This window comes from Columba livia, chromosome Z (genome assembly GCF_036013475.1).
Source record: "Columba livia isolate bColLiv1 breed racing homer chromosome Z, bColLiv1.pat.W.v2, whole genome shotgun sequence".
Classification (NCBI taxonomy): Eukaryota; Metazoa; Chordata; class Aves; order Columbiformes; family Columbidae; genus Columba; species Columba livia.
This window is the reverse complement of record NC_088642.1, coordinates 55,470,702-55,614,880: the sequence shown is the minus strand read 5'-3', so window position 1 is coordinate 55,614,880 and position 144,179 is coordinate 55,470,702. Positions and strand designations below refer to the sequence as shown.

Genomic DNA, 144,179 nt, shown 5'->3' with positions numbered 1-144,179 from the left:
TTTAGGTCTATACTTTTCAGTTAGTGACATGCACAGCTGGCCAAACCGGGCTGGGCAAAGTGAACTCCACACAAGTCTATATCTCAGTGCTTTTTGAAAAAGACCATGTGGAAGAGCCTAGGGAAGAACAAATCAACCAGATCAGAAGAGTGAAAAAAATTTCCCTGGGAATGCCTGAAATTAAGTTCTTCCTTATGTCCTTGAGTGACCATGAATGTCCCGTGTACACTGAAAAACAGCATTTCTCGCAGGGTCTGTAGTGAGAAGGTTTTCCAAATCTCTGAAAGACTGCAAGTCGCCAAGGAAATCTTCCAGTGCTGCAACACATCATTTCCTGCAGTTGCCAGCACTGCTGGAGCAAACAAAACTCTCTGTGGCTGTCTCGCCTATATAACTCAGCAGCATTTGTATAGCTTTGGGATATAGGTTACACTTCTTGTTGCTTCTGCTTGTCACAGAATAAAAAATGGGTCTGTGTTAAATGACATGGCCCTGACTGGGCTTGTGGTTGCGGGGTGGGGAAACCATGACATTCAAGGCATTCATTTATGAAGAAGAGAAATTACATTTGTCAAGTTCAGATAAAGCTTATTGTTTCAACCTTGAGAGAACAGACACGATACAGATCCCTAATAACCTGGCAATTTAAAGTAAAACAAAATGTGAAGGCAATAAAAACAGGAAGGAAAATTCCTTGCTTTAAAATTATTGAAATTGCATTTAAATGTATTTAAAATTAATCCTATATAGAACCGTCTGAATTACCAATTGCAAATAAAGTGCCAGACAGTATTACTGAGTGAGTTATTAGTCAGAAATCAGTGACGTGTTTTTATAGTTCGCACTCTGGTGGTACCCAAAAAAGCCATCAAGATAAGGACCAAGTGATCTTTTTTCTTTTTATGATGCATATCGTACTAGGCACAATGAAAACACACAAGAGTAGCCCATGTCTCAAATATTTTACAGTCAAAAACACCATTAGAGAGAAAATAAATGGGCAAAGTGGCATCTCATTGGTTCCATTTCCTTTGATTTAAAAAATTCATTTTTGTCATTTTTATCACAGTTACAGGTAATAATGTAAGTTGAAAATGGCCGAAGGAGCTGAAGAAACAGCAGAAGATTAATTAGGTAGGAAAGAGAACACGAGAGTGGCAGTGTGGCAGGAAGACTGAAAGGCAAAGGCAGAACAGGAGAAAAAGCATGAAGCTTAGTTCTGCAGGCAGGGAGCCAGCTGGAGCTACAAAGGTATTTGAGAATAGGTGCGGAGAACGGGCTTACCTCTCAAATTTTAAAAGGGCAGGGATTCTCAGAAGGTTTAATCCTTTTTTCCTGCAAACTACTTCATCCTAGTGACCAATACTACTAGATTTGTAACACCAATTAACAATACAGGAGAGAATAGCAGAAACTCCAGATTAGTTCTGGTGCTAATGTTTCTTTTTTTTCTGCTGGTTACAAACCGCTTTGACCCTTCCAGCATATATACATGTCCCCAAATCGCCCGCTTCTGTTATTTTTAATGATTGCAAAGATACTCTGTTGTTGAAGTGATTTTATTTTGTTAAGCGGATTTGGTCTAAAATGGTGGGGGGAGTATGGAGGATGCTGGTGGGAAGGGCAGTATGCATTTAATATATTGATGTGAGGCCTGTAAGATCTGAGATAAAGCACCACCATTACCTTCTCATACCTTTGCATTACTAGCCATTACTGAATGACAAGGTGCAGGAAGGCTGTTAGAGAAGGCTAATGCCTATACAGCTGATGTAATGAAGAAATCGGAGGTTTAGGTACAGGAAACCACAGGTCCAACAGAAGGAGCTGAAAAGATATAGATAAGATTAGTGACATATGTAAAGGCACAGATAATGTGTGACAGTGTCTGTCCAGCTGAATAGGCTGAAGCCAGCAGTAATAGGAAGCCCATGTTCTCCCTAATCCTCCCAGATAAGCTGTTCCATCCAGAATTATCAGCCAACAATCTTCAGGGTATCAGGCTGAAAATGAAGTTTCAGACTGCTTTGATTCCTCATCCATAAATGAGAAAGTGCCTGAAGGATCTTTATTTATTCTCGCTCCCTCCGAAACACTCTTCAAAAAGTGCCAATATAGTAGCAACAGATGCATAAAGCCTCGCTTACTTTGATTGACAGAACATGATATAAAGCAACTCTCACTTGACATTTCAGTTTCATAAGGCTCCAAGCAAGTGTATGTGTGTAGGGAACTTTAAAACTTCACAAGAAAATAAAAGGGGATATATGCAAACTTCAAAAGAATGTTTTCTGAATAGAGTATAACTCTTCCCTTATTTCGAAATCTTGTATGACAAGTAATTTTGGTATATCGTTTCAGCTCTGTGTTTATTAAATGCTTGCAATATTTGTACTGTTGGCTTTTGTAGAGTTACAAAATAATTGATATGTATGTCCCCGGGAAATGCATTTAATTTGAAGAGAAAAAGTACTTTAGAACAAACTTTCAAAATACAAATGAGCGCGAACAGGAATACGTGTTCATATCTTCTTTAAAATGAATTAAAATGATCAAAAAGGTGGTGGCAGAATTTTTGTTGTGTTTTGTGTTTCTCTTCTTGACTATTTTATGCAGGGACAAAGGGAGAATACCGGCACCCACCTGCAGTGTGCCCCTTTTCCTGGTGTAACTACTTTAGTCTAACTCCCCTGAGGAAGTCAGCTGAGCAATGGTTATGAGCAGTGTTTGCATGACGTCCTCATTAGCTTTTATACTTTAATACATTAATACATTTTTTTGTTCTTACATGTGGCTTGCCCTGAGCTTCCTGTGACACTGTATGCTATATATGTGAACACTGAGAACACTGACAGTGCTTGGGAATTAAACAATTTGTATTTGGAGAGAAAGGAAACTGCTTGAAAGAATCTATAATCCTCAACTCCCTATGATAGGATGCATCTACTCTTCCTAATGAGGAATGCTTTTCACCTCTGAAGGAAAGAGAGGGGAAATGCCTGTACATGAGTTTAGTTGGGGGAAGAACAGAACCATGATCAAAGGGAACTGGCAGATTTCCTACTTTTTATTTACAGTGGATAACTGAAATAATTAACAAAAAAATGACTAGTGGAAGAACACTAGAAAAGGGAAATTGTTCCTGAATATTAACATGAAACTTTTCGAAGAAGGGGAGAAGAACTGTAGATGAAGCATTCCTATTTTTCTTTCCTCTTGTTCCATTTCCCCTACAATAAGCTGTAAATTACCTGCCTCCAAACCTGAAAAAGTGCTGCTCGCACCTGTTAATCAAATGTCTAAAAAAGCTACTAATTTTTGCAAATACTAGTAATGAGATAAAATAAGAAATAGTTACTTTTCTGAGCAATGCTCAAGGTTTTTATATTTCAGATTTTTAAGGCAGCAGTTTTTCCAATGCTACACACACAATTTTTTACTTAATCTCATTCATGCCTGACCCTATTTTATGAAACAAACATAAACCATTTGAAATGTCCTATGCTGTATATTCTTGCAGGTAAAAGAGTAAAACTGAAGGAGTTTAATTTTTTAAATAATTGTCAAAATAGTTACCTTTTCAGAAAGTATATGTGAATTTTGAGAATACCAAGTACATCACTGATTGGTTCTCCCCGGTGTTTTGTGTTTTCCATTATTCTTCATCCTATTGGCACCACTGTAAAGAAATTCTATTTATGATATCTGTTGGTTAACATATGCAGGAGAATGGCCTCAGGTCATTGCCAAATGAGTTAGAAAAATACATACTAAACCCAACATCCCCATCACTGAATGGAGAGACAGGGCTAACAGGAGTCTCCAAAGCAAGGAGTTCTGAGGGATAATCTGGGGACTGAAGCTCAGCTAAAGCAGAGTTGGAAAGCGAAAAACAGGTTAAAAGATATGTAGGTTGAGAAATTCATACTCAGATGCAGACATAGCTCTTGTCTTTTCTTCTTTCCTGTCCTTGACTACCGGACCATGCACGACTTTTCTGAATTCCTAAAACTGATAAGTCAGAAGAGACATGTGCCTAGCTTTTTATCAAAATATATTGTAGAAAACCAGAAAAGTAGTTTTGCTCCTGTGTTCTTAAGAGTAGGAAAACTCTCCTGCTACTGGACTTCCACTTGCTGAAAAACAGTAAGAAGTAAAATAATCTAATATTTACTGTGTTAAGCATCGCTGCTGAACACTGCAGAACAGCAGCTGGTGAGTAGTGTCCTCGTTCATGTTTGGAGGAATGAGACAAAGTGGATCCTCAAATGCAAGTTCCACTAAGGTCAATGGGGATTGTCCTTACTCAAATAACACTGGAACTGGATGCCTTCCATGTTTATTTACCCATGTTATCAACCCAATCAGTGGACTTGAACAGATGTTGACATTTTTAATTCACAGGTGGCAGCACCTGTGAGTGGACTAAAGACAAGGCCTTGCTTAACAGTTTTTCACAGCTGCAAATGATCCTATGTATATTGCAGCTACACATTTGTCCATGGATTAATGCCTTTGAGTACTGCATTTATTTTTAAGTGAATAGTATTCCTCAGCCATGCTTTAGAATGAGGTTCAGCTGCCTGAGAACAAAGCTCAGCAGAGCTGGAAGATGGATCTTTGGGTGATGATGAGTCCCTGCTTTGTTCATACATCAATATGTTTAAGCATGTGAAAGAGGGCACAACAGAAAAAAAGAGATTGAGGAGAAAATGTACTAAAAAGGATAAGTCCTGCTGACTTTGAACAGCCATATCAGAGACATTATTTTGAGCACAAACAGGATGTGGGAAAGGATTAAGGAAACTGACGAGTTTCTCAAAGCCTAAGGGCAAGGTTGTTTCCTTCACCCATGAGGGTAGGTTAGACAATGATGTGAAAGCTGGTAAACCTCTTTGTACCGCCAAAATTTAGTTAATGTAACTGATTTCTCTAGTGCCTCCTGCGTAGTGCAAAATGCTTACTTTCTGGAAGTGCTGACATGTTGGCATAACCCGTATTCCAAAGAGGAAAAAAAAAAAAAAGAGGAGCTCCAGCAAAGAGCTAAAGGGTTAAAATAATTTGAAATGCCACACAAAGTGCTCCCACAGTTTTAAAATGTTAATCAGTTTTGAAAGTGTAAGTCATCCCCCGCTGATAAAGAAAATGAACACAGGAACAGAGAAAAAATTGGAGTTTCTGAATTAAGAATCTGTGTGACTTTTCATCAACACTTGGTAGGCAATCCAAATACTCAAGCCTGTCATCCAGCAGACTGGTGTACAACTCTGCATTTTATATTATACACACATTTAGAGCCAGGATGCCTACCTGTGTTTCTTCAGTAGCCATTTTTGTTATGCTTGTACTGTGGATGACAAAGGAGAGCACTGAGACATCCAGAGGTCTCTCTTGAACTGTCTGAACTCACTGATTGCTTTCATTGCCAATTACCGTGGTTCTAACGTAGATATTCCCGAGGGAACTATCACCTACTCTACATCCTTTGCTTCGGCTGATTTAACTAAAGTGGAGTTAGACTGAAGGAAAAAGGGAAGCTGTCACTGCTCCATGGGCATTAGCAGAGAGAGATCCTGGCTCCCGGTCCTGCCACAGGTGTTCCAGTGCAGAACGAAGAGAGGGCCCTTCAGTTTGCTTGTTCTCTAAATGATGTCAGCTTTACCTTGCAATATAGGTGCAAAGAGAGGCTTTGCCACTATATTGTGAGGGATATGTTTCATTCAGGTTTTTTTTTGTTTGTTTTGGTTTGGTTTGGTGTTTTGCTTCGTTTTGCTTTGGTTTTAGGCAGATTTTGTCTTGGTACTGTTTGTTCCCAGGGCTTAATTTTATAAGGTACCATACAAAGGCTCAATATGTTTAATGCTGCAGGGACCAAGCTGATGACAACCCCATTCAGAGGGAAAGTCCTCATTCACTGTAAGAAAACCATATTGGCATATAATAATGGCATATTTTTTGTCTGGATGAGCTATTATAACAAGGGCAGGGGGAGGGATAAGAATCAGCAAAGATTCAGCATATTTTCCTTCTTTTGCTGTAGTCAAGAAGTTGCCTTAAACTCCTCAAACAAATATACACAAACCAGACTTTCTCTCATTTCAAACTGGCATTTGCCTTCTGCTTGCTTATTTTAAATATGTTGCATTTTATAAATTCAGACCTCGTAAGCTCAGAGTGGGATGCTTCTCATGGCCCCAAGCAAACATCTCTGATTTTAACATCCTATTATGCATGGATGAAAAGCTAAGCTAATAACTAATTTTCACCCTCACAACATGGGCATTTCTGACAAGATTAAAAGTGATTGTCTTTAAGGGATGTATACTAACATTAGCCCAAAGTGGACAAATGGGCATGTGAGGAAGGCGAAGTATGATCCTGCATTAGAACGAGGCAATTTTGGCAGTGCATTTAAGAAAATATACAACATTCACAAGAGAGGAAAAGACACAGACAGCGAACATATCATATTAATGCCACATAAGATCCAGTGAGGAAAATACTACAAAGGAAATGCCTAAATGGTTGAAAAATGAGCATTTAGTTTAATGCTGTCTGTGAATATTGCACAATCTCTCTTTTATGCCCAAACTGGGTGTGTTGTGCATTGCCACAGTATATGTGAGAGCATACATAACAAATACATAGCGGAGGATAAGTGGTGTCTCTTTCTCTAGTTCCAGGAACACATTAATATGAGCTCAAATACAGAAGTTTACCCATTATAATGAAATAACATAACTGCTATTTTTCATCTTGATAAACATAACCCTTTAAGGAGCTATCAATAGAAGCTGAAATGCTTCAGGAAATGGCATAGCTGGTCACATAAACAGTTCCTTTGTTCAACTTTTTAACAGATGCACTGCCTTTCAGCTGAGACAAAATATATATGGATTTCTGGTCAATAAAGGCATTATGGTACTTTCCAAGGAGATGTTTGTGAACTCCAGTGTCATGGCTAAATTGCAGCTTGGGTATTGAGGTCTACCAACACTTCCCCGTGTGGTTTGTCTGATGACGTTCTCTGCTTCCTTTCTCTCCTGGACGGCTGTGTAGTGCAGCTCTGTGTGGCCTAATAATTATCACATTTTGTCTTGTGATATATGTAGCTGTATTTCAGTGGAGAAATTAAGATTAATAATATCCCTCTGTGTTGTTTTTTTTTTTTTTTTTTTTTTTCCTGAAGTGCTATGCATCTTTAAAAGCCCACTGAGATAACAGGGCTATAAAATTCAACTTTATTTTACTCATTATCATTACTGGCAACATGAAGATGTTGTTTACATGAAAAGCAAGGGTAAAATTCTGAATAAGAGAAAAGACATCAAGAAATTCCCCTGATAATTAGTGAGGACTGCAGCTAAGATTTAACTATAAGGTTGTCACACAAATTCATATGGGCATTACTGGCCACTGTACAAGTTGTGATGTATATTTTAGTGGTAAAATAAATAACAGGATCAATTGCTCATTTCAACTGAAGAGATAAGACTGGTTTAGCAAAAAGAAAATAAAAGGATAAATATATAAATATATATATATATTTGAAAGACAGTGGATATTGGATGACCAGTGCTGAGTCTACACCACAGTACAAGATGCAACTGCAATTTCAGTTAATGCACTTAAGCTAGATTTAAATTAACTCTGATCTCTATGGCAGTATAGCTGCAGCACTGTGAAGTTCCACTAGTTAAAGGCATTAACCAGATTAATTTTGCCATGGCTTGCATCTTGCATTGAACTCCAGAGAGCCACTGCAAGACTATTTGTTCTCCAAGCAAGTTTCCCGAGAGCAGAGCTGTGTCACACCTGGAGTGTGACATTATTTGCCTCTGTTCAAGTGGTACAAATCATGTGGAAAACTAATCTAGCTGGTTTGCTAAGGATTCCTCATTTCTTAAAGCACTTTTCCAAAGCATGGGCTGCTATACCTGATCATCAGTTACGAGTGATCCCAGAGAGTCTCAGGCAGTCAGCGATGACAGAACAGTTTTAGATGGCTCAAATTTGTGCCCAACCCAATCTGGCTCCTGCCAGTTCCAAAGTCACAGGAGTGATACTGCAGTTTCAAGCCACATTTTTCCCACCTTTCCTTGCAGTTCAGGCAAACAAAAGGCTTATCCAGCAATTGTACAGCTGCAGGTTAACCTGGAGAACTCTCTTCTTAAACCATTTATAAATTAAATTGGATTTTAAACTAAAAGGAAAATATTTTATGGATAGAACATTGTAGCTAAGAACAGAAATCTGAAAGTCGAGGAATAGCTAAGACTTGACAGCAACTTTAAACATACCCTTTTTCTTTTGTTTATTTTTCCTATTACTGAAGGAAGAATCATTTCTCGGGGAACAAAATACACTTATTTATAACACAGTATGTAATCAGTTCAATCTATCCCTTACCCATAGCAACAACAAAACTTCTACTTAGAACACTGAACAGGAATACATTAAAAACATGACATGAGCCCTTCAGAGGTTTTCAATTATTAGTTTTCTTGCATTGCATGAAGATACAAGCTGTTATTGTACAGTGGCTTTTTAAAATGCAGCATACGAAATAGATATGTTTCCTCCACATACAGCCTTTAAGTACAATCATTGCAAAATTTAAACTCTCCTTCTTTTTAATCTCCTTGCTTCTTTAATAACTCCCAACTACTACTTAATACAACAATCGGGAAAAAAAATAGTTTCCATAGATGGAAAATATAACAATAAAAGGCAGCAGAGTACACAGAGCAGGATATGGATCTTTGGGATGCTCCATTTCTTTTCCAGGCTATGCTATTAGCTCTCCATGTTGCCACAAGGAGGTCATTCCACTTGGCTACTGCTGACTCCCTGCTATGCAAACACCACCACCACCACTTTTTTTTAAATCTTCTGAGGAAATAAACTTGGATTTACTTGTTTAAAAATTAGACTGATTCTAAAATTCACAATTGAGATCCATAAGAGTCCTTCCACTGGAAGATAATTCATAATAATAAATGTTACTACTAATAAGAATTTAAATGTAGATAATTATATACAATTTATTTAGATCAGGACTTCTCCTTCAGTGTATAGGAGGCTCGTACCACATACATTTATTTAAAGTTAACAATAAGCTAAATGAACTCAGCATCTAAACTTGTTCTTGTCTTTGAAATTCTGCTATGGGGGTGATGGATTCTAAAAAGTGTCTGTTAATATTGTTTGTTTGTGATATTCACCCTGCACATTATTATGTATTAAGGTCTTTGGACTAGAGAAAACAACATAAAAATGAAAAAACCTATAGCCTTCAAAGGAGTCACAGATCAGACTGTCATACAGAGTTTGGAGATTCCCATTACATCTTTCAACTTAAACAGCTGAAGATTTCCTTCGCCACGGTGACTAGGAACAGTCTACATCTTCTTACTTCAACATGAATTAGTACCTTCATCATCAGGGTGTGAAACACCCCAGGTCATCATATGGTGTCTATCACTTAAACCTTTCTGAAGATTTCATAGAAAGGAATATCACTGTGTCTGAACTTATCTTATATTTTTGCAGTCAGTCACTCCTAGGAATATGGTATAGAACACACGCCTTGTTTAAAACTTGTACACTGTACTTTACAAATGTTGGTTTGTAATTAGTACTTTCCACAATTAACCTACTAAGCAGTTCAGTGTCAAAGAAGTTCAAAACCTTGTATGAGAACAGTAGACTATTTAAAAGAATTATTTATTTCCAAAGCTGTCATAAGGGCAAATAGCAAAAATAAGAACAGTTCAATGTTCTTTCCAAAACAACCTTAGCAAATGTGCTTCAGGAAAATTCCATAGAAATTGGTGTAAAAACAGAAGTACTCTGCTGATATGCTTTCAGCCATATGTTATGTTGTTTTATTTTTCAGCACATGTCATCAACAGTTTTCTTTTGATATGATCAAAGAACTATACACACTCACTCAAATAAGGTATAAAGAAATCTGTGCTTCTATTTTTCTTTAGTTTTCACCCCTTCGTTTTCATCTGTTCTTTAAATAAGAAAGCTTGAGTGTTCTCATGGCTAAGATGTGTATCAATTAAAAGTGAACTATTTACTACAGGGAAGCTAAAAACTTCAGGACCTTTCAGATATGCATATCAATGGTAGGAACCTGATTGCACTCTGGGGACATACTCTATCACAGAAACACTCAGGTTTAGTGCTCTAGTGATTAGGGCAGGAAAAATACACGTGCAGATAACTGGATTAAATGGAAGCAACTAATTTTGGCCTCGTGAACTGAGCCTGTAACAAAATTCCTGTACATATTGTTGGCTTTCATTAGTGGCTAGAGGTACACATTATTATACAGGATTGTGCTCTTCTGCTATAGGGCTGTGCTATACAATAGTGGATCAAGATGAAAGGAATTTTCAGTTTTCAAAGGACTCACAGTAATGTGTCTACAATTGCAAAACAGTAGAGCTTGATGCAATAAACCTACAACCACCAGACATATTGTACCAACTTTTTCCTGACCCCATCAAATCTCATAACATAATTTGTACTAAGACTGAAAACTTTCTAGGAATGTGTACCGCTGCTGATATTCATTATTGCCATTTTGCACTGGAACACCTCTACCTTCTGCTCAGGGAGAAGGAACAGCCTCACGAAGATAACTTCCGAATTTTGTCTGCTAAGCACTGAAAAATCATTACTTGGATCAAAAGGTTATTTACTTGCATTAAAAGTAATAAGGAATTTTTTTGGCCTTTGCTTAAATGCACTATATAGGTATTTTGAGAGGCCCTGTGAGCTTCTTCCTTAAAAGGTTGTGTACAAACTTCTCTGCAACTCAAGAATCAAAGGTTAGTACATAAAAAAAAAATTGTAGACACTTTAGCAGATCAACAGCTCTGGGCCCATTCCTTAGTCTACCGCCCTTGGAGAAAGAGCGACAATGAGTTTGGGATCCTGAGTTCACACATATTCTTACTTATAACGGTACTTGGCACAGTTCAATACTCTTCCAAAGCATGAGCAGAGCTGAATTTGTACTCTGTTCCCTTATATTTCTAGCTGTGGCTTGGCAAGGTGCTGTTTCCATGCCTGTAGTAGAGTTGTGTTTTGACCGTGAAGATGTTCACCATAGCCAGTATGACAAAACTGCCTAAAAAAAACACAGTAGGAAATGCCCCAGAAGCCCTAAATATTGCTTCTCTTGGTGATTTACAACTTCAGTTACTCTAGATGCTTTCCAGTTTAGGTGGAGAGGGCATGCCAGCTTGTCCAGATTTGCCATTAGAGAGATTTTGCTTGGTGCCTCCAGGGCAAAACTATGAGCAGACAGAGAGTTTGGATACCATGGCCAGAGTGACTGGGGACCTGAGTTACCTCCTGCTTTAGCTGTGCAAGGGCTCAGCAAATTGCAAGTGTGGACTTCGAGACTGATGGGGGAGCAAGATACAAGATGTGGTTATCTAAAATCAAGATCCACGACTGGATCTTCACAGGCCACCAAAACTTCTAGTTGAATCTGAGGCCAACACTACTTTGTAACTTGGCTTCAGCACCAGACTTTTTAAAAATAAAGTTGAGAGATTCATGACAAACAAGGCTCAGAGATGAGAATATAATAAAAATACCAAGTACTGCAAGACTGGTGCTAAAATTGTGAGCACTGACAGTGTAATTCTGAAATCCTCTCTTCACCAAGGTCAGTGAGAGTTTTACTGGGGACCTGACAGGCTAAGGACTTCATGCTATGTTTTCAGAAGCAACATAAAGCTGTGTAAGTTTTGACCATATCTACTCATTTCAGCCTACATATCAGAGCCCTGGAAACTTCCGTGATACAGTTTTTAACTGGCACCACTATTTAAACACAAGTTGCTTAACTGCTGATGACCAAGAGTACATGTTTTTAAACATTTATGTCCAGCCACTGAAAATGGCATTCTCTTTAAATGAAAAGAGAAAAATTCTGATTTTTCTAAAAAGATAAAGCCAATGTACAGCAAAGACAGACAAGAAATGAAATCTAATATATAGCTTCTAATAAGAACAGGGAAGTTAACCCTAGGATCTTGGCTGTGTTCCAATTCTAATAATTGCATTTTAGCTCTCTAAATTCCCTCTGTAATTTCATATAAGTAAAAAATTCTTCAATTCCTGTCCTAAGCTGTTGTGTAGATTTGCTGTTCATTAATGAACAATGCCATTTTCCAGTGAGGCAAGGCTTATGTCATACATGAACTATCTGGATTTTATCAAATTAACTATTAAGAGAGTGCCCTAACGCTAGTTTAGTTGCATGTAACTTCTCAGGTAGTTTCACTGGTGAAAAGAATTACAATTCTCCAAAGCTGTACTTCTTCAGTTGAAATGCCTAAGATTTTAATATTCCGATATACAGAAGTAGTATCTTTGAATGAGTATACATGTGCTACTTTGAAATAAGAAGGTATATTATTCAGATGACCACAAAAGGACATGTTTAACACATACATAAAATGTACATCACTAATGTTCAACAACATGCATATCTACCAAAGCAAAACTGAAACAGTTTTTCCTGGATCTTACTGTCATTTGAGTACATTTTTTCTGATGTTCAGTCTTTACTGAGTCCATTAGGGATTTCTCCAGGGAGCAGAAAATGTGTTTTTTAAGTAAACACGAAATGTTTTGGTAAATCAAAACATTCAAATGAGATTACTATTAAAAAAAATAATAATAATTCTGTTTTTAACTGAAGTCTATTGTTTAGGTTAATAAACCTCTTCATCCAAAAAGACTGAAACAAAGTTTTATTAATTGTTGTCATACTGTACATTTTTCAAAAATAAATTGTCATGTCAGTTGTAAATAACATATTCCCATAAGCTAATCAGAAATCATACTGAATGACTGATATTTGAATGTGGTAACTAAAAGAAGCAGCACCTTTCCAGTACAAGTATTCTTGTATCACAGACGTTTGATGGTCTACACATTTACCTATTCAATAGGAAACAAAGCAACCCATAGCATTAATGAATCACACATCTTTTGAATATTGACTTGTGATAGCAAATTCCAGACTACTGCTTGGAATGGTGCTAGTAATGATACCAGAGGATTGTTTTTACTTAAATAACAACTTCTTGCTGCTTATTACCTTACATTGTTTCAAATTACACCTTGGAATCTTATGGCTATGCAGAGATTTGTTTTTATGGAGATAAGCCCCCAAATACCTATTCTAAAGTAAGAGCCTTATTTTTCAGATTTAAAATACAGATTACAAGCCTGACATTGCAAGGCAATTCACACTGTTCAGTAGTGCCTACTAGCTGCAACAGGCTCCTTGCAATTAAATGAGACTGCTCCGTAAGTGGAAGATGCAGCATATATTTCCACACGCATTACTTAATTAAAAGTAGTGTCAAGGAGGAGCCAGATCTTCAAACATGTAAACTGCAGCAGCCTTATTGCAGTTGTCTGCTGCATGATGCTTTATAGCACTATAGGTTTTAGCCTTGTGTTGAGAGAAATAAAATAACTAAATATGAGCTATAAGAGTATAAGTCATACACAGTCAAATTTTGAAAGTATAGATAACTAAAAAGAAACTTGTCAACATTTAGGTAATTAAAAGTATCTGTAATTATTGAGAGATCTCTTGCCCCAAAGTGACTTTTATAGATATCTAAGTCCACCAGTACTTTGAGCTGGACCATAAATTGTTAAATTATAAGATCTGACCTCAGCAAGTTTAAGAAAGATAACTAAATCATAAACTTAACAATCTGGTAAAAGTCCAGCAAGGCATTTAGGCTTGATCTTAATTTTAATCTAGTGACTAGCTCCACTGAATTAATAGCACAACTCCTCGGCTTGTAGTTAAGCAAATGCTTAAAGCATTTTATTGACTCAGTTACAGCTATTAGATCAGAGCTTCTTGGGACTGCTTCTCAGACATTGCCAGATTTGTCGTTATTGTGAGACTAGAACAAGTGTTGATATCAAGGAAACTCCTGCAATCTGTGAAAGCCAAGGGGCACACAAATTGCATGCCTTTGCAAGGGTTCCTAGATTTACATGTACTAACCTTGGAGCTTCTTCCTGAAATATAATAAATAATTTACAGATTCTACAGCCCTGTACAAATATTAATTACATCAAGTCTTATCACACTTCCTTATGTAAAACTGAAAATAAATTGTCCAAAGCCAGGCAGCGAGTCGCAGAGCTGGTAACACACTTCTAATACCCATTTATTTGCTCCCTGCTTTGATTTGATATCTGATTCAAAGATCTAGGCACTGTTTGACAAATCAGACTTTGGGCTGAGGTTATTGCATTTTAGCTATTCAGTCCTAGGTGCAGGAGCTGTAAAAATTATTTTTTCTTCTTTTTGGTCCTTTAGTTTCCAGAGAGGGGAGTAGGTGATGCACTTCTTTTTCATTTAGAAACATACTCAATGTAAATTTATAGCTAAAGAATTCCCTAAAGTGAAAGGATGGGTTAGAGATGGTGTGTGAGTACAAACTCTTCCCTCCTGGATCCAGAGATCATGCACAACTCATTTGAGGGGGTAGGGAGGGTCTCTGTTCATTTAAGTATGGCCCTTGTTCTTCTCCATTACCATTACTGCACATCCATCCTCATCTCTGACTGCTCAAGGTACTGCTACTCCTGTGTCATCATGAGTACACAAGTTGTGAGCCCTAACACTTTATACATTGAAAAAGAAGTCCAAACATTAGAATCTAAAGCACTTCCTTATTAATTAATTAGCAACACACTACTTGACCTCTTAACTAGATTGTGGTCTGTAATTTGAGGGTTATCATTAGCAACCCCTATAAAACTGGTACTATAGATCCGTGAACGTTGCCCTCTGATTCGGAGTAAAAATCTTCATACAACTGTGTTCATTGTTGTTCTTTAACTGTGGGGAAAAATAAATATATCAATGCAATTGAATGAATCTAGTATTTATCTCTCTCTTGCTGCCTTGTATGTAGCAATTACAGAGCATTATTCGCAATATCTGTTTGGTAAAGGTGATAGTAAAAGGTTGGTGTAGAAAATAGGTACAGCACATTTTAACAAAAATATCCATGAAATTTGGTGGGTAGAAAGCTTTTATAAACTCTGGTTTCTGCTAAGTTACTGTATTAGGAGTCTCAAAGCTTCCTCTAGTTAAGGTTAATTTATTGTTTGCATTAGCGCATATGCCTTAACAATGTAAAGAGCATTTCCCACAGATTGGTTAATAAGATGCAGCATAGAGTAAGAGCCAATGAATCTGTTTGTTACAGTCTACTTAGTGAAGCTACGACTACAACACTCCAGTGCTGAAGTCAGTGAAAAGACACCAGCACAACACAATCCAAGGAAAATGCAAGCTGATACAGCACAAAAGATTCTTTGTTTAAGAGCAGCAGAAATTTCCAGCAACTATCTGTACAAAAATGCACGATAGAAGAGAATGTAATTAAATAACAAAACAAACCCAAACTAAAAGAGAATCATTATAAACCAGGACAAGGACACTTTGTTTTCAAGCACACACAATGAATTTTAAAGATCTTTCTTCAGAAGGGGCAATAAAGTATTATGGAGGAGTGACACATTTGATGGATGGGTGGGTTCTGAAAAAACTACATTATCAATTACTTTTTCATGTTTGGCTCTGGTCCAGTAATTTTTATTTGAACAGGCCACATGCTAGCATGGTTTTGATTGCAGGAAGTGACTGACTGTCGTTAAAGGGGGTACTATCCATTTGCTACTTTCAGTTTTACTCTATCCCTCCTTTTTCTGATGGGGACTCACTTACTTCAGCCACTGTTTCCATTATTAAAGAAAAAAATAAAGGCAGAGAGGGGGGAAAGTTTGTTTACTAAACTACTCCCTGTTATGTTTTCAGCCAGCTCACATTTAGTTCAATCCAATATATCTTGCAGGTTTTTCAGAAAACAAGCTATTTGATTGCCCCTCAAAATTATTTTCTAATCAGTTCAACCCTGTGGGTTGTATCCCTTCTCTCTTTTATACCAATGTTCATCCAAAGCAGTGCAAATAAACCAAATGGAGTCACTGAGCTACAAGCAATTAGGGAGTAAATCCCCATCAATGTTTCCTTAAGTAAACTTTACAGAGCTTCGTGAGATTGCCTCATCAAAAGGATTAGTTATCAGGGACAAAACGTCCTGTTTACCTTTGAGACAGGTGTGGGTTAAAGGACTGGCTGATACCTGGAGTACCTGGAGTGAGGATCATTGCATGCGTACCCAGTTACTCGGACAGAAACAGTCCTTCAAAGAACAATCATTTCCACTCTACTTTCTTTGACTGTGGATTATGAAGGTTCATTTGCCAGCACCCAGTGAGGAGAATTGCACTGTTTGCACTCAGCTTTCATAGAGGCCAGACTGTGGCCCCTACTATAAATCATACCTAGAACACAGGACAGAGTCTCACCAATTCCAGAATCTATTTTGCTTCCCTCCGGGAGACTGACAGCAGCTCTCCATCCCACAGAAGATACTCTGGACTCCCCAGTGGACTCCTCTCTGGTATTGCATGCAGGAAAGAATAATGTGTCACGGACAAGGCAAGACTGCAACTTGATGATATAATTCACACGAGGAGAGCGCGCCAGACCCAGGTGAGCAGGGAGAACAGAAAGGCAACCTTACATGCTGCTTTGACATATTCTGATGACTTAGTAATACTTTTCAAATCAGTCCAAAATACGCACATAATCCATAAAAGCCCAATGACCATTTTCTGAAGAAAGTATTGCTGACTCCAGGGATATGCCCATGTCCATATACAGGGTCACTGTATGTTAATCCATTAAACACAGAAATAGAAGTAGAAAGCATTCAGTGGCTCTCAAAACCCAATTACTGTTTAAAAGTTTCAATGCTGAAATAAACTAAAGGTTCAGAACTGCCTGCACTCCAGTAGGACAGCAGGAAGTTTACATTGCAACTAACAAATTTACTTGAAGCACATCATCTTGACTATTTCCATTCTAAATAATAACCAGAGAGGAAATACTGTTTCCATTTCTTAGGAAGGAAAAGTATATTTAGCGAATAACCCTGATTATTCAACAGATGAAAACACTGCTGTTGAATTAGTGTTCTCCATTGTTTTAGAAGAATAAACATATATACAGCAACTATTTGTTGAAATCAGTCTCTTATAAACACATTAATCCTTTTCTGTAGCAGTCCATAGCTACTAAAAGAGGTGTGTACATCTTACTCATGAATGTTGCTCCTAAGGAAGGTGTAAAGAAAATAAAACTGTTTCACAATACGCAGTATCTAAAGTCACAGTTCCCTATGGTTGCTGAGTCTGCAGTACAATGACAGCATGCAAGTGAACTTCAACATATAATTGAAGATTAAAAGAGAAATGATGTCTTCACCCTTTCAGAGACACCAGGAAATTGGCCATATACAATGTGAAAAAGAGAAATTGAAAAATTTATTCACACTCTGAAAAGAATTTAAAAATTTTTTATTTTTCTCTAGATAATATTTTTGTGTTGCTCAGTTTACTCACTTTTGCCAAAGTACAGAAACTTTTATAGCGTCAATATGAAGAATATTAAACTAAAGATATATTACATTCATTTCAAATTATTTTTTTTCTTTTGACCGCTTCCTTTTCAGAAAGGCTTTCCTCATACTACTTAATGTACCTTGAACTTGTAAAATTCAATTATTTTTTATAGTTTTCTTGCATGACAAAATATAAATCATCCAACAATGTTAATTTCCAAAGAGTGGTACTTTATCTTTTATCAATATTATGTAAAGTCTCCCTTTCAACTTAAAACTTAGTTTTGAAAAGCTAAAGTTTTGAAACATATGGAATAATACTTACCACATCTAAGAAGTTTTGAGCCAAAGACTTAAATAATTGGATTTATTCAGTAATTAATGTGTGTCAGAAGCTAAATAGTGACTTTAGTTTATGGTGTTGTGAGGGCTGAGAGAACTTTATCGACCTTCAGGGCATGGACTGCATCTCGGGTAGCAAGAAGGCATGCTAAATCCATTCACCTTATCTTCCAATATTGCTAACAGACTCCTAATGTTGCAGTAAGCACTGGAACCTGTCTAGAGAAGTTGAAAGGCTCGGTAAAATGGTAAGCCGTGTGTTTTCATACAGCTATCAGTCCTGAGAGGAAATCCCTTGTTCTTACACTGGGGGTGAACACAAGGGAGGTAGTATCATGTGAGTGGGTAACTTCTTCCTGTTTATAAGTCTGGCTTTCAGCACATAGTCCAGATCACGCATTTCCTTGTGAAACCATCCAATTAATTTTTTGAAAGCTAAGAAAGATTTGCATCTAGTGCTTCAAACGAACTGGTGAACTTTTAAGTTACTGACATTAACACGACTAAAGTGCACTAATACTGCTGTATTCTGCTCAGGGGTACCACGTCTCACCTAGCTGCAATGTGACTAAAAGGTATGGTTGTGTGAAAACGAGTAGTTCAGGTCCAGCTTTGCCAGTTCAAGATGCATTGCACTCATTCTATGTCTATTGCAAGCTCGAAGAACGTTGCCACAAAATGTGGGATAAACAGCCTTATGGCTACATCCATTTAGCAAATCTTGCAGGTGAGCCTCAAGATTAAGTCACTCCCTTGCAGAAAAGGAGGGGTGACCATTTGCAGTCACATCTCAATCCTGATAAAAAGGCATAATCACAACTTAATGATGGCATAAGACTTTATGAGACTTCTCTGATGGAGTTTTCTTCCCAAAGGATTTGTCTTGTGTTTGCCAGAGAAGAAAGTATTCCTTACTGCTAGTTCATAGATTTCAATGAGAAAGGGAGCATTGTCTAAGAAAACTACTTTAATTTCAAATATCTGTCTAAGTCATTCTGTACTGCTTAAGTTTACAAATCCAGCCTCCAGTATACGATAGGCCTTCAGTGGACTTTAACAGAGGTTTTCCTGTCGCATCCCAAATGACTTTCTTATAAGTGGAACTGTGTCATTGCAAGAAGTATGCACGTAATTGTTCAAGCAGAAATAAAGAAACTAAGACTACAAATCCAAAACACAAACATCTATAAAAGAACAGAATAAAATTGGACTTCAGCAATGTTAAAGAAGAATGTAAAGACTTTATAGAAAAATAGCTCAAAACATGCAAAACTCTTGTTTTGTGAGAGAGCTGCATATAAATTGTCATATAAATCATTGTATTATACATACTACCATAAATTCTCCTAATGTGCTGACTAGCTACAACATATCCCTAAGGTCACTAGTGACTAATTTAGGAAGTTGTAGGCAGGGAGCATTTCGAAAATGTACGGAGGCAGGGTCACTTGATAGCACTTGTAAAACACAAGAACATAAACCATGTGCCATGCTATTACATTCTTCTACTAGTAAAACCCAGCTTAACACCATAATTAAAAGTTTTAGACAGAGAGAACTTGGTGCCAATTGAACTGAAAACCTCACTGAGTTTATCTACTTGAAAGATGAGTGCTTGTTACACAGTCCACTTAAATGTGTACTGATGTAAGATCTACTCCAAGGCATGTTGAACTGATTGATTTATCAGTTTAACACCTTTATTTTTGTGTGTGTATGCGCATGCGAGTACACAGCTGACAAAGCATGGTGACCTAGTAACTTGGTCCCAAAATAACCTGTAATAAGTTGTACTGCTAGGCACAACTCTGCTGGCCTTCAGCTACAGTCATTCCAGACAGGAAACCTGTGGGGTTACATACAAAATGGCCTTAGGTTCGGGCCCTTTATTAAAGATTCTCTGGCACTGATAAATCTTTGTGGTAAGGTTATGGCTCGACTGTAAAAAACATCACCAGAGCCTGAGAGTGGGCTAGAAAATCTTAGCTGCAGAAGAGTTTCCTTTTCACCTATCCTGTGAAATACATAAGCACACATCGTTCTGTCTGTTTCGAACCTTGGGCTTTGAATGCAAACAAAAGCAGACTAGTTCTGAATAATAGGACTGAAATAACCAGTTGCTTTTCTTGATAACAGGAGAAAAAAAAGAGTTGATGAGATGCTTTGTAGCCCCTGTGTGATATTTCAGAAGAGTTTTTCTACACCAGTCAAAACTCAGTGCACTTACTGTGCATATAAAACTGCCTAAATATTTCTTGCAGTCGATTCACTTATGAGAAATCTTTAGCAAGATGTGTGAAACATTTAAAAGCTACCTTCTCCACTTTCTAGATAATAGTACTGGTTATATAACCTACCATAAAAGATTTTTCATAAAAGAAGGAAAAAACAAGGAACTTTAAATACAAAACAGCCTATATTTAAACACCCATCAAGGCTGTGTCAGAAGTGACAAAAGACAGGAAAATAGAATTACATTGACATTCTGATCTTAATTCACATCATTTAAAAGTGGCAAGTTATAGTGCACTTTCTCTTAAACTTCTGAGCTTCATGGATCTTGCCAGAATGCTAAAAACTGTGCAAAAATACAGTGATTATTTACATAAAGAGTTAAGTATAGAGATATGCTTGCTAAAGCTTAGCAAGCCAAACTCTGCCCTAGTTCCAGCCACACAAATTCACTGAAGACTAATAGGCAAGAAAGGGTGAACAGTGCTGAAGCTTTGATTAACATTGCTGGTAAATTGCCCTCCAAAAGAAGAGGGACTGCTTTGGCCAAAAAGCTGTACGCGTTTGCCTTCCAAGGAGTGGAATACCTTTCCATTTGGAACTCTGTACCTCATGCTAGGCCCATGCAGGGCGACAAGAAACAACGAATCCTGCTGTTATTTTCAGAATTCAGTTTTTTCAGATATAGTGTTTCATTTATAACTGGACTAGTTCTTCTCCAGGTTGTGGATTTGATGGTAAAATCTGCTAAGGTCACCCATCACGTTTCCAAAGATGCCTTCAGCCCTGCAAAGTGAGTTGTTCTGTTCTTGCACAGCTTTCAAGTACTTGGGTGACAGGCATTTAAGCATTTGCAGATTGGCAGCCATACTTCTGAATATCAAGACTTGATCCAAGCACACGGTGAATGTCCTCTGTTTCAGAGGAGTCCGAAGTACTCCACCGACTAGTGAATGGTGCTCATTACAAATCTTTTAAAGGCGTTTTTGGTGCTGGAAGATTTAAGACACATGAGAAACAATGTTTTTTTTAATGAGCCAGGTGTTTTATCTCCAAATCTTTATGATATTTAGAGGTCTAAGTCCAACTAGAACACTATGAATTTGCTAAACAAGAAAATTCCAGCAGAAACGAAATATGCCGGTGAGCTGAAGGCTGATTATTGCAATACCTAATGTGCGGGTATTTTCTGTGGTATGAAAACAGAAGGTGAAAAGAACACGGGTTTGCCCACTTCCCAGGGGACCACTTGCCACTTTAGGCAAAAAAACAAAACAAAAACAAAAACAAACAACCAACTCTGAAAGGATTCAAGTTGCCACAAACCACTCCAGACGCTAGCGGTTATAGTGCTCACTCACCACGGAGGAAGCATATTTTGGTTACAAACTCTTACTTCAGAGAGAGGAGGCAGCTCCACTCTGCACGTCCTGCACCTCCCAGCCCCTGACAGTCGTGGGAGACGTACACCATTACCACCTTCATCACCACCACAGCTGCTCTGAGTCATGAGCTCTCAACTACTGGACCAGTCCTTGGAGGTCAGGTAAGGAAGGAAAAAACGCCGTGTCAAAACCTGGGTGATGTGTCCTATCCAGGCCTCAACACACTCAGCAGCTGCAGGTTGCAGGCCAGAGGTCTGTGGGCAGTAAAGAATACTTATGACCAAAAAATTAAATACATATAATTTAGTTGCCATCATTAGGGCACTAATTGCTGAGTGCAAGTTTTGAGCCTATAGATTTGGAATACAGGCATCAAAAGTGACGTGACTAAACTGCATCTATTTTGCATGCAGGTTTAAACTGCAGCTCATCAAGAATACAAACTGCTTGAAGGCAAATCTAAGCATGACAGGGGCAGAGAGAGAGAGAAAGGGAAAAGGAACAAAAAAAGCGCCTGAGCCTATCGCCCATGTGTGCGTCACGGCATGGCACTGTCTGCAAGGGGGCTCGGCAGAAGAATTGTTTCGGGGTCCTTTTAGGACACAGCACCGCTAGGCGCAGACCTGCTTTTTCGGGGAACCCAGGCGGTGACGCCGCTGAGTGCGCGGCCGTGCGACCGGCGGGGCTGGGAGGAGACTTCCCGGACCTACTCCCGAGGGAGGTGGCTGCAGTTACCTGCCCCTTCCCCTCCCTCGGTAATTCCCGGGAGCGTTTATCGCCCCTTGAGCAAGCGGGCCCGCACGACCCGGCCGCCTTTCTCCCGGCGGACACCGACACAAAGCGCCCCGTCGAATCTGTGTGTCCCTTTACAAATACCCCGCAAAGGTCAGGGCTTTGAGCCTTGCTCCGACGAGAGGCTAAACCCCTCTCGCCGCCGAGCTTCCCACAGGAACGACCGAGTCCCTTTAGCAAAGCCAGCAGAAAAAAAAACCCCGAACAACTCAGACGCCGTCGCATTCCGCGGCTGCACCGCGGTCCCCCTCCGCCCGCCCAGGCCGCGCCGCGGGGCCTATCGGCACCGGCCACGGCGGGCGAGGGTGGCGGAGGGGACGTCCCTGGCAAGGGGCTGCCCCACCGGCACCCGCCTCGGCTTCAGCGCCCTCCTGGTGTAAGCGCTTTAAAACTGACGGCCGCAAAACGAGGCCCGTCCCGGCCCCGCGCAGCCCCGGGAGGGGAGGCCAGGGCAGCACGGCGCCGACGACTCCCGGCGATCTCCCGTCCCTCCCAGCAGGCAGGACGGCGGCAGCTCCCCCGGTAGCAGTGCTGCTCCTTCCGACAAGCCCCGCGACGGGCCGGGCAAGGCGAGCCCAGAGACGCCGTCGCGCCCGCCAGACCCGCGGGGTGTCCCGGCCCGCCGCGCCTGTCTCTTTAAGGAGCCGTTGCCCCCTAATTAGCGCGTCCCCGGCGGCGCGGGAGGGCGGCGGTGGTCGCGGGAGGGGCGGAGGCGGGGGCGCGCGCCCCCCGCTCCCGCCGCGCCACCACCCCGCGCGCAGGAGGCGGCGAGAGCAGCAGCGGCGGCAGCGACAGCCGACACCGGCCCACGTTACTTTGATTGACGGCTGAACAAATGTTTCCCCTGTTCGAACGCCGGCGCCGCGGAACGCCAGCGATCTCAAGGCTCCACCTCGGGCGGCGGGCAAACAGGAGCGGCGAGGCAGAGGAAGCTGCCTGATTGGCTGTGAGCCCAACCTGCGTCAGGCCCCCACGTGGGGGTTGATCCCGGGGCCGCCTCCCCCTCCTTCCTCGAGCCCGTACGCCCATTTGTCAGCGGCGAAATGATGGGCATTAATACAGAACGGCGATTAATGTGCGGCCGCCGCCGATTGGTCGCCGGCGACGCCCTTCATGGGCGGAGCGGCGGAGGGGGAGCGCGAGGGGGGCGGGAGGCGCCACCGCGGTGCCCGACGGGAGGGGAAGTCCTGAGAGCGGCGGTGCGCGGGCAGGGCGGGCAGAGGGGCCGGCGGGAGGACTGCGGCTCCCAGGGTGCCCCGCGGCGGCGGCCTTCCGGCTGCTGTGAATATGTATCAGAATGTTAATGACCAGCTGCTGCTAAATTTGGTCAAAGGAGTCACCTCGCCAGAGCGCGCGCTGGGAGCGGCGCGGAGCGGCGGCGGCGACGGTGGCGGGCCGAGCTGAGCCGAGCTGGGCTGGGTTGGGCTGGGCAGGGCCGGGCCGGGCCGGGCCGAGCCGAGACACAGGGCCGGGCGCGGCGCTCCGCTCCGTGCGGCGCCGCCGCCGCTGCTGCTGCTGCTGCCACTTCCTGGAGTTTCGAAAAGCGAGGAGGGAAAAAAGGCAAAAAAAAAATACATAAATAAAACAGCCCGGACCTTTTCTTCTTTTTCATCTTTCTCGCTCTCTTTTTAATTTTTTTAATTGAAAAAAAAAAAAAAAGGGCAAACCAAAAGGAAAAAAGCGGCCCAGCAGCACTCGCGGGGAGATGCGGTCCGGCCGGTAGAAGCGAGGACCAGCCCGCCACACAAAAGGGCACCGCACCGCACCGCACCGCCGCGGGGCAGCCGCCCTCCCCGCCCGGGCGCTCCGCTCGGCGCCGGGAGAGCCGCCGGCAGCAGTAAAAGTTTGCAGGAGAGGAGGAAACTGCCGCCGGGGATCTCTGGCGGAGCGCGGTCCGGTGGAGGGGCTTTCCCCGCCCTCCTCCTCCTTTTCCTCCTCCTCACCCACCGCTGCACGGGGCTCGCAGCCCGCAGGAGCCCGCGAAGCGGCGGCGCTCGGGAGAGCCGGTCGGCGCCGCCCGCTGACCGCCCCCGGGGGATGTGGCAGCGGCCCCTGCGCGCCGCGGTCGCCGCCGTCGCCGCCGCGCCTCGCTGCTGCCGGCGGTGCCCCGCCAGCCCCGGGGCGGCGGGGCCGGGGCGTCCCTGCCCGCCGTCGTCGTCCTCGTCGCCGCCGCTGCGCCTGCAGTCTTGATCCCCGCCGCTCCGGCCGCCAGCGCCCCCCGAAGCGGCGTGGATGATCCGCGACCTGAGCAAGATGTACCCGCAGACTCGGCATCCGGTGAGTGGCGGCGGCAGCCCCGCGGGCAGCGCTCCGACGCGGGCACCGCGGAGTTGTAGCCATTTTCTTATTGTTGTCCGCCGCGCCGCCGCCGCCGCCCCGGGCCGGGGTTGGCTCCTTCGAGTTGCCCTGGCCCGGTGCGCGGCGGTCCCGGCGCCCGCCCCGCGGCTACGGCCAGTGTGGGGGGTCCGAGAGGGTGACGCCTCCCCCCGCGGCGGACCCGCACCGCCAGCGGCACCGTCGGGGCAGGAGCCCGGGGCGCTTCGGGCATCGCGCCGCAACCTCCGGGCGGGCGGGGGTCCGAGAGGCTGCGAGGGCCGCGGCGGCGGGCGGGGGGTGGCGGCCGGGCGGGGGGAGCCGCGGGTGGGCGAGAGGGAGCGATTTAAAGACCCGCTGTTGCTTGCTTGCAGGCTCCTCACCAGCCAGCGCAGCCCTTTAAATTCACCATTTCCGAGTCCTGCGATCGGATTAAGGAGGAGTTTCAGTTTTTGCAGGCTCAGTACCACAGGTAACGCTGCTTACTTTCCCAAGCCCCGCGCGGGCTCGCCGCTCGCCGATTTCCACCACCGCTGCCGGGGGGTCGGCGGGGCAGGGGCCATAGGACCCCCCCGGCGGAGCCCGGGCGCGGAGCCGACCCACCCCAGCCGGGCGCTGCTCCGCCGGCTCTTCCACATCCCGCCGCCGCTCCCGGCCCTTGGGGCGAGGGGTTCACAGGGGCTCCGAGCTGAACGGTGCGAGCGGTTTCTCTTGCCTTCCCCACGCTCCAGGTTGTGGTTTTTTGATTGTGTGTGGTTTTTTTTGTTACTTTTATTTTTATTTTTTTATTTTTGGTGGGGGATGTTGATGGAAAAATATGTGGCTGTCTGGGCTCGTCCTCTGCTTTTCTTCAAAATGCCGCTCAGGACACGCATCTTGTCTTGGCTCGGCCCCCTCGCGCCTTTCATTGACATATCAAGTGCTGATAACCTGGAAGTGAGGCAGCGAGCTATTTCATTATCCTTAGCTGGAAGAGCGCTGAGTCCTCGAAGTGACAAGTGACTTCTGGCAGGATTGCTTAGCGGGCTTCTGAAAACAAACAAAAAAAACAGCGGAGGTGTTCATGTTTACCACGGTGTTCCTTAAATTACTTGCAGTATTTTCATTGCAGTTCTGTCATCAGTAACAGCAAAGAAAAAAAAAATGCAGCAACTTTTTGCTCCGTGGAGTGGTGATACGCATTTGATTGCTCTGTGGGTTGAGTGGAAACAAGAGGTGTTTCTAAAACTCATTTAAATAAAAACTCCGAAACCCAAATTATGGATTTGTAAGTGGCTTCTCAAGCTTAAGTGTTATAGCTGTGAACCCCCGCGTGCTTCTACTGTGAACCAGTGTTGGGGTGTCTTTGTCAGAGAGAAATACTCTCCTGTGTAGTGTATGCAGTTTGCTTAGGGGATGAGGATGTTGCACAGTATCTCCTGAAAGAGGAAAAGTATGAACCCCACCCTGAACTCCCAATCAAGAGCCGAAATGCACGTCTCTATTTGTGTGTTGGAGAAATGCTTGAAAAGGGGGAATAACCTGTGCTCAGAAGAATGTCAGTTATATGTTATGAAGTACCCATGCATTTTCCTTTTTATGTCTTGAACAGTTTAAAGCTAGAATGTGAAAAACTGGCCAGTGAGAAGACAGAGATGCAGCGACATTATGTCATGGTAAGCAAGCTGCATAACAAATTCAAAATGTCTATTAGCTTGGTATACTGAGACCGAAATACATTCAGATTGCTGGAGGCGAACAGAAAGATTATAGTAGTGCTGCTGTTGTTGAGGTTGCGTCAGTGCTTCCATTATAAATCCTTAGTTTCAGGGGTTTATAACTTGTTTGCAGCAGTCAGTTTTCTGTGCGAAACCAGCTTTTTAAACCTTCAAAGCAATTGGGGCTATTTCTTCAAAATGCTAGGAGATTGCTTGGCAGCCCTTTAAAGCCATGTACAACTTTAATAGTGTACCTTGGGAGGATGTTTTTTTACTTCTTCTGGCTTCTCACAGCGATCCTGTCTCTGTAAAAATGGTTCAGGATAGTATTTTTTTCTGTGATGGGAGTAAGCCAAAATTGTACATGTACACATACAGAACTGAAGTTCACTTCCTAGAAGAACTGTTGCACCTGGGCATCTGGTTCATTGTTTGACTGAATTCAGAATGGCAGAGGTCTCAACTGTGAAAGTGATTTCCTCAGTGGTTGTGGTCTGCTGGGTTAAATAACGTGCATAGGAAGACATCTCTAAATACGTAATTGCGTGATGGATCGTGATAACTCCAGAGCTCTTGCTGTCTTCTTTGTTGTACATCTGTGGAGGATTAGCTGTATGTATGTATGTGTGTATGTGACAAGTAACACTCTTTATTTACGAGAAGAGTAAATAACCTTGAAAAATTCTTAACCAAGAGCACAAGCAAATATTAAGGTTCACCATTATCTTTTTCATGCCTCATATGCTTGGAGATTGTCATATGCTTGGAGATTGTTTGGTACTGACATTACACACTGAACTGAGTTCCCCTTAGTACTTGGGCACAACAGGGCATACTTAGATTAGTGCATCTGCTTTCGCTCTGAATATTTGTCTTCTTTCATTTCTTGCATTCATGCAATGTAATTGTAGTTTTTTTTGTGTTTTTAATTTAAAATACCGAATAATTGATCTGTTAGACATTGCTGACTTGGTATGTATGTCTGGCTTCAAGCACTTCGGACATTTTTTAGCATCTTTTATGTGTGCTAGGGAATAAAATCTTAAGCATTTTCTCTGGATTTTTTTTTCTGTTTCTCATCTTTGACTCTGGTTGTGATTATGTGATTTTTTTTGTTGTCTTTTTTTTATTATTTTATCACTGTTCTTTGTAAATTTTACATGAAGCAATGTAGGTAAAGCAAAAAACCAAAAAACCAAAAATACACAACCAAACAAAAAAAACAAACGAAACAAAAGGTTGCTGCGAAATGCATTGCTCTTTTGAATTCCGGGAAATCTTCAAGGCCAGTAAATGTTTGTAGGTCTATATCTCTTTGTATAGATGATGTCTGAGTCAAAGTGAATTTTGGAATGGTTTTCACAATTGCAGGGTTTAATAGAGTCATTTTCTTCTTTCTCAGTATTACGAGATGTCCTATGGGCTGAATATAGAGATGCATAAACAGGTAGGTATATGTTTTGTTTTGTGTAAGAATGCTCTGTTTAATTTCTTCAGTCATTCTTAAAACAGACGTGTATTCTGTGTCACTGCTTTAATTGCATGTTCAAGTGCTTTGACAGTTTTTTTGTACTTAAAGTGGCCCTGAAACTTCCATCTTTTGTATGGTGTATGAGCTCTATGTAAGTTATGGTTGTGGCTGCCCATTGTGCATTATTTGGTCGACTTTCCACATGCAATCTCCACACATGCAGACGGTTCTGTACTGCACAAGGAGGGTGTATGTGAGTAGGAATGGGTACGTGGATTGTACTTTCAGATCTGTATGACCTCAGACCGTCAGGGTTTGCTTTTTGGGATGATAGCTGCATCACAAATGCATATGGGGTGTTGAGGGATTTGTATTTGTGTGTGGGAAAGACTGTTCTCTTCAGTTAACCTGGAGTTCCAAAAGCAGTTGATGCACGGCCGTGTTCCTATTTCCTTCAGGCTGCTTACTTGGACCTTCGTCCAAATCCAGTGTCTTAGCATCTCAAACATGAAAAAGTAGATGAGCTTTCTGTGAGGATGTTAGCGTGCTTGGTTTTGTGCCTTGAAGTCTAGTGCTTAGGCCAAGATCAGTCAGATGGAGCATGGTAGTGTAAATCAGTGTTTCTTATTCGGTAATGCATGTTTTTAACCTTCTCTGGAGGAGAATGAATGAAACATCTGACCTCTTTTCCAGCGAGGGAACTTTTTATATGGTGGAGTTTAATACTGACAACTCATTTTAGCAAACGGTTGAGCAACTTGCCAGCATTGCTGGGGAGTGTAAACTTCAGAAATAAAGAAATGGTTGGATAGGAGAAGAAAGACCATCTGAAAATTGGTTTGTACGCGTTTCTGTTCAAAGTTAGGGATTTGGAACTTCTCTGGGTTGTGGAAATAGGATTTCTTTATCTTCTTGAGAGCAGGCATACAAGTCAAATGTTTTTTCATGTTATTTATTATACTTTGTATTCCATTAGCACCCCAATGCCACAGTACTGATGAGGGCCATTTGCACTAGATGGCATACAAATATGAAGATGGTGGGATTTCCTGCCTGAAAGCATTTTGCATCTGCAGCTCCAAACTTACAGGACCTTGTACATACACATTATTTTACAGACACATACCTAGACCTGTTGAATTCAGTTGTCCTCCTTACAGGTACCTACCCATGAAGACTCAGCAGATGCATTTAACAAACGGTTGGTGTAAAGACTGGTCACTGGCTCTCAGAGGTGTTGGTTTTGTTCTCAGATTAATTTCCAGATTGTTTCAGGTCTGATTTAAAAACAAACAAACAAAGCAAAATGAAAAAAAAACAATCAGTGAAGTAGTAGGTATGGAAACAGTTTACAAAGACCAGAATCCTTACAGGCCACCGACGTAGCAAATTCTTTTGGCATTTGAAAGCAACCATTGCAGTCAAACTTGTTTATATTTCTAGGTACCCTGTTTTTATAGCAATTAGTTATACATAAACTTACACTGCACAAAATTCTGTGAGACAAAATCAGCTTGCGAGTGCAATATGGAATTAAATTGTTTGAAGTGGGAGAGGGGAAACCCACCATGAAAGCCCTTTAACCTTAATTCCTAAATGTTTTATTTCAGAAATGGTATACAGTAAGTCAATAGAGTCATCAGTGATATTCTGGAGAAATTAAATACTTGGTTGCCACTAAGTGTGGGGATTGCAAAGCACTGGGTTTTAATGAAACGCGTTTTTCCATTACTGTTCAGTCTGTCTAAATTAGTAGTTTAAGTATTGTACTCTTACGCAAAACACTTGAATATTTTGTCAGATGTTGATTCAAACTAGTGGTGCCTAAAAAAATTTGTTCGGTATCATTCTTAAATCTGATTTCATATCTCTCGCATTTCCCCTTCTGTTGCCGGTGCGTGTCTGTTTTTGTGTTCTGTTTGCTTTATTTTGTTTTTTGTATTCTTTATCACTTCAGCACTTCAGGAACTGCAAAATATTTTCCATCTTGCTTTATGATCACAGCATTAGGGTCCAGTTTGGTATATTGTATAGATAGTGCTGATTGCTTCATTTGATGTGTGCGAAGCTTTGTTAGTTTTCCACCTTAAATAGCCTTCTCTTCCTTTCCTGTCTTTGAATTTTACCCGGCTGAAATTGACGGATTCACCCTTTTTTTTTTTTTTTTTTTTTTCCTGTTCCTCCCTCCCCCCAGCTTTCTAAATTCAATCATATAAAAAATCCTGAGGGCAGTTTATCACATTATGAAATACAGACAGCCCTGCAAACCACCTACTTATTATATTTTCTTTCTTTTTTTCACTTTAGCACAGAGGCATATCTGTCTTTATTTGTTTTTCTGGGCAGACAGCCTTGGTTCCTCTCAGGTTCTCTTCCAGATGTACTCGCTGGATGCCCTTGTAATGGAAAGCAGGCAATAATGCAGTGAAGTTGCCCTTCGGCGTAATTGGGCCTAGTTCTCAAGATCAGGTTAGGCTTATTCACTTATTAGATTTGCGTCTCAGAGGGTTCAAGAGCAGGACTCCCTGGAGTCCTTGGAAGTACCCTAGTAATTGGTGGCCCTGATATTTGAAACCTTTGTGTATTTTTCTGTTAAAGCTTCTGTTCTTCTTGGCTGCTCCCAGCCACAGAGTATTTATTTTTAGAGAAATTTTTCACTGGAACAGAAAATGATGGCTGTGATGGAGTCATGACTCTGTGACTTAGCAAATTGATAAAAGGATAAATGCACAGAGAGCAGTGATAGTGAGTGTGCCTGTGTGTCTGGGGGGGGGTAGTGCGGGCAAGAGCATCTCTCTTCCCACCCCTCGTGTGATGCTCATCATCAGTCATCCTGTGTTGATTTTGATAGAAGACTATTAAAGTGAAACCTATGGGGAATTTGTCATTCTGAAAGGAAAGCTAATGTAATTAGTACCAATTAAAGTACATTTAGTAAATTGGATTTAATCTTAATTAAGCCTGCATAATGTTGCCAATTTTTAACAATTATGTTTGAGAACATAATTAATTTAAATTTTGGTAACTGAGTAAATAGCATTAGACTTGTAGAATTAGTCTTTTTTTTTTTTTTTTAAGACAGTTGTGGGGTATTTTATGACATGTGGTGTTGCAGCCCAAAATACTAAGCTAATTTTTTATATTCTGTAGTGGGATCAATAGAGCTTCAAAACAGACACATTTCAAAAACAATACAAAAGGCATCAAGTTGGAGTTTTTGGGTCTCGGTATGAACAGATACTTCCTTACGGTTTTAAATTTCATCATTAGCATAAATATGAATGTTTGAGTATGGTCTGAACATGTTAATTTCCTACTAAGTCACTTTTTTTAACATTTGGTTTTAAGAGGCTTAGCCGATAGTTTATGAATGAATAGTTGACGTGCTGTGCTGTGTTTCTAATATACTGTTGCTACTTGGTGGTGGTCATTTGGTTTAATTTCTGAAATTAGGCTGTTTTAATGTTATGGTAAACAGTTTATTTAAATTGCTGTAATCAAACACGCTTGCTGAAGGTTTTAATTCAGAATTGTAATTATCACTTAAAATAAGTGTCTGTATTTGGTTACTGCCAACAGATATTTGTGAATGGGACTGATGGAAAGCATAAATAGGATACACCATTCACTTTTCACTTTGATTATGTTTTTTGCAGGTGGCAATATGTAAATTTTGAGTTGCTCTTTTTGGTTAGACCTCTGTCTTTGAACTAATTCACATGCTAGAATGTTGTATTTCAGGATTTTTGAAAGAAAATTCAGGTCTTTTAAGAAGCTAGGTATTAAAAAATAAATGAAATGACTTTTTAAGATTGCAGTAAAAAAAAAAAATCCAGTGCAATCCATGTAAATTTTATTACAAGACTTGGGCAACAACCATTTGAGTGCTGCTAAAATATTAATTGGATAGAAATGAAAGGGCTCTGCTAGCTGATAGGATATCATAATCATAGCTGCAGTAGTCGATGGTAAATGATGATAAATGGCATTAGGAACCTTTTAGCAAACTGTAATAACTACGAGGAGGGAAGCGGTATGGATTTGCATTATATCTGATACCCTCTAGTACCAAGTGGATTGCCAATACTGCTTGTTTAGCATTTTCTAAGGGCAATAGGATATTGATTTCTGACTTACAAGGAACGGCTCTATTTTCACCATTGAAAAGTATTGCAGGTTGTTAAGAAGAAATTGACTTGAAGAGGCCTGACTGCTGCCCATCATGGAGCAAATAAAGCAAAACTGCCGAAGCATGGTGGAGCAGCGAGATGGGGCCCTCAGCAATTTGTTGCTATTAATTTACCATGCTCGACAGCAAATCAATCGGCATCTACTTCATCTGCTGGAGAAAATGCTGTCCAGGGCAGATAAAAGGCCCTGCGTGGTACAGGGAATAGACTGGATTGGCCAAACGGAGGCTGCAGTTAATGTGTAAATAAGTGAAATCAAGGCCACTGTTGCCGAGAAAGCTGTTTTTAATTAGGTTGGGGCTTTATAGTGAGCTATTTAAGAAAGTAGTATGGAGAGTAAGGGGAGATTTATTGCTGACTGAGTTAATATATGGGCTGCACGACATCCCAGCCTTGAGTCTGCTTGCTTCTTAAGCCTTAGTAAATCATTTTGGTAAAGGGGTAAAGATGGGAATCAATTTGTTTAATTTAGGACAGAGTTTTGACTGTTTTTCATCTTCATGGCCATAAAACGCATATATCACAGGGAATTGGTTTGTATATGCGCTACCTGTGTAATGGAAAAATACTCTTGTTTTTCTTTTCTGTTTTTTTGGACAATGGTCTGGTCTTGGTGTGAATGTGTGTACATACGTACGTACATTTTTTCGTTGTTGTTTTTAGTGCAGTCAGTAGTTGAGTGTATATTGTCTTCCATTTGAAGAATAGCTGGAGAGCCAGCTAAAATTATACTGGCTGAATTTGTTTTCCATTATAAACAGTAGGAAAGATTTAATAGAGATACAGGCAGTGAGTAGTCAAAACTAAACTAGGAAACTTCAAAATGAGAGAGATTAGAAGTGAAATTTTGAAAACTGCAGCTCACACAGGACTATTAAGGAGGAAGAGAAAAACAAGTGGCTTTTCCATCAAAGTCGCAAAATGTAAAAAATAGGCTGTCAAATCAGTTTGACAACTGAGGCTTGTTTGTCCCAGTTTTAGGTTATTTAGCCTCTGAAGCCAGCAGAAAAGCTTAGAAGCTTATGAAGAGTTAGAAAATGTATTATTCTGCAGCTAAGCCAGAAACCTTTTACTTGGTAATAACTGCTAAGTTCTGAAACAAGTTTCTGTGCTTTCTTTTCCTCGTGATACACGTTAGATAGACAGCCTTTCTGTGGAGAGGTCCTGTTAATTACTGGGAAGTTTGTTGTTGCCACTTCTCCATGAATTAGTGTTGAAATAACCTTTCCCCCCGCAACTGCAGAATAACACGCATGAGGACAAGAACTTCCATTTCACTCTGCCTTTGCCATTCATAAGCAAAGTGTCATTTTTCCCCACTTGTTTTGGCAATTCAGACAGATGCTTAAGACACAGGAAGCAGGACAAAACATGCTGAGCAAACTTTTATATCAAGACTTACACTCTGTTTTTACTGGCAAAAGTCTGTGCTCTACAGTGCTTAAACATAAAAGCATTTTTCTGCCTTTGAAAGACGCTAATTGCCGTGATGCTTCCTCACTGACTGTGTTAGTTTATGAGCTCGCTTGTAATTACCGAGGAGGCCAACGGTGACCCTGTGGATAGGATTGCCCAACACCTTCCCCTGTAAAAAAATCCTTGCCTTTTTTTTTTTTTTAAACAGAAGAAACTCCATCACGCTTGCTGTTCGCATTAAGGGGAACTGTTTTTGTGAGAGCCCCCAGCCCCTTTTGGACAGTGGTGGGAGCGAGGGAAGGTGGAGGTGATATGGGGCTCTCCCTCCCCATGGCATCGCCGCTGGCACCGCGGGGTGGGTGGTGGGGCTGGAAATAAATCCCCCACATAAGGCCGCTGCTGAACAATCAGAACTTGCTACCCGCGAGGAGGGGGAAGCTGTGTCATCATTTTGTGTATAATAACCTTTGCACTATTTTGTGGGGCGAGATTTGGCTTCCTCCTGGGGGGAAAAAAAAAAGTGCTAAGGTCGTTCAGCACAGGAAAAACAAAATGATTAGCAGGTAAGTTTCAAAGAGAGTTGTCGGGATGCTGGGTTGCCCAAGCTTTACAGCATTTGTGTGAGCTTGATCCTGTCCTGTTGTGTATGTGCATTGTGGTGCAGTTTTTAGTTATACACTCGCTGATCTCATTACCGGTTTTCCTAAAGGACCTCTTTCAGTGCACAAAATAGACATTAGGAAAGGAGAATTAAGGCTGCAGAGGTGATTGTAAATCTGACTTGAAAATGTTTGGCTGCTTGGCTCAGCAACTGAAATAACTTTAAACATAAGGATTCAGGCATGTGAATAATTGTGATTGTAAGCTCCTCGAGGCAGGGATGCTGATTTTGGTTTATGTTACAAAAAGTGAAGGGAATGCTCACACAGGTCAGTGACAGTGTATGAAGGTTGCTGAGGGATTCGATGCATTAAAGCTGGAAAACGGATTTTGTGACTCTTAACGCCAACGCTGTCAAAGATTGAGAATTCAGAGTTATCAGTTTGGTTTTACATTTGTATATCTATTTTTTTAATTAGAAGATGTGATGTACTATTTGTGGACATAATAGAGAACTGAGTTTATCACAGGTCAGTTTGTGAACAGTGCAATTATAATTGTTACAGAAGTCACTTCTTTTGCTGTCTGCAGTTTGAGCACATGTGTTGCCGCTGACTTTAAGGAAACCTATTTAGCTACAAGGCACAGCAGGAGCAGAACAAAGATGGTAATGAGAAACACAAGATGTATAAACTGATACTTGCATTGACTAACAGATGACAATATACTTGAAGCTGAACCTATTGATACTCAAGAGATGCTATTCTATGAAAGAAATGGAATGTTTGAATTAAAAAATAATCTTTATTTTAAAATACAAAGTGGTTTTAAGAATCCTATTTGTCTCTCTGTTTATCTGTATATTTTTTCAGGTTTTGTCTTGGTTCAAGATTATATTTTTACAGTTCCAGTGCTACCTTCTGTAAATTTTTCTCTTGATATTGTCTATATTGGTGGTGGTACAGACATTGTGGTTAAGTATAGCAGGAAGCGTTTGGGCACAATGGCAAGAGTGGGTGCCTATTATCTTTTTTTTTTTTTTTTAATATAACTGAAATATGGCACAAATATTAAACAGAAATCTAAATAGTACTTTCTTTCCTGTGTGGATAGGATTTAGACATAAGGAATTGTCTTTCCTAGCCCAGGATAGGTATGTAATGCTCTGGTATTAAACACTGTGGTGTTATGCCTAAGATGTTTAAATGTGCAAATGTCAGGCAAGTCAAAGTTACAGTCCCCACAGTAAGCTTGAACTGGTCTCTTTATGGTTTTCTATTTGTATGGTATGCTGTATTGCCAACTCCAAATATTAAATCATTCCAGTCCACAAAAAATCGTGAGATTGGCTTAAAATTAATCATGAGATAAAAATAATAAATTTCGGTTTCTTTTTATTTCCTTTCTAATTTTAAGCTGTCAAACTGTTCTTGGCTCGTGCTTCTTAGTTTTTCCTCCAGTATTCTTCCATAATCATTTTTTGCACGTAAGGAGTGAAACGTCCCAAGAGTCTTGGTAAAGTCAAGGGAGCTGGGTATGAGATATGGCTGGCAACTTTTGCCATAATTTCTTATTCTCAGAAAATGTGTGAGGTGTACTCTCCTCAGAAAAAATAATACCAAATTAAAAATATGTACATGTTCTTTCTGGAATTGCTTGTTAAATTTTTGTGGATTATATATCATAGTTTGTTATGTTTTTGTGGATTATGTCATAAGACGGCACAGATATGCTGGTGGCAATTCCGCTTTCTGTGGGAGGGGGAGAAGGAACACAGGACATAATTTTGAGTGGAGATCTTCTACCTTGGCCTCTTTTGGTCTACTTAAATGATTTTTCTACAGGATCCTATACTGCGAAAGGTTTCTGACATGTGCTGAATGAGATCTGCTTTGTCAAAGGAGAAAAACCTTTCACTGTTATGTTTGGGATGTGGAACATGGGCAATGAGAATGTGTGCTTTTCTTTTTTCTCGTGTTTGCTTAAAAACCTCAGCAGAGTATCTCAGAGTTGAGCAGAAGTAAAAATCTGTCCCCTTCATGCTATAAAGAATCTGCATAACAACAGGCCCTGCCACTAGATTTTATTTGACATGTGTCATGTCATGTACTGTGCACATGTTGTGTATCATGATTGAGAGCATTTAATTTTTAAAAATGCTGCTCTTTCCTCCATTTTAAATACAATAAACGCCTCTTGTATTTACCCTGTCTGCTTATGTGTGTGATGTCTTTTAGTGTCTCAGATGTTTGGAGAATTTACAAATGCGAAAATCGCACTCTGACCCCATCCTGGTTTACCTCACAGAGAAGTGATTGCCCTGGGACTAAGTAGCCGGTGATGGAGGAGCACATAGAATAGAGGGCATGATGAGGCTGCTACTGAGACTTCACCTGGGTTTCAGTTACAAGCATAGGCAGTGATGCAGATTTATTGTGGCACTTTGGAAAGCCAAGGGGCCCCTTTTCCCTTGTCTTTTCTGACTTTGAACCCAAATTCAACAAATCAAAACACAGCAGGGCCAACACACGCTCTCTGCAAATACTTAATAAACATTGTGGTACTTGTAGGCAGTGACAGCACATGTTATTGAAATTTAGCACTGACAATTTTAAACCCTAGAACAACAGCAAAAAGGTCTACCCAGGGTCTGTTGTGTCCTTAAGGCAGAGATCTTTCCCAGAACTCATTATGGGATGTCTATGAGGTTCAGATGATGGGCTAAGCAGGGGATGAGGGAAGAGCAGGTAACCTGAAATGCACTGAGCTGACACAGTGGTGTGATCCCATCCTCAGGTCCCCCCTTGCAGTGCCTGGGAAGAGGCTTGCGTGATGGTACACAGACCTCAGTGTTTGAGAAGTCTGGATTGTAGGATTTTCTTGACAGTTGCACATAATCATAATCCAAATTGGAGTGAGTTTTAAGCTGGGGGTTGTGGGAGGAGGCCGCATTTTGATCACTCATTTTTTATCTCCTACCTCTGTTTCTTGGCAGGAGAATGGACCTTCATTTTTGCTCATTCTTTGTAATGCAAATAGCTCTTCCAGGTTAAAATATTTGGATATCCAGTTAAACTGTCTATCTCAGAAACTTCTGTTTGGTGGCCGACCAATTACTCCTACTTAGCATTTGATTCTGATTTTATCTTTTAAAAGCACAGGGAAAGTGGAGGAATCATTGAGGAAAGGTTTTTATCTTGGACAACCACTTCTTCCCATATCTAACCTTTCACAGGGAAGAATAAGGAGTTTTCAGCCATGCTGCATGGCTAAAACACTTCTGGACTTTGTTTTGACAACACAACATTGTTTTCCTATTAAGCTTTTCTATTAATAAATGCAAGGAAGGGAAAATAGCTGAAGTGCAGCCCAGCTACAGGTGGGCAAGGGGGCACGCTTGGACCTGGCAATGCTTGTCCATGTGTTTTCATGAAAGCTGCTTCATGAACAGCTGTGAAAGGCCGGGTTTCAGTCAGTAGCTCTGGTGGTGTCTCTGTCTGGCGTCCTGTCTGCCATGGAAGATCCTGTGTTGGGTTTGAGGTGGACAAGCCACTAGCTGCTTGACATCCATGTAGCCAGTGGCAGCATGGACTCTGCGTGGCTGTTTGTGTCCAATAGTTGAGCCAGGATTTGTCATCATTTTGGTTTAGAGAGGGATGTGGGGCACCACTGGGTTTTTCAGGTGGCTGCAGGATGAAGGGGTGTGAGTTCAGTACTCATCCTTCATGAAACTCTGTGGATCTGCAGAGTATCCAGTGTGCTTCCCGCTCTGGATGCCTGCAGATGCATACCCAGGGACTTGACTGCCTCAGATCTGGGGAAAAGGCCATTTTTAATTTAAAGCATATAACAGATTATCAGTTACGGTCTCTCTGACTGCAAGCTCGTGCTCTGCAGCACTTTCTGAAAATCTCTTAACATTTCTGTGTGTCTGTCTCCCTCTATGAAATGGTGGTGATATTTACATGATGGGGAGTGATCTAAGATTTAATTTGTTAACTTCCATTATTAGATGAGAGACTCTAGAGAATAGCAGCGTATTGAATGAATACATACTTGCTGCAGAGGAAAGAGGACTCCTTCCAAACCCATGTCCGCTGTGTGTAAAGGTGCAGCAGTGCCTTAACTGCTGCAGGATTTCCTTTGTTCTTACACCCCAGAGGTTACCAGGAGATATCACTGAAGGTACTTGAGTTGTCCTCCTTGCCTGCTGCTCTGTTAATTGTATTTGGAGGTAAAAGTTGGAAATAGGGGAGGGCTGGTCTTGTAACATCTGGAGAAGGGCAGCAAAGATAAGAAGGCCAAAGCTGGCCAAAACACTTATGCTGAATTTTTGGTTTGAGGGAGGAGTCAAGAGAACAAAGATTGATTGGAGGGAGCTCGTTAATTGGTTTTCTTCTCACGTCTCCTATTTCCCTGCAGTACCATTCACTCTGTATGACCACCATCCACTTTCACAGTGCCCCCTTTGAAGGATGGCACCATGCTGATCTGTAAAAGAGTCAGCTACAACACCACCACTGTCTGCTTTCTGTAATTTTATAAAGCATGTGACTAGATACAAAGTGGGTGCCTCTTCTTGAATTATCAGTCCATAGTGTTTGAATAACACAAGAAGATTGGAAAGACTTTGTGTATAAAATACATGCCGTATGTTTGTGTCACTGTGTTAACAAAGGATAGATTGTGTATTTTTATACTCAATTTAACCAGTAGGTTTTCTGTCCTAATTTCAGGAAGCTGTTGCAGTCTAAGCATGTTGCTTATTTACAAACTGTATCAGTATTTCTTCATTTCTGAGGACAACCTGTATTTCTCAGTCTTATCCTAAACAACAACAAAGTCAATCATTGATAAGATTTTCTTGCTTATTTGTTACTCCAAAGCATTATGGTTGAAGAGACACCAGCTTCTCCAAACATCAAGGACTTAATGTCAGAGTTACTTGCTATGTATTTATCCATATGTAAATATGGAGATGTTACTCTTAAAAAGGAAATTGTGTATAAGCTCTTGGTTTAATTTGTTCAAGAGTGACGTCCTGCTCCCTTTGCATTTCTGCTTCCATGTCCTTCTAGAGATGGCTGTTAAGCAAAACAAAGCTAATAATATGTCTTCAATGTGGACAACACAAGAAGGCAGACATTATGCATGCATCTCTACAAAACAGTTCTTTTCCCCCTCACAACATTTCCTCGTTTATCTCTGCACCTAGTGATATCAAAACGTGCATCTTGTTTCACTTGTTGGCAATGTGAGAAAAATCTTAGAATTCTGTGCATGTAGCACCCTGGAAATTTCTGGGGAATGGTTTGTTTCTGGCATTTTTTCTAAAAGCGCATTTGACTGAGGATAACAATTGTTCTTAGGTTTGATCCTGTAGATAAGAGATGTAAAGAGCAACAGCACCACAAGATTGTACAAGAATAGAGCCCCCATGAGTATACATGTGTATACGTGTATACATGAGTATACATTTTATTTCCAAAATTGTAGGTTTCTGCTTGAAGATGAGTTTTTAAACATATATACAGGATGCCTTTCAAACTAACATTATCAGCCTTGCTGTTATATGTTTTCAAAACCTGCCTATGTAGAAACACATAGAACTTTCCTTTGCAGATACAAATATCCAGCTTCTTCACATATACAACATTTCTTTTTTAAATGTGCCTTCAGCCAAGTGGATGAATAGGCCTTGTGAATATATGACATTATGCTATTTTGTCCTTTGTTTAGTTGATATTTACTTAGCTCTGTTTTCTGCCTTGAACTCACGTGTGTATTTCTTCTAAAGCATTGATTTTTTAACAAGTCTTTTTGTGTGGGTGAGAAGAATCCTGAGATAATATTAGTTTATGCATTTTCGAAGGAAAACACCGCTGCAAGTACGCACTGTACTATAAGGTTCATGAGGTTTGTTTAAGCCTGTGACAGAACCTGGAGAGCCTGAAAATCTGTAGACATGGGAGATACCTTTCTGTATTAATGCGAAGCAAAACAGAGGGCCCCCAGGTGTACGGGATGCAGCTGCAAGGGTCAGAGGCTTAGGGGGGGCCCAGGTGCAAGTTTCTGGACTGTGTTGTCAGGGGCTTCCTGTGAGATCTTGGACACGCCGCTTTGGCAGCGGAGCAGGAGCGATACCGTGGCTGCTTCAGCCCCACCGGGCTGCAGGGACAGCTGAAGGAGGGCAGAGCGCTGTTGGTGGGGCATGGGGCGAGTTAAGTGTTTTAGCATGGAGGCAAAGAAATCCATCGTGTACAAAGGGTAGCTTACAGCGAAATGCTGAGGTCATGGGTGTGTCTTGAATCTCTCACTGCATGAAGGCTGAGACATCAAAGTTGGTCCTGCCTTGACATGCTGCCTTGGCTTGGTAGTCTCAGAATCACTTTGAAGGGTGGCACCTAAACTTTATTTTGAAGTGTAAGCATAGTGCAGATTTTTTTTAACAAAAAAAAATAAAAAAGCTGGAGAAGCCAACGCTCTTGTTTCTGTTCTCTCAGGAGAATGGCTGGGATACCCAGAAGAAAGCTCTGGTTTGCATGAGATCCTTAATGGTTCAGTAGAGCTGAAATAGGAGAGACGCAGGCTGTGCTGTTGCCCTGGATAGGCTCTGGCCAGCTGGAGTGAGTTGGGCTGGGTTCCAGTCCCTGCCCCTAACCCATTTACATGTTTTAGCCCATGGTCGCTTTTCGCAATGATTCTGAACAGAAACTGGAAAAAGGACTTTCATTCTCTGGTGGAAGAATTGCGACTATTTCCTTCCTATAGTTTGCAGAAGCCTACTAGACAAGGTGTTTTCCTAGCAGATGGGAAGGAGAAGTAAAGGAAGAATTATAGTCATGTATAGAATGCTTTGATTAAACTCTTTAACCACTAAGCTATTACATACATGTCTATCTGTTCTCCACCCTTTTTTTTTTTTTTTTTTTGTTCCAATGTGCTGCTGCTGTATTTTATGTGGGAATAATTCTGGCAGTAGTTCTCATCTCCCTGGGGGACATGGGTGGAGAAGCATTGAGCTGGGGGAGTTGCAGGGTAAGGGTGTTTGCAGGGCTTAGTTGTGAGCTGGATGCCAAAGAGCCTGCCCTTGTTCAGCAAAAGACTCTTCTGAACATGTCTGGAAAGGGGATTTAGCAGCGTTAGTGGGGAGCTTCAGTGCTGGAGATGGAAACTCCTGTGCACTCCTGGTGACTTCAGCACTGCATCATTCCTGAGTGGGGAGGCAAAAGGGTGAAGATCTTAGTTTGGGATTTTAATGTCTGAATTCTTGTGGTGCTCCAGCCATTTTATGTTTGATGTGCCTTTTTTTTAAGATGCAAAGGTACGTTTATCTATCTATAGGTATGGGTTGGTGCGCCCCTGTGCTTAGGAGTTATTGAAAATCTTCTTCAGCATTTGTCTGTTGCTGACTTTCTGCCAGAATTACATGTCTAGTCTGCTCAAGCATTTTAAAAAATCCTATTATGTACCTTCTGGAGCCTTCACCTCTGGCTTTCACTGCTTCAGTTCTCTGCCTGGGAAGCAGAAATACTACTATTTCCTGAAACATAACCCTTACCACAGAGGAGTTTTTGGAGAGCAAGTATGTTAAGAAATGGGAGGTGAGATATTATTACGTGGGAGTCACTTAGTCATGTAGAAGTGGCTGTGTTTATCTCTGTAGACTGTAAGATGCTTGGGGCAGGGTGCTCTTTCCCAAGGCAGTTCTGTCCTCATCTTGCCTCCCATGTGAATTCTGCTGTCTTTTCCATCCCAGCTGTGATTAGCATGCTCCAGTGATGTACCTTTCAGCGGTAATGCAATCAACGCTTTTAATTTGTAATAAGGAAGTTTGCCCTTGATAATCTATCTTTTCAGCCTCTCTTCTCTATCTGGAAAATAAGATAATACTACTTTTTACCTGAGTGGGATTTTTTGGGGAAAACCGAAACAAACTTTCTTACCTTATGGTATCATGTCCCTGCCTTCTTCCTGTGTGCCCAAACCTTGGCAAATATTAGAGCTGGGGCTTGTTGCTATATGTGGAGTGGTTGCAGCACAGTGGGATCTTGATTCTCTGGCACAAGCAGTTATATTGTATATTTAGGGAAAACACAGGGTTTATTAAACCTCTCTGTGGTCCCTGGTTCTGTACAGAATTAGCATGAGCTAGGCTCATGGTGTAGATCTCAAGTAGCTAGTTTCTCAATCTCTTTTTAACCTTGCTTGAATTTCTACCTGCCCGTTAGACAATAAATCTGTGCAAGACTCTTTCTTGATTTATTTGTTGCAGGGGTTGAAGGAAGATAATGATGAGCTGTCAAAAGATTAGGCAAACAAGCTTAGTATTCAGCAGTGAGGCTCACAGCTTTGGTTGAGTCTTCACTCCTCAGCATGTGAATACCCCACACGTGTGAGAAAATGTAAATGTAGTTTTGAGCGTAAATGCAAGATGGACTTTGGAAAAGAAATACTAGTCTGAGGGCTATCTTCAGCATAATATAGGAGGAAGGTTTGATATCTGGTCCTCTCTACTAAAACACAACTGTGGTTTTCCACTTTGTTGAAGCAGTGGGATTTAGATGATAAAGTAGGTCGCTTTCTCTGTCTGGGTATCACTTTGCCATTACCTGTCTTGGTTACCCTTCCTCAGAAGAGTACCAGTTTTGGTGGTAGAACAGCTGCAAATTTAGCAAGACTGTATTATCTCTCAGTGCACATCTAACTTAGTCAGCAGAGATGGAGAAAGCCTAATTTACAGCTTGTTTAAATGAGCTCTGTACAGGTTCTGTGGTGGATATTGAGAGGAATTTTGGGGCTGCATTGGTGGAAAATGGCATCTGGTTTAACAGTTTGTTTACAGCTACAGAGTTAAGGTAAAGTGCTCTTTGTTGCCTGTGGATGGTGTTCGGCAGTATGACTGAAGTACTCGGGTTTGTTTTAACCACCATTGAAAGACTCATTCAGGTTCTGCTAACTGAGAAGTCAGCAAGGTTTTACTGTGCCGGCTGTATTTTCAGTTTTTTGGGCAGTTCTCCAGCTAGTCTAAGGCAACTTCAGTATTGTGTCCATGAGCTGAAGTTATACTTGTGATGGTAAAGTCATGGTGTCTCTTGTTGGTGAGTATTAAAAAATAAACTTTTTTTTGCTTTATATTTGCTTTCACCTGTGCAATGTGGTAAATTACAGTAGTGAAAGCGGACTTATTTCAATTAAAAAAATGAGTAATTTTGAACTGCCTTCCCTTTATATTAAAGGTTTATATTTTCCAACTTATTCTTTCATCTTCACTGAAGCTCACAAAAAAGGAAACAGTCTGAGCTATCCGCTAGTCATCAAACCTATTTCCTTTCCTCCTCCCCCGGATTTTTCTGTTGTCTTTGTGAAAAACAGATAGTGATTATACATAAACAGGTTTGCAAACAGTCAGTAGGTAGTTCAATGCTTTTAAGGTTTCCTTTCTTGTATTCTGGCAAATTTCTAATTCAAACAGAATAGCACAACTAAGTCTCTAATTGTCATGGGAAGCTGCTGCTACAAAAAGGAATAATTGTAATAGTTTGTGCAAAACAGGTTCTCATAAACCAAAATAGATACAAGAGATATTTTTTGTGGGTAAAAATGTTAGGATTTGAATGAGTATTTTTCATATAAATACTTGGTTGAAACCTTTTTGATTAAAAGGATGGCAAGATTACAGACCTAGAAAACTAAATATGAAATTAACAAGCCCAGAGACTGCATTTTGGTAAACCATAGAATTACTCTATGGCAAAAAGCCAGCTATCCATTAAAAGGAAAAAAATATTACCAGGCACAGAAATGTGGTTTTGCTGTCATGCTGTCTGCTATAACTGAGAAAACATATATTGTTTCATGAGTGTGTTTTTTCACAGTTTTGACCACAGTGTTTAATTTCATCATCTGACCACTACCCAACTAGTACATCCACCACTAACGTACACCAGTTTTTATTCCTCTGTTGTTTTGAATTGACTGTGCAGTTGGGTATTGGTGATTTGATTTAATAGATGACCTAACAGTGGCTCTGAAGACTAGGAGAAACTTGCAGCTAAACCAGATGGTGTTGCCAACCCAAGAAGTGAAAAGAGGAGAATGTGGTTGATATCAATACATCCTGGTGGCAGGGTAGTGGAGGAAGAGAAATGGAGTGCTTTTCCCTGCATGGAGAAGTACCAGTGTCTGTAGCAAGACAAGCAGCTGCTGTGTGGTTTGTTTCCTTAACCCTCCTCTGGTTTTCTGACTCAAAGGAGTGTTCTCAAAGAGTCTTGGAGGTTTTGGGTGTCTGAGACTGAAGTTTTCTGTGCACTTCAAGCAGGTAGAAGATGGCATTGGTAATGAAATGGGTGATCCTGCATTTGGGTTAACCCCATGGTAAACTGGGTCTGGCATGGGGTTTGTATTTTTTAAAAAAAACTTTTGGGGGTGAGGGAGTAGCTGGGTTTTAACTTGGTTGGTTCATTGCTTGGTTCACCACACACCCACAAAAATGTGGGCAGCGCAAGGGTGGGGTGAGCAGGATTAGCTGGGCTTGGGGAAAGCCTCTGCTCATTTTTATGCCAGTTTAATGTGCATGTGAAGCTACAGCGACAGCCTTTTCTCTATCTCAAGGGTAGATACAGCATAATTGGTGGGTGTGTAATCTGTATTTCTGGCCTAGGCATCTTTATAGGGGAGTTGTGGGTGCGAAATTGGACCAACTTCATGAAAGAATGCTGTTTTGCTGATGCCTTTTCTGGTAAGAACATGTTTAAGGAGAAATACCTTGATATGGTTAATTTGTTTATACAGTTAATTATTTACCCCTTTCATTTGCTTATATTTGACCTACTTTCCGCATTCTAGATGTTTTTATTAAAGTGTGTAGGTGCAGTATGATGAAGAGTGCACTTAACATATGGTGCATCTCAAGTATTTGTCTGAAATTAATGCAATTCATAGTAGTTCTCCACACAAAGCGTGATTTCACAGGGAGTTAACAGCGCTGGAAAAGGTTTCCTGAAATCTACATTTCCCGACCAGAGAGTTTTCCTTTGCTTCATGCCTGCTGTTCTGGTCTTTATGGCATTTTCTTAAACTGTGTTTCTTTAAAAAGTTATTTTAAGTTGAAATCCCTCTTGGATGAAGAGTATTTGGAAACTTCAATAATGCTGATGTAATTTAAAGATAAATGCCATTTAGTGTTGCTTGACTCAGAGTCTGTCCTGGCAGGAGTTTTACTGGGGGAATGCCATTCAAATGAATTGAACATCAAGATGTACTTAGTGTATCCAGCTGTCTTGGGCAAGTGAATTTCCTGAAGACATTAAGGATGCATGCCTTACAAATGTCTTAGCATTTGCTTTGCAAATGTGTCTTCTTAGGAAGGTTAAAAAGAGAATTGTGAACTGCGTGATTATTTTGGATGTACTTCACTAGTGAAACTACCACTTGGAAATATTCACGTTGAAGGATAAAATTACCTGTTCTTTCCTTGTCCTCCTTCACTTAGGGGAAAAATAGCAAGAAACCTCAGTTGCAGAAATGCTGAAATCCAGGTAAAGTTATTTTCAGCAGAGATGGTTATGATCCGTAATGACTGAAACTGTGAGCCATGACAATTCGTATAAATATTTTCTCCTCAATAGGTGTTGGAGCTACAGACTGTTGTTTTGTTGTTGCTCTCAGGAAAGCAGCATTCAGCTCCATCAAGAATCCCTTCCTGTGGAGCTAGTTGTAGCAGCGTTTTGCTTAAAAAAAATGAATATGAATCAGTATCATCTGAGTGGCAGCTGAGATGTGTGAAGTGCTGGAACTTCCAGTCTTCCCTTTTTGGATGACTGCACTCGGTTCTCCAGCTCCTCCGTACTGTCCCTCTTACTCTCAGGGCAACCTGCTCCAGAGAAAAGGGATTGGCATCCTGACTGGCTGTGTCATCGTATGTGGTATGGTGTGAGCCCTGAGTGACAGGGCTGGTGATGGCTCGTCCTAGCTTGCCTGTCCACACCGTGCAGCAGCATTGAAGTTCGCAGCTGGTGCTTCAGTACAAATGTGGCACTGCCATCTCAAAGCATGAGGAAATATAATGAGTCAGTTCTTGAAGTTGAAACTTGCATTTAAATTCAGAGTAAAAGAAAATGTGCCCTAGTTACACACCCTTAGTATTTCAAATAACTTTCACTTGTTGAGTGTTGATTAAAAAAAAAACAAAAAACACAAAAAACAACAACAATAAAAACCAAAACAAACAGCTATCTAGGTGGGAAAAGGAGGAAGGTTTCTCAAATGTAGCCTGATTCTCAGATGATCACTTTATTCCAGAGATGATAATTTCATTCCAGAAACTGGGACTTGATAAAATGCCACCAAGGAGTATGAAACATTTATTTATCTTCAGAAAGAATTAACAGGTGTCATGCTTCCACTTGGTTTAACAACTGAGATAGTAACATGCCTTATTTTAATTTGTGTCATTGCAAGGATCCAGAATTGAAGCTTGATTATAGCTTTGCAGTATTTGTTCATCTCTTTCGGGGTGTTGTTAAAATCATGCTTTTGTGTGCTGGCTTAAAAGGGGCAGGTTTTTTTCTCTTATGTCAAATACAAAAATCTGTTACTTTAATCTGTGGCAGTTGCATCTGACTATTGCTCATTTTTGTAGGACAACAGGAAGTTGCAGTGGAAGAGGAGTTAAAATCTTGTTTCCTTTGTGTAGACTACTTTTCCTTGAAATAAATACTGTCTTTTCTTACTGTATTTCTTAAGCTAATTGATAGCTATTAACCATGTGGTGTGAAATTCCTGGGTAGAAAGAGGAGATGAGGGATTGAAAGTGAATCATGACAGAGTTTTCAAACCCTGTAAGAATTACTGTAGCCAGACCTAACAAATCCACCAAATAGATCCGTGTGCTGATTCCTAGTGTTTATTTTTTCTGGAAGCAAACATAATCAAGTGTGATTATCAATGAATCAAACAGGCTGCGGTCTCAACCTTTCATGCCCTGCAGAGCTGAGGGGAGTAAGCAAAGGAAACCAGAGGTGGAAGAGAAGAAGTAACCTTTTTCCTGATGCAGAAGGGCTGATTCCTGGCCTTCAGAATAAATTGACTTCAACAGTCACATTGCTTTTCTTTTTGGTTTAGCTTGGTTTGTTTTTTTTTGTTTGTTTGTTTGTTTTTTGGTTTCGTTTTGTTTTCTTTTTAAATTTTCTTGTTTGTTTGGTGGTTTTGTTTGTTTTTTTGTTTGTTTTGTTTGAGGGGATGACTTCTGATTGCTACTTTTATAAGTGTATGGATTAGCCTAATGTAGTTCATTAAAACCTGGAACAGCACTATACTTACTGGAGAAACTGAACTTTCTTCCTTCTTTTTTGCAAGACTATTGTGTGTTACCATTGCTTGCAGTGTTTTCTGCAAACTTCAAGACTAAACAATATGACTTTGTAGATGTAGCTGAAGTCTGGCACAATCTTTACAGTTTTCAGCCATGATAGCATATCAGCTTCTCGGTGATTAACATTTGGAGCATACTGCTCCAGAGTAAGCACTGTAGCCATAATACAGGGTGGATGTAGGATGGTGGGTGCCTACAGCTGCATCTGGAACTTCATTTGTATGTATTTGCAGATGAAAAGTGAGTGCTGATGGGGATCAGAAGTGGACACTGACAGCTCTATTTTGTACAGGGAAAACAATTTTAGTGATTATTTTGTGGTAATGTTTAATAAGAGCAGCAGAACACCCTTTCCTAAGCACTGGGTATGTAAGTTTTAGAAGTATGGTTCCTTTCAGATTCACCTGCTAGAGGTTTTTGGCTTTTTCCTGAAATAGCTGCCCTGGAAAAGTATTAAGGAAGCAGTAAGGACACCTTAAGTTCAACGTAAGCCTACTAAGAACAGGTTTTTACTATCTGTCACCTTAAAAAAAAAAAAATCATGATGTACACATTGAAACTACTGATCCCCAATGTTTCTTTCTGACCACTTTTCCTGCTACCCCTGAGAAAGAGAACTTGCCATGTAAATAAATAGAGGGGACCTTCTGGATTGAGTTAAATTAAAACTGTGCACTGAAACCACTGTGTGCACGCAGTAGCGAGGACAGGCTCAGACCAGATTGTGCCATTTCCAGCGGGCACAGAACTGGTCAGACTCTTTGGAGGGATGTGTGAGGGGAGGAATTGAGTAGCAAGAGATGGGTGATTTTGCGTGTACTGCTATGTTTCAGCTATTGTGAGAAAGATTGAAATGGGAAATTCTGACCTAACTGCAGCTAGGAGATAGATGCAAAAGACTGAGCTTGGAGTTGAAGCTGCTTTAGTGTGATGCCACAGGTTTATGAGCTTAAAAAAAAGTTGTGGTGTGCGTTGTTTTTTGGGGTTTGTTTTGGGTTTTTTTTTAAACTGTGAAGTCAGATTCCTTCAGTTGGTGGAGGGTGGTGGAAACTTCTCATCCCTGTGGTATGAAACCGTATTTCACAAAACAAATATTGCTGTGAAATGCTGAGGATTTCTGATAGGGTAAAGGATAGCACCATAGTACCTCACAGAGGACTTCAAAGCTCTACTGATGGAAACAGCACCTCCCTTGCCAGTGTCCCCGTCTTACTCATTTCTGTCTGCTTTTTCAGCGTTACCTGCTGCTTTCCAGGAAGGGATGTTGAAGCTGGTCTCTGCCATTTAAAGTTCCACTTGCAGGCTCTTTTCTGACTGCTCTGCAGGTGCTGAGGGCAGGGCAGGGCAGGATGCAGCTTGCTACGTGGTGGCAGCCTGAAGAACTGAAGGGCTATGGGGATCTCCAAGATGTGCATTTTTATTCGCTTGCTTGCTGGTAGAAGTCAATATTAACAAAAAACAGTGACTTCCTTAAGTGACAGGCTTGAAGCGTGTCTATATGTCACCTTACTTGACTTGCTTTTTATTGTCTTAATCATGAATGATTCAATATGTATCCTTTCTTGCTTAGTTGAGCTCCACATGGTTCTTGAGACATTAAATAAAAGCCATGTCTTATCAGCTCACTTCAGCAGCCCACGGATCAGGATGTGCATTAGAAAATTGATTTTGAAAATTCTGCCACTCCGATTTATTGCTTATGTTGCTGTCTGCAGTATTTTGTGCAAAATAAGCACCTAAATTAACTTACAAAGAGTAAGTATCAAGTTTACAGTGCTTCATGAGCTTAGCTGGGATGTTCGTAAAGAAGGTTGATAGGAAAGTGAGGTGGAAAATGTACCTGTGATTATTTGGCAGAGTCTGGTGGTTCCGCTTGCTTTCAACTCATACATGCGTTGCTCAAATTAAATCTCCTAAACTTCAGCAATTGGCTTAGTGAATAAGTTGTTTTCTGTTTAGTATCCCTCTTAACAGAGAACTTTTCCTATCATTCTCTTCGGCTACAAGACTAGACTCTTTGTGGCTCAGTTTCCAAACACCATTCCTTTAGGGCTGAAGAGAAATTTCATATTCAGGGCTTGCAGTATTTCCTCTAGTTCTGTAGAACTGCAGTAAGCACTTCCAGACAACAGTCTGTGATTAAAACAAAACACATTCTTCTTTATGAAAGAAGGCTTAATTTTCTCTGAAATACTAAGATTAGCTTTTTTGCTTGCTTTATTCAGAATCGTGATATGTCTCATACAGTGTAATAATGTTTTTTGTGCTCACTAATTTGTGAAATGCTTGTTTAGATATTATGGGTGTGTGCATGTGTTCTTGGTAAGCACTTAATAAACTAGATTGATCTTTTTGGCAAAGGCTGCATTGTGTAGAACAAATTAAACCTGAAATAACAGTTGTTTCAGATTATTTTTCTGAAAATGTAATTGCGTATATTCTTTTTCCTACTGGCTGCTGAAATGGGTTTCCCAATAGTGTTTTATTATTCTGTTTTATTTCAACAATACATATATAGTAGTTTTGTTTCCATTCCACTGACAGACCTGCAGCCTCCAGTGGTAATTCTTTACTAGCAATTTTTTATAATTGTAATAACTATGGAACTTTGTGAAATATAGTGGAAATATTTTCCCGAAGTTTATATACTATAAATAAAATCACAATTCCCTTTTTTTTTCCTACACCAAAAAAGAATGCAAATGGGGATTTTTAAGCAACAAATTGATTCTGAACTCCCTATGTATTAGAACATTTCTGAGTATTTTAATATCTGGCGTTTATATGACGCTTGCTTCTCTTTCAGTCCCCATCTGTGCGAAGAATTTGGACATATGCTAAAATACTTATCAAGGCACTTAAAGACATTTCCATATTTTACCCTGTGCTTATGTCCTATTTTAGCCGTGTGTGGCATGAGTAAATTGAATTAAACCCTTACGTTGTCATCCTCAAAGGGATTTAGGAGTCTAATGGTCCATCACATGCTCCCCTCTGCATACAGCTGGTGGCTCCTGGGCTGTGGTCGTAGCCCAAGGATGAGCTTTGCTGAGCCCCTTCAGAGGCCGGAGGTGTAGCCTTGCCCACAGGCTCATCTTGTGAACATTTTTCTGAATGCTTTGTAGGCACGTGCAAACTTAAAGTTGAAGTTTTTAGGCATATTTAGACAATTAAAGTACCATTTAACCATTGGCTTTGGTCAAAAAGATTTTGTTGGTTGAGATCCTAAGCTGTTGCTCTTCTATTGTATCCCTGCAAAAATACTGAGGGACTATTAACTGATATGGGTCTTCATTCCTTTACTTGGGTCCGATTCTGGAAAAGTGATTTTATTATTGTCTCTTTGTACACATAACGTAACAAAACAAGTTATTAACATTGTAGTTAATAAATATTTAATCTTTCTCAAGAAAGATACCACATAAGTGGTTAGGAAGAGAGCTCGAACCTCTTAAAATCTCGTCCTCTATAGGTGTCTCCCAAAGGATGCAAACACTATAAGCTTGCATTAGATAAGTAGAAAGATGATTTCTGCCTGAGCCTTCTCTGCCTGCCTCTCCCTCATCTTTCCTGGTTCCATGCTGGTGTGTTTTTATGCAAAACCAAACATCTTTTGTGTTTAGGGAAAGGAGTAATAGCAGTGTCGATGTTTGTTAACATATTTGACAAACTACGGTAGCAAAAGCCATCCTTTTTATATTTTGGCATAAGCAATCACCCTTTTATTGGGCCATTAATGCTATTTCAGAGCATCGCACTGTATCCACAGGCAATAATTTAGCAGCTGTTTATCAGGAGCTTTCATAAAGCTTTGAATAGTATTGTAACATTCAGTAACCCGAACAACAGCATTTCAGAATCTGTGCTGGTTTAAATGGGATATCCATGAATGTAGTTGTTCAGGGATGCGTGACCCACATAACCTATAAATTTGATTGGAAGTTACAGTGCTGGCATAGGCTGATGGATAGCAGATTAGAGCCCTGATTAACCATGTGATTCACAGGCTGGGAATATATTGTCCTAAGAAAGATTCATCAGATGCAATCAGAATTTCAAGTGGTCAGATGAAATTCAAATGCGCTGTGTGCTGCATTTCCCACCCCGCCTTCCTTCCTTGTGCTTTTCTTCTTAGGTTGCCCTCTGTTATTTATTTATTTTATTTCCAAAGCTGAAAAATACTTCTTTGATGAATCTGCTCCTCACCCTAAAGCTGTCTGTCTGTTATTCATCAGAAAGCAGGTCGCAGTTCAGTGAGCAGAAGAAAAGATTTTAATAGAAGCTGTGCCAAGGGCCGTAATGCATCATTTTAGGGCCCTAATTACATTACAATGACAAATATCAATGGTGACAACAGCAATAACCTACATCCTTTAATGGCTGTGCTGGAAAAGGAGTTTGGGCTCTGTGCCATCAGATTAGACTGGGTTTCAAAACATAGGCCATTAGAAGTGTGTGTGTCCACAGCATTATTGGCTGATAACCGAAGCCCAGTGGAAAGGCCTGTAAATAAATGATGCCTCTCTAAAGCCTGGTCCTATGGGACAAAAGAGGCAAAATTGGATGACCGCGGAAGCAGCCGCGTTTCCGAGGCAACTTTGGCTTTCCGTGTGAGGATTGGCTGACCAATTTTGTGAAATCATACTTTTTCCTTCTGCTGCCAATTAGTTTGATCATGGAAAACCCATTGGCCTGATGTTTAAGTGAAGAGAGATGATCCTAAGCTGGTTTTGAAATGTAGTGTTTTAAGATTTGTATGAGCGTAGAAATATGGACTTATGTTTTATTTTGTGTCTGACATTGTACCTTATGCAAAGAAAACAAGTTTCCAGGCTCCCTGCAATGGCAGTAGGAATAGATCTACTGAGATGCTAACCATCAATTGCGTACGCCTTCAAGTTTTAGGACGATGTCGTGAGAAACCCACTGCTGTCAGCTTCTAGCAGCTGACTCCTTTTAACTTCTTATCCTGTGTGTTTTGTAGTAAACAATCAAGCTTGTTGCTGGGGTGTTATCCCCTACAGTTAACTGCACAAATAGTTGCAGTGTGGAGGTAGACGTTACTTTGTATTTGCTTTGTATTTACTACATGAAAATGTCTGCTTTTAGATTTCTTTTAGTACAGAACATGTAATGTCTTTCTGATCATCTGTGCACATACACAGCGTTTTCTCCAAAGATGGTCAGTTATGTTTCGGCCATGCCGTGCCTCTGCGGTCCACTGCTGCGGGGCTGGGCTGTGTCCTTGTTGGCCAGGTGTTGAGGGAGATAAACCGTAACTGTGCACACAACCACGCAACTTGGGGTACTCATTTTTGGGGGGAAGTGAAGACTGTTTTAATAAGGAAATAGTGTAGAAACCTGTTTTGGTGTAGCAAGAGCTTCTCAGCTTTGTTGGGCCCCTTGCCTGGCTGAGAAATGCCACTGGGGAACATCTCAACATCATCTGAAGCTGTTCGTGAGCTCTTTTTCGTCTCCATAGGTTGAGCTGGGTTCTGTCTCCGTCAGCTCGCTTTCCTGCATACAGTATGAAAAGACTCGCTGTTCTGCACTCCAGTGGGATTGATACCAAGAAGTTTATTACAGTTGTGTAACTGTTCATGTTCAGTCACCTGTTTTCAGTTACTTACAGCTTAACATTTCCCAGGCTTAGAATCTGCCGGAGGTGAATTTTTGTATAAGTACTGAGCAAATACGTTTCAACTACTTTTTGGCCAGAAGAGAAGTAGAAGAGAGATACATACTTCTTCTGTTGGGGCAGGGAGAGGGAAGTGATCAAAAGAAAAACATCATAGCTGAAATAGCTTGAAATAGCTGGGGTTGAGTACCTTAATTGAGAAGAAATGCCTCAAAGTGAGCCGAATAAAATTATTTTTGTTGACTAAGCTATATTCTAGCTGAACTAGAATTTACGTGTTTGATGGAGAAGTCAGTGAAGTTTTACAGCCTGTGTTACTCAGGAGGTCAGATAAGACAATTTTAACAGTCCCTTCTGGCCTTAAAATCTATGAATTGACAAGCCTGTTAAAATTACACACTGAGCTCCTGCATGGCACTTCGGGCCAGTTTTATTCGCAGTTCCTAAACAGTGCAGTGGAGGCATCCAGCTAACATAGCTGTGATGGAAGAGTAGTCTTCTGCTGAGCACAGCCAACGCAAAGGCTCCCCAGGAGCTGCGCAAGAGGTGGGTAAGGTTGTGACAGGCATTTTAAAGATGGGTAGGAGGAGTTGTTTTGCAGCAGAGGGAGGCATCCTGCGCCTTTTTTTACTAAGGCACAGATGCGTGTTAAATGGTGGGTCAGAGGGGCTTCAGCTCAAGTCAGGACAGTGGTACTTGGGAGTTTTGTCTTTATAGGGGGAAGCCTCAAAGAGCAGGATGTGTAATTTTCTCTTTGGTTTTAAAGCACTCAGGAGATTCCTTAAAAAAAAACCTCAAAAAACAAAAAAAACCCCAACAACCTGACTGGGACACAAAGTTTGGAAATGGTACTTGAATGACTACAGCACAGGTACTTTGGAGCTGTGCTTTATATTACGGTCTACAACTCTTTAATCAAGTATTGTTTCTCAGGTAGTGCTGTATTGGATTGTGCAGCCTCTCTGGCTGAAACTTTGATGCACACGTCTTGTCTTTCCTGTACTGCTCTGTGTAACATGCAGTTGTAAATCTCTGTGTCAACTACCATACTGAACACTGTCTATTTAAAGGGGTATTTAAGTTTTACGGTCTAGGTTATCTGGTATTGCAGGCACACACAGACCTTTGAAATTAGCAGATAATTTAACTTTATGGTGAACAGAATGTATTCTCAAGTGTCCTTTACGGTACCTATGCTGCTGAATAAACAGAAAAGGTGTAGTAGATGAATGTAAAAAATGAGGACTTGCATAAACAGTCAAGACCAAAGAGAAGATACTGGGACAGTGTAACACAGATTGCTATATAAATAACCTACAGGAGTTTAGATGCATTTCAGAGAAATGAAGCAACTGTATTGCAAGGAAGTGTGTGTGAGCTTGAGTGTATTGCAGCGTGCACAGGGCGACAGAGTCAGGGTCACAGGTACCCTCACCTCTGGCATGCCACGTCTTGTAGTTATACAACTGTGTAACTGTGGTATTTCCTGAGCCCAGATTTATTTCATATGTGGTTCTGACTTTTTTTTTCTGCTAGTTCTGAGCCTTTCTGTTCTATAGGTTCTTGTCTAAGCACTGCCAGTTTAAAAGACAGCATAGTAAAATGGCTGGAAGCATTGCTGTTAAAAGAAGCAAGCCTAAATTGTGCAGGTTTTTATGTCTTCATCATATGGTTAGTGACTTGGCAAGAGGAAGGGCATTCCGTCCCACTGTATAATGAGGAACTGACACTGGTTACAATTTATTATAAGAAAGTTATTATTTATTGTAAGAAATTCTATGTGGCTTTAAATAGGCTGTTTCTGCAGCTCTCATTCTTGTGTTAAGTCTCCAAATCTCTTCTGTCTCTATTGAGATTTGCAGATTAAATACACAGAATAAGAATTGATTTCCAGAATGGAAATAAAATGTTGTACATTATTGATTTCTGATCACAACTGCAACACCTGTAACTACTATCAGCCTTGGGTTTGATAACAGCATAAATATGATACAAGACTGCAGTATCCCCTTCTAAAATATGCTGTAGAGTGATTACCAGTGAAGTAGTATATTGTGTTGCTAATTTTGTAATGATATGCAGTGTTGGTATAGAAGTAATTGGTTTATTTGTTCCCTTCGCTTACACTGGCATTACTGTAATTTTAAATAATCCTGCTTTTTGCCTCTTAGGAGAGAGTTTAGTTTGATACACAGTATTTTGTTTGTCCTTTCTGCTACATCCCCTGAGGATTTTTTCTTTAAATGCCTTTGTTTGCATAATCAGCATTAACTTTTCTTTGTTGTCAGTTCTAAACTGTGTTTTTTAAGGAAAACCGTTTTGCCAGAAATTATTACCTTCCTAGGTATTGTTGAATTGGTGTCCAAATACTTTTGTCGTTTTTGATAATCTGTCCTGGCCAGAGGGTGACTAGAGATGTGAAAATAAGAAAAGAAAAAAACCAACCAACCAAGCAAATGTATCTTCTGTGTTCATGGGTGACCATTGCATCTGAGAATTTATGTAATTGAACTTCTTTCTTCTTGTCACTTGCAGGCAGAAATTGTCAAGAGGCTGAATGCTATATGTGCGCAAGTCATTCCCTTCCTGTCCCAAGAGGTAGGTAGTCGTTTGTACTGGTGCTCATATAAATGATTGTCTCATCGTATCTATTACAAAAGTGGGACTTCATGTTGCAACTGTTTCTTTATGAATCTCTTGGTGCTTGTAGATGACTTTCCACTGTGTTGTTATCATTGTAATTTCATTATCTTCTTCAAGTCCATTATCATATCATTTAAATGTATTTATGAAATAGAACATGTGATGTGCTAAGCAAAATTTTAATTGTTTAAATATTTTGCTCTCGTGTACAACGCAGTTTTTCTCACAATTATGACTTTGTTGGTCTGAAATCAGAGGATAGCTTGCAAAAGTGCTAGAAAGGCATGATTTGTGCTACATTCTTGGCAGCAGGTATTAAAGTTCGGCAGAAACTTCTATTTTGGTATACCAGGCAGTGATGTTCAACACAGCAGGCATACAAATGCAGCCTTTTTTCTCTCTGCATCCCAGATTTCTTTTTACCTTAAATCCTTTTATGTTTTCTGCGTATTTGGGGAATACAGACAGAAAATTGAAACTTGCTGTGAGCTAATTTCTCTAAGCACTAATTTTCTCCAAATTATGATTTGCTGGTATTATCTTGAGTGCATTGCAGATACTTTGAGGGGTGCTGGGATTTGGGGGAGTTGTTGGGTGCTAGCGAGGGAGCCTTGTAGCCACAGGCATGTGTGAAGTAAAATTAAAGTGTGGCTCATGAAAGGAGACCTGGGGTGCATAAGGGCTTCCCCTGCCCACCCTCCTGGAGGAATGGGACTGGAGACTGGGGTCTGTTGGCACAGGCTCGCATGCATCTATTTAATGCATATTTTCATTTCAGTAGAGTTGGTAGCTGAGAAGTCAAAGCTGGAAGGTGTATTTCTATGCATTGCATCTGTAAAGCACCGTGCTTGAGAACATGCTATCACTCTGTCCAGCCTTTTCAGTTGTTCCATAAAGTGCCATTGCTTTTCAAGAGAGCTGCTCGTCTTGCTGCAATTGAGAGGCTGTGTGCTCGGTATTAACATTCAGCTAATGTGCTGCATGTGTGCACGCGCGTGTGCATCTGTGTGTGTTTGAAATGAGAATAATGCTATCAAAACTGGACCTTGACAATGTTCATGAGTGCGACTGTACTGTCTGCTGATAAAGATGGATTTGTGGAAACTAAATGATGTGTAATGATCTAGTTATATCGCTGGGAGACCAGAATTCAAGTCCTGCGTGGATCTAAAATGAGTAGCTGTTGATTTTGTATTTTGACTGCTACAGAATCTCTATACATCTAGTTACGGGGTTTTATTTGCTGTGCAGGAATTGCACAGCATATAAAAATGAGGTGTAGAGTTGATTCATACTCATGCTAAAGTGAGCACTAAAATGACACAATTTTGAAACAAAGGCAAGGGTGAGTACTTGGCAGGCAAAGCTGTGATTTTGGCAAAGACATGGGATCAGCATTTCTACAACAGAGACATCTTCTCCAGAGTATGTGATACCGTGTTTAGAAACTTTGCACCAGCATACTACTATTGGTACTGGTACTGCTATTTTCAGTTGAAATGCTAAACAAAACTTTATTACCATACACAAATAAGTCACGCTGCTCTACTTGCTCTGCTTCCACAAACCCAGCCCATGCTCTTTCTTAGAGTAGGTGTTTCTTGCCAGTTAGACAAGTAAAGGGATTACACGGGCTTGAAGAAAGATGTGTGTGGTTCACAGTGACTGATAGATTTTGGCCTTTGATTTTGGAAATCCTAGCCTCCACCCCTTCTATATACTCCTGTGGAATTGAGGGGAAAAAAAAAAAAAAAAAAGAAAAAGAGAGAAAAAGGAAAAAGTCTGTAGTTTTTTGAGCTTTAATGTTAGTGGTGTGGCACTCAGGTGTGCACGAATGCTGTCCTTTTTCTCTGCTCCATATTCATCGTGTTCTGTCCATGGAGTTAAATTGCTCTAGAGTGTTTCTCCTCAGAGCTGACATCAGTAAATTTTAAGTCCCTGCCTTAGAGAGAGGAGGCACTGTGAACGATACACATCATACTGCCTTCTCTTCTGTCAAGGAGGATCTCCCATGTGATGCTCAGAGGCAGTAACTTGGGACCTGTGAGACTACCTCGTGGCCATCAAGCTCAGCATGGAAAGCAATTTTGAAGTAATTCTCAACTTAACCATTGCAGTAGCTTGTAATTAATATGGTAGTCATAAAAACTATTTAGGTAGACAACTAAGATGATCCAGATTGTAAATTGAGAAAATGACATCCCACTTCTGTCATGGGTATAGTACCTCCAGAGAGGGCTTAAGCACACCAGTGTCACTGTGCTAAATGACTGGTGATTACATTATTAGGCTTGATATCAAAGCTTTAAACTAAGCAGCTTTAGACCTGAAAACAGGTTCTTGTACTGCTTCTGTGTGAGTGAGCCTCTGCTTTTTAAATCCGTGGCCCATAAAGTTTTCTTCACCTATTTGCACATCTCATTTACCAAGTCTTACAGCTCCTCCTCTGTGAATGATGCATGATGTGAAAGCTCTTTGGGCTACAGAGGAGATGGAGAGGTCAAAAAAAGTTCACAACCTCAGCGTTTTCATGTGCATTGACAAAGACAAAAAGGAACACTTCCAAAAAGCCAGTGTACACATTTGTTTTGTGTGGAGGCAAGTGTGCTCTTTGGGTCACCTAGCAAGAGCGGAGGACGACTGGACAGCAGAGAGGCATTGAAAAGAGGAAGTACAAAACATCTTTTCAACTGTCTTGACAGTGCCACCGATCATGGTAGTTTTCAGGTTGGGGTTAGGAAAATCTTGGTCATAGTTTGACCTCCATTAGTAGAAACACTTATTTTAATCAGTTTATATTGGCGTATGCTGATGATTGGGCAAAAGAGAACTGATCTCCAGATTTGAGTATTCTGCTAGTCTTGGTTTTCACCTAATTTGTGTCTTTAAAAAGTGAATGTCTTAATGGAAGTCTCTTTATTTCATCATATAGATTAACAGAGGATTGCATTGCAGCATGCTTTTGCTGTTTATGCGTTTTGCATACAGTTTAATTGTAGAATAGCGGCTGAAAAATGTGATCAGGCTCCTTTGTATTGTGCCTCAGGGAAAAATGAACAAAATACAGTGGTTACATGCACTGATGGCAACATTATTGCCTCATAATAGCACCAGGTTAACTTGTCTTATTGCTTGTTAACTTTGTAAAGAATCAATGGCTTGCGATAACTCGCTTAGAAGTAAGAAATCATGACCAAAATTGCTAGAGAACTTGTGAAAAGGATGCAATTACAATACATCACCCTGCCATGTACTTCTGCATGCTTTGTTTTGGGGGACAATCCAGTAAAGCATTCTGGAATTTCTCTAGGCTTCAGTCAGTTTTACTATGCTGTACATTATCTAAGCATACATAGAAAATCAAGTTCCTAACCTGCCTAAATACACAGTCAGGTGGTACCTTGTTTTTTACATTGGCTCTGGCTTCGGCAGACTGAAAAACAGCAACAAGAAATACAAGCTTCCCATTTTGGTAGGCAAGAGTGACTTTGTGGTTGAGGCATGAGATGGACCTCAGGGGTGATGTGAGTTCAATTTCTGCTGTGGTTGCAGGCTTCCTGTGTTGCAACAGTAATTTTTCACCTCCCTGTGGTGTTGTGAGATACCAGTGTGCTCAAAGTAGTTCCTATTGCATAAAGTGAAGGGGGTGCCTGAGAGGTTGTACGTAAATACTTGGAGGCTGTTTGCACTCAGTTACTTTAGTTCTGATCTGCTGCAGCTGGTATAGATAGTTCAGTGTTCACGTAATTGAATGATCTGCCCAGTAAAATGCATCTCATTTTGGGTCTAATGATGTAGATCATGCCTCTGTTAATTTACACTTCTTCTCAACTGAATTTACCAGCTGCAGCACAGTGTGACACTTGCACAAGACTGCGGCTTTCGGGTTGGGGCTGGTTCCTGTCTGGTCAAGGCGGTGTGTGTGGCTGGCTGCAACCTGCGGCTGTCGTTGTGGGACCCCATGGGCTATTGAGTGCTGAACAACCTCATGTGCTGGATAATGGTGTTTGCTCAGTGTGGCTGGAGATACACACGTATCACGGTTACCTTATTTTGAGTAAATATTGACTGTGTTTATATTCATGAGACACATGCAAACTGGCTGATTTACAGCTAATGATGTAGTTGTGGCAACCAGGAGCTCAGGACAACCTGCAAAAGCTACTTAAGAAGTCAGATAAATGTTCACATGATTGTCCCCTGTCAGCTTCCATGGAAGCATTACGTAGGCTGGAGGAGGCTGTAATAATTTTTTTCGGAAGGTGCACTTTCCATTCCAGCTACCAGTGAACTAAACAATAACAAGCTAGAAGGATTGCTCTTTAATAAAAATCTTCAGCTTCCTGTGTATGATAAGGTGGTCAAATATACTTAGGAGCACAATAAAATGCGAAGCACTGGCATGCATACACACAAGCAAACATACAAAAACGAAATGCTGCACGCAGTCTTTTCCTTTCAATCTCTTGAATATTAGTTGATGGTTTTCCTTTTACAAGGGAGATACGGGCCGCAACCTGCTTGCTCCTCTCTGTACATGCATGCGCTAGAGGTGTTTCTAAAGTTCAGTAAGTTTGGATGAAGAGTGTGAGATCTATTATATAGAAGCAGAGCAGGAGGTCTTACATGCTGTTCAAAAGAAGCAGTTGTTGGTCTGAGATGTGAGAGGCTGAGAAGACAAAATTATGTTCCTCCATCTTGGACTTGCCTTAGACTACGGCTGAAGCAGTAAGTACAAGTAAGCTGTCAGATATCTGTAACTCCTCTACCAAGGAAGGCTTCTTACTAGCAACTTATGTATGTATTTCTAATAATGTTTTTATGAAGTGATTATTATATCATATCTGAGTTACAGAGCTGGGAAGCAATGAAACCTGCTGGTCCCTTTTGATTTTCTGAGTGTGTGCTCTACCTCACTGTCAATGTATCTGCTCTCCGGTTCTCACTGGTGTTTTTGGTGTGACCTCATCTCATTATTCTGTCTCTAGACTGGGCTTTCCAGGACAGCACTGCTGCAGTTCTTAAGCAAGACCTGGTCCGTACTTCCTCTGAACAGGCAATACAACAACAAAATAATATGAAGAAAACATAGCTCGTGTCTGCAAAGTGAACTCTTCATAGAATTTTGCTTTGGATGTTGTTGGCAGTGCTGGAGACAGGCTGAAATAAGGCATTTTTAGCACCAGCATCAATGTGTGCGCACCAGGGGGAATTTTGAGTGCTTGGTTGCTGCCAGCACAGCGCCTCTGTAATTGGGAGCTCTGACATAGTATAAAAAGCCCAGGCATTTTCCACCATGATGCAATGCCTGTGTAGGAGCCAGGGCAAGGTGACAAGATGGTGTGGTCAGACAATGTGATGGTGAAAAAGCCAACATCCTTCTTGTGGTCTCTGTTGTTGCTGCCCACCGTGAGACTGAAAGGTGGTGGTTTTCCAACACAAGGCAAGTGCAAACATACTGCTCATGGCAGAAAGCAGAAAGGGGTGAAGAGAAGAGATAGGGAAGAAGTTAAAAAGGAGAAACGATACTAGTCTGCCTGACAGGCGGGGCAGGGTATTGAGTTCATTGCTCTGGCCTGTTAAATGCAATGCAAAATACTGTTTTCCCGTAACTGAAGAAAATGGATCTGTCATTTGCTTGCATGCACAGAAGAAGGCTAGCATTAAATGCGCGTGAAAGCTGCAACCCTGTGTCTATATTTGGTTGGGAAAAAAGTAACCCTTTTTTTGTCGTTACTGTTTTTACTTGGCTGTAAATTGCTGTGAGATTGTTTGATGGGCAGGCTAATGTGTACTGCTTGGCTTTAGCATAATGCTGCTTGCTGCCAGGGCGCTGGCGAGAACAAGTGTTCAAGCATACAGTGAGCACGGGAGCCGTCCGTCTGTCTGTCCTTGGGTACCCACATGGGCTGGGCCAGCCCACTGCCCTCCCACTCGATGAGCCCTGGGCTCCCTGCCCCATCTCCTTGGTTTTGGGTTGCAGTGGATCTCCGGACCTGGCTGGGCTCCTCCTCTGTGTGCAGAGATCTCCATCTGTGAGCAGAGCCAGGGTGGGTAATGTGGAGCCCACCACTGCTTTCCCTTGTCTTTATTCACTGGGACATGTGGTTTGTGCCTGTGACCCCAAGCAGCCTGTGGTCAGTCAGGGCATGTCCCCCGTGGGCCTTCGCGAAGCTGAGCAGGAGTCTGCTCGGTTGCTGCGATGAGGTGAAAGTGATGGAGAGGGTAATTGCAGACCATCTCTTTTTGGGTTTTTTGCAGACTGCGCCACTGCAGATTAAATCAATGTTAAAGCAGCTAGCAATAGGAAAGTTTTAATTGTCTCTGTGGTGCCTAATTTAGGTTCAGCATTAAAAGGCCCATGGGTTTTCCCATCTCTGTGAAGGCTTGATCCCAAACCTATTAGAACCAGTGAAAGATGCCTTATGTGGCTGCTTAGGGAATTTCTGTCTTACGGTGCTTTCCAAAAGAAATCTTAATGTGAGATTTTGGTGCTCTACCCCTCCACCTTCTCTTCCCTTCACCTGGGAATGAAACAATGCTTTTCCCAAGTACTCCTCTGAGACATTCTTCATATGTTTGCTGTAAAGGAAAGGAAACTGTTCAAACTCTTGTGGTTGACTTATTTTTCCGAAACTTTGATGAAAATTGGAGTAATTTCTACAATAACTTTGATGTGTTCAGGCTGGCTTTCTGTAGGTCCGTCAGGAGATTTTTTTCCTCTTGTGGCCCTGGGAACAGGATTTAAGTAAATGCATGTTGGAACTGAACGCTCAAATCCAAATCAAGAGCTAAGTCACTTTCTTTACCTGAGTGCTAAAAGCATCGCTTAGGATAAGGTAGGAAAGCAAAGATGCCTGTAAACTTCTCAGTAAATGTTTTTATTAAAAAAAAAAAGGTCTTTAAACCCCATTTTTTGGGTTTTATTTGGATTACTTGATCAAAAATATTGTGGCCTATTTTTGTTGTGGCTGACCTCCACCAGAAAATGGTGGTGTCATTTTTATGATCACCGTGTCGCCATATAGAGCTGTGTGCCACTGGGCTTTCAGCTACATAATCAATGAAAGCTGTACCTGTCCTTAACATGTGATGACCCGGAGATGATAACACATCATCAGGAACTTGAGGCTCGAGTATTGTAATTTCCTTTTTACTGTTTGTCTGTGATGGTGATACACCATTGCTTCCCCCCGCCTCCCTCCCCCCCTTTCCTTTTTTGGAATGCCAAGAATACATTTGCTCATGTTCAGCTTGCTTGTTGTTCTTTACATTGTCTGCTTATAAGCAACAGATTTGGTTTACGTTAGCACAGAAGCTTTACAAAACTCTGAATGTGACTGCTGTGTTTCTGTGTGCAACAGTATGTCATTTGCTCTCCTGGCATTTCCTTCATTTAATTCTTCTTTGCTTAAAAAGAAACAAACATAAAAACCATTTTCTTCCTTCCAGGAATGTTTTTAAATTACCTCATTTATTATTCGCATTTATCCATTTTTTTTGTAGTTGAGGTCAGCATTTTTTACAGTTATGGGTGGCTTTTTAGGCTTGCTTTTCCTCACACTGGGGTGGGAGACAATTTGTAAGTGAAAAGCCCATTTTTGGTTGTGTGTTGCACCGAGAACTAGCAAATCCGAGAGTGCCAAGTCCCTGATGTAGCAGAACGCTTCCCTATGGCCCCTCTCCCAGCAGGGCTCAGGGTGCTACCTGGGGAGTCTTTCTAATGCTCTTCACCTGCTCTTTTATTGAAGGAAATCTCGAGGATTTGGGTCCCCACCTTATTATGAGCAGCTTTCTGCCTCTGGTAAGGGTGCACAGAAGGTGTTGCTGTGTGGGTTGTGCCTCAGCTCTGCTCTGCCCATATACGTAGCCCTGGGGAGCAAACTGGAGGCTGTATCGTAGAATCATGGAATAGTTTGGGTTGGAAGGGGCCTTCAGAGATCATCTAGTCCAACCCCCCTGCAATGAGCAGGGACATCTTCAACTAGATCAAGGTGCTCAGAGCCCCATCCAGCCCGGCCTGGGATGTCTCCAGGGATGGGGCGTCTACCATGTGTCTGGGCAACCTGGGCCAGTGTTTCATCACCCTCATTGTAAAAAGTTTCTTCCTCATGTCTAGCCTGAATCTCTAGCTGAGAAAGCCTCTCAGCTTTTTCCTTAAACTTTGCACCAAAGAACATCTAGATGTTGGTTTTGATACAGAGTTGATGTTTCATCATTATGGTTTCAGCACCTCTTGAGATAAGCAAAAGCTCCCTTCTCTCTGTGTTCAACCTGTGGCTGTTAATCAGAGATGAGTCACTCCCAGTGCAGATCACACAACCTGCTTGCCATTCTCCCTAACCCTCTTGTGCCAATTTGTCATGGGTATTCCTGATCCTGTGAGGCTCCCTGTGCCAGTGAATTTGCCACTGGTAGAGCTTCAAACAGGCACAAATACGGTTGCAGGATGAGGACCTTATTTTATTTGTAGTTGGTGTTTTCAAATAAATATTAATCAGTTTTCAGCATACAGCAATTTTGAATTTACTGGAGGAATGCAGTATCATTCAAACTGAGATAATATAACCACTGAAGCTTGTAAACTGTGTTGTTAATTAGACCATGTGTTTTTGATGGACTTCTTAAAGCTATTAAAATTTACATGTTGGGGATTGAAATAATTAGTTCTCTTTCACGTGTTTGACAGAATTGTGAATGGCATTTTAAATTTCTTTCTTACGGTTGAGCTGCTTTGAAATGCACCAAGAGGGAGAATCTGTATATCCTTCAGTGATGTGGATGCCATGTGCTTGTTGAAAATACATACCTTTCTTTTTTACTGTATGCTTTTTTAAAAAATCTAAGCTTCTGTGGCTGTAAGGAAAGTTGCTTGCATTTGAAGTTGTCATGTAAATTAAAGAGCGCACTGTGCTGATAAAAAAAAAAAAAAGGAAGACAGTTTCTCTTTTAGCCAGGTTGTAAAATAACTCTTTTGCGGAGCAAGAGTGTAATTCCTGGCAAGTAGTGGCATAAATAAAATAATGCCCTTACTTGATACTCTTGTAGATCAATACAGCATGTGACTGTCTGTTAGAGAACAGTTATTTCAAGACCTGCATGTGTTTGAAAATCAAAGAAAAAAGATAGAAGGAAAAATCTTTGCTTAATAATTTAGAAAACAAATAATTTTGTTCTGTTTCTGATCTTCATTTATAGCACCAGCAACAAGTGGTGCAGGCTGTGGAGCGTGCCAAGCAAGTGACCATGGCAGAACTGAACGCAATCATTGGGGTATGTGGTCTTTCCGTTTTAGCTCTAATAGTGTTTGTAAATAGCTTTTCTTTTTCTTTCTCTCTTGTATGAACTCATTTCCATCAGGTGGGCAAAAGTTGTGGGCAATGGTGAAATTCAGTAGCTTGGTCTTCATAAAAGCTGGTTACTACCTGAATACTTCTGCTTGCACTTTGCCGAGAAGACTAACGGGGTAATTAATGTCTGTGTTGTATCCATTCCCTGGTATCTGTTTTTTTGTTGTCCTTTATGAGTAACGTTGCGCCCTTTGCATACCGCGTGCCGGTCTGCTTCTGCAGCCACCGTGACGGATAGCCTTTGTACGACACACTGCGCATGAGGAGCATTTTTCACATCCTTGCTGCCCACGTCTTTTTCTGGGTGGTGGCCCAAGACTGTGAATGTTCATCACACTGTTCATTTTTGCATGAAAAAATAGCTGTTACTTTAAAAAAAAAATATCCACAACCAAAATTGATGGCAAAACAACTTGTCAGCACTGTGCTCATAGGTGCCTTGTTCCTAGTCATCTAAAAATAAGAGTGTGTGGAGCCCCTCTGGTAAAAGCTTTATTGCCAGCAATATTAGCCTGGTATAGCAGTCTTGTGAGGTTTTATGGGTGTGGGCAGCTGGAGTGTTTACATTTTACAACTGGAGAGGAAAGGCAAAACAATGAAAACTGTGGCTGTTCACACTACATAAAATAAAGGTGAGAAGTCATATCTTAATAGCACATTATTCACATGTATAATTATGCAGCTGGTGCAAGCAGTTGTTTAAGTTATTCTAATGAAGACACTACAACTGTACTTCCCATCTTCTGCGCCCTCCCAAATGCTTTTTCTTTTGTGTATAGATTATACATAAAAGTCTTCTCCTTTTTTTTATTCTGTGTATCAAACACACTTTGAAATGCTAATTATTCCATTTACTTTCATTAAAATTCAAATTGCTGAGTGAAGATGTGGATAAGGGTCGCGGAATAATCAATCTGAAGTGAAGATACTGCTTCAATTATGCCTCCGTCTTTTAGCAAGGAAATCAGGACTCTCTGATCATTGCTGACGGTGGTGTAGAGCAGCAGTCTGATTGTAGCTTGTTTTTAATAGGCTGTTTCTAACTCTGTTTTGTGTCCCTCTGACCACAAGAAAACACTGGTAGTCAATTAGAAGATATAAATGGAAAAGAGTAACCTTTATTTCCTCTGAAGTGCCCGTTAGAAAGAAGGGGGTGAATTGGAGCGAGTCGTGTAGAATCATGAATAACATTTGTTGTACGTCTTTTATGCTCCAGTGGGGAGAGTGGGAGATGAATAATTTCCCAATTAGTTTTCATTACCTAACCAAAAATATTGCCTTCTATTAACATTCTTTGCATAAAATAAGTAGCTAAAGGTTGGCTTCTTTGCTAAATAAGTTTTTGTATATCTACACTGCATGTATGTACGTAGCATGGGTGTATATGTGCACATGCCATGGTGTGTGTGTATGTGCACACACATGCATATGAGTACTGCACAGTCTATTTGTGTACATTTTTGCCATTTACTTTTGTCTGTGTCAGGGAGACTGCTAAAGCAATTTGCTTTCTAATAAAGAATAAGTTGATTGATGTAGAACATGTGAATTTATAGATACTCGCTGTTGCACTCATTATTTAAGTTTATCCTGCTTTCATGAACTACTAAACCACACAGAGTAAATATGAGCAGAATAGAGACGTGTGGGAGCCTGGCATAAACTTCTGCTGGTCTTGCCCCATCAGCCAGAAGTACATTTTCTGTTTGTTGCTGTCTGAGTTCATCTCTTCAAGTCAGTTGAAATTCTATTACTTCAGATTCTCGTAATAACTGAATTTTGGTTTTGTGCATTAAAATAGGGCAGCTCTCACCTCACTCATCAGACTGATTTTTACCTTGCTCTACTGCCTTTCTCCATTTTCCTGATTTATGTTGAGCTAGGAAATGCTGTGTGGACCTCTCTTCAGTTTTAGAGAAACAGGAGCAATACAAACTGAAAATTCTGTGTTTCTCGGGTTTGAAGAGAAGTAATCTGATCTTTAAAAAAATGGAATAAAAAGGATAGCAGGTTATCAAAGAGACTTAAGTTCTAGTTGCATGAATACCCACAATAATGTTATATCTGCACTTAGAGAGATTTAGACTCTGGAAATGCAGCATGGGACTAAAAAGGACTCGTCATACTTTATAAAGTGTATACCAACAAAAGCAAAACAAAGAATGTAATTAGAAATCATAGCTTTTCCATATCTAATTATGCAGTCTTGCGCCATTTTGCTGTTTGATGAGTTTGACAGTGTTTTTCTTCTGCCAACCCTGTTATTTTTTAAAAGCCTCCAAAGTTTGTTTCCTCTTCACATTTTTAAAAATACAGCTTTTAGTTACTCATTGAATTGTGTAGCAGACAAAGAGAGAAGCAGTATTTGAGTTTCTGAAATACACCTGTAGTTGTGGGGCTCTGTTGAGTTCACCTCATCTGTGCTGAAACCCTTTGGGGTTTGAATGGAGGGACCCTGCATTTGAGTTTAAAATGGGTTTTGCTGCAATGGAGGATGGCGCAAGAAAATAATATAACGTGCACAAATCATGTGCCTCTTTGTATTCCACCTGTATGTATTTTTGTATGAATGTGCTCTGTTTTAAAGGAATCTGATGAAGCACCTTTTAACTTTGCAATATTATTCTATCTTCATTGGTAAATGAACCAAGTCACTGATCCGTGCAGTTTAAATGCAAAATACTGAAGTGAGCCTGGAATCTGGAGAGACGGCTTGTTCTCCTGACAATAAACTAGTTGTGTTTAATGGAATGAAACACAGTTATAATGACTTCTTTCACAGGTCACGTTCAGTTTAAAACTGTTGACGGGCTGAAACAAGTTAAGTATCATCTATCTTCTTCTGGAGAGATGCAGGGAGAAAAACTAAATGAAACCTAGGTGTCATAAGCATGCTGCAGGACTGTAAATCTGCAGCAGGCATCCAGGCTCTGCATCTGTTGTCGTCCACGCTGCCGCATTCTTGCGTGGAGCTGTTTGTTGTGCACATCCAGAGCTCCTTTCCAGGTTGGGTGTCTCAGGACGAGCAGAATGATGTATCCAGCACATCATGTCACGTGCCGTAGCTGCCGTGTTTTTACATTGGAGTCTGCAAGATCACACTGTTGGAACAACACACAAATTGTAGCCTTAAATCAGTAATATGATCTAATTAGGAGTGATGGTTTCATTTCCTGTATTATTAAATTGACTCATCTAGCTCTCCTAAATTTTTGTTGTTGTTGCTGTTGTTTTTAATCCGTTGTACTATATAATCAGAACATGCTGTGTGAATGTGGTTACATTTTAATAAGGGAACTAGGGAATTAACTTGTAACTTTATCAGAATTTTATCAGAGTGGTGTGCTTTTTAATTTTTCTTTTTCATTTTTTATTTCCTCTGTTTAAAATAGTCGGTTTTCAGCTGCAGTTGGATAGTGAGGCAGAAATGGAGGCTAGTGCTTGTGTGCCTGTTTGTCACACAGAGGGAGATAAATGTACCAAAAACTTAAGAACAGGTATGTGATGGTGTTCAAAGAAAATGAGGTTTAGCACAAGAAATGCTGAACCTCAATTTTTAGCAGTGACATTTTAATGATAGGAAGTCTGCAAAATTATTTGCCATCAATTGTGAAGGCAATAACAAGCCTTGGTGGTTTTTCACACCCTCTGTGTTAAGTGCTTTCAGAATGACAGCGTAAACTGTGTTGGAGAACTCCAAGGAAGTAAAACTGATTAAAATGTTCATGCTTGAATGGTGCTGATGGAATAGTTCATTTGGACTTTCTCTACCTCCTGCAGCTCAAGCTGAAATATTAAAATTCAGTGGATTTAAATCTCTCTCCCCTCAGCTCAGGAAAAAAACATTACATTTTAATAGGTTTTAAACTCATAATTCATTGGTTTGGAGCAGCACTATTAAATCTATTTAAATATTACTTGTATTACTAAGGAAATGATTTGAATGATTTTTCCTTTACCATTCTATACATCCGAGTGAAAAAAAGAATACTTTGGTTTAATTTTTAAGCATTTTGTTTTATTATGTCATTTTTATTATCTTCTTTAAAAATAAGCAAATGGCAGTTACTGAAAGAAAAGGCTTCTTCTGTATTGTTGCGTACAATCATAAAGCTATAAAGTTCCTTCCTTAATACACTGCTTGTAACAATTTCTGCCTTGTGTTTGAGGTGAGGCTGAGGTACTTGTCTGACCCCTCTTGAAAGGTGTGTAATTTTGGGTTGCTTTCAAACGAGTAGTCCATTATACATCCCTGGAGAACAACACCTGTTTAAAAAAAAATAACAGTGTGCCATCACAGGCGCAGAAACCTTTGCAAGGGGCACGGTACAGATAAGTGCATGCAAGTTGTAATAAAAACTTGGCATCAATGCATCTTATTGCTGCTGTGGCACCAGGGTCTGGAGCTCCGGATGCCAAATGCCAAGGGGTTTTGTTCACATTGGTGCTTAACATGAAGAGGCATCTCTGGGTTGTTTCTGCCTCTTGTGTGCGCTTGCCCTGTGAGGAAGAGCGAGGGGGTTTTGGTGGAACCAGTGCAGCTTTAATTCCCATTTGTATGGTGAAGTTTCTCTGACTGAGTGTATGCATTCAGAAGCAGATGCCCCAGGGAGGATAGGGAAGGGAGGCAGAACGAGCAAATATATGTAGGACGGGAACAACAGTCACCTCTCTCTTCAGCTCTTCTGTGTTGCTTGTTCAAAGGTGTATTAAGTGGTGGTTGAAGCTCAAATGCTGTAGGAACAAGTTGGCCACCTGCCCTATGTTATACCCAGGTTTTTACAGTGGAAAGGTGGCAGAGGGGGTTAACTTAATGGGTACATGCTTTGATTTGTCTTTGTGTACCCTAAAGAAATGTTGAAATTCATTCCTTCCTGTTTAATTATGTTGTTTGTATGTTGAGGATGTGTGATGATGTGGTCCTGCAAATTCTTTGACGCTGCCTAGTGCCTGGAATTGAATTGTAGAAGGAATTGTGGATATATAAGGCTTTTGGGTGAGCACTTTTTTGTTTTGAATTATTCATCTGAAGTCTGGCTAGGTTAAAGGCACCATGGGGTTTTTTTTGGGGGGGGGGAAGAAGTGTTTTGTAGGGATTTTTCTTCTCCCTTTATTCCCAGATGCCAGCTTCAGAGAGAGCCTTGCAGGTGAGGCCTAATTTAAATAAATCTCCTCCATATGCAGCATTATCCTGATTTAAAGAAGCTGAGAATGAGGCACACAGTCTTTTTAGGGATTTTTGGAGGAATTAATTAGAATGTAAATAATTCCAGGTTCCATATTTACTGAAAAAAAAGTGCTCCAAGGCTGGATTTTAAATAATGTTGCTACACTGGGAATGGGCTGCCAGTGTTTTCCTCTTTTTCTTCTATTTTCAGTAGCTGTGGTAGCTACTGAATTTATATTGGTCTATCACTATAGGAGCAGTCAGTAATGTTGCAGTGTGAAGTGCAGACCACTTATTACAGCTCACTGCCAATATGCTGATGCCAGAGGCCCTGCTCGTTATGCTTAAGTAAGTGCATATGACATGAGTGTTACGGCTCACATACCGTATCTGATCAGGCAGGAGAGCTGACTTCTGCCTCTGTGTTCTTCAAGGTTTTCCAAACTCTGGCACCAAAGCTATGTGACCACCATATCTTTTTTGAATTAAGATTAATCACAGCAGATACGAGGAGTCCTATGAAGAATTTCCATCATGGTCCACAACAGGAACATATGCAATATTTTATTTATGACTTCTCATTGTGTGCTCTCACTTCATACACAGTAGAAAGGAGAAAACATTGTTGCTAGGGTCGTCTGTGCTCCAGTATATGGAAGCTGTCTCCAACCACATACAGATTTGTGACACTCCATCGGACTCTTGGTCTGTTATGTGCTATATATTACCTTCAGTGATGACCTTACACCAGTGCTTTGGAAAAGAAGAAAAAGTCTATAAAGGATCTGTTTGGTTTTGAAGTATTGCAAAGGCAGGGATTTCCCAAAAATGCTTCACTGCAAAATCAGCAATGTTAATGTACTCAATGGAGATGCAGCCCATTTAAATATGTATCCTTACTGTACAGTATAGCCTAAAAATTCTTGTTACTATTATGTCACGTTTTCATACCACAGAGTGCTGGTATCACCCCGAAACAGATTTGTCATCTACACTTCTTCCCAACCACACTTTGTAGGCTGCTGCCTACAGCTATGATTGTGGACCAAAACTCCATACAGTGGATCAGTTAAGCATTTGCCTTTCTTGAGGTATGTGGGTAATTCTTTTGGTGTCTTCAATCTTAATGGTAGGCTAAAGCAAGGCCTTTAACGCTTAACTGGGATGGACATTAAAGTACTGCATAGGGGAAGTGTTTCCAGATGTTAAGTTCATCCAGGAAGAAGGAATGTAAGAGGTCTTAAATCTTCAAGTTGTCTGATAATTTAGACTGTTTGACTTTTGGTAGTGAGATAGTTCCTTGCTTATTGTTCAGTGAACTTTTCACAGACACTTCCTTAGTATATGAATGCATCACAACCATTGATGAACTTACCCCAGTAACATTTCTGAAACAAGGGAGTACTGCTTTCCCTGTTCTACCTTTGGAAGAGGCTAAAGCAGAGAGAACAATTGGTCCTTCCACAATCTTGGAGCTGCAACTTAAACCTAGGTGATTTGATTCCTGTCAAGACCTTCCTTTATCAAAGCTGCCATGACTGGGAAACTGCACTAAAGCAAAAGAAATCACTTTAAGTTTCAGTTATTTGACTAATGGGCACTACATTGAAGAGACAGAACACTACATCTGTCAGTGAAATCTGCTTGGAGAGAGATAATGGTGTCCACGTGTCCTAAAACCCAGTGTTGACCTGTGGGAATAGGCTGCTCACACCAAGAAGAGCAGGTGTTACGGTGCTCTGCACAGGAGCAGAGTCTTTAAAGATGCAGAGTGGGTTGAAAGAATGGATCAATCCAAGCAACCCAGATTTTTTATCCCAAGCAGTTTTCTGAAATCCAGCACAGTGTGTAGTTTGTGTGTTGCAAGCATGATGAAACATAGTACTAGCACTTACAGAGTTATGAAGCCTGTGCTTCTCAGTAATTGCTATCCAGAAATTTGAGTTGCTAAGGATTGACTTTAAAAGATGCATTAAAGTAATGCATGTGTGAGACACGTAAGATGCATCTCTTTTATGGCAGGGCTACATGGCTCTTAGACTATACCTTGAGAGGAAGCTTAGAAGTGAATTATAGTTGCCACATTAAAAGCTCTGGTGATATAATTACTTATGGATTTAGCAACTCGGGTCTCTCGGTGACCAGTGGCATTACTTCTAGCTTTTATTGTTTAATTCATTATACATCTCAGATGGTACTTTTTTACTTTTCAGTAATGTTTATATAGCTGAGGATCTGAGAAACTTCTTCACGTGAGGACCCTAGAAGATTATTTAGGACTTTGCTGGAAAAGGCATAGGCATCGCTCTCATTTTTTGGTTCTAAAGAAAAGGGCCAAGATTCACAAGGTCACAATAGGGACTCGGCTTTCCTACAGTCAGTCCAGAGGAGAGAAAGTCTCTTCCCAGAGTCTGTGGGTTGCACATGAGTGGAGTACTTGGTAAATATGGCACTTCAACCAGCGTGTGCCTACCTGTCCAGAGCTGATTTTTGCCATCTGTTCATCCGTAACAGAAGATGCCCACTTGCTGCCATCATGACTCTTTTTCTCTGCATTGGTCTTTGTGAAAATGTTTTGAATTGGTAGTTTAATTTCATGCCACTGGCGCTCCGTATCATAAGACCTTGAGCTTACTTGCATTTGGTGCTTCCTGCCTTCTCTTGCAGGCAATATGAATTTTCTTTTCGTTATCTTGCAATTGATGTGGGAGAAGGAAGGAAAAGAGAGCTCAAGTGCCATGATTTATGCAAGAATTTCTGCCCTTTATTAAATGATAATAAAAAGTCATTCTGAAATTTCTAATTCTTCCTCCTTCTGCCTCCAATGTGAAATTGAGATGGAGAGGAGTCCTGCAAGCTGATGAAGGAAGTACTGAACTCCCAAGATTCTGGGGGAAGCTGGGGACTAGGATTTTCCTTTATTAAAATACTAGCCTTTTTTAACCACAAGTCTTTTATTTTTCAGTGGGTTGTATAAATTTTTTTTGGAACTTTTGTCCTCTGTCTGTACTGTTTCACTGAGTGAAAAATAGTCATAACGGGGGAAGACAGGAAAAATGGTGAGACGTATTCTGACAGATGTTGCTGTGTATATGATTAAGAACGGAAGTGTGCTCTCCATTTAGTGCCTTTCATCCCACAGTAAGATTCGGGAGTTGACTTTTTGTTCCTATATCACTTAAAAGATCTTTGAGGTAATTTGTAGATATATGATTCTGATAGTTTCTTTGTTATTTATTTAAGAGTTCTAAAAGCTTCCTTTTTTGATTAATGACAACCATTGATTTTTTCCTTTCCCTCATAGTTTTCCTAGCAGAGCTTGCTTTCCTCCTGTAGCGTCAGCATCCTCGAAAGCAGAAATTACTGATTCTCAGAGAGTAAGAAGCTCAGCATTTTTGTTTGGGGTTTTTAAAGTTTTTTAACTATTATTATTTGTCTCCTTCTTATTCTCTCTCCTTTTTATTGTTTTTCATTCTTTTTCCTAGATTTTATCTAACCTGTGCATTCATTCCCTTTGTGAACAGAAACGTGTTTTCTAGTCGATCAGCTATGTATAAGCGTTTAGAGTTCCTACCAGTCTCTGATACCTTTCTTTCACACTGGGCATGTTCATTTGCAAAATGATCACTCTCCCTTAAAAGACTAAGAATAGTATGTTGCTCTGCCCCACATCGGTACCACAGTCTCTTTATGGCAGACTAATCATATGATTAATGCATATAGCTCCAGGACTATTCCACTGGGGGAATTGCTGCGTGACTCTCTTTGTAGGCTGTTTTATCGTGTTGTATCTTAACATCAGAAAACCCTTTTTTTTGTAATGGTGTGCCAGCAGAGAGAGAACTGTACAAAGGAAGTACAAGCAGTGCACGTCATGTCAGGGGTGCGAACAGGCATGATAGATGAAAATTCATACCGTCATAAGCACACTTACAACTGTGTGTGCCAAAGGACTTCCTTTTCTTGCTGATCTTTAAACCATTGGCGTTGACACTGTGTACTCTTGAGCCACTGTTTTTATGTCTTTATTTCCTCTTCATCTTGGTTACTGTTTTATCTGTATGCTCTCTTACTAATGATTCACTCTGAGCAATCAAACACTTAATCTAGCAAATTTCAAACAAACAATGAAGCTATTTTATCCAGATTTTTGAGATCCCCTCCCAGCAGCATTGCAGGTATGGGTAGTGCATGCGTGTCTGTAGGTATAAAATATCTTTTTGAGACATTAGTTTGTTAATGTTAGAAATGTCTTCAGGTTAGAGGAGTGTGCTCAGGTTGTTTGGATAATGGCTGTGAGCTTTCAGGGTCTCTAAGATGAAAAGTGGTAGATTACTGTGACACAGAGCTGCTTGGAAAGTATCCAGTAAAAACTTGAACCTTTTCCAGGAAAATAGGCTTTGAATGTGCTGACTGTAACAAGAGAGCATTAGAAGCTAATTTGTTAGTGGGTTTATTATCGCATTTTACTTTAAATTTGATCTCTTAAGATGTATTGGGAAAAAAATTAAGCTGAGCATCAATATTGAGAATTGCAGCTGTAAAAATTAGTGATACTTAGATAAAAACCTTTTGCAAAGCCTTTTTGTGTATTTGTTTAGATGTGGCTTTGGAGTTATTTTACTCCTTACTGTAAAATGCCTAGAAGAATACACAGAAAATTACGAACAAACAAACAAAACCAAAATATTAGTAGCAACCAGATGTTATCTTGATTTAACATATGTCTTGAGAATTTTAATTCAGTTTTTAATACCGAGCTGATTTAAATGACCATCTTCCTAAACTTACTACTAAAACCAACAGTGTCTTACTTTTTTGGCTTCTTTCTGATTGCTCGGTTTACCCTTGCTGTTATATTTTTTGTGTGTTAAGGGTTTCTTAAAAACACTGCAATTTGGTTTATGGTTCTGTAGTGCATATTTCTTGGTAGCTAACTGTTGCTGGTTTTATTTTTAAATAGTTCTGGAAAATTTACAGCATAATAAAGCCTGGTGTACTGCCTTTGCAAGTTTTCACCTGTTATGCATTGATGCTGAAAATTTATGCTCAGCTTTACGCATACTGTAGTCAACTGTGATGAGATTGTCCAAAGTTAACCACGTGCTAACAGTTCATAAATAACATGACTGAGGTTAACAAATTAAAGAGAAGATGGAGGAGTGGGAAGTGAAAGCATTACAGCAACATCAAAAAATCGTGTGGTTGCTCAGTTGGCTTATTTTCAGGCTTTCCTTGGAAGATTTTAAACTGTGTCAGATTTTATGATCTAAATTCGTGGTGCAAGCAGAAACAAATGTAAACTTCCTTCCAGAGTGGCATATTCTGTGTAGGGATAATATCTATCAGTTGTCTTATTCCTCCATGTCTTTAGCATTTTGATGACTAGAGGAGACCACCTTTTTTTACTACTTTGTATCACTAGCCTGATGCCGACTGGGTTAAAGAATTGCCCAGGTTTTTATCACGTTCCCTGTAACCAGGCAGCTATGTACAGGCCACCTGGGTAGCAGATTCTCACCAGTGACACCCGTGGGCAGTGGAAAAGCAAAACCAAGCTGTGAATGTCAGGGGCATTTGAATGTAGTAATAGATTTCAAAGGCCTGGAAATGGCATTTAGAGATGCACTGTCACTTTGTCTTCACCTTCTTGAGTATGTCTATCATCAAACAGTGCTGTGATTGTATACTTTTTTTTTTTTTCTTTTGCTCTATTATATTCTGAGAGCAAAAGCCTGCCTGGTGTTTCACTTCGATTCTTGTCATTTTTGTGTCCGGACCAGTGCCTCACTTTTGCTGTTGCTCATCATGTTGGTGGAGCTCATAGTGCTTTCCTGTACCAATGCAATTCCAGTCCACAATCCTTCTCCTGTTGTTGAGTCTAAAAACATGCTCAATGTTATCTGTGTCTGTGTGGCACATGCATGTGGGGCTGTACTGGAATTTTGGGTGTTAGACTTATTTAATCGTCCAGTTTTCATACCAGAGTGTTTTCTTTGTGCCATTACAGTGTGACTATATTGCACTGAATTTCTGCTGTATCAGTGAAAGACACTTTTGTCACTGCGGGGGCCATGTTCTTTCCAGATTTCATGTTCCCCTTGTTTTCTATGGAAGGGCTTGGTCTCCTCAGGGAAGTTCTTCATGGCAGGAAGGCTGTGGGCTCAGGTAATTTTTTTTCCTGCTCTCTCCAGTTATTTTCAGAGCTCTCTGCAACTCAACTTGCAGTGAAAATGCATTGGTTCTTGGCCAAGAGGGTCTGGGCCAGCCAGGCTGGTCTGGGTGATCTCAAGCCACAAGGCACTGAGGTGTCATTACTCATACAACTCCTAATGCCCGTATTATGTCTGGGAGATGTTAATGATGCTCGGTACATCCAAGGTGTGGTCTGTGCTGCTGTCTTCAGAGGTTCCCAACAAAGAGCAGTAAAAAAAGGGATTGCATTTGCAGTGCAGTTTTCTTCAAGCTCTTTGGAAACCAACCTGTATCCTGAGCGGATGGCATATAGTGCAGATTGGGTAGGTCAGCAGGCGGATCTATATGGATTGTACAGTACTGTGCAAGGAGTGTCCCTTGCCTGGTATACTTTGATCAACAGTGAAATAGTTAACAAGGGGAAAGGTCTGTCACTGTTGATATTCTCAGGCTCTTCTCAAAGCCTTTGCTTGAAGCCACTGACAGATTCAGGCAGACATCTTCCTGCTGTGATTTATAGCACGTTCTCAAACAGGAATGGGAAATTCCTTATTTAAAATGAGACTTCAGAACACAAATTATTTTGTCCATTCCCTTTCTTTCTCTTGCTTTCCTCCTCCCTCGCCAAATCAGGCACACCAGATTGTTCCGTTGCTGCAAGGCAGCCCCATTCAAACCGTGAAGCTGAACTCTTGGCTCTTGCTTCATTTTATTGTACTTAGTTTAAAATTCTGAGAAACAAAGCATCCTTCCATAAGAGCATCAAGCAAGCAGAATGTATTTGATACTTTCTACAAGAAGGGGCACCTGCTGGAATGACATGGTCTTGCTAGCAGGGAGAGGATTGAGCCTTTCCTCTGCCACCTGGAAGAACCTTCTTTCTGGTTTTCTTTTTTTGTGGGTGGTGGTTTTTGGTTGGTTGGCTGGTTGTTTCCTCGTTCTTCTTTTTGGATCATTCCCCTCCTTTCCATTGCGCTGATCTGGGTCAATGACATGTGCATGCCATTGCCAGTCTGCTTCCACCACCTGGGTTGTATTCCTAAGAGCAAGAGAAGGATCTGTTCTTTCACAGGGGGGTGTTGAGGGAGGCGTGCGTGCAGTGTGCTGCTTGAGTTACTGATGTGCTGTATGCGACTCGCAGGCTTTCACTTTCAGCTCACCGTTATGTAAAGATTCATGCTAGGGAGGGGAGGGAAAAATAAAGTGAAGAGCATTTTGTTTCTTGATTATTTAAAGAGCTGGGGTGTAAGGTGGGCAGTTAATTTATGTTCAAATGGAAAACAAACAAAAGTAGGACCTGAATCTTCACAATTAGGAATTTAAAATGGAATGTGTTTACGCAAAGTGCATTGTTTTTATTTCTTCTTCTGAAGTCCTTTATACAGATGTGAAGCAGGGAGAGAGAAATCCTAGAGGACTTCTGACTCTATTTACCCTCAGTCCTGAGCAGGGACTTCTTGTAAACTAAAACCAAAATTTCAGAACTAATCTAGTTACTGTACAAACAGAAATCAGTTGGATGGTTAATGGGCAAGCTTTAGACCTGAACGCATCTCTCTTGGGATATATTTAACATAACTTTGTCCGCCTTTTTTTTTCTCCCTTGCCTTCCCATTGAGTAGCAACAAACAATCTACTCCACTATGGTTAGTATAGCACAGAGCTTGATGCAGCCCTGGTTGAGGTCAAGCACTCCAATTCGAACCTCTCAAGGGCTTTCTCTATGTGTTGCCAGTGTACTGGTAAAAATGACTTTAAACTCTTGTCAGCGCAGTTACTGGTGCATACATCACAGTCCCACTCAAATAAACCTGTCACAACACAGAGTCAGCAGCTAGAGAAGAGTACAAGGGCAGGCCTCTAGCTTTTCATTCGAGCATCACTAAACGTGCACAGAGTGCCCAATTATTTCAGCATTATTGAGCAAGCCTACAGGAGGACCCAGGCCTTGCTACATTAGATTTTCTTTAGTAATTTGCTCAAGTACCGCTGAGGACACTTAAAGGGCTTAAAACGGTGGCTGCAACCAGTTTCCTTTTCTGGATTGTTAATTCAGGTTTTCGCTTTCAAATTAACTCTCACTGCATGCTGTGCAGTAGCGCTGGGAGAACTGTTTAACACTAATTTTCTCAATTTTCAGCCTTTTTTTTTTGGTATTATGTAACTGCTTTTATAGTTACTTATGTTTTGATTAGATGTGTATGTGGTGCATTTCGGCTAGAAAGAGGAAAATGTAATATCTCTGTCAGAGAAATAAAAATTTCAGCAAAACTGTAAAATTCCTTTTTTTTTTTTTTTATTTTTTTTTTTCTTCTAATTCAGCCAGAAGTTTATCAGTTGTGTTGTCTCCAAACATATGGACATTTTTAAAATGCCAGGATGTTTGCAAGAGTTTATATCTGGATTGATCAGATACATTGGTTGATGTGATCAGTCACTTTTGATGTATGGCATCAGTTGGACAACCCCCGGCTCCCCGAACAAATTCAATATCTGTGTTTGGTTTTTCACAGCAGCAACAACTCCAGGCCCAGCATTTGTCACATGGACATGGTCTTCCCGTGCCGCTCACTCCGCACCCCTCGGGCTTGCAGCCTCCAGCCATCCCACCCATTGGCAGCAGCGCTGGTCTCCTGGCACTCTCCAGTGCGCTGGGGGGACAGTCGCACCTCCCAATTAAAGACGAGAAGAAGCACCATGATAACGATCACCAAAGAGGTAGGTGCTGCTAGATGAATGTGAGACTTCATTCATTTCTCTTTTATTCTTTCCTTTTATTTTTTTTTTCAACTCTTCTCTTTAAAAAAAAAAAAAAAAAAAAAATCACAAGTAGTCATGGCTAATTGCCTCAGTATTTATTACCTACAGAAATTGCTACAGAAATTGTTTTCCAGTGCTAGAAATCCAGTTTTATAAATCTGGCTGTACAGTATTAATAATTAACTGTACAGAAAAGTTAACATCTGTGCAATTTATTATTTAACAGACATCAGGATTCTTTCTTCCAAGTATGATAAATGTATAGTCTTATGTAAACTAACTGGTACTTTTCTCTTTCTCTCTCCCCTCACCTCACCATCCCCTGCCACCGCTTCCTCCCCTTGTTGCGGACGGGGGCTGCTCTGCCTGCAGACAGAGACTCCATCAAGGTAGGACTCCATTTCGTAGGTGTAAGGAGTGGCTTGAAAGAGCTGCGTGCTGCATTTTTCTGAAGTATGGCCCAGAGTGGTGGAAAAGGTCACAAAAGTGAAACTGGGTTGCGATGCTCATGTTGCTTAGCAGAACCCTGTACAGAATGTGCATTAAACCTATAACGTGGCTGGTGGTGGGACAGCTGGGATTGCAGATGACGTGTTGTCCAGTGGGTTTGGTGGAAGAGCATTGGGGCTTCCTCCTGGATATGGGCAAAGGGCTGCCTGGGGTCCTTGCTCAAGCTGATGAGAGAGAAAGAATTAGCCAGTAATTTGAAGTAATTTGGAGGCTGTAAACTGTAGTTCTGATATGTCCTGATAATGCAGATATGTCGCTCGCAGGGGAGAGGTGGGTTGCTGCCGTCTGTCCTTGCCGAAGCAGCTCACTCCTCTTTAACTGCTGTTCCCTACCCCAGCAAAGGTGCTACACTGAGGATCCAGCCTTCGTTTTCCGAAAGTTAATTTTCAGGCTCTGAATTGCTCTTCAGTGTATGTGTGTGCACCATCCTGTGCGTGGTAGTGTTTATAAGTAGATGTAATAAGCACCTTGTGGCTTGTGTAATTTTGAGCATTCAGTGATGCGTACAACTCAGCGTATGTGCCTGAATGATTGTCCTGGATGTGTCTGTCAGAGACTCCTGGGGTTTTAATGCTGCAAGCAGGGAGGTGCATCTTGGCCCTGCAGTCTCCTGGATCTGCCTGCTCTCCTCACTGGCAGTTTACCAGCTCGCAGCAGACCCAGTTGTTGCCAGCTACACAGTTACCTGCCCAGCTCTGGGTAGCTGGATGTAGTTACAGAGTGGAGCCTGAGTGGCTTGCATAATTTTCAGGAGCATAAGATTATGCCTTTTTAGGTGGTGGTGAGTGTGAAATGAAAGATACACTTCTCTTACAAAGAGCAAGAGCTATGCCCACCTTTTGAGCACTTAGAACCAATTAGTCAAGTTTTTAGTGGTGCTTATTTTTTAGGAGGATGTAATATATTCTCAGGGTTGTCCAGATAGCAGGAGGGGTGTTCACAGCATGACTCTTGGGTGCATTAACTTAGGTGGCCAGGAGCTTGCCAGGCAGATGTTAGTGGTGTTCCCTAGATGGAATTGAGAGGAACACGGTGCTAGGCTCAGGCTTTGCCCCAACCAGAGACCCGTCTATCGGGCCTGCCGTGTGGGGGGCTATGCCTTCGCTCCTCGTCAGCTCCAGGTGGTGACGTGTCCCACACCTTTCCCCAGTGCACCCATTCTGCCGCTGGCAACTCTGCCACGTCCCAGTTGAGTGCAACTGAGCCGATGGTTGTCAGTTTTGCTGTTACCCACATGGCCCTGCATAACAACCAGGAGCTGACAGGAACTGTCAGTTTTTACTGTGAGGAGCAAAGGCACTGAAGCTGTCTATCTGCCGACGTAGGACAGCAACGCGTCGGATTTCACTTCAGATTTCTTGTCAGAAGGGTTGGAGACTGGGATTATTGCTTTATGCAGCGAGGCTGGGTGCAGATTAATGATGGTTTTCTTAAAACACACCGTGTTTTCTGTGAATAGATAGATTTGGTACATCATCTTTTTTACAGAACCTCAACAAGCAAGTAGAAGTAGGGCAGATATCTAAATGTGGGAATACAAACCCACCTGTTTCTTTGGTGAGTTTGCATACCTGTACATTTGCGACCACGAGCGTTTCACTCAAGAAGGTGAATGAGGGGAACTGTTAGTATATGCCAATTGCTGTCTTTAAACAAAGTGTGCTAGTAGTGTTTCTGTAACGTCTGTGGGATGTTGGGGTGTTTATACTGGCGTGTTTGGGAGTGTTTATACCAAAAAGGCTGATTTTATATGGGAATGATTCAAAAGCACTGTTATTCATAAATCTTTGAGAGGGAGAAGAGGGCGTTGCTACTTTGTACCAATTTACTTTGAAATGATAAGTAGATGTTTGTCTTGCATGTTGTTCAGGTTGTGAGTTGGCTTGTGTGTCAGCATTATGGGGCTTGCTGCCAGCTTTGCAAGGTGAAATAGTTTGCTAATTTCCTTAAATGTTTTCAGTGATGCCCAGAGTAGCAGTTAGTCGCTTGTTCGATCGATCTGTCCTCCCTTAAGTGGCTCCTGGTTAAGGGAGGCTTTTTATGATTGTCTGTTGTGTGACTTGAGATGGCTTTTGTCAGCCAGAACGTGCCAGTTGCCAGCAGCTGGAGTCTGTGTGCTTGTATGAAATAATTTATTCATGCAGGATAATTCTCCTTAACATTTAACAGGTAATGAACGTGACATAAATTTCATTCTTGCTTTTAATTTTTCCCTTTCCTCTTCTAATGTGCAAACAGGCAGCTCTGGTACTCTAAATAGTAAGTAATTTTTGGCCATCTGTCAAAAGGAAATTTCAATACAAATTTAAATTAATGGTGCCTGAAATTTTTTATAGCTCCTCTAAAAGCCTCTAATGTGCAGAAAATTCTGAATCTGCTGGTAGTAATTAGTGTAGCATGTAATGAGGATATGGGCAATGTTATACAGCCCCAGTGTAACGTTTTGATATGGTAGCAAAATTTTGATTTATACAAGGTTGTGCCTGGGTTTAATTGTGAGAGACACTTTAAAGTGTTTTCTTGCTGATACAGATTATTAAGCAGGGCAGATTTTAGAATAGCTCATAAAGTGTAAATTTATGCTATAGTGTACAATTCAGATAACGAAGGTACACTACCCATTTCTACAAAGAAGGGAGTTTGGCTGAAGTAGCCCTTTGCTTGCCAAAACTGCCAGTGCTTTGCTGGGCAGTTGTCTTTGTGAAACTTGCTGTTCCTAACAGTGCTGGTCCTGACTTTCCTCCTGGTTCAGCCCAAGGAAAAAGACAGTTTGCATCAATCTTCTAAACATGACGTTTTCTGCCTCGTAAGCCAGACTGGGCTCACATCCTTCCCAACACCTCCCTGAACTGAGCAGCTCACTGCCGAGATCGAGTAGTCGCCTTCCAGATAATGCAAGATTGTCCAGGAGCTATTCCTAAATAATAGATCAGCATCAGCACAGCAAGCTCCATGGAGAAGGGCAGCTTTGGGACCTCTTTGATTTCATGTTGGATTCAGTTCTCTCCATCTTTTGAAAGTTTGAAAGTGTGGGAAAACTCTAGACGCAGTAAATTGGGAGCGCTCTTTGTGCAGCAGCAAGGCTGTGGCGTGGACAAAGGGAAGGCAAGGGTGGCAAGTGCCAGGGCTGTGCTCAAAGTGTAGCCATGGCTTAAGGGCTCTGAGGGAATATAATGTGTTTAGACAGAAAGACAAACAAACAGCTCTGCAGTTAACCGAGCAGCTTTTCACAGAGGACTTGGCGTGTTCCCTTTTCAAAGCAGTAAAACCTCTTTAATTAAAAAAAAAAAAAAAAAATTATATTGCAGTGGATTGTTGCTTGCTAATTGCACCCTGCAAGGATTTTTCCACCTCCTGCAAGATCTGCTGATGCAGGAGGCATGTTGTTCTTCTCAGCCTTGGTACTCTCTCTGGGACAAACGTGGCAAAAGTTTCTCCGGTGCCTAACAAAGTCCCTTCGTAAAACATACCCTGTGGAGAAGCCAAGGAAGCATTTTGTGTGCAAAAGCACCACCTGGCAGAATGTCGTCTAGTGCTTGCAGTCTCTCCCTGCAGCTCTCGCTGTGGCAGCTGGAGTGAAGGAGAACCCAGATGCTGGCTGGGTTCTGGGTCTGCCAGAGGTAGCCAGGGTATCCCTGAGCAGGTGGCTCAAGGATCTCAAGAGTCTCCTGAACCACTGCTTTGTGCACCGGATCCAGCTTGTGTAACTTCTTACCACGTCGCTTGTTCTTTATAGTCATGTGGTGTGTTGCTTTTTTTTTTTCCCCACCTGAATTGTAAATTATTTGGGGCAGAGACCATGGCCATAGTAAGACTTGCCAGTGCAGTGGAGACTGTTCATTTTCATGCGGGGGGTTACTGTTTTCGCAGCAACAAGTTCCAATAACTAAAAGCTACAGTCTTGTGGCAGGAATAAAATAGTTTGAGATTGCTCTGGGGGAAAAAAAAAAAAAAGTTTTAAATGAAAGGATCTGAAATAATGTATCAAATGTGGGTTGGGGGTGAACTTCTGTCCAACCTGCTATTGAACTAGGAGGAGTCTGTCAGGGCAAATTTAAGTGGGTTTAGCAGTAAGATTACTTTTGCCTTAATCTGTGTGAAGGCTAATAATTACACGTGTGGCAGATGCAGGGAAAGTGGATGGGTGCGATTCCCACGTTCCATTCACATTTGTGGTGGCAGGTGCTCCAGTGCTTCTCAATTTAGCTTCTTGAGCTGTTAGCCATTCTTAAGTGTTTAGACCTCTGTTCATTTAGTATGTAAGTAAGATAAAGCTGCTTACTCCTCCAGCTGTAATTTGGTACTTAAAAAAAATATGAGCGTAATGCTGCTGGAAAGAACAAGGCAGTTTAAAGTCAAAACATCCAACATATATTGTAAGACTTTCAGATATTACCAAATGTAATGACATTGCTCAGACTTTGTTCATCTGCTGGTAGAGGGACATAATGTAAACTGCCAGGACGTTCGTTGTCTTAATTGTCAGGTTTCTTTTAAATGAGACTTCTTCTAGTGGTGAGTGTCCCGTCAAATGTCCTTGTGTTCAGTATGTCAAAGAACAAGTCAAAGAAACACAGTTATCTTGTACACACCTTACAGAATTTATTTCCTGATCATTTTGTTATTTTGCCACTTTAATGCTGTTCAGCTGAAAAGCACTTCACAGACTTGTTAAGATCCAAATGTTTCACACTCATGTCACAGATTCTGTTCATGCTTTGCTCCATTCAGAAACAAGGCATGGCATGTATTCTGCTTTCTGTAATGATGAAGCAGTAGTTTTAAGGTGAGCATATCTGAACTGAACTTTGCTCTGCAAGATCTGTGGTTTTGATCTTTTTGAGTGTGTTAGGGCTAGCATTATCAAAATATTAATAACTTCTGTTAGCTTGTGATACATTAATTTTTTCTGTATTAATTGATATCTGCTTCTGGGTGTGTAAGCTGTGCCGAATGTAACAGGTGCCCTAATTCCAGAAAACGTGTTGTAATTGTTTGTTTGTGGAACAGATGAATAAATATCTATGGGGCATAGCTGGTCCTCAGGTGGTGAACGTGAATGGATTAATGATGTGATTGGGTGAGACATGCTTGTTTGTTGCAGTCTCGTCCAGTAACTGTCTGCTGAAGCAGAACAAATATTAATTAGCAAGGTCCTGTTTGTTGTCTCAGTCTATCTTATGGAGCTGATTTTTGGCACTGCTTTTTTTTCTTAACCTTTTCATGGCTAGGCTTGTAGCATGTCATTCAAGCCCTATGGTTTTTTAACAGACTTTTAGAACATGAAATTAGGCCTCAGATATATCTCCCAGGTGCATTTTTTATCTATTTTCTAACTCCTCTCCCCCCACCTCCTCCTCTGCTGCTGAGTTTTACATTTCTTTCATTCAGTGTCACATAATTTGCCTTTTTAATGAGGTTATCTGAGAATTTTAATTCAGTGTAGAGTATTTGTATGAAGGCAACAGCACATACCCTTGTATCAAAGAATTAGCTGCCTCTGCCATTGTTGGTGGCTTCACCTCCTTTACCCAATTTTTTTTTTCTCGCTTTTCTGTATTCATAGAATCATAGAATGTCCTGAATTGGAAGGGACCCACAAAGGTCCAACTCCTGTCCCTGCCTGTATACTTGCCTCTTACTTTGCACTCTTTTGCCAGTTACCACAGGGTGACTGTTATTTGGTGACGTGCCCACATTTGGACAGATTCGTGCAGTGCTTCTCACTGGCAAACTTTATTTTGCTACTTGGTGATTTAGGGTAACTCAAATGTTCTTTCTCCAGATGCTCTCTTCACCTGGAGGCAAACACTTACATGGGCTGTAATTTCTAACCTGAGCAGTCATGTCTAATTATTTCCATGGCAACCGACTGTGATGTTGATAACACAGGATTATGACTTCACGTTGTTGAGTAGGAAGAGGAAGTTTGCTGGGGTGAGGAGGTGGGTGGAAAGGTCTTCTCCAGTGCAAAGGCTTTGACAGTGTAATAGCTGGGGGAAAAGAAGTAAAGGGAGGGAATGAATTTGTTTATTACCTCTTTTGAAGTTCTCCGCATTGTAAATGTACAAATAAAATCATACCTTGGATTCTGGCATTGATGGCTTACACCAGTTTACTCATGCTGAATGTGTCTGGAATGAAGAACACATTTGCAGGCCGGGTTAAATAGGTGTTAGTCAAAGTAATGGAAGAAAATAAACAATACTTATCAATTTTTGTCAAAGTGGCTAAATGGCTACTTTTTGTCTTACAGATTTCTGTTGACACTGTGATACCTGTTTTGGTTATATTGAGCACTTTGGGTTTTGATTTGGAGTAGTCTTTAAAAGCCTTAGATCCAAAGTAACTTGAAACATCCCTTATTTTTATGCAAATCAGTAGATTCCTTGGGCATGCTGATTATCTGCTAAAGGGAGGGAAGGAGGACGGATTACCTTCTGAAATCAATGACATGGATGACAGGAGTTGGAAATTTCTGTCTTCTAGCTAAAGTCACTGAATGCTAATAGTAGGTTAATATTTGTATTTGTACTACTACTCTTCCTGTCTCTTCCCTGGCACTGGGAAAGAAGCATATTCCTAGTCAAAGTGTTGTCAGTCTCTTAGGTTGATTTTAGAGGAAGTGGAAGGAAATGAGTAGTCTGACTGATTCCCAAGTTGTTATGCAAGATTGTTGAGTGCATCATGAATTACAAAGTTTTAGCTGTGCTTTGAAGGAAGAAGCAATTAGGCTGGCCAGCAGGAATTGGCCATTGAGGGGAATTTGAGGGAAGGTTACACCGTGTCTCCCGCCTCTCTCTGGTACAGCTCTAATTGAGTTGAATAATTAATCAAATATCTAAAGCTCGATTAGCCTATTCTGCATAGCAATTTGAAAAGTTCTGTGTTTTCTTGAGCGACATTTGGCCTTTTGAAGAACAAAAAATTGGAAATGCTAATGTTTTTCAGCCAACTAAGGGAAGAAAATAAAAATGTCTCCATAGCAACAAAGCTTCTTTCTAGATGGTTTCCTAAGATATGCCTGAACCAGAAGCAGATGTCTGATTTGAGAACCTCGCCTCCTTCAATGTAAACAAATAACTTCTAGGCAGGTGTTGGAAATAATATGGAAATCCTATTAAGGGGCCCTGGGTTCCTGTCACTCAGGAAGCCCCTGCCACAAAAGGGTTAGTTGTCTGAATAAAGGAGGCAGAGTAAATTCTCGTTAGGCTTTAGCTTTTCCCAGGAAATTATTGTCTCTGCGTGCTCTTTCTCCTGCGAGCCTGAATGTAAGCCGTTCCTTCTATTGATCCCCTCTGCCACCCTTGCTTTCTGCCTCTCCTCTCCTGCTGGATTAGCGCTTGCTGTTGGTGGCAGCTTGCTGCAGGCGTTGTGGCATTTGTGATTTTAACCCCCATCCCTCCATGCCCAGCGCAGCCTCGGCCGGTGAGAGGACAGCCAGAGGAGATGTCCAGTGCCAGCCTGGAGCCAGGAGAGGATGGGAAGCGGTTGATGGGGGAGGTGGAGCAGCTGAGTCCTGGGTGGCTTATTGCTCTGGCTCGTTTGTGTGAAATTATAGATGATGTTGTAGCCCTTGGCACTGCGACACCACACATTGCCTGGACACAGGATTTTCCTTTTTCACAGGGGCTGCAGCTTTGGAGGGGTTGCAGTCAAGGTTTTGGCATGGCTGGCTTGCTGGTGTCACATGTTGGGATTCAAAATGACTATGTGTTTTTTCTTGTAATATGTCTACAAAGTTGGTGGGACTTCTTTTTTTAATTCCCCTCCTTCTTTAGTGAGAAAACATGTTATGCCTGCCATCAGTAGTCTGTTAGTCTGATGTGACAGTTTTGCCACCTTTGAACTTGTCTCTGCCAGTTTTGTTCCCAGACCCCTCTGTGCTCAGCTCTGCACTACCACAGCCCAGGGACCAGCTTACCTGTGGCCTGTGGGTGGAAACTTCAACGCTGGATAGGCAGGAGCAGGCGCCGAGGACTTGTTTTCCAGGGTCTCTAGGCTGGAAGCAGAAACTGTGTGCGTGTTCCCCCCTCCCTGTCTCCACTTTCCTCGGTGTGCCAGACATGCATAGTGGTGCTCTTAATAACACTCAGAGGGTTAAATGTGGATAAACACAAAACAAGGCTTCTGAAAAGCCTGACGATTATCATGCAGCATTTCTCGGACTATAGCCCCTGAGACGCACTTCATAAAGCCAATAAAGTGCACGCCGGTGGTCTCCCGTTGCCCTGGCAACGGACCACAGGGCACCCTGTGTGTGAAATGCATGAACATCTGCGAATTAATCTTTTTTAGTTTGTTCTTTCCTTGGCACCGGCGGGGCCGTGCTGGCTGGCAGCGGTGGGGGCTGAGCTGGAGGGTCCCCCAAGGATGCCCCAGGCGCCTGGCAGAGGGGATGAAGTCAGGTCCCTCCTGGCAGTGCTTCCCGCAATGGAAGGACTCGGCCTGACGGCACTGTTACAGGGATGCTGTTAGCTTGCTTTGGGCTGCACAGGGAAACGAATTAAAATAAAAAAAACCCAATCTTCTAAATTGAGGCATTATTGGGCTTGTCAGTCTGCCATGAAAAAAATAATCTGAGAGGAAAACTGAAATAAGATCTTGTGTCTGCACCGCACTTTACTGGACTTCACCACTCCTGTGTTCGCTTTCACCAGACTGTGGTGGAAACAGAAGTCGGGGAGTAGCTGGTCTCGTGCACACTGCAAAATGGAGACGTGTAACAAAAATCGGCAGCGCAGTAGCCAAAACGGCAAGTGGCCTGGCCACGACTGCGCTTGCGAGATGTAGAACCCAGGGAACGATGGTTTCCTCTGCCTCTTGGAGCAGTGACCTGGCACAGTGGTGGTTCACATCCCACCATTGCCCGTGCAGGTGTGCCAGAGGTGGGTTTCCCTTTGCCCCCGCTGTGGAAGGAGCAGCCAGCTGCAGGGTTCGTGCTCCGGGCGCTGTGCCCGCTGCGAGCGCAGGGCTCGCCCTGCTGCTCTGCACCGAGTCTCCGGGAGGACTGTAGGGGGAACACTGTGTATGTCCTATCGTCAGTGAATGCTGGATGCAATCAGTGTTTTAATCAAGTATTGGAAGTGAAATGTGGCTTTAATCTGCTAATTGCATTAAGAGGATGGCAGATTGCTCTGTATCACTTCTTTTTGAGCTGCAAGCTTATCAAAGAGTACCGAGGTGCTTTTAAGTGAGGTATTGCAGCCAGTCCGACGCTACTTGTTTGCATACGAATATGAGCAGGCACAGCTGTACCTCTGTTCTTCTGCCTCTTGAGAGGCAGTGAATGCAGCTGTGGGAGTTTCCTTAATGCGTACTTATGCGTAAGTGGGGCGGAGGGAGGGAGAAAAATTTCAACACGGCTTGTTCCTTTTTCCATTTGCAGGCTGAGCAGTTGATCGTAGCTTCTCCGGGCGGTGAAGCTGGCATGTTTCAAGCCACTGGATTTTTTGAGAGAGGGCATACAGTATTTTCTTGACTATATTAATCTTGCCAGGTTGAAGCAGATAATGACACTGATTTTACTGGCAGTGTCCTCTTCTGTCAGACTGGTGCGCACTGCAGAGGTGCAGCACAGGCATATGGAAGAAGGGCCTGGAGAGGGGTTTCCTGGTTGCAGCTATCCCCAGAAGACGGTTCAACTGCTGGGGTGTGTGGTATGAGTTTGGCACAGACCACACACAACACAAAACTTGGCAGCTTCACCAGTGTATTTCTGAGTCCTTTGCTCATTTCATTTTAATAAGAAAGTGGCCAAACTATATAGAAATCGTTGCTTGCATTGAGTTGAACAGCCATTGCTGACCTAAATAACATGGAGCTTTGCCTTGTGATGTAACAACACCAGGCGTTAGGAAATCATTGTATTTGGCTTGTAGTAATTATAGCTGTATGTTTATATTTCTTGTCTCTCCCTGGTATATTTGCTGAAAGCATAGCTGTTGATGCTGTATTTCTGTCCCACCTCTCTATTTCTTTTAAAAATACCAAACTTCAATTTATTTTAGCCTTTGAGGAAATGGATGTTTTGCTTTTCCTCCCCTGCTTTGAGAAATGAGTTTCTTGCAATGACTTGCAAATAGTTTGTAATGAGCTTTGCTGTACCATCCTACAAAATATGAGAGGAGTTCAATGTCTGAATAATTTTAAAATAATCCCTTTAAAATCAATTACAGTAAACCTTGTGGGGTGAGAGAAACCCTTTTTCTCCCATTCCCTTGAAGTACGGTATCTTTCCAAGTGCCCTGTCAGGATGCATAATTGGCATTAGACTGGCAAAGGCATCCTGCTTTCAGTGTAAAGGCAGCCTGTCCAGGGTCAGATTGGTGCCTTTATGAAAAGCACTGTATGCTCACCACGTAGCTGACCTAAAAGCTTTATATCACACTGCAGGTATTTGAAAGCAATTAAGTATTTAGCAGACCTTCTGTAGTACTCTTTGTGTGCTTCATTAAGGTTTTCTGGTAGTTGTGTTGCCTCCAGCCAGGGCCAAGGCTTGTGGTGCCATTTTTGGACCCTTCTTGTTGCTCCAGGGGATGAGGGAAACAGACATTTTTGTGTGGTGGTGTTTCTCTTCCCTGTTCTTATTAGAGTAGCATCAGACTGTGCAGGTTTTTCCCATTTAATCTATGCAAGTTGCAACCCTTTGGATATCAAGTGTTTTCTGTGCTATAGTACATCTCTGTTGTGCCTTTGGTCTCCATGGACCCTAAACCATTTTGCAAATACTGCTAATGACTGTAACAGTTCTGTAAATACTGATAAACAAACTTAGCATTGCAAGTGGCAAAAACTTGGTGTATAATAGTAAATTTATCTGAAGTTTCCCACCAAGTAGAGTAGGGCTAAATACCGTCACAAAGTGACAGAGCTGTGGCTGTGTAGTAGACGAGTGTTTCATAATTGTTTTGGAGGGAAAGAGGAAGAAAACTTTGATTGAAGAAGGCTCTTTATGTTGACAACACAGAACTCCAGAGATGGCTACAGTGCAGTCACTGGAAACCCACTTGTTTTACAAATAAAATATGCTGCAGATTCTAATTCTAAAAACAAAAATTTGCACTTTAGTTTGACATACAGACAGAACTTATCTTACTATTTTGCTAAGTCTTGACACAGCCAGGGATTATTTCTGAAATACTAGTTATTCAGCACACACAACTGCTACCGTAGATGTCAAAAATAAAATATTTATAAGTGTATTTGATATTGTGTTCTGGCTCAAGATATGTATCTGTCCAACGCTGCACTGTGATGTATATGTAAAGTGGTCTTAGAAAAAACATTTGTTCATGTCTAGGTTTGTTCTTGCCAATAGTGAGATTAAATCAAAACAAGCACCACTTGCTATCTAATTTGCTCATTTTCTTAAAGTTTGCTTAAAGTTTAAAAACATTATGTGGATGAAGTGATATGGTTGTGACAAAAGCCAACAAAAACAAGGCAGCAGACATCTGGAGGTGGTGGTTTCCTACACTAAAGAGGTACCTGAAGTATAAGATGTAGTGCTTACCACATGGTTCTGTGCTGTATGACTAGTTTGCGCTGCTCTTTGAAAGCGTAAACATGTACCCTCCTGAAACCTCTGGAGAAAAGCACACGAAGATTTGACTTGTGGCTGCAGAGAAAGAAACACTAAAGTGGGTGATTAGGAAGAGATCAAATGAGCATGAGGGGGAGCAGAGGGAGAGAGAGATGTGGGAATAAATGAATATTTCCTCTCTGCATCCACCTGACTAACTGCTGTGCTTATTTTTATCCACATTTTACATATTCTCTGGAGAGAACCCTTTTACAACTCGCATGAAAAAAAGAGGAAGAAAAATCGTAGGCAGCAGCCTTGATTATGCTGTATAAAGATCAAGCAGCTAGTAGACCGATGCGTGCCTAGCGCTTGTGCGTTAAAAGCTTTTTGCTCTCTATACAGTGACACCAGAAGCAGGGTGTAGGAAGGCGTTAATCCTCTGAACATTAGCGCTTTCCAGGATCATAGGTTACCATTGTCCTCTGTTATGTCAGAATTTGCCTAACGTTTCCTTTTCTCCCCTTGGACATCTGGTGGTTCCTCAGAAATATTTGAAGAGCCATCGCTTAGTAGTTTATGGGAGAGCCTTGAATAATTCAGACAACAAATGATTAGGCAAGCACTTGTCTATCTAACTGAATTATTCTGCATGTTTGCTGAAGCAGTAAAGCAAGAGAACAGCATTTCCTTCTCCGGAGGGTTACTGTGGTAGTATTGACCCACCTAGTTGTTGGGTTTCAGCCTTTTGTTGACACTGTTGTAAATGAAAGCAGTCTGGACAGGCACTGAGCAGCTGGGCTGGATAATTGTGAAGGATTCATGCTTGTTGCTGTTACCCCCAGTGTTTGTAGTGGGTTGTTTGCTTTGACTTTTGTTGAACTGTTGACAAAAGCATTAGATACAAATGGGAACAAATAAAGTGGTGAGATGCCAGGAGGGCTTGGCGGTAATGGTGGTTTTCATTCTGACTTAAATGGGGAATGTGGACACTTATCTGGATGGGAAATGGAAGGTGTGTTCAGCGTTTGTGTGCTTCCCCCTCCCCTTTCCCTTCCCTTCCTTACTGCTAAACATGTTTTGGCAAACATAGGTGAATAAAAACAGAGCAAAGGCAATTTTACCATTGCCTTAACTCTTTGGCACCACGTTTTTGAAGCTCTTTCTGACTGTGGATGTCTTGCTGGGTAAATCCAGTTCCTGGCATGAAAGGATTAAGTATAAAAAGGGAAGGGGAGGAAAAAAAAAAAAAAAAAAAACAAAAAATCACAACCACCACACACAAGAAAAGGAGGGGGGGAGGTGGAAGGGTAGAGCTGAGAAAAGAGGGGATTAAATAGAACAGTATACACTAAGTGGTATAGCCAGAAAAATTGAAGTCATTTACTGGAACGCTTTTAATTTGGTTTAAACAAAATACTCTTTTGTATATTCAAATAGGGAGTAGCTCAGCTGTTGTGAAGCCAGAAAATTAATGATATTTTTAGTGAAATAGCAAAAGCATGTCAACAACATAGCTGTAGATGATAATGTTGGCATTTTATTCATGAGGAATTATCAATGCAGGTTACTGGACAACATAGTGTGACCGGAATGATTGAGCACAGGGGGGAAGCGGCTGTCCTTCTGTAAGATGATTTCATTTTGCATTTAGTCTTTCAGCAAGAGAAGAAGGAGAGGGAAAGAAAGCATTTAAAAATACATGTCTAAGATGCCTATCCTCGTGGTTTCTGGCTCCCGGAGACTAACCTTTTTACCTCTGTCTGATTCACAGTTTTGTCACTGCTTCTTTTTTGCCAGCTGTCCCTTCTTTTCAAGTCTGTCTTGAGGGTTGTCAGAGAATAGAGGCAGAAGAATAGACTTGCGTTAGGGTATCTTTGCTGAAATGGCAGTTTTGGCCCTGGAGGAGCTGCAAGTTTGTTCTAGCCGTCTCTGGCTCTTGAGTTTTGTGCCTGAGCATTGTTCACTTGGGACCCTTAATGCATTTAATGCGTTATGAAATATGGTTACCTTGGCTTTTTATGGAGGAAGTTAGTGTGTGATCTGGAAGGTCCTGCCACTTGGCAGGAGAGGTGCGTCATATTTGTTACTCTGGCTATAGTTTTCTTGTAGCAATCAACCTCAGAATGTTGTGCAGGCCAACTAGCAAGTGGCAAATAGAGTTCACGGGGTGAAGACACCACTATGATGAAAGAAGAAGACACAGTTTCGTATTGCTGTCTGAAGGTACGCAAAGGTTTTCCTTGCCTCTGCTGCAGCATGTGTGTCTGTTGGTATCTGAGGTGCCCACAGGGTTTTGGGGCACCAGAGTTGTCACATGCATGTATTTTTTGTTGCCTGCCTTCATGCAGCTTCAAGTTGTCCTAAAATCAAATGCCATAGTAGCAAGGTAATTGTGGTGTTTATGGACAATCATCCATGAGTGTTTTCTTTATTCCCCTTTGTTACGGTTGCCATATTGCTGCTCTAGTCTCTTAACAATAAGAAAAGAAGGGAAGCAAAAAAGAGATAAGGAAGAAATTGCCTTTTACTGCTGCCATTGCTAAGATTTCTTGTAACATGCAGCATGTTTGTTGTGCCAAACCACAGCCCTGTGGACATCAGCAAGAAGCGTTTTCCCCAGATGTTAAATGCTGTGGGATTAGGGCCTGAATTTGTTATTAATCCTACAAATATTAAAAGAAAGTGAAGAAATATCAAGCTATTTCCAGCAAACATGTACTGGGAGTGGTGTTACTGTAAATATCAGCTTGTGCATGATGAATCCCAAATTCTTTTTGTCTCCTTCTTTGGGGAATACCCTAAACAATTCTACAGGGAGCTAAAGAAATTCTCATAGCAAATTTCAACCTTGAATGAAGGAAAAATGAGAAATCTCTGAAAAGTAAGGACTTAAAGCCCAATCAAAACAAATATATTCCATAATCATGTTTGCACAACATTTAGGAAATCCACTTTTGGATCATCTAAATTGTGTGAGAATTTAGAAAACATAACTTGTGAATGTTCTGTGGCATTGCCTGGATGCTTTTTAATCAAGCTTGAGTAGTTCTATGATTTCATGTGAAATGCACTTTCCCCTGTACTCGGTCACACAGAGTTAGCTCCTTAGGCTAATCTGCTTTGCTTCCAGACCTGTTAGAAGGGCCCCAAGCTGTGCTTTACCAAGAGGAGGCACGAGTTTCAGGAAGGCGAGACCCGTGTCTGTTCTCTTAACAACCTGGAAGCAGGAAAGTGCTTCTGGAAATTATTTGCATTGGAGTAACAGTAGTTTTGAATGATTACAGGACCAAGAGAAGAGAGAAGCGACATACTACATAGGCTGAGGTTGAACTGGACTTGCCCAAATTGCAAAGAGATTATGCATCACGGTGCAAGTTTCTTTTGTGTAGTCTGGTGTCAGATAGAAATGGAATGCTAAACTGGCCAGGTGGGAGTAAGAGTGGAGATAGGAAAGAGCATTCATTAATGTAGCACAGGAAACAGTAAAATAATGAAACAGAAGTATGACAGAGAGGTGATGTCCTAAATCAGTGGTGCGCAACCTTCAGCACAGAAGGTCTTTACTGGCAACTTGCCATGAGCCAGTGGGCTGCACCTATTTTGCATATAATTTACATTGGATTTTAATCAGATAAGCACACACCTTGTTTGTTTTTCTTATTTATGGAGTGCTGTAAGTGCAAACATTGCATAGCACAAAGCAATAAAGGATTGTCTACTTGATGGGTTATAGTAAAAGGAATGACAATAGGAAGACTAGCTCTGCATTTTTGAAATCAGGGAGGTTTATCTGACATCTGGCTGTCTTTGAGAAGGTCTTACAAATTCTGAAGTACAGGTTTGAGCTTATTAGGCAGCTGCAGTTTTGGCTTTGTTCATGTTTCAAATACATAAGGTTAATTTGAGAAAAATAATTTCCAAGACAAGCTTGCAGATAGCACATTTCCTGGTTAATTTTGTTAACCATGGGTAATTTGAAAAACAACAACAACCACCAGCAGTGTTTTCTTCCTGAAATTTTGTTCAGAGTATTAAGTTACTTACATCTCAGATGTAGTGGTTTTACGTTCTCCCGAGTTTAGCTGATGGCAGTTTTACATACCATGCAGAAGTATTTCCTCTTTTACATTTCCTATATCTATGTGATGCATATTTATGCAAACTAAATATGGGCTAAAGTTATTATTTGTAGACAAATTAGTTTCTGGAGTTTAGTATAGGCACTCTGTTACAGTAGTAGGATTGCTCTAGTTGTCTGTTTGTGCTTTTGCTGATAGAAGGAAGACTAATTTTTTTTTCCCCTCTGTTTTTCCTCCTCCCTTATTTTTCCATTACAGTCTATGATATTTAGTGGTCCATCCCTGTGATACTGGAGTACCTCCAAATCTTCAATACATTAATCCTCACAACAACCCTGTAAGGGAAAGACTTGCTCTCTAGGCTTCTGAGATTATCCCTATGCTATAGATAATGAACTGAGGCATGAAGAGGCTTAATTGACTTCACAAGAGCAGACTACTAAACCTAGATTTCCCAAATATAAACACAGTTTTCCATCCTTCCCAGTTTTAGTTTTTTACACAAGCATCAGCATTACCTTGTGATCCATATTTACTTAATTCTTTCTTTTAAAACCTCTCCGTAGATCTGAGTCCTATTCATGGCAAGTGCGTGCATGCTTCTTTCTGGTGGTAGCTTGTCTAGGCTAGTTTGCCAGCTCAATCCTCTTGGACTAATTCCTGTTTCAGTTGGCTACCTAATTGCATTATGATTTTCAGAAGAGAAGCCTTGGGTGAGTATTCACCCTTCCTTGAGGCTTGATTACATTGCTTTTGTGTGTGAAAGGTATCCTTCAATACCCCACGGGATTGTATATGTAGCAGGGTGGGCAGGAGCCCATGGCACTGTTGTGAGGGTCACAGCAGGGGTCACACAGGTGCAGTGTCCCCCCTGGACTAGTGTCACAAAGTGTACATACACCACACCGTAAAGCACACTGCTGAGATCCCGGGGCTCATGCTAACTCATCTTGGTGGCATATTACCCGCAGCAGCGTGACTCTGAAAGCCCACCACCACTCCTGAACTGTTCCCCATCGTGTCACCCTGTCCCACAGCCAGGCTTGCAGGGCTCTGCCTCCTTCCATACCTGGAGCAACATCGTTCAGCTGTGGATCAGAATTGTCCGCACAGTGCTCCCCTGTCAGATAGCAAGGTGCACAGCTGGAGGACACACCCAGACTTCCTCCGGTGCTGCTGCGGAGGGAGCAGCCCCAGAGGTGGTATGGGATTGCGATTTTTGTCAGTGGCGAAAGTGCCCTGTGGGGAGAGAGTGTAGGCAGGGAAGAAGGATTTCCATCTGCAGGCTGGAGCTCCGGATACAATTGTACCTGCTGTGAAAGAGCTTGTTATACTTTCTCACTGTAAGGGCTCCATCTGGTGCCCTAGGTGTCTTTAAATGGAAATTTACGTTTACTGTCAGAACTGAAGTCTACGCGCAATGAGCAGTCTGATGGTCTTACCAGTCACAACAAAAGCTGAAAGCCTTTCCTGCATCTTGCACCCTGAAATGTAAGGGGCAGGGAACGAGAGTGAAATGGAGGGGAACGGACTGGGCAGGTTCAGAATCTGTCCCCATCATAGCAGGGAGCAGTAATGAAGACCCCTTAAAATTCTCTGTCTTAAGGTAGAATTTTGCTCATAACTGAGAGTAAGCAAGGTGATGTAGCAAGGAGACAGAGCTCTTGCTCCAGCAGCCCTGATGTTGGTTAGTAAACAGTGGTGTGACTTACAACTCAGCCTCTTAAATTCATGCTAGAGACTTGCTGGCGGTGCTTTGTGTTTACTATGTAGAGTCCCCACTCGCTCATCAGGACAAGCATGCCCTATATTGATGTCAAATTTGAAAATGGTGTGTGCAGAGATCATCGCAGTAGTCAACCCTTGAATTAGGAAACACTTCGGTAGCTATTCTGGCTACTGTCTTGATAAGTCGTGGTCCTGGCAGCTGCTAAGGAGAAGAAATGCACTGACAAATGGCTGCAATTTGGGATTTAATAACCCTTCCCAGCTGAGAAACCTGTTTTACAAGTTATCCCATGCATCCTTCCTAACTCTTTTTTTTTGTTTTCTAACTGTCTAGCTGCTTCACTCTAATCTGGATCAGTCTTTACAACCAAAATAATTCCTGACTGTGCATAAAAGCAAGGTGCTTGGTTGCATATGGGTGTTGGTTTTTAACATACTCCAAAGCAAGTCTGAAAATGCTTGTGTTTGCTGTTGCACCAGGGGACTAGAGGTGGCTCGAGGAAATTTTCCATATTGAGGAAGCCTGGGGAGGCTTTCTCTTAACCCTGTAGCTCCTGCTTTTATAGTGCTGCTTCGGCCTTTGATCTCCACACTCTTAATTGGCTCACAGGGAGGTTATTTACCGTCGACAAGAAAAGTACCTTGAACTTGTCATTTTAATAAACTTGTTATTTGCCAGCTTCTCTAGAGGCATCCCAGATGGAAATAAACATCTTTCATTTTGTTTTATAAATAAATTTTAAAAATGGTTTCCTAGACAACCTTGATGAAATGTCAACTTCTTCTCGAGTCTAAACCCACACCATAGGTATTGTTATCTCCATCCCTGCTGGGTAATTTGTACACTGCAATAGTTTGTTTGGAAACATGCCTGTTGTTCTTTAAAATGTACTTAATGCTAGATTAGAGAACATAAGACTTTTCTTTTTTTTCGTCTCCAGTTTCCACCAGCTCATTTCTAAACCATTTAAAATAAAGAGCTTGAGCATGTGTGGTATTTAAAAAACCTTTCACATGATGTTTTTAAAACAGATCAATTTCAGCATTAAAGTGTTAGGAATTCAGCCAAGGAAAATTCAACTCAGGATTGTATAGCTATAATGATAATGTATTATACCCGTCTTCCTTGAAAATGATTGTAACAGTAGAGTTGAACCTAGTGAATTACATAATTTAGGAGCGTTTGCCAGAATGCTGTTTTAGGGGGATTACTGTAGTCTTTCTTGAACAAAAGCAAGGGGGAAGATGGATTGTATTATGAAATACTTAAATGAGAGGGAACAGTCTTCACAAATTATCTAAGATAACTCATTTGAATAGAACAGAAGGTCATGTGTGTGCATGCCAGTTAGCACACTTAACTACTTGGCAGAGTGTAGGGAGAGTACAAGAGGGAGATTTTTGCTTTTTCTCTCCTCTAGCCTGAATTAAAAATGTATTGGCTGCTCATTGCTGACATCAAAACATTTCCAGCTAGCCTGAAGTTACTATTTGATTGTGCTTTTAACGTTTAAAAAATTAACAGCATGACCTGTCTAATATAAATAATGAAAGGCCTAGAAAAGTAAAAGCTACTGCTGCTTCTCTTGGCAAAGCTCTAGGATGTTCACGAGTTGTAATGCATCTAAAAATCTGGCAGAAATGACTATCTGCTTTATTTTTTCAGCCTTCAAAGTAGGTGTTGTACATACAATGTGCTATTATATACTGATGTAACTGCTTTAAGGCTGACTGCAGGATCTGTGTTCCCACCACTCCTGCATCCATTCCACTTACTAGAGTTGTCGTATTTGAAAAATGAGACTGGGGACAATTATTTTGCACCAGGCTGAGGTCCGGATTCTGGGTAGTATGCAGTAGGCATCTGAAGTTCAGTACATATGTACCTTCCTGTGATTTCTTTATCTGCCTTGTGACTTTCCTGAGATCAAAGTGTGTGTCTCAAATCTGGCATCTGCTAGAGTGCTTTCCTGAATAGGAAATGGGATAATTTCCTGAACAAGGGTCTTGGGAACATGAGTGAGTGTAGATGAGGAGAGGCGGATATAATAGGCTTGAATGTTATTTGGGCAGAGAGGAAAACAGTACAGCTCAAAGATTTCACTCTGGAACGTATTTTTATAGATGGTTGAGATTATGATTTGCTTCAGAATCAGCATGCACTGGAATTTGCAAATATTTAATAACACCCAGCCACGTTTTATCTACCTGCCCAATTAAGAGACTAGTTGGATAATGAATTCTCTTTTCACTGGGTGCTTAGCAGTGGCACTGGCTCCCTAAAGCATGTAGGGTACTGGAAAAGAATAAAATACTTTGAGTCTTAAGAAGCCACACAAAATCTGACAGGGGAAGAGATGAGTGAATTGCCAGTCTCTTAGTTAATACCTGAGAAAAACATGCGAACATGCTCGTGCTTATTGAAGCAGTGGTGATGTGGAGTGGATTCTATTGAATTTTAGGGTGCTTCTTGTAATTATGGTAGCCTCCTGAAAACTATCTCTTTCCTATCACTTTTCCACTGATCAAGTCAGGAACAAATAGGATTAAAAATGGGGGGAAGGGAGGGAATAAATCAGGAAGTGTAGAAAGAGATCATCAGCTCTATTCGTGAATTATTCAGTTAAAACAATAATTTGCTCTGTTTTCTTATCGTCTCCTGGGTCATCGCTGCAGCAAAACAACTATAAAATCCTTTAGAGACAAACAGGCAGAAGGAAAGAAAATGAAAGTGTTTTTCCCTGGAGGGTTGATACATATGGATAGTTCGGAAGGGAGCAGAAATGTGAAAACTCAAAACTGATGCCTTTGCCATGAATATAGTCTATGTGAGATGTAACGAAAACTAAAAATGTGCAGCACTGGGTCACAGTACCTGACTGAAAGCAGCTAAATGGAGTGTCTCCTGGGACTGTCTTCAGACATGATCTTTGTGGTTTTAAAGCAACAAAAAGAAGGCTAATTAGTGCTATGTTATATCCTTCTGGTCAAAATGAAGAATTACATAGGGAATGTAAATCCCTGGAGAAAGTTGTTAGGACCTGTCACATGAAAACACTTAGCTATCCCTGCAGAAGGCAGTGCTTAAAGCCTGATCATTACTACTTTAACATGGAAAATCTGGGAGGCGTAGGTGTGTGTATTTTTTACCTCCTAACCTCTGTTCCTAGTACTGACGAGATTTTTATAACCCCTGTGGCTTGAGCCACTGCAGGAAAGTGTTTGCGTTCAGCTTGGCTCAGTGCCGCACAGTCCATTTTAATCACCGTGCAAAGTGAAAGGATAACAGTTTTACTGTGGTGCTCAGTCTGAAAAGAAGGCTCTAAGCAAAAGCCGGTTATTCTTCAGAGGGATTTCATGATTCTTGCAGATATTTTTTAACAAAGTATAAAGCATACTGACACAGGCCTTTAATGGCTATCATAAAACATTCCCTCTTTAGTGTTTTCTTACTATGCTAAAAACTAATCGAATTACCTTGTGTGCTCTGTTTAAATTCAGTCGCTATGAAAATGTAATTAGTGTTAATAATCCGTAGATACGTTGGATGTTGGGAATTTTCTGTGTGCATCCATCATCAGCTTTTGAAGAAGGCTTGCAGAGCGCCGCTGCTTTTCCGTGTGCCGTGGCACGCCGCTGAGTCAAAGCCCGTAATGCAGGCTGGCGGCTAGCCCTGCTCCCTCCCTTCCATGGTGGTGAGCCCACAATTAAATTGCTGCATTGAATGCTCTGGCTGGTTGAGCTTTTTCTCTTATGCTGTGATTGCATGCTCTCCCTCGCTCTTTCTCTCTGCTTAACTCCCAATACCCTCCTTTCTGTTTCTGTTTTGCTAGAGCTGCTCAAACTGTTTCAGGTCTCTGCCGAAGGAATTAGCATGAAAGATCAGTAACTGGAACCCCAAATAAATATTTGAAGAGAGATGTAGTTCTGCTTTTCCTTGGCACTGCTCTGTTCCTCAGATTTCCAAAGATGATTTTATTTACCCTCAGTCCTTCGGAATCGCTCTAACTCTGGGGCCTTTGATCCCTCCCTTTCAGTTGTCTGATTTTGGCTAAAGTAACATTTAGGGGTTTGCGTGCTGTGATGACCAACATGGACATTTGACCAGGATTTTGGCATTTATTTTCTAAAACAGCAATAGCAAGGTTTTGTCTGTCTGGTAGCATTTCCACACTTAGGCTGTTGTTATCCAGGAGTGCTTATCTTTTCTAGGATCATTAGGGACAGGATTCCTTTGCAGCCTGCATGTGCTCTGAGGCTCACGCTATGTATTGTGTATGCCAGTTGCAATTCGTGACTTAACACCTTCTTGCAAATTTTTTCACTCTGTTCAAATTGCCCGCTCTGCTGTGTGCTGAAGCATCTGTTCTTAGTTTGGGGTCTGTTCAAAGGGGAAGAGATTGAAGCACAGGGGTGGTGAATGGACAATGGATCAGGTGAATTGCTCTGTGGGTTAAAGGGGAGGGTGTTTGACAATGCCTGGGTTGTGTTACCATCAATTAAATTAAATATTTACGAGCTGGCAGATGTGGATGAGAGCAGACTTGATGGCAAATGTAATCTGTGAACTTTCAAGCTTCTGTAAACCTATCAGAAGTGTTTAACTCCTTTTGCTGCCCATCTGTTTCTTTTTCTTTTGTTCCCTGCAGAAACCAGGTCCTTTGTTCAAACTGTTTTGCTTACCAAAGGGTGCTTGTTATTCTTGCCACACTCCTTGATTTCACTACCTTCATGTGCCTGTGCTAAGATATACTTTAACCTAAACCTGTCTTTCCTTTTTGCCTCACAGCTGTGCTCCTCTACTGCTTCACTGCTTGTACTTAAGCTGCATCAGTTCTTCTCTCCATCCTTTGACCCTCACAGTGTCAGTAGTCATTAGGCCTTATGTGTGTTATGTCCCTCAGCCAGTGATTACTGGAGAAGCTGTATTTTAAAGGATTTATTGCAAAACTCCATCTGCGAAAGGCTAGACAGCAGCCCTCACCGTTCCTTCAAACACCTGCTTTTCTTGTCACCACCATGCACCTGTACACCAGGAGGGGCCGGAGAAATAACAGTACATGCTGATAGGATTATACGTCAAAATTGCTAGGTATCTCCAACTTATGCTGTGTGGCCTGCTTAGCTTTTCTTGCAAATTGATAAAAAGCATGTTGAAATACATGACTGGAATTAACATGTACAACTGTAGTGCTTTATTGTTCATTTTATCACCCATTTTATAACACCTAGAATCTGATGCTTTTAATTAGCTTAGATTTAATATCGCGGTGGTAACACCAGAACAAGCAGATCGCTAGTGTAAACAGTTACGCAGATGTTTTTAAGGAAATTACACATGCGTATACATAATGTATGTACATGCCTGTACTTCTATTCACACAAAACTTTCAAGAACACTGTGTTTCAAAGACCAACTGCTGACCCTACACATTCTCTTTATTCTGGACCTCTTTATGGCCGTCTCGTTGCTCTTGCAGCAGCACTGCACATCTAGACTTTGATGGGTTTTATGATGCTCTTATCCACTAATTAACGTCATTAATTTTGCAATTAGTGAAGTTAATTAGTGGGCAAAAATGCTATATAAAACTTCAAAGTTTGCATTTTAATCATAGTTTGCATTAAAAATAATTATCACACGCTTGATTACTAAACTCAGTCCAGTTAGCTCATACAGGGTCATGTGATTCTAAAACTAGCTTTGTTCTGTGTCTTTGCTAGCTAGTTAGTAGCGTTTTTACCTAACAATTACTGAGATTTTCTCTAGTGTCTCAAAAGGCAGCTAAAGGGAACAGGCAGCAAATGAGTGGAAAAAAAAAGATGATATGATGTGGCAGAGTGGAGGTTGGGTTTCAATTTGGGTAAGTAGAAAAACAAGCTGGAAAACGGGGACGTGAAAACGTTAAAAAAGTGTGCCATGACTGGTGGTATATGTGGAAACAGACTTGACTACCAGCCTCCCCTTCTTTGCTGAGCCAATTTGGAGTGATGTGCTTGGGGCTGCGCTGCTTGGCTGTGCCAGCCTGATTGCGGCCGACTGCGTACAGCTGGGGAAAGGCAGGGTAAGGAAAACCCGCTTGCCTAAGGACAGCAAAGGGACGATGTGGGCAGATTAAAGCATTGAGCGCAAAATCCGTGAGGCTGGAATGGGTACAGGGATGTAGCAATAGCAATAATTGTCATGTAGTAATAGTAATAACAACAACAAAAAGCTGTAGTAGCAGTGTAGGTGTGGGTGACCTCAGGAGCACAACCACTGTGCAGACACTCCATATGGTGTCTGTAAAATAGCCCACAGCATTTCAAACCCATCTCCCTCCGTTTAATAAAAGCGATGTACCTGTGCCTAAGGGTATATGTAAACAAATGCATTTTTTTAGACAGATGGGTGTTGTATTTTAGTTAGAGCCATGCAGAAGACTTGGGGTGTGTGAGCTCTGGGTTACAGTTTTTCTTCCTGGGCTCGTTGGGCTGTGCTGGACAGCCCCTTACTCTCACCCACGTGTTCCTTACACCCTGTCCTGTCACATCTCTGGTGGGACTTGTCCCACCTCATGCTACTCATTACTCACCAGAGCAGTCTTAGTCTCATCCCTGGAGTGTCGGAAGTTGCCACACTGCTTTTTTTTTTATTTTTTTTTTTCCACGTTTCTGATTTAAGCATATGGTTTAATTTTAGAGAGCTAAGTGGTCCAAGCCCAAGCCTGGCATGGTGCCAGAGTCCAAGCTCCAGTGCTGGTATGTCCATCTATAACATGGGCCCCAGCCAACCAAGCGGCATTACTGCCTGGTCATTTCCCTGCAATGCATATTGTATCAGTTTTTATAGTTTCTTTTATACTTTCAACAGACTTTATAACACCAATAATGTCATTCAGATAATTATACTGTAATTGACCTTAGCATTGAGCATCCTTGGCTTTTACTGCAGTTTGCTTAATACTTCAGGATGGTCAATTATCTTGTAATTCCCACTTTGTTGGGAATTATTGTTTTAATTATTGCACTCCAAATACATCATTTTGGTGTAGTAGTAAGGGTACGCTGGGGAATGATCATATTCATGAATGCTTTAAAGAGTTACCAGCTTTATCATGTGGGAGGGCTTTTCATCCTGTCATCTCTAGTCATTACTTTTAACACTGATTTCATTTAATTATCAGTTAGTCTGCTCAGGCCGGGTCTTCATCTGCGGGAGCTAACATATGGGGACTTGGGGCTTGCAGGATTTGAGAGCAGTTGGATGGTTGTACAATCAGACCATGTTATTTTCTTTTTTGCCATGTGACAGCATGAGTCATCTATGTTAATGCAAGTAAATTCAAGTGGAATTTCGGAGTAAAATGGTGAAATAGTTTTTTTTTCCTTTTCTGAGCAATTTGAAGTAGTAGTTATCTCAAATAGATAACAAGCATGCTGGTGTTTGCCCTGTTACCAGTGAGAATTTTATGGTTGCGCAAGCAGCTTATATAGCCCTCTTTATGTTCATTTAATTTGTGCCAGTGCGACACAGGTGCCAGGAGGAGTGCTCTGCCAGTGTCAGGGAGAAAACTGAGTGGTCCATGTGGTGGGAGATCTTTTCAGTTAGGACTGCCCAAAACAGAGACTGAAGCATAACGTGCCATGCTTTACAGCCTAATGCAAAAGATAATATGGGCCCAGCACTAGAAACACACTGTTCCGCTTCTTAAGCAAATTATGTGAACAAGGCAGTGTGCTCAGCCTTTCTCTAAATGTATCTGTTCAGAGTTTTTTGGCAGCATTCTGTGGTGTATTTAGCATGAACAAAAACGTCCTACCTAAGCAGAATATGAAAAAATGGTGTGTTTTGCTAAACCAGAAACTAAATTTAACCTACCTTCACTAAAGAATATTTTTCCTGTGTCTGATTTAATTATTATATGTGAGCAAACCCAGTGTTGTTTAGTAGAAAAATGCTACTCTCTAGTAATTAACACATTTATTGAAGAAAACAGCAGTGTGAAAAGACTTTATTTCTCTATAAATTTTAATAGTTACTAAAATGAGGATTCTGGCCCATTAAGTTACAGCCTGCCAAGTCATAATGCTGAATCACTTCATTTCTCTAAGTAGCTATCCTATTCTAGCATCTTAAAGGCAGCTGTTAGGAGATCACTGATGTTTTAATCAAGGAACAGAGAAGAGTCTGACAGCCAAACAGTGCACTTCAGTGGAGGTTTTCTTCCACAGTGTGCAACTATAAGGACCTCTTTTGGAGTACTGTAGACTTGCACACTCAGGTGCCAAGGTGTGGATATGTATAGGATTATATGTAGGAATTTTATGTCAGTGCAAACCAGAAGGTCATTGTTACATCCCAGTATTTCTTACTGAAGTTAGATCCTTACAAGTGCTTATAAGCACAAAAGCTGTTGCATAAATAGTGGCAACTCAGTATGGGTAGTAATGTTGTCCCTCACACACTGAGAATAGTAGGTGTTAGGTCCATAGGACAATCTAGGCCATAGCTCCTTGTCCTAACTACATTAAGTGTCTTTATGACTTAGCATCAGTAATAAATTTAGCTCTGTTGGCACCAGTACCAGAGAACCAATGAGTCAGAAATCTTTAGGTGAAAGATGCATTACATGTTGAAGGGAAAAGAAGCTGGTACTGCAGGGGTTTTGATTGACTGGCTTCATGCAAGGAAAGGCATAGGACAGTTAAAATTCAGGATGTTTTGATTTGTTCTGTACTAATTGATTCTTGAGGCAAAATAATGTTAGTCCTAGTACACTGGCCAAATTCCAGCTTGGGAAATGAGATTCTGCCTGCTGTCAGTAGCTGAGTTGTCTGTGTTTTTCTGCTAACACTAGGTGAGATACCGCAGCAAGATCTTTTCATACAAGTATCAGGTCTGATCCAGCTTTGAAGCAGTGAAGCCATTAAGCAGTGTGCATTGCCCCAGTGCCCGATGTGCTCATCCTTTATGTGCTAGTGGTAATTAGCTACTTTATCATTCTGGTAGGGAGCTTTAATTTATTACTTTATTAAGCAGTGAAATCAAAGATTAAAATTATATCTATAGCACATAGCTAACTAGATTGTGAAAAATGAAACTATATGTTTTCAAATTCATGAAAATAAATATTTCTATTTAAATAAGTGCAGTAGTTTACTTTAATTCGTTAGACACCACTCTAATTTGTAGTTTAGTAGTGATTATTTTTCTTCGTTTTAAAGCAAATTGCCTTCTGTAGGGTGAAGTTGAGAAATAATGAATTGAATTCACATTGCAAGCTACTGACTCCTAAATTGTAAATGAATATAAATGTAATAGGAGCATACTATTAAAATCTTTCGCAAAATACTATGCTCTCTCATTGCAGTACACAAATACATTTTTTAAGCCATCAGTTCATTTGATGTTGTATTTCTGCTTGCCCTTTATTTTAATGGCTTCCATGCCTACTGCCACTGCTGTCTCCAAATGTCTTAACATGTGTTGCCTCTTCAGAGCAAAAAATAACATTTTTGATTTTTGTCATTTACTATAATAGTTGAATAATGATTTGCTTTAAAGCTAAATAAGTGAACTTATTTTAAGATATATTTGCTCAATATAGGAAATCTTTGTCTACCTGTTTTATACCATTGTGGGGAGAGGGAGATGTGGGCAGGCAGACAAATGGGAAAGGCACAGGCTGTGTTCAGCACTTTGTTCTAAAATTTTTATTTCCACTGGGTGATTTAGAGGGTAGTTAGCAACCAGTTATCCAATCAAAAAGATGGAAGATTTTTGCAAATTCCAGTGTTCATTAATGTGAGCTACTGTTGACAAGAACTGGAAATTTTAGAGAAGTGGAAAGGAGGACCTGAGTGTCCCAACAGGAGCAATGTGCCTTCACGTGACTTGGGCAACAACCACAGTTTAACTTCTGGTAAGTGTTCGTAATCCTTACCAGAAGTTTGTGGTGTAGTAAGCTAAGGAAAAGAAGAAATTCAGTAATAGTGACAGAGCAGAAGTTGCACAATGTAGATGCTAATTTATTGGTTTGTGTTCCTGGTAGAAGCTGTGAAAAGTGGCTAGGGAGGTATGCAGAGAAAACCCCAAAATCAACTTGCCATGTTGCACAGTTTTATGTGGAGCAACAGCTGTCCGTAGTGCATGGAGGAAGAAAGCCAAAACCTGTATTCCTGGATGAATGGGAGGATCTAAAATCTGGCAGTAAGGACCTCTTCGGTTGTTTTTCCTCCCACCCCCTTATAGAAGGAGGACAGAGAGATGGCAACAGTCAGCAGGGTTTCAACTGAAAATTACTCTCATCTTCATTTCTGTCAGCTCCAATTCTGCAAAATGCCTGAACACATCCTTACTTATGTACGTTTAAATGTTGACTTCAGTGTGAGATAAAGTTTAGTGCATGCTTTCATGTGTTCTTGAACTAGGGCCAAAAGCTGGTGCTGCTAAAGTGAGTCCTAGAGGGAACTTTGCATCTTTCATTACTTCTTTTTTTGTATACCAAGACACAGGCTCCACCAAGCTCTGCAAATGTGGTAGGAATTGATAAATGTTGCCTGCCTTGTTGAAAGGAGTAAAGCAGAATTGTTGGATGACAATGCATGAAGTTTGTGTTCACTGCCTTGCTCTCCTGTCCCATATGCGTGCTCTTTAATCACCATTACTAAGCAAGGGCTGCTGTGTGGCAAGAGACTCACTGACCCACTGTATTGTTTTTCCATCTACTGTAGGCACAGCCTGTGATTGTAAACAGCACCAAAATAAAAGGAGTTTAGGTGTTTTATCCTGTTCTTTCCTGCTGCAAGACTGTTCAGAAGCTCACTTCTTTCTTTGCTAGAAATCTTCATTCGAATGTTTGCTGAAGCGTGACTTACCTTGAGCCACTTTGTTCTCCTTGATTTACAAGGGCAAACATACACACATACACACCCATCCTCTTCTTCTGGGAGTGTTGATTTAACCTTGCATATTTGTAGAGGAAACAAGCCAAAGCCAGGCCGTTGCACAGTGTTCATTAAATAGTCCAAAGCAGCTCTACATTCTTACCATTGACACTGCGGTTAGCATCTATGATCTGTCGGCTGATCGCCTTTATCAGTATATCTTGCAATGCGTTGTGCACTTTTAATACCAGACACTTGCTGAGTAGCTATCACAGATTAAAACTCAAAGCGCTATCTGTAAGAACAACTCCAAACCATACTATCAAGTTAGGTTGTACTGAGGGATAGTGACAAATGAACCACTGTTTTGAATGTGCATCTGACAATGTTTTCTCCTTCTCTTTTCTGACTGCAGAGCTCTTCTGTATCTCCCTCAGCCAGTTTCAGAACAGCAGAAAAGCACAGAAATTCAACAGATTATTCTTCAGATAGTAAAAAACAGAAAACAGAAGAGAAGGAAATAGCAGCTCGTTATGTGAGTAAATTCCTGTATTATGCTTTGTCAAACTTAAGTGTGGATTCACCTGATTCCTGATGCACAACTCATTTTATAATTGATGGTCAGATTTTTAACTGGTTCTTGCTGCTTGCCTCTAGCATCTATGCAAGGTGGAAAGTTTCAGTGTGTAGGACTGATAGTGTTTTTAGCAATATAAATACAGCTGACAGGTGAATGAAGAGGACTGCACATCAGTTAGGCTGGGACTTGGTAGATCTACACTCTAGCTTGGCTCTACTTCTCGGTGCAGTGCCACTTTGGATGAGGATTTTCATCCTGTGTTCATGTTCACCCATGTGAAAACAGGGAAGAATACTATATGTGTGGCAGACTGTTAAGGAGGAGCCCTATAGGTGACTTAAATATTATAATTTTATTACCACATAAAGCTTGGTAAAAGTAAATGCTATGTTGCATAGTTGTGAGCAGCCTTGCATTTTATTGGTTTATTTTTTCCTAGTACTTAAGAGATGTTGAGATATTAAATAAATGTTCTTAACACATAATGATTTGTCATTGCAGGACAGTGATGCTGAAAAGAGTGATGACAACTTGGTAGTTGATGTTTCCAATGAGGTATACACAATAGTGGATTTTGTACCTTACAGTGGGGATTTTAGGGTTGTCTTCAGTCATTTCTGTGCATATTTGGTATATGAATAAGATTACAGCCTTGGCCTTCGTAAAGTAGCTTGAAATGCCTGAAGGAATCTAATCCGGGGTCTTTCTTTAGAATGCAAATGGGTTCTGTGACACTTATTTCCACAAAGGAACTTTTTGTTTCTTGTATGAACCGAAGTCTGCTTGAGACATTTGAAGCCAGCCCAGAACAGCAGATAGGATGCAGCTTGTAACAGTGTCCGTGTTTTCTTTCACTCTGGCCGTGACTTCATTTGTGAACTTTATCAGGTCTGTCAAGTGCCTCAAACCTTTTCAATCAGTCACCTGACAAATCAGATTTACTTCCCTATTTCAGTATTCATAGATTTTTAGCATTATTTTTCATGGTTAATGGCATCAAACTTTAAGACTTCCTTTAGAAAAAAAAGAAGTTGGAAGTTGTCTTTCATTGTCCTTCTTGATTTTACAATTTTATCAGCTAAATCAACTACAGACTGAACGAAGATGTCAATTTTTTATGATAGATCTTCATTCCAAAGTGAGAACTGCTCAAGACAAGCACTAGTGGCTAGTATGAAGTTTTTATACTAACGCTCATTACTGATGTTTAGGATCCTTCCTCTCCCCGGGGGAGCCCAGCACACTCTCCACGGGAGAATGGCTTGGACAAGACTCGACTGCTGAAGAAAGATGCACCAATTAGTCCAGCGTCTATTGCATCCTCCAGCAGCACTCCTTCCTCCAAATCCAAAGAACTTAGCCTTGTAAGTGCTTCAAAATGCTCCTGACCCATGATCACATGCCGTTACACTGCTTACTGAATTTCTGTCTGGGCACAATTTGGATTTCCATGGTGCTATCAGTAAAGCACAGTGAAGCATCAATGTAAAATTTGTTTAATTTATCTCTTCAAGAAAATTTAATAAAATAATAATGAGAAAGTCCACAGCCTTTTTTTTGGGATAGAAAGAGGTTATTTCACTGGTGGTGTGGATAGATGATAGATGTGCTGTGCTGAGAGATGTTTTTCTCCTCCCCCATACGAAAAACTGTCATTCTGAGAATAAATAAGAGTACACAGGGGTTCCTTGAGCTGTTTTCCTGTACTGTGGTTTATAGCAAATTCATTTCCCTGCTTGGATGTGATTTGGTTGTTAGCATTGTTTGAATTACTGGGCCATATACAGCAACAATAATTTTTATTTTCTATCTAAAAAGTAATCTGTCATTTTACAAGAGCCTTCCTTGACTTGCATTGCAAATCACAATGCAAAAATAAAAAAAAAAAGAGCTGCCTGCAAGTCAGGGGTATACTTTCCTTTCCTGTTTGTGACCACAGTTAATCACCTTCCTGAGCTGCACAGTAGCTCCCCTCTCAGTTTTTCACAGGTCAGGGTACACGATTATTTAAAGAAATAAAATAAATAAAAAAGGAAGCTTAAAGTGAATGTACTGCTCAGGAGGGGTGATGGAATGACAGGTTCAGGCCAAGAAGTCAGTGGTTTGTCTGATGAACAAGCTTGTCACAAGAGCAGCACTGCACAGTTCCTGATTTTATACCCATCACTGTCGCCATCCTGTGTTTCCAGCACCACATTTGGGCATGAGTTCTTGGGTCAGTTGTAGGGTTTTTTCTGCTCTTCTTGTCCAGCTAGCAGCGATGTCTCACAGAAACTCATAGTCTGAATGGCAGCAGGTCCACCATGAGCAGAATGAGACCACCGACAAATTTCACTTATGCTGGCAATGTAATTGTCAGACAGTGATAATTTTGAGACATGGATCTCATTTTGAATCATACAAATTTCCCCAGCGAGGAAATCTGTGAAGGCTGTAGTTATTCCCGAAGCCAGTTCATATTTTCAGTGTCTCTGCAACTTCCCTTTGTTGCCAGGGACTGTTGAAACCCAAACCCAAAAGCTAAATATCACTAGTTGTGCACACTCTGGTTGTTGTCAGCTCTCTTTCTAACTGCTAGCTGAAAAAGTGAAATAACTAACAATCTGTCTTCCTTTTTCCTTTCTGGTGATTAGAATGAGAAATCTACCACTCCTGTGTCTAAATCAAATACCCCAACTCCACGGACTGATGCTCCAACTCCAGGCAGCAACTCCACTCCCGGACTGAGGCCGGTGCCTGGCAAACCCCCAGGTGTGGACCCGCTAGGTTAGTGTCTGTACATTTTGATGGTGTGAAATGGTGGCCATTCATCCCTAACGAGGCTCCCTCTAAATCTACAGTGATGAGGCAGTACATTAAAGCTGCTTAAACTGGATGGCAAGCTGGTGGTCAGCACTTATAATACAACTTGTATATTTATATTTATATTATTATTTATATTTATATTTATATTTATATTTATATTTATATTTATATTTATATTTATATTTATATTTATATTTATATTTATATATTTTATTGTTGGCCAAACTCACGTTTCATCTGATGGGTCTGGGCTGGCTGTGTGACTTCTCCCTTTTTTCCCCTGAATAGCTTCAGGTTTAAGGACACCTATGGCAGTGCCATGTCCTTATCCTACTCCTTTTGGGATTGTGCCGCATGCTGGTATGAATGGGGAGCTGACCAGCCCTGGAGCTGCCTACGCCGGTCTACACAATATTTCCCCTCAAATGAGTGCAGCAGCTGCAGCAGCAGCAGCTGCAGCAGCTTACGGGAGATCTCCGGTGGTAAGTGTTTGCCACTGGGTGCGTTTGGTCTTGAGAACAGTTCATATTAAACGTAAGACCTGTGGTGTTAAATCCAGTTCAGTATTTTTGTAATTTGGGGAGTTTGCTGTAGAGAACATGAATTAAATAGTCTTTCTTTGCTTTCCATCTTTAATACACCTTTTTGTTTTGCTTGGGGAAAACTACAGGTTGGTTTTGATCCACATCATCACATGCGAGTCCCAGGCATCCCTCCCAATCTCACAGGCATCCCAGGAGGAAAACCGTGAGTATCAAACATCCAACTTTAGAAGTCAGTTGTCTCTTGAAGTTGTGTTTCCTTGCTGGTTGGAATTCCCCTTATTACTGAAAACTATTGTGTGGATAGGATAAATATAGCGATTTGGCAAGGACAGGAGAAACACTGTTTAATTTTGAAGTCGCATTTTTTAAATAGATTTTGAAGACTAATAGCAGCCAACAAGGACTGGGTAGTATACTGTAAAGGAGACGAAAATAAGTGGAAAAAGTAGCTGAACTTTGAAGAAGTGTTGCATACTGAATCTGACTGGTTGGCCTTACATGGAAATGCAAACTGGAATGGGATCTTGGCTTTCCATCTCCACTGCACTCTGCTTTTCAGTTTAAAAAAATGATTTCTTTGTTCACAGAAGCCTTGCAATTACTTGCAAACTTATCAGCTGCTGTAAACAGCAGGATGCAGAGAACAGAACACTCAGTGTTTTGTTTGGTTGAAAATACTAAGAATTATATCATGATATTCAAATTCATCCTTGATGGAACTGACCATAAAAAGTGACCTGCTGTACCAGGCCTCACTTGATGTGAGCCTTGGAAAAAGAATTACACAAAAGAACTCTCTGTTCACAGTCCTCTTGAGTTAGAGAGAGGAAAAAAATAAAACGATGATGCAAACCATATCGATCCAGATTTTATGTAAGGGTTTTCAAGTTTCACTTCTTGCGTGATGCTTGTGGGCAACTGTGGCCAGCTAATATTGGAGAGTTTGAAGGACAGGAAATGTCTTTGCCATTCCTTATGTATGAACTTGTTTGTGAAGGAGTGGTTGTGGGGGTCATCACACACTTGCATGCATGCGAGTAAATGCATACGCTTACCTGCTGGTGGGCTTGTGGACATGCAAAATTAATAACATGTCAAGGTGACAAGCAGTCAGTCCTAGTGCCTGTAACTCCTCTTACACATAATGTGTCACACAATTCATAAACCATTTCCATCTCTCTTAGGCATCACACACTAGTTACCACCTCAAGTTGACTTTCCTACTAGTTTCGGCACACCTGTAGCTGGCTATGTAAGGAGAGTCTGGAAATTGGTGTGCAGCAGTTTCTAGACCAGCTGTTTGTATTAAAGTTTCTGTGGGGCATGGATCTTCATCCTGCATATGCAGCAGGCACTTCAAAATGCTTTGATGTAATGTTCAAATGTTCTCTGGGTTCAAGGTCATCCTTGGTGGAGTCGGTCGCCCGGAAGGAAAGGTGACCAGCTCTCCCAGGCTTTGCTTGCTGTGGTCTGAGAAACAGCAACACCAGGGGCACAGGGATGTCCCTGCTTATGTCTCACTTGAGTTAGAGATGGAGGGAAGAAAACAGGAGGCAAACTGACATCAAACTGCTTCAATTCTGGTGCATCTCCAAGGTTTTTGAATATTGTTGACGTATTGGTGACTCTTCTAAACATTTAAATATAACTGTCATTTGTCTGCCATAGGGCCTGAAACTTTTAAAATCTGTGGTGGTTTTAGCATGATTGCATTGATTTTTCTTCATCTGAAGTGCATTATTTTTCACAGCTGTCATTCAGGATTGTTGCTTTCTTATTTACTCTTCCATTTCCTTTAGAGCAAAAGTTGTGTAAATTCTCCTCACTGTTGATTGTTGGTTGAAATGGAGGAGACAGCATGTGGCACATCAGGGATCTGGCCCCTAATAACTCTCTTTTCACTTTGGAGATGTATCGAAATGCTGAGGATTGTACAATATATAAATAGAGAAGGTAGCTAATGTGAAAAGAAGAAAAAAAATGCTCGCCAGGTGTTCGTAGTGTCAGATATTTGTAAGATATTTAGAGTACTTCAAATAAGCAAATGCAGTGTTAGTTCTCAGAGTGAAAAAAAAGCCCACTTTACCACAAATGAAACCAAACAACAAAGCAACAGTTTAATCACATGTGTTGATACGGAGTAATGAATAGAGTGTGAATAATGTAGTCACAGATCACTCTAGATCTAAGCTTTATTTCCCTGTGTAATTTATAAGCATGCTAAAAATCACTTTGGCTGATACAGTCTCCGTGTTCAACATGGCTCTGCAGAGAGTGACTGCATACAGAAATCAGAAAAAAAGTTATAATGAAGTTCCACTTGTTTTGTTAGAGATACAGGTGACCGTCAGCTGCTTTTTTCAGTACCTTACTGCAATGAACAGGAATTAGGGAGATAACAAGGAAGATATTTCAGATTTCTGCAATGATAATCCAACTGTAATTCTACTGATACAGACAGCTTGCTGCTTCTGACAGCCACAAAAATCTGTCCTACCCTTTCCTGAATGTGTTTAACGTCAAAAAATGGAGAATGATGATATGATCTGTCACTCAGATCTGCCAGAACAAGAAACAGAGCACAGGGTGAGAAGAGTATGTAAAGCCGTGGGAATAGGGCAGAAAGGTGAAAATGCAGTTGTGTTTTGTCCCACTGAAAATGGTTGTTCTAGTGTTAATGCACCATGAATCTTAAATAACAGATTCAGTAGTTGAACTATGAAGACTGTTGTCTTCAGTGACTTTGAAGAAACAGTTAAGGAAGTGATCTTCCTAATTATTGTCATTAAGTTATTTTTGTGAGCTCTTTTCTTCCCACCATTATCAGGATGGCTTTTTCATCTGTACTGTGGTGATTTTTCAGGTCTAAGGAAATTAAAAGCCTAAGGAAATTAAGCACAACTTGATGTGTAGGTGAACCCTCTTATAAAGTTTGTACTTTTATATTACGTGTGGTGTGTCAGGTAACATCTAAGAACAAGACAATTTCACAACCTAACTGTTCTCCCTGGAAAATATTTTGAGATGAAGCTGTTGATAGTTATTCACAGGTGGCACAACTCGCAGTCACACAGCACATTCTTTCTCAGTGAGAGCCCTCATTCTGGCAAGAGAAATTGGGATTTGTAGTTGTTCTGTCAGGTCCACACACACCACCTCAAAAAAAAAAAAAAAAAAAGTGAGCCCAAAAGGAGGAAAAAAAAATCCATTGTATTTTTTTTGCTTGTCTGTCATGTCAGATGTCAGCAAGCATGCCTTGAGGACCAAACTCTTTAATGGTGGAGGTTTCACTGCACCTTTAGGGACAGTGCTGGGCAGTTTTGCTCGAGGTGCATGGGACCTGACAGAGCTTTTGGGGTAACATGGCAGCACTCCAGCTGAAATTTACACATTAGAGGCAGTAAGGGAGCAAGCAGATGTCCCCTGGCACTCAGCTACCTTCCATGCTCTGCAGCAGCCAGCCAACTATTTCTGTCTTGAGGGTGTCCTGACCCGACCTTCCTTCCTTTCTCTGCATGTGGTTGTCTCCTCATGCCCCACATTTAAGAGCAGTGTCGTGTATCCTCACTCATGCCAGAAACCATCATTGCATGAGCTGTGAAAGCTCATTTGATTGGTATATGGAGCTTGAGTTTCCATGTTAAGTGGAAAGCGCTTTGAGGTTTTATACTTCACATGATTAAAAAGATCGCAAAAGGAACTGAGTGCACAATCTGAGTGCCTGCAGTGGAAACACAACTTTAATTCTGTTTTCATAATGGGCTTGCAGAAGAACTCCTTAAATCTTTTTTCTCCCCTCAGAGCATACTCATTTCACGTAAGTGCAGATGGTCAGATGCAGCCAGTTCCTTTCCCTCCTGATGCCCTCATCGGTCCAGGAATCCCTCGCCATGCCCGTCAGATCAACACTCTGAACCACGGAGAAGTGGTGTGTGCAGTTACCATCAGCAACCCCACGAGACACGTGTACACGGGTGGGAAGGGGTGCGTCAAAGTCTGGGACATCAGCCACCCTGGCAACAAGAGCCCTGTGTCTCAGCTGGACTGCCTGGTAGGTGAACAGCAGCATATGACAGCGAAAGAAGATCAGTTGTGTTAGGATTGAAATGCTGCTAAGGCACAAAAAACAGTGGCTACTTGAGTGCTGTCATTGGTACCGAAGCTCAATATTCCATTTGTAATTTTGTTGTTTCTTTTAGAACTGAGTTTGAAGTATGTTCATGGTCGTATTTGTGGGTTCCCCCCCCACTCGCAATGAATCAAAACGTCTTTAATATCCTAAAATTGTATTGGTAGAGGGAAAGATCAAAGGCAGCACGGCAAATATTGTTTATGAACTTTGACATTTGTTGGCAATCTTAAAGCTTGATATTCTGTCATACTAAAAATTGCTGTCTTGCAGCTGTATTCTCCAAGAATATTTGAAGGTTGTGTCATGTATTTTGTGTCTGTATATGTGTGCGAATGCATTTCCCCATCTTAATGTGACAATTAAAAATATACCTGAGTGTTATTCACAAATTATTTGAATGTGCTAACAAGATGAACCATTGTTAGCAGCTTTTTTAGTGTCATTTACCAGTTCTTGGTAAGATGTTGCATCTTGTTACAGAGGCATTAAAATGAGAACTATGCAGCACATGTAGATGTATAATGAATTGCTATACAAGCTGCTGCACAAATGAAGAAAATTGCCCAAATATTTTCCTCTGACATCTCCTAGATGGTGGCACCAGGTCTCTCTGGAATGGGGGAGGGGGCGGGTGTGCAGGGAATTTGGTACTCCCCCATGCTGAGAGGTTAATGTGCTGAAATAAACAGAGTATGAAAATGTAACTTTCTCTACAAGCTATTGAATACAGCTATCTTGAATTGTTTTGGGCTGGGTTCAGGTCTTTGCATTTTGATGCTAATTAAGATTAAATATCTCTCACTACTGAATTTTGTAGATCAAGTTTAAGTACTTCCCTAATGTCATGTAATTTTCTGGCATTAATACGCTTTATCATTGTCATAAGTATAAATGGCTCATTAAAACCAGGAGGGAATACAGTACTTTTATGGATTTCTGCTTTCATGTTAATGCTGTTTTCCTTTCCTCATGAGTAATCTGTTGATGGCTTCTGTCTCCACAGAACAGAGATAACTACATCCGTTCCTGCAGATTGCTCCCCGACGGCCGCACCCTAATTGTTGGTGGGGAAGCCAGCACGTTATCCATTTGGGACCTGGCAGCTCCAACCCCGCGCATCAAAGCAGAGCTGACATCTTCAGCTCCAGCTTGCTATGCCCTGGCTATCAGCCCTGATTCCAAGGTTTGCTTCTCCTGCTGTAGCGATGGGAACATCGCAGTGTGGGATCTCCATAACCAGACTTTAGTAAGGTAAGTCAACAGAACGGGATCATCAGGTTGTGAAGAATTAATTAAACATGGCCTGACAGTCTCTTCTGCGTATGTATGCCACTTTCTCCATTGTATCTGCGTAGCTCCTTTCAGTATTTCATTGGTAGGCAATAGCCATGGTAATACCTTGACAAAAGTCTACATAATTGTTTATATATTTTGAGAGTTTCTTAATTCTAGGCCTGTTGAGCAGCCCCAAAACTATAATTTCCTCAGATCAGCTGATGTTGACACTGCTGTACGTTCTTTGAATAGATAAGGATTTTGTTTCCATGTAATACACTGTGCTCACACTCCAGCCTCTTTAATCAGTGCTCCAGCAAATATGTCTTGGATAAAAATGTCTGTAAATTACTGCATTGCAAACTTAGGATCTCAGGGGTATGAGTTGCTGCACAACACTAATGTACAGTAAACTAGGAGCCAGTCACACAGCTTCTCTGCACACTGCACTGTATGTTGCTACATGTAACATTTCAGTATTGTATATAAAGTCAAGCTTTTACTCCCTGATGTTCCCATTTAGACCACTTTTTCCCCAACTTTGTTGGTGACCTGCAGGTTCTTAAATGAGGTGAATTTTGACAATCATACCACGTTGCTTTGTGAAGGTGGGGTATTTTCAGTTAAATAGGGGATGTCACACAGCAGCAAAGATCCCCAGACTATCTGACTTGTGAAGTGTGCTTTTGAAATGAAATTAGTGCTTGGCTGTCTGGCCTGATTGCTTCATCAATTCATCACAAAACTCATGTGGTTGGCCCTGAGTTTATATTAATCTCAGATTGCTGTTGGAATCTATGTTAGTGTTGTCTTCAGTGACTGCATGTCAGGGACTGAAAGAAAAAAGAGATGCTTTGTATACATGCTCATGTATACGACTCTTTCCAGTGCGAGAATGTAGATATCTTCTTTCAACATTTTCAGGCAATTTCAGGGCCACACGGATGGAGCAAGCTGTATTGACATTTCTAATGATGGCACCAAACTATGGACAGGAGGCTTGGACAATACAGTCAGATCCTGGGATCTCAGAGAAGGGCGGCAGCTACAGCAACATGACTTCACATCACAGGTTCAATCTCAGGAGCTTTAACATGTTCAGAAAAATCTGTCATGGTTTTCAAAAACAAGGACTTTTATTTTTTGTGGGTTTTGTTTCTTTGGTTTTGTTTGTTTCTTTAAAGCAAACTGAAAGAGAATTCCAAGGAATTTTAGACTTAGTCTTTCACTTTTTACACCTTTTTTTTTTAATATGGTAGCTAAACATCTTTCTGGATTATAACTGTTTGACAGATTATTACTTTTTTCATGAAAGTAGTGGATAATCCCTTTTAAAAAAGAATTGCCAGATTAAAGTGTTCTTGTGTGCGATCTGTTCCTTTTTCTGTAGATTTTTGTTCAAAAATATTTTATGAAAATACTTGTAAATGCCGTGAGGTAAGCTAGGACATTAACTTTTATAGCTTGATTCAGTGCTTTGCTATTACAATTATAATTCAGCTTTCTTTACGTGAACTAGTTTATCTTGATTACTATAGTAATTGTATTATCATGTTTTTAAAACCGTGATAGCCCAAAGTGTGTTTTTGCATAGTGTTAACAGTGTAACAGGAGTCAGTTTTGAATATCTCAGGCTCATTCCTTTCCTGACTGAAGCATGTGCTGTGCTAATTCCAGATCTTCTCACTGGGCTACTGTCCAACTGGTGAGTGGTTGGCAGTGGGAATGGAAAACAGCAATGTCGAGGTGCTGCACGTTACTAAGCCGGACAAGTACCAGCTGCATCTTCATGAAAGCTGTGTGTTGTCACTCAAATTTGCTCACTGTGGTAAGCAAATCTTTCTATGCCAGTGTTTTCCCTCCTGAGAAGTTCAAGATGACCTTTAAATGAAAGTAGGGGTATAGTTCAAAATTAGATGTTGTATCTAAGTATTAAAAATATTTTTAAAATTCAATGTGACTGCTTTTGCATATGAACTGCTTATGTTGTGATTGAACATCGTAGTGCAACCAGGTGAAAATGTGACTGTTCTTTGAATATATTTTCCATTAATGTGTGAGTGCATTCTTCTTACGATTAATCTGTTTCTTGGGGTGCATTCCTTGAAAACAAAATGCAACAATAACATTGAAACAATCTGTTGCAGGCAAATGGTTTGTAAGCACTGGAAAAGATAATCTTCTTAATGCCTGGAGAACACCTTATGGAGCCAGTATATTCCAGGTAATAATCTCCTAAAAGCTGTTTTCCACATATGTTACAGTGCAGTAGAGCTGCACATTGCAGGGTCTGTCATTAGCTTAAGGAGTTTTTAAATGGAAATTCTGGGCTAATTACTGTGTTCCTATGTTACAGACTTTGTCTGTAATTAAAGAGAGATACACTTTTATCCTTTCAAACATTTGAGTAATTTAGCTCTTAAAATAAATTAGCCCTTTGATCTAAAATTGTTTTTAATATTCTTCTTTCTCACCTCACCTTCTTGTGCATATTGCTGTAGTAGTCCTGTAATACAGTACCCAGGTCATGTTGTTAAGTGAGCATTCACTGAAAGTCCAAAAATGTAGCTGAAACAGTGAAAGTCATATTCAACACATGCATATTTCTGAAGTCAGTGAATTGGACAGTCTGAAGACTGTATCCTTGTGGAGGGATCCCTGTGGAGTGTAACTGGAAGTTGTAACACTTCTATAGCCTTTAATCCCTCTGTGCCCAATTCTAATGGCACTTCAGTGCCGTTAAGGAGAAGTGGGATTTTTGGCATGTCCTTCTCTCTTCCACTTGCAAATACCTCTAGGTTGGGAATTTTTTTAATTGAGCTGACCAGTGTTCAGGTTTAAAGGGTCAGGTCTCACCTGTGCTGGTACCTGCTGTGTCTCACCATTGGGGACAACGCAGTTTGCCTTGGCATGAGAAAGCTGAGGTGTGAGTTTTCTTAGTGGAGAGTATTTGGCTCTGGAACAACCTCCCACAGAAAGCCCAAGTTGTCCTAACAAGTGCACATCTTGCCGAAAACTGATGTTAAAACCCCAGTGAAGCTTTCTTAATGAGGGGCCGAGAAGGAAACTTCCTGTGCAGCGAAGCAGAGGTTTATTGGCAAAAACTTTGCATGAGTGGGAAGTGTTTAGCTCTTGAAGTGACAGGCAGAAAAGAATGCAGACATATGTTATGTAAAGAAAATATGCACTAAAACAGCGAGAAAAATGTGACAATACGTACAAATCATCTCAGAAAAGACAGAAAAGCTGCGAGAGACAGAGCCACTGCATCCTGGTGTATCCTGTGGATGGTAAAGAAGTAATTTTCTTTTTCTTTTTTTTTCTTTTGTGTCTTGTAGTCCAAAGAATCCTCATCTGTGCTTAGCTGTGATATCTCTGTGGATGACAAATACATTGTCACTGGCTCTGGGGACAAGAAAGCTACAGTCTATGAAGTTATTTATTAGAGACAAATCTGAATGCAGACAGAACTCCTTCTCCTAGCACTTTGCTGTATATTCCTTTTTTCGGTTTCTAAACTGAGAACTTAAATGCTCATCACAGTTGTGGAATTTATTTTTACCTTCTTAACTTGCTATTGATTTGTGAATGCTCATTAAGAACTTGTGATACCAAATTGTCAGATAGCTACTTGGCAGAAGATGGAATAAGCATACTTACCAGTAAACTTGACTCTTTAATTATGTATTATAGCTGTAATGTATTTATTTTGTTTAAAGAAGGCTTTCTAACAATGAACTGACTAAATAAAGCTGTCTGGCCCGGCTTTAGTTTGAAAGATGCATTGTATACTTTGTGTTTTTACAGACGGATAAATTGGGGATCTTGGAGAAGGATGTTCAAGAGATAGTTAAAGTTACACTAGATAGACTTGTAGTTTCTATTTAAAAGAAAAAGAAAAGAAAAAAAAAAAAACACAACAAACCACACACTTTGTTATATTTTTTAGTCCTGTTCTTGGATGAGACCTCTAAGTGTTATTACAGTATAATTATTTGGTGGGAAGATGCTGTATCTTAACTATTTTAGACAGTCTTGGAAACTTAGGAAGTTGCAAACTGTAGCCAGTAATCTACATGCCTGTGATGAATGGCAAATTCAGTTCACATCTAAATTAAATTCACTTTAAGTAAGAATGTGCTGATTTATATATTTGCAATGTTAATATAGCATCTTGTGTACAGATTTGTTCTCAATGCTTTTCTGTTGATAAACATAAAGCATTTTGGTGTCAAGCTAGGTTTTTTAATATAAACACCTCTCTTTGTTATATTGTAGAGAGTACAATAAGTTGCCTCAAAGAGTCACCTTTGTTACTTCTGGAAACTTTTGCAATGTTTCCTTGAAAATGGGGATATGTGTCTTTGGGCAATTTTTCAATTACAAGAGATTATGAAAATTATTTGATATGTTCTTTGGAAACTGCACTGAAATAAGGATGGATGCCTACCAATATACAAACTACAAAAGCAATGACCTCCAAGGTAGGATTTACAAGAGTACTCATTCCGACATGCTAAAAGGAATGGATTCTTATTGGGATGAGGACTTGCTTTGTTCGCCAGCAGTTCAATCCAAGTCTTGATTGGATGTCTCTAAAACGGACGCAGACTGAGCCATTGTGCCAGAGACAACGTGTTATCTTTTTATGTTGTTGTTGTTGCTGTTAAACTATGACCTGTGACTTTTTTTTTTTTGAATGCTTTAAAAAAAAAAAAATCTTTAAGTCTGTGGATCTGCTGATGTACAGTGCCTTTGCTGCTATGGATCAAAATCAAAAGACCCGTGTAGATAAATCTTATTGTATAAGTAGAAAATTACTTAATTTCATACTAGAAATGGATTGATGCTGCAAGTTAAAATGGACTGTTCATTGAAGTTCCAAATGTGGTAGCAAAAAATGGTGTCTTAAGTGCTTAGTGTTTGATGTCATTAACAGTTTCGTAATACTCTACATTGTAGAAAGATTTTGATACTAAACTGTGTCATTGTACATAGTTCTAATGCATTGTATTGACCACAAGTACTTCTATATGGTAGATTATTGTTTGTGCATTCAGACTTTTAAGCATTAAACATAAGTAACTTCTAAGATGCATTTTTCTATTTTTTTCACCTCCCTCATTCTTTTAATGCATTATAATCTCAGTTATGTGTGCAGCATGCTGTCTGTAAGGACAACAGACATTCAGTCACAGAGCATGCCACTACAGATACTTTGAAGTTTTGTCACTGGCAGACAATGTAGAGGCTCGCAAAATTTTTCTGAGCTGGCAAAATCAATGGATTTATAGTTTCGCAAGTGACCTGACTGCAGTGATTCTGAACTTTGGGCGTGTCACCTAGGAGTTTGTCACATTGCATTTGTGCAGTTTCTCATCCGGTACAAAGCTTTATGTTACCCATACCTTGGAAAGCATGAAATTAGGGGTGATTCCGACTCCCGTGCCTGCTGAAGAATGTGGAGTGCAGCAGGATGTGGGGAGTGGTGTTGCACTGGAGCATCACGCCTGGGTTTCCTCATCCAGAGCTAAAACTTGTTCACGCCTGTGCAAAGGCTTCTGTTGACTACAGTTCATTTTACATGGAGAATTCAACATAGCTTCCATTGTGCTGAGACACAGTTTGAAGTGAAATGGGGAGATCAATTAATATACTGTTGAAGGGGCGAGGGGGAGAAGTTGTGCCGTTTGTAACAGGAGAAAAGGAAATGGAAAAAATCCAAAGGGAAATCGGAATTAAACCTTTCTCTTGTACCCCATTTCTGAAAAGCAACGTTGTGCATGTTGGAAACTCCCAGGTGTGTAAGCCTGCCCTGCAGTGACGTGTGAGCCCTTGGTGATCACTGGTACAGGAACCCAGGCTAAGAAGTTCTTTTAGTTTTTTCAAAATGCAAAAACAAGGCTTAAGTTGATGAGGCCATTTATCTATACTGTGAGTGACTGGGTAATACTTGCTGATGGAGGAGAGTGTAGATGGAGGTTTACCTCAGAGCTATCAGTTTCCTTAGAGTTAACAGTGAAGAATTTTCTGGATGTCCCCTAGAATAATACAAGTTTTCACTCGTATTGAGGTTCTGTATTACTTAGTACAATAATGCTTCATAAAGGTAAACATGGTACAGATGCTTTCTGTTAATTGTTACTCTTGTCTGAAGAGATATAATTTACCTCTTATAAATACCACATTGGAAACACCTTTTATTTTCAAAGCCATTCAGAAATTTAAAAGGCTAGGCTGTACTCCATTTGTGAACAAAAGAGAAACCACCTACTTAATTTTTGCAGAGGATGTTATATTTTTATGTAGTAGTTCAGGCATGAAAGATTATTTAAAGCCCTTAAGATAAAGCCTGCCTTTAAAGAGAAGAAAACATTTCATACTCCTGAATTTGTACGAGAGCTAGTTTTGACAGCGGAGTAATATACTTTTAAAGCATGATGCCATATATCTGCTTATTAATGTTTGTACTGATGGCTTGTAAACAGTCTAGGAATTAAATGCTTTAATCCAGGATTACTGCAGCTAAATGTGTAATCATCCTAATTTTTTTCCCCTTCAGGGCTCAGTGCAAGTGAGAAGTGGTGCAGAGCAACTTCCTGGTTTCTAGTTAAGCATACTTAGGCATATCTTCCTTTTTCATTCCTTAGTTTCAGCACTGCAGAGCACCATTTTGTCCAAATTGTTTTGTTACAGATGTTTCTTGCACCACAGACAATTGGCCAGCGTACTCCGTGTTAAAGGTACAACTATCGCTTTCTCTATTCTTCTTCTTCTCTCAAATGTTTTTAGTGCAATGATACATTAAGAAAGCCATTTTTTTCTAATCTTTCTGTCCTTTCTGACTGGTCAGTATAAATATGTTTAAGGGGTATATTTTCCATAGTATTTTCTAAAAATATGCAATTTTAAGTTATATTTTTAAGTTACAGTTCTTCTGCTTGTTCATAGCCAAGAGTTATTTTTCTCTTCTGTTTCTTTTTAAACTACTTAATTATGTTAAAAGGAAAAAAAAATATTTTACTGGCTGTGATCTTCCTTTATGAGGAGTTTTTAAGTCTGTACTGGAATAGTTCAAATTAGATTTTGTGTTTGTTTTTTACTGTAGCACCTGAAACACATAGGGAATTCCTTCTTCCTGAAATATTGGTGGTTGTGTCAAAGAAACAGGAGGATAGCTATGCAAGTCTACGTGTATCTAGAATGTCTTCTAGAGAAACACACATCAGATCCTTTGCACAAATCAGGTCATCTCTGCTGAAGACAGTAATGCTCCGGTGATTTACACAGCTGAAAATTTACCTCACTGCTGTAGGCATAGAGGACCCAATCAGCCCATTTGGATTGGGGTTTTTTATTTGTTTTTATTTTGGCCCTTTAAGCCTCTTCTGTTTTTCTACTAGTATGTTGATTTGTGATCATCCCTACCAAAATCCTTATGTGACTAGCTTCTACTCAAGAATTTATGCTCTGAAAGAAAAGCAAGAAAAAAATTGTTAAATTAAATATGCTGAAGTTTCTGTATGTCCAGGAGTCAGGAAATTCGAAGCAGTAGCTTGGTCTGCAACTGCTTCTCATTTGCATTGAATATGCTACATCTTTGTGACACCGAATTAGCACTGAATACAGCATTACAAAATACACTTTAGAACATCAAATATGGCTTCTGAGAAAAATGTCACTTTGAATTTTTCAGAGCAAATGCACTCTGAAGAGCTCAGCCAAAGAACTGCTCTTATGTAGGGTACGTGGGAGGAGTAGCCACATTTGGTACTGAAGACCTTTTCTGATAATTAACATTTTGTAGTGACCACAGTGACACAGTACCGCTGGAAAGGGTTGGGCAGTGTGGACTTGATGTGCAGCCAAGCAGTTCTGCCATATATTTACATGATCATCCCCTTCCCAGGCATAGCAGGAGATGAATCCTGGAGTACTGTGCTGTAGAAGATCATCTCTGACAAGCTCTTAAATAATGCACCTGCCGCGTCTGCTTTTGAACCAAGAGTTACTGAACATAACTCTTGAGATTTCACGTTTCTTCCGGTATTTGGAGTATGCTGTTTCCACCTCACAGCAAGAAATTTTTATGTCAGAACCAATAAATGTTCTTACTCTTACCAAATGATTTTCTGTCCTGGTTACAAGGAAACAGAATTATAGGGTCTTTTTTTATTATTAAAAATGGTGTTGTCTGACATTTACAACATGTCCATAAACGTGCCATCAAGTGCAAAGAGGCTCTTCTGAGGGGTCACTTTGACTCACATAGTTACATTATAAAATATTGTTGCAGAAATACAAATTTCTTTTTGTTTTGGAGGGGATTAACCTGTGATACTGTATTCACAGTATACACATTAAGGGGGGCACTGTTTAGTAGTTACTCCTGTACTTGTGATTTGGACTTAGCCATTTACCCCCAGAATGCTAAAATGCATCTGAAGGGTAAAATCAGTAAGTACAAATATTTAAAGCTTTTTTAAAAAATTCTGCTCTTCTGCAGTAATTATATTGACCCAAACTGTCTTTTAATGTCATATCAAGGTAAGCATCTGTATTACACCTTCTTTTCATATTCAAATAAAGGAAGGGGTGGAGGAATTTAAAGCTAATCTTTACCTTTCAATCAAATCTATTATTTAAAAGTTACCCCAACACTTGTGCTTGGAGGAGTAATTGTCTTGGTTTTATTATCATTATTCTTGGAGGATCTTTTCACAAATGTGCTGTGGCAAAATCCGCAAGAATGCTGTAAAGGGAGATAGGTGATATGCCTGCTGTTAAAAGCCATGTTTTAGACCATGCTATTGCCATAAGAAAGAAGTCAGTGTGACTTGGTGGTCGAACCTATTACCTTATTTCCCAAGCAAAAACAAATACAGACATTTTGGAAGTATATTTAAATGCATTCCAATGTCTCTCCAGTATGGCTTTGAGGAGTTTCAGCAACTGCATGTTGATTTTCTTACTGCAATTTAGGATGCGCTTGATGCAAGGAGTGGTACATAGCGATGAGTGGGGTCCCAGGGCCACAGGCAGGAGGTGCCATGTGGAATGAGCTGCTTTGCTCTCCGCTGCCTGTCATGTAGACAAATTATTTGCTTGAGCCCTATGTAAAGTGTTTTTTGTGTTATTCTACATGAAAGGCATTATCTAAAGGCTAAATATCTGTTCTTTACAAAAATTTGTCAGAACTGTATTGAAATATAGGGAGACATTTTCTGTTGGGGAAAGAACAAAGGAGGACCTCTGGGGAATCAAGGATTTCAACCCCTTAACAAGCACCGTAAATGTGCAAATGAGACGGTTGTACCGCTGCATCATAAACTGTCAGTCTTCTGCCTAGTAGCTGGGGTGGGGAGAAAAAAAAATCTAAAATAAATGGTGTGAAGATAATAAACTTCTCTGTTTTTCAGCATGGTTTAAAGGTGTTAGATATGAAGTCCCAATTTACATTCATTTTAGAATGAATAAACATGAATCCTTTTATAATATTAATGATGGCATGGCTAGCTGTCTTACAAAAAATAGTGCTGTTGAAAGAATGAGTATAGTTACAAGGCTTTCTTCTCTCCAACACGTGAAACAATATTATACCAAAAATCTTCTAATTTACAGTATAATCTCCTAAGTGTGGACAGTGATGTTAATACTTCAATGAAAACAGGTTTTTCAAAGCAACATTAGTGTTAGCCCCCCTTCTTTTCCTGATTAAAAAAGTTCCCACCTCCATTGTAAATTAGCTGATTTCATTCAAGCTTTTAACAGCCAGAATAACTTCTCTATGTCATATTAATTTTAGGGGTTTTTTTTTGGGGGGTGTGACTCTGCTGTTATTTTCTCAGTCCTTCCTCCCCCACTGAGAACCTTCCTGAAGCTGGTATTCAGTGTTCAAAATATGCTGTTGCTTGTGGCTTGGTCTTGATTTTGGGGGTCGCTCAGCGAATGGGAATGGAAAGCATTTGCAGGATTTGGCTGACTTTTACAACTACTGTGACAGCTGTTACAGACTCATTTATGCCTTTTTCTTCCTCTGAGCAGTCTTAAATAAAAGGTTGCGGTAGGAGCAGTCCTCTGTCTAGCTGACCCTCCTGCTTTACCAAGTTTCACAGGTGCTCATCAGCTGGAAATGACAGACGAGGAGAAGGAGCTGGGAGTCCGAGCTGGGCTTGGCATGGCAGCAGGAGACAGCCGTGAGAGAGACAAATGTGACCTAGGATGTGTCAGGAGAGGCATTTGCAGCAGAGATAGAGAAGTATTGCGGCCATTATTCATGGCATGGGCGAGACCCTGCCTGGAATAGTAAGTACAAACCTGGTTGCCAGTATTGAAAAAATGTGTTTGAAAATGGAACTGATAGGGAGAAGGGCCTACTGGGCAGACTGGAAAATCAAAGGAATGGAGAACATGGCATGTAAGGAAGGCCTGTGTCCTTCCAATCTATCAAACTGGCAGACCGAGAACAGATACATTTGTCCTCTAAAAATGCTTCAGATGTCTATTCATCAAGGCTGTTATACTGAGAGATAATGCTAGCGTGGAAAACAAGTGAGCAAAACAGTTTAACCTGGAATTAAAGAGGCACCTGTTAGAGCAAGGGGCACCTGGAGTGGGTTTGCAATCTAGAGACTGTGGAGAACAAAAGCAGATTGATTTTAAGATGAGGGTGCATTGGGGTGCATAGCCCATAGGTCTCTTCCAGTCCTACATACATGCTTGACCTGCTTATATAAAGGATGTATAATGGTAATGGAATGAAGGGATGTTTATTTTGAAAAGAAGTTTGGTTTGAGAGAGGGAGAAGAGGAAGGTGGGTGAAGAGAGAAGGGCTGTCAAACAGAGAACACTCATTTGGAGTGTTTCTCTGCAGCTGAAAAATGAGCACTTCTCCCTAGGTCTATTTATTATGACACTGCTTATCTAAAAACAATAGTTAAAAAGAAAACTACACATTATTCAAGCTCTAATGCAGCGTGTTGCAGCCTTCTTAGACTCGCTGGGTTTGTACTCCATCAGCCCAGACAGGTGATCTGGTTTCTTTTATAAGTCAAAGTGTTTGGATTTTTCTGAGCTTGGAGATACAGCAGATGCTCCTCCTCCCCACATCTGTCACTGGTCATGTCCATAGCACTTGGGCTCAGTGGTGTTTCCCCGACCGCAGCTATGCAGACTGATAGCTGTAAACTGCTCAGAATAACAGCAAGGGAAGAGAGGGGAGATAATTTTGGCTGCACAGGAGGGAGGCAAGATGATTACAGCTAGGTGTAGTCAGTTGTACTGGCTGCAGCTGTGCCCTGCTGTGAGACATGTGGCTCGAGGACAAGGATTGCCGAGGATCCCTTCACTTACCATGTCTGGAAGAATAGGGGAAAATGGTATTAACAGCCAAATTGTTCCATGTGAAACACAGGCAGTATTCTCATGCCAGGCTGAATTTTACCAGCCTTGCCTTCTAGATCAGGTATTTCTTAATGCCTAGCAAATGCAAAATTTCTGAGCCTGCCACAAGTATTTGTATACTTAGGTCTGGGCACGTTTGCAGCTGGAAGGATGTGAACATGCATGTACAGGCTTGATGGATCACCAGGAGTGTTGTTTCATACCAACTAACTTATTTTCTTTCTGCAGCTGAACATCTGTTCACCAGAGAAATCATTATCAGCCATCCTGCATAGCTTTTCAAATAACTTGTTTAATGGAACAGTGTCCAATGGTAACAATACAAGAAAACTTTGAGCTGAGTTTGATTGGCCTCACACCAGTTTTAGGTATGACAAAAAAACAGGAGTCTGATGCTATTGAAGTTAGGTACCTTGAATGGTATCCAACTGGAATGCAGCAGGTTGGTAGAGGAACATACAGAAGAAATGAAATAAATGAAGGCTGAATTTTCTTACGCAGAAAAATGTCATGAGGCTAACTACGTGCTATATTTAAAAAAAAAAAAAAAAAAAAAAAAAGAGAAGAACGACCCTCTGTTTTCCTGCACCTTTAATGTACAATAAAAGAGCAAAAGCACCTGTGCTTGGTTGCTTCTCTGTAACTTTTCATCACACTGTTTCACTGGATTATAAGAGGAGACTGCTGAAGACTTTGCTGGGGACCTAAGAGGATAATGTGACTACTGCTAGCTATGTGGTAACACTTACTCCTGACATCATTTATAGCAGCTTTCCCTCAGGGAATCGCCTAATATAACTCGTGACATTTATATAGCACCTTTGTCCAGTGCACTTGACAAACCACAGGCACAGTCCAGGGAAAATGTTATTTATTGCTGAATTCCAGCCATTCCTGGGACTGGTGAGAGGTAGCTACTTAGCAGAGAAAGCATATGCACTAAGAAGTAAGTAACTCCATATGCTTTTGAAAGTACAGGGTAGCTACTTCTTCTTGTTAGTAAAGATGAGATGTGTTCCATGATGCACTTGGTCATGTGAGCAAGTTTTGATAATCCCTCGTGTTTGTCACCTGTTTCCTAACCCAGTCGTTTGCACTGTGGTAGTACGATTTCTTGAGAAGGAGGGAGGACATGAAATGATTGTGGAGCATTTAGATTCCCCTTGTTAACTTTTAGTGAAATACTGACCCACCTTGGCAGCACTGTAATATTGGAGACTTAAGGAGCATATTGTCAGGCTTTTCTGCCTGGCAGCCTTAGCTCTCTGCACACAGATGGGCTCTGACTTCAGGGGCATAATACATGGCTTTCACCCTCGGGTGGTCCCCACTACATCTCTCTCGGGCAGCTCTGTGACCTTCAGCCTTACAGGCATTCCCATGCCTGTGGTAATGGCATGAGAGGCCAGGAAGTCTGCCTTTGTCCTAAAGCATCTAAAACAATTGTGTCCTGGACTGGTTGTCAAATGGGAGCATTTTGAGTCCTTAAAAGGGCTTTTCTCTCAGCCATTGTCAGCTCATCTGGGGTATACCCTTTCTCTGAGCTATAATCTCAGTGAGTCTTTCAGGAAAGGATTTTTTAATTTTATATCGTTTCCTGATAATCTTTTTCTATTTAAAAATAAAGAAGTTTGATGCAGGCCCTTCACCTTCTTGGGACAGCTCTCTATTGTGTCTAACCAAAGCCTCCAAGCACCTTGGCAATTTCTGCGTGTACTGTACTTGCAGCTCAACAAAATGTGGAAATCTTTTCATTATAGTTTTTGTAATGCCTGGCATAATTGAACAAAGGAGAGTAAGAGAGTTAATTCCTTTAGGAATGTTACTGAATTTATTCAAAACGTATGGGATTGGAGGTAAAGGAACGTACTTAATTTTTGTACCTTTTACCTCACATCTCTGTGGCCCTTGCAGCCCAGTGTTGGTTTGTGACAGCATATTCTTTAGGGGAAAAAAAAAAAAGAGTTCCTGTTCCAGATTTACTGTTCAAGCTACTCAGTCACAGTGCATGTGCTGCATAGTCCTATTTACTAGCCCAAATGGATGAATGTTGTCCTATTATTTGTTTTTCGCTTCATTTTGCAACATTTCCTCAATAGAGGAAAGGGTTTGTGTCCAAAGAAGGGCAACAAAGATGATGAAAGGACTATAGGGCATGACAGGAGGAATGGCAGAGGATACTAGGTTTGTTCATCTTGGAGAAGAGGAAGCTGAGGGGTGACCTCATCACTGTCTGCAGCTTCCTCATGAGGGGAAGTGGGGTGGGAGGTGCTGGTCTCTGTCCAATGACAGGATGTGAGGGAGTGGCTGAAATCTCATCAGAGGGAGTTCAGATTGTATATTAGGGAAAGTTTTTCCTCTGAGACGATGGCCAAGCCCTGGAACAAGCTTCTCATGGAGGTTATTGTGGCCCCAAGCCTGTTGGTGTTCAGCAAGGTTTTGGACAGTGCTCTTAGAGACATGGTTTAAATTTTAGGTTGCCCTGTGTGGAGTCAGGTGTTGAACGTGATGATCCTTGTGGGTGCCTTCTGACTTGGGATATTCTGTGATTCTAAATTACAGCCAGTTAAAGACTTTAATCAATAAATAAATAAATAAAAGGTAACAAGAAAAAAATAAAGCCTTCAAACGAACTACAAATACCTCAAGAAAAGTGTTATGTTTTTCCTTAATGGAAGACCTCGGATAATTCATACTAATTCACTTTAAACTTTGAAATTTATATTTTAGACAAATTTTCATCTGGAAGCTTTCTCATGATTCAGAGCTTAGTTTCTGCTTAAAGGATGAGCTCCCTACCTGCATGAGGGCACCCAGGGCATGACCTTGGGTGAGGTGGGCGGCCGATGTTAAGTACCTTGCTCTGCTGAGCTCAGAGCAAAAGCTGATGTGCTGTGCAGGCTATTGACCCTAGCCATCAGATACATACCTGTGTGTCTGTGTCTTTTTCCTATCTTGTTTCATAGGTTGCAGCCTCTTTGCATGTGTGCCTGGCCCTCTCAGAGATCTCTGTGCTTTACCAAAACACAGATAAAGCTGCGTCCTGGTTGCTGGTTCTAGTGGTCTAGACTGAACCAGTTCCTCTGAACTAAATGCATTTTTTAGTCTGTTTTACAGTTGATTGCTATAATAAACTTTCACATCAACTGGTTATGGTGGATCTGGGATTCCTTTTTGCTTTCTTGGGGGTTAGGAGATATAGTATCAATTCCTACAATCTTATTCTGGTCAAGCTAGAAGATCATAAAAATATGTTTGATGTTGCTTTATGATATATTATGTATGCCTGCACCTGTGTCTTCAGTTGGAGTGTGGGATATTAGATTCTGATGTAAATCATGTTTGTTTTTTTTCTGTAATGTCTATAATGAAGCAATTTTTCCACAGTGGCTCCTAATAAAATATTCTGATAACGTCCTCCATTGAAACCTATGGAAATTTTCCTGTGAAGATACTTTAAGTTGGCTTTTATACTTTATTAAAATATATTTTATAAACATGCTTCTGTATGAGACACTTTGGTATCTATGGATCCTAAGTGGGAAGTGTAACTGTTACCTTTTACTCAGGGATTCATTTAGACACTGCGTAACATTATTTCTCTGAAAGATTACCTAAAGGACAGAAACATATTTTTAACATATCTGCTTCAGGAAATTTGAGACTGAAAGACAGGCTAATGTGAAAACATGACACATTGATAGATATCCCAGGATCCAGAATGCCTGCATGTTGTGTGTCATTATGCAGAATCATGTATAAAATGAGACACCTCCCTGAGGGACATCATGGTGTCTTTCACTTGGCATTCATTGCACACTATGATGTTACTCTTGGAGGTACTAGTCTCTTTGGAGATCTTAATGTAACAGGAAGGCTTATAGTAGTTTCCCAGGCAGGCTAGAAACTTAATATTTTAAGCTTACGCTGAATCTCTAAACATCCTTCTAATAAATAGATTATCACAACTGGAGTCTTGTTTCTCCTTTCCTGAACCCAGCTTCTGGATGAGTGAACTTTCACAAAAGACTGCATCATAATTGAAAGCCCTCTCTAGGCATTGTTATGTGATGAATACAGGACACAGAGCAAGTGTGTAACTGTCTCTTTCTTTTGGGTGCATCCTTGCTCATCAATTATAATAACAGGTGGTGATAGTTATGGGAGCCTGGTTGTTGTATGATATTTGGAGCCCTGTGTATTTTCTGTTCTGTCAGCTAGGGTAAATGTGGCATTTTCTGTGAATGGAGGTGGTTGAAGGTACTTGATGAGCTCCAGGAAGATGCTTCCATTAGTAAACATTAGTATCTGTGTTTGCATTTCTGTTCCAAGGCCTGCTTTACAAGAGCCTAGTAAAAATATATTTGCTTTTGTTACAGACTTCATTTATGTAAGGACTTGAGACAAAAATGGTCTCACTGGGGTAAATATTATGCAAAAATTAGAGGAAACATTGAGATCTGCTAGAAACAATGTTTATCAAGGTCCCTTGCTACTAAAGATTTTTAAATAGCCTTTTAGTAACCATAGGAAAATCTGTGATTGTTTACATAAAAACATTTCAAGCTCTTCCTCTGTTATAAGTTATGTGTGGTGAGTAGGTACATTAAGGTTTGCAGTAAATCACTTTATCATGGTAAGATAAAAGGAATATTTGTAATTTCCTTAAAATGTATTTGGTTTCCAGCAGATAAAAGATTATGAAGTTCTTCCTCTAAAGAGAACTGTATTTCTTGCAGTTGTTAAACCGCTATTAGCTGCATAAAAATGGTTAGCCTGTTTAAGTGTTTTGCCTATCCAATAGTCCTTTTGGTTCCATGCAGATAAGCTACGATGAATGGCACGTATAAACCAAGTATGTTATCTTGAACAATAAAAAAATTATAATTTTCGTTTGGAGGCACCACATATAGCCTACAGTTTCCATTGCTTGTTACATTTTTCTGATGACTTATTTATGGTTGAATTTTTTTCTTTTTGAATAAGTGAAACATCACAAGTTCATATGAGCTGTTATAATTCAAGAAGTTACGGTAAAATATTCTTTTCTATATAAGCATCTGTAGATTTTGATGGTCATAGTTTGAGCTTCTGTAGTATGGTCTATGGGTGGCCTAGGCATTAGCTCAAACAGTCGAAGAATCTGATGTTCCTTTGTTCTGAGAAGTAACAAAATTCCAAAAACATTGTCATCTGTTTTTAAATATGAAATCCGTTTTAACCTGCCTCCCTCTTTGCTGCTGGCAACATTAGTTTTGCAAGCTACTGCTGGGAATGGTATTTCTTTCTGGAAAGGAATATTTTTTCCCAGTTTTGCTGTGCCTTATTTCCACAGGACACCAGTTTACTACATAAAACGCCCTAATCAGTGCAAGCAGCTACCTGTAAAATAGGATGGTGGGTATAACTGTGAAGATCCTCCCAAGGCTGTGCATAAGAACTGTGCGTAGCTTGTCAGAGTCCTGACACTGTGTTGTCATTTATCCCAAGCAGAGCAGTTATGCTGCTGAATAGCAAAACGGGGTTGAAATTTGTTGTTGCTGCTTTTCATTGCTGCGTGTTAACATCAGTGCTGTCCAAGTGACTGGTGATGTACTTAGCTCTGCCTGGCTCTCCTGTACCTTACAGCTTTCAAAAAATTCTGCTGTTTGATACTGAAGTAATTGACACTATAACTGATCTCTACAAAATTCTTTTGAAATGAAGAATGAGCTAGATCTCTCAAGTTGGGTTCTTTTACATAATACATAAAAGGTAACTATGTATAATAATACAGTAGATGTGTTCACTCATTATGCTGTAATTCATTTCATGTCCTATTGTGATGTGCCATTCTGTTTAATATCTGTAACTTGCTCAACTGAAGCACAAAAGTAGCAGAGCTGTAATGCAGCCATTCAAAGTGATGAAGGGTATTTTTCTTAAAGGGACAGTCCTTTGATTTTCATCTTGTCTCGCTTGGGCAAGCTACCTTTATTTCCACGTATTTTTGCTTAGGGAGAAAGCCTCAGGTCTAGAGCCAAGATTAGGGTGTACAGTGAGGCTTTGTAGTTGTACTTTTAAACAACTTTGCTCATATGGCTCTGCAACTAATGCCTGGGGTATGAAAATGCTGTTGTTAGTGCGTTGTTTGAATTTTTATATGAACTGTCAACCCCCCAGCCTCTCCCCTCCCTCTTCCCGCCCAACCCCAACATGTTTTCATCTTCACGGAACAAAAAATGGTAGAAAACTGACACTGAGCTTTGGTTTATTTTCTTTAGAAACAAGTCAAATGTGAAGTACGGCACAGATAGAAAATATGATGATAAAAACCCCTTTTCTTCTTTTAAACGGTATGTTACTGAAAGGAGTACTCAAAAATATGATTTGTGTGTTTTGTAAATATGTATCTGGAAATGCAAAAATACAAACATGGAGATAATATCTGTATACAATAGGCTAGGTCCACAATCTCCAGGTACCATGTGGAAGTTTAATTGTAATCAACAGCAAAGATAGATTCATTATGTTAAAAATTATTGCTATAATAATTAGACCAGTTGCAAGGAGACCAGCCATCTTCAGCTTAGTTTGATCTGTATAACTACTTGCCGTGAAACACTTGAAATACAGAATGCAAAAGGACTCTCAGTTAAAGAAGGAGCTCTTTGTTTAAGGCAAACAACACTGGGATAGGAGTATTCTGTTTATCACTTCTTCTTTTCTAATGTCCAAAGAAAACTGTCAGATGAATGTAGTTTTGAAACTGCCTTTCTTTCTTAAACATTCATTTCTTTAAATAAATACTGCAGACAAGCCTAAGTGGATGAAGGCCTCATTTGGTCAGTTCCCCTTGCAGTATTGTAAACAGTCATTTTTTAATAGGCTATTTTAATGTAGGTTTTTGTGTGGTGATGGAAGCAGAGGAAGAGGAATGTGAATAGCTCTTCTCTAACAAGTTTCACAGATGTGTTCTTTTCTTCAGCAGAAGGAGAATGGATAAATGCCACTTATCTGAACTTGTTCCCTCAGCATTCCTTCCAAAGGTCTTAAAGAGGGTAGTCTGAGGTTTTTCTCAGCATTTAGACATCTACTTATTGATTACGATATGGTGTTTTTTTTGTGCGCACTCACCAATAAACTTAACCTGAAATGCTTTTAGGTCAAACCAAGTAATTCACAGGAACAGCAGCAGATCAAGAGCTAAGCCATGCAAAACCACACTCGTGCTACAAGTGGCTGGAGCTCAAGAGAATTGAATTTGGCTGTAACTATGCTTATTAACAAAAGGGTATTTCACAAAATTTCTTGTTCTTTTCCTGGACTGGGGGAACAGGGACCTAGTGACTGCTAATGATGCATAATTAGATGAGTTTGAGTCATCATGAAGAAATGGTGAGCAGTCTTCTCCAAATAGACATGGTTTAGAAGTCACACTGAAATCCTGGTAACCTGTCTTCTCAAAATCACAAGATTTATGAGTATATAAGACTCTCATCAGATGCTACCAAGCACTGAGTCATGTGTTGCAGCGGGATTCTGCCCATTGCAGGAGTAATAAACAACAGTAAAAGGTATTTTCTATCTGAAATTGCTCTTAACCACCAGGGAAAGAAACTTTTTTCCCAAACTCAACTTACTGTGCCTCACACTTTCTCTGCATTGGAAAAAAAAATAATCTGAAGTCTATTCCTTACTAATCCTGTGTGGGTGTGAAAATCACCCAGCATTTTGGTTTTCAGCCAGTATTGCTGGCTGGGAGAGACTGTTAGGGGAAATGCAATGTGAGAGCAGGAGGGGGCATTCCACCGAGAAAATGGACTGAGTGAGTGGGTACCTGGTCCTGGTGCCACTTGCTGCCACTTTCAAGGAGACCTTGAATTGCAGGAAGGCAACGGAGAAGGAGGATCATCTTGCAGCACTTTGAAAGCTTCAAAAGCTACTGCTGACAGGTGTGCAAAATTCAAAGCAATGTATTACAGCATCTCAGCCCTAATTTAGAGCTAAAGCATGTTTCCAAGAATGCGCTGACTGTTGCAGAAACCACTAGTACAACGCTGAGAAAGCTCCTCTCTGTGAAAGCAACCACATTAGAGAGTAGCTCCTGCTATGGGCTTAAAGTCAGTGCTGGCTGCCTGCCAAAGGGCAAACGTTTTTGGCAGCTCAGAAAAAGGATCCACCAAAGAAAGTCCGTTATCACAAGAAAGGCTAACACATGACTCTGGAAGTATATTTTGGTTTGTGGAAAACCAATAAAATACAGTTAACGAATCCTTTTAGTGTTTTATTTTATTGTATTTGCATGTATTACATTAATAACATTTCAAAATGTAAAAATTTTATTTTGCTAGTATGAAATGTGATTCTTCATATTTACTGCAGGTCATGCACTATTTTAAGCTGTTCATATTGTGTAAAAATATATACAATAAGCTCTAAGTGAAATAAAGAAAGCAGTTCTTTACCTGATCTTAGATTCTTACTAGTTTTATAATAAATATTAATCACTTATAAAGTATAGGAAGTGTTACTATAAGAATTAATTAAAATAAAGCAATTAGAGACGATGCTTTCAAAGGCACCTGGCCATCTCAGTCCCATGCACTTACACTGGAAAATTTGGCAGCTAGATTACCTTACTAAATTGTCCTTTGAGACTCTCTCCCTCAGTCCTTTTCCAATACCAGGATAAAAATGAAACGGTGAATGGCTTCACTTGAGAGTTTCGGACCTTTTGGACCTCAGAGATCTCTAACAGCCTAGGCTAGAGAGACTTCCAGTATGCCTTAGGTGCTGAGTTTACTCAAGGCAATTGACTTCTTTACTGAATATGGTGGGTTTATTTGTTTGTTTGTTCTTCTGTGTGTTTGTTTTTCTTCCAGAGCTGTATGCTGTATTGCATTGTTGAACTTCTCTTGCTGGAAGATAATTATTAGACATATGCATAATGTTGACAGATATGGACTTTGCTTTCTTTGGAAAGCTGAACTGCATCGAGCCAGTTGTGCGGTCTGAAACCATGTTTTCATTAGAAGTCAGTAAGTGTCTTTAAGTGTTTAACAGGGCTGTCAGGCAAGCATTACAGATTAGGCTGTATGCAGATGAATACAGCCATGTGCAATTCTTGGTGGCAGTGGTACTCATTCCAGCTGCTATCTCAAAGGATCGCATGGACTTCTCACACCATATGATGAATGTGCTTTGGGGCCATCTCATGCCAGGCATGTCCCCAGTCTGCTCTGGTTGCCTAGAAGATTTTGAGGTCGTTTTTCTAGGTGTCAGTTTTAACTGACCGAGTTATAAATGTTTTTAAACCTTTCTGATGGCTGTTTTTTGCGTTTGGCTATTGGCAAATGTCATCAAAGTTTTTTTAAGACAGGAGCTTGCTGATATGATTAATCTCTACCACCTAGTCCTTGTTCATCCAGCTCATGGATGCAGTGGTGTAGTTTCGTTGTTTTGTGAAATCAGTATACTGTGCAAATCATATACCATATTTATGAAACTCCTTGTTTTTTACTCTTTCTATCCCATTTCTCCCTTTGAATCTTTGGAAGCTTTTAGGGTCTTCTCATGTAGCAGTACAATAATGGCAGATTTCTCCTGGCTCCTTGATGTATGTTCAGAAAAACTGGTAATCAGACTGGTTGCATTTATTGGATAGAAGAAGGAATGCTGATGTTAGGTGAAATTCATAAATGCTAGTTCAGAAGAACTCTGATTCAAAGCTTGAAACTCAGGCTAGTCTTTACTACAGCAGGCAAGCTGGAGCTGTGTGAAGAAGGAGGTGAGTCTGGGGGGATTTCTGTTTGTCACTCTCATTCAAACTGGGGTTTCCAAACTAACTAGGACCTGAACCCTCGAGGTTCCATTACAGGATACATTTTTAGACTGACTGAGATCCAATTTACATAAGTTTTATTCTGTCGATGTTATTACTCTTCCTTTTTAATTCACCCTTGTTTTCATTGCTATAATTTGTGTAAGACCAGGTAATTATAGTATTTTTGACTGAAAGTGTGTGTGTATGTATTTCAACTCTGTGGAACATTTTCAGATATGCTAATGCTTTTTCCTGGTTCTCTGGTTAAATCTCTCTGCTCTATCTGTTGAAAAATGAAAGAATGAGTGAAACATTTCAGAGAAGAATTATGTGTTAGATGACCAAGTCCTGTAATGTGGTGGCACTTCAAGTTCAAGTGAGCCTGAGGTGATTATAGTTCTTAAAACAAAAGTCTGATCTTAATGAGAATTGTTAAATATCAGGACTTTCATGTTATCTTGAATAAAGGAGAGAGGACATTTCTATATGTTGGAAAAAAAAAACGTATTTTTGGTGTCACATCTGTTGTAACAGAAGAGGATTTGTACTTTTTTCTTTCTTTTTTTATCAGAGTCATCTGAGGCTTAGCTTCAGGAAATCATGCAAGCATATATTTTGATCCTTTTCTGGCTAGGCAAAATCTGTACTTGTATGTGCAGGAGGTTTTATATGTTCTACAGAACTTCTCCTTTTACATGAGACTCTATTTATGTGGCAATTATATTTGTTCCTTGTTAGTTTATTGTAGTGCTTGTACACTGTATGTAAATATGGTGTAATTCCTTTCTCAGAGTAGGACAACATGAGATACCAAAATCTCCTGAAACTGAAAAGACATTTTATACTTTGATCCTTTATATTTGGGAATATATCTTAATTTATAATATTCTACAGTGTGAGTATTTAGAGAATATATTCAGAATTCTATTAATTTCCCAAAGGTCTTCTACTCTCAAGACATTAGTGATCAACTTACTATTATTAACTTTCTTAATGTGTAGTATTCTTGGTTTTCAATGACTCTTTGGGGTGTTTATATAATGTAGGTGGCTCAGGTGATTAAACTGTATGGTCCTAAACACTTATCACCACTGTTCCTGGGATTGCAAAAGTCAAAAGCAAATGGATGAGCAAAACCTTGTCTAGTACTTGTATAGAGTGTGACATTCTGGGAATAAAATAAATTTTCTTCCAATTTGGTGAATAACTGTAAATGCAGTTTTCAGAGTTTAGGAATCTTCATTTATCTGAATTGCAGGCCTGTTCTTTTTCAGTTTGAGAAAGTGTTCATGACTATTAAAATAAGAATGAAAAATATGAGCATGAAGCAGATGTTACTTTTTCCTGCCAGACCAAGAATTGGCTAACACTGAATATACCTCTGTCTAGTTCACACAGATAATGTAGTATTTCTGAATGAAAAGGATGTGGACTGGATCTTGAGAAAAGACTTTTAAATATTTAGATACATAAATGGACTTTGTAATTCTTAGTATAGATTCACATGGGCATGTTCTTTGAATAGTCTGTGTTCACTTAGCATACCCTCAAAATACTGCATACTACTGGACTAGCTTTTGGGAAATAGCACCCCCTGTGGACAGTGGATCCCTTCTTTGTGAAAACTGTAGTATATCCAGAATAAAGTAAGATAAATAAACCTGCCACTCCAGAAATTAATGACAAGGGAGGGAGGTGTCATGCAGGAACTACTGTAGTGTTTTTTCCCAAAATAGTTCTATCCAAGTGAAGGTCGGTCTAAAGCATGTGTAATGGTTGCCGACATTTTTAAGAATGATAAAGCACAGCACTGCCTTTGTTCCTAGCTTACAAGAGCTTGAGTATGGATACTCAAATTAACGGACATTTTGCGCTGCTCTCAGCTACTTCTTTGGTGAGAGGAAGTCTGTGTTTCTAGTAGGACACTGATCTGAGACTCAGGACACAGCATTTGCTTTTACTGGTGCCAGGAGTAACCTCAAGCAGATTGCTCAGGTCATACTTCGGCAAAAGGCTTGAGCACAGATTTATGTCCCAATGATTGCAAGATGTATATAATAGAACAGAGGAAACAATCCTATTGCTACTGAACTTCTCACATAAAAAATAAGCAAAAATACCAACCCTTTTCTATCCCTCTTTTTCTGCATGGCCCACTTGCATCGTCAGCTCTCCAAGACAAGTGTTATCTTTCGGTAGAAATACATCCTCTTTGTAATGCAAGTCTGCCAGGTGAATTGGTTCATTCTATCAATTGTTATCCCTGTCTCCCTAGCAGTTGAGATTTTTCCATGAAATTTCTTGGCACAGATATTTGAGTGAGCTTTGTTTCAGCCAAATGACAGAAAGACCTAATGTTGAGACTGTCTTTTAGGTAATTTAGGCTCAGATAAGATGGTCACCCAGAAGCAGCAATGTCATCTGACAGCATGCAGTAATGAGAAGCAGGGGGTGGTTGCATCTTCTATTGGCACAGCCATGGTGTTTCATGGGTCCAGAGCTCTCTTGTAGACAAGATAAACACAGTGCAACTATTTGTAAAGAGATCCTGAAACAGTACAGTCACAGAAAAGTCTGTCATGCTTTCTTTTGTAATGCTTGGTCTGTCCTTAGATGAGTGAACTAGTCTTGGTTTTGATTATTGAATTTATGAAATCTTTATTTTTTTCTTACCTTTGAATGCAGGGTTTTTTCATTTTTTTAATAGTATGCCTTACACTTGGAAACAAGAGATTTTGGCAGAGTAACTTGTTTGTTATTTTTGAACACTTAGCCAGAGTATTTTATATCTCAAAAACATACATATAATTTTCTGCTTTAAAGCCATAAGAAGTTATTTGTCAGTCAATCAAAATAAAAACGTCAGAAATGCTAGATTTTTATTTTCAGGACTGAAGCTGCCAATCCCTCTTCCAAGAGAGTATTATTACATTTTCTTTCTTACTAGCTTTCTGTTTTACCATTTAAAATTGTAATTCATACTGAAAAGATGTTTAAGAGCAGTGTAAGGTTGCATTATTATGTTCTGGAAAGTCAGGAAATCCAAATGCAGCTTGTAGGAGACATCAACCTGTAAACAGTCCTTGCTATAGTTACACCTAGATTTAGGATTTGCTCTTCCTGTGGGTCTCCATTCTTATTTGTATCATTAGCCCTAGAAATGGGAATGAAACAGTGATAGATTTCTAGGAGTTTTGGGAGGTAGGTCCCTCTTGGTTTCTTTCATTCATTCCATCTGTCCCGAGCCAGACCCTTTGCAATAATTGGTCTGAAGGTTGCTGATGTTTCCTGAGCTTATAATAGACAAGGTCCCTAATATTCTTGCTTCTCACTTACAAAGTTGCCATGTAAGATCTGAATGTAGTTGTCTGCTCTCAGGTTTTCCACCAGCCTTAGCATTCCAGATGGTGATCTATACATAAACCTAGTTGGCTATCACCACAGCCTTTTTGGTGTTGCCAACTAAAAATCATCTTTAGGCAAGAGGTGTTGAAAACCTCTAATTATCTTAGTGCATTTTGCTCCATATTCTGTTTTAGTGTTGACAAGGCATTGCTGTTGCACATTTTCAGTTTAGTTTTTAGTTTAGATCAGGCAGCTGCGTCGTATCTTTCTCACTTGTCTCAATGCATTCTTTGCTGTTGGGATTGGTTTTGTTTAGATATTTTTGTCAGTTGATCTTGTTTTTAGCTTGTTCCTGTTTACAGTTTTTGGCTTTCTTACAGTTACCACTTATGTACGGACATATACGCACACTACTTTCCTACTTTCCTTAGCTTTGAGGAAATAACTTTTTATTTTAATTCCTTCAAATGTGCCCTATATTTTTTTATCATCTGTTGTTCTTTGTGAAGTTTCCAAATCTCTTTACATGATATAGCATATACAAATTTCAGATCTCTTAGCTATTTCTCTTCATCCCCTTGATTTCCATCTACTCTTGTCTTCAGTTCCTACGTATCACAATGGTTGACTATAGAGATGCAAACATGTACTCAAGTGTGTGAACTTGTGTGCGTGCATCACACACAGACCTGAAGATCAATCTGCCCTAGTTCAAAGTTTTGTATCATTTTCAGTCATCTAAATGATTGCATACATATATATTTTCCGGATTAGAAACTAACCTGATAGGTAATTATGCAAGTTATTTTCACTTCAAGTATTATTTCAGACCCATGAAATGAAATATTTGGGTTTTTTTTGTTTGTTTTGTTTTGGGTTTTTTTTGTGTTTGGTTGGTTGGATTTTGTTGTTGTTTGTTTTTTCTTTACTGTCTTATAACCTATGTTATCTACAGAACTGGTTATTCCAAATGAAAAAATGGAATTTTATTTTTCTGAGAAGCCGTGCACAGAGCAGGATAAGAGTGAAAGAAAAGGGGAAGACAAATGTGAGGGCTCTATGAGCAGCTCTAACAGGGAGAGACATGGTTGTCTCCCTGCCTGCACTCAGCCTTCAATCTTTCTTTCCCCTCCCTCTGTGGGCTTGCACCTCCCATATTGCTACAAAAGCTGTTATATGAATGTTCTGTAACCTGCTTGGGTCCAAATGCATCAGATTGTCTAAAAGATTACAAAGGGTGGATCAAAAGGAGCTAATTTGGTGCATTTCAGAAATTACATGTTAGGAAGCTCAGATGGAAAAGTTGATGGGATAGAACCATTCATCGGGAAGAGGTGGGGGTCAGCCAGAGGAAGCTGAGCACAGGAACTTCCCTTTCTGCATGGATGGGTCTTGGGTTGTTGATGTAACAAAATCATCTAAGAAAAGACAATTTCATCCAAGCAGTGTTACTGTCATTGCCACACGCTCCCTCAACTTTCCAAACAAACAAACAAAAATAAATAAATAAAATAAGACTTGAGGAATGTTTTAGGTAAAAATAGTGCACTGAGATTCTCAAAGATTAAAGAAATTAATAAGCTGGACACCAAAATACCCCATGATAAATGGTGAGTGAATTATGCTGACGTCTTTTTGTTTCTTTTTTTTGTTTGTTTTCTGCATTGTGATAATTGAGATTGGGCTTGTTTGGTTGGTTGGTTGGTTTGGTTTGGATTTTTTTTAGTACACTCTTGCACCGAGTAAAAATATGATTCAAAATTTATATTTCTCTTAAATATGGCCTGAATTTTTATCCAGCCACTGCTGTTTAGGTATGCTGGCTTAAAAATCAAATTGAAAGAGAACAAAAAAACCCCAGCCTTGATTGTCAAAGTATTTACTAGTCTGTACTCCTTTGGTAGAAAAGGTGAAAACGCAGAGCAATTGATTGAATAATGTCTTGATATCTGTGTGTCCAGTTCTTTTGATATAGGTATAATTAACAGCATAGCAGTGGTGGTTCCATAAGTGTGAGATCTCTCTTTCCCTTGACGGACCGGGGGACATGCTGTTAATTGTATGAGTCAGAATGCAGTGTTTGTCTTTCCCAGGGCTGTGTGCATGTGAATATGGGGATCTTGTGTGCTTTCTGGCCAGCCAGAAAGTTGAAAGAAGCTGAAAATGTTCCTCTCGGTGTTAAATTTAATGTGATATTTCCTGTTGGTCTGGTGAAATCAGGACTGGAGGTCTGTATAAGCAATAATCTATGATATGTCAATTTACTGATGATAAAACAATTCTACTAGGCAGCTGTAAGTGCCTTCTAAAAGATAAATAATATGACAAACATCAAAGGGTAAGCTGATACTAGTAAACAATCATCAATTATTTAAAATAATTCTGTGAAGAATTGCTATACCATATCAGTTTTAAATATGAAATGTGAGAAAATTAATTATTTCAAATTGCTTTTACCTGAAAT

General features: G+C 40.5%; 1 protein-coding gene and 1 long non-coding RNA gene across 7 annotated transcripts; one reads left to right on the top strand and one right to left on the bottom strand.

Moving 5' to 3' along the window:
• Positions 1–23,646: 23,646 nt before the first annotated feature.
• On the top strand, positions 23,647–122,254 carry LOC102086479 (transducin-like enhancer protein 4). Of its 6 annotated transcripts, none has more exons than XM_065045928.1 (20): positions 23,647–24,574; positions 24,985–25,082; positions 26,202–26,265; positions 27,710–27,754; positions 55,533–55,595; positions 64,839–64,913; positions 78,866–79,070; positions 79,485–79,501; positions 108,241–108,360; positions 108,907–108,960; positions 109,617–109,769; positions 111,039–111,156; positions 111,499–111,692; positions 111,881–111,957; positions 115,557–115,806; positions 116,891–117,138; positions 118,087–118,234; positions 118,840–118,990; positions 119,310–119,386; positions 120,501–122,254. In XM_065045928.1, exons 1-20 carry the CDS (start codon positions 24,530–24,532, stop codon positions 120,606–120,608), a joined length of 2,310 nt encoding a protein of 769 aa, XP_064902000.1. In that variant the 5' UTR covers positions 23,647–24,529; the 3' UTR covers positions 120,609–122,254. The 6 variants fall into 6 exon arrangements, with proteins under 6 accessions (XP_064902000.1, XP_064901998.1, XP_064902001.1 ...); XM_065045926.1 differs by having other exon boundaries at positions 23,649–24,574; positions 111,039–111,171; XM_065045927.1 differs by having other exon boundaries at positions 23,650–24,574; positions 78,869–79,070; positions 111,039–111,171.
• On the bottom strand, positions 85,247–87,773 carry LOC110360927 (uncharacterized). Its single transcript, XR_002417154.2, has 3 exons — positions 87,547–87,773; positions 85,706–85,756; positions 85,247–85,615 (listed from the first exon to the last, which is right to left on the bottom strand). It is a non-coding gene; the product is annotated as an uncharacterized LOC110360927 (long non-coding RNA).
• Positions 122,255–144,179: the final 21,925 nt, after the last annotated feature.

Coding starts and splice junctions, on each gene's coding strand:
- LOC102086479 (XM_065045926.1), top strand. CDS start 24,530: ATGATCCGCGACCTGAGCAAGATGTACCCGCAGACTCGGCATCCG. Junction 25,083..26,201: donor TTGCAGGCTCAGTACCACAG/GTAACGCTGCTT, acceptor TGTCTTGAACAG/TTTAAAGCTAGAATGTGAAA. Junction 119,387..120,500: donor ATGGAGCCAGTATATTCCAG/GTAATAATCTCC, acceptor TGTGTCTTGTAG/TCCAAAGAATCCTCATCTGT.